Source organism: Pelophylax lessonae (genome assembly GCF_965119305.1).
Source record: "Pelophylax lessonae genome assembly, chromosome: 5".
NCBI classification, from domain to species: domain Eukaryota; kingdom Metazoa; phylum Chordata; class Amphibia; order Anura; family Ranidae; genus Pelophylax; species Pelophylax lessonae.
In genome coordinates this window covers 198,417,380-198,561,558 of record NC_138772.1, presented here as the reverse complement: position 1 = coordinate 198,561,558, position 144,179 = coordinate 198,417,380, and the positions used below count along the sequence as shown (strand labels likewise).

The following is a 144,179-nucleotide window of genomic DNA, read 5'->3' as shown; positions in this document are numbered from 1 at the left end:
ATACTTAAAAGTTGACCTGATCATTAAAATCCGGGTCAAAACAAATCCAAATAACTTTCAGAATTTATCCACACATAAATAACTTAAACATCAACCATCATAAACATTGTCCCCCTTTGCATTACACAAAGGGGACCAAAACAGGCATAAACTGACCGCGACAGAAGGAAAAAGGGGTGGGGGGGGGGGGGGGAGACGAAAAGCTGAATCTTGACACGTCGATCTCTCCTGAGGCGAGTGACTGCTTGTGCGGATGAGCCCCCTTTTTATAAACATAGGCAGGCTCTGAGGGCGGGAAGAAAACAAGCTTAAACTGGAATAAAATCTAAACTCCCTAGCTACAGGTCTAGAATGATATGATTGGGGGCTTATTTGACCTAACATAAAGCTATATTCCTAATCTGCCCTAGTAACAGGATGACCTATACTAAAACATAACTAGCAGCTCTTTTTGAAATAGCTTTTGCCTGTCACCATCCCATCTGAAGAAAGGGGCTCATTCAAGCCCCTTCCTTCTTACATGGGATGGCAGACAGGACTTATTACTAACTTGACTTATATTAAAATAAATGAGACTACACATAGCTTTGGAATTCAAAAGGCCGCGGCCGTTTAATGCTTGTTAAATTCATTAACAAAGTAATACTTAAAAGTTGACCTGATCATTAAAATCCAGGTCAAAACAAATCCAAATAACTTTCAGAATTTATCCAAAAGACAGGAGGCTCATAGCCTCCTGTCACCACCCCACAACGCGGCCTTTTCTATGCATGTGCCCAGGTTAGCATTAAACACGTCAATGCCCAGATCTGACAGATGCACATTATCTATTCTATAAAAATCTGGAATCCCACCTTCCAGTTCCAAATGCCTGAAAGAAAAGACACCAATTCCACACAGCAACTTAGTTACGGCCCTATTAATCCGCTTCCTAACTCGTTCAAGGGGCTTGAGCTGACCATCCTTAAACCATAACAGCCTAGGAATAATTTCTGAGAATATAAAACGAGTTCCCGGACACCTAGACCTCAAATAACCGAAATCGTCCCTTATTTTAAAAACGAGGTCCAGTGTCCTGAATTTTCCGATGTCGTTCCCCCCCAGATGGATTAACATAACATCTGGAGGCGGAAGGACCCCCAGTAACCTACAAATTTCGGGTAAAAACTCATTCCAATGCATTCCCCGCTTACTGAACCATTGAACGTGAAACTTTTGAGGGTCCAAACCAATGTTTTCGGTATAGCAGCGTCTCCTGGCCCTTGCTCGAGCCCAGTGCACGAACGAGTGGCCCACGATCCAAATTGACAAACATTGGGACCCTGAAAGATTAATGAAAAATATTAGGACGAACATAGGTACGGAACGCGTCCGACCTCCATCTACCTATATTCTTAATCATTTGAACATTAACTCCTAGCCTAGCGGCCTCCGTAGCCGCGCCGATCCTGAAAGAATGAGAAGAGATATGATGTTGCTCCAGCCTCAGAGATTTCAAGCATTTCTTTAATACTGCATCAAACTGATACTTGGTCAAACTGTTACCATTTCGATGAATAAACAGAGAACCGTCATTGTTTGATCTCAATAATAAAAAACTTTTCAATAACAAAACCGGACAGATAACAGAATCCATGTACTGGTTTAGATGTATCCACTTACCAATACCAAGTTGGTCCGTCTTGGAGGACCGCAGAAAGAGACCGATGGATGAATCATATAACCTAATATCCGAAAATTTAAGACCGGCATTACTGCGGCGAACATCGTGTATGACCTCGGAAATCCTTAAAGCCGCAAAAAACATAATTGAGAAAACTGCTCTGAACATAGCTGCCTCGTAAGTAGAAAAACAAATGTGGCCAGCGGCATCACACAACTGTTCCAAAATGTGAGGAGTAATAGCCTCCCTGCGATCAGGGTGCCAAGTCGACCTCCTATAACCTTTCAGAGCTTGACGCACCGAAAAAAACGAAGAACATGGAGGATGATTATCCAATCTAACGAAAAAAGAAATTCCTGACAACAATTTATTAATATGCGACCAAGAGTATTTTTTACCGAATAAAAAATTTAAAAAAGATAAAACCAAAGACTCGGAAAAAGAATCGTGCGGAACGCCAATCGACGACAGATGCGTTTTCCAAACTTCCCAGGCCGATTGGTATCCAGCCAGTGTAGACGGGGCGAGCGAAAATGCAATATTATGTGATACCAGGTCTAGACTATGTCCCAAAGCCGATCTGGATAAAGGCAACCGGTCCTGTCCGCGTCTGGACACAACAGAAAAAACCGCTCCATCTGCAGACGAGATAAAGAGTCTGCCATACAGTTGTCTTTACCAGGTACATAAGCAGCCTTAATCCATATGTTCAAGCGTAGACATGTGGAAACAAGGTATCGCAGAAGCCTGATTACTGGCGGGGATCTGGAGGAAAGACAGTTAATGGCAAACATAACACCCCTATTGTCAGTCCTGACCATTAAACGTTTATTCTGGAAATGTCGTCCCCAAATTTCAAGAGCGACCACAATTGGAAAAAGTTCCAACAGCACGCTGTTCCGCGTATAACCCAATTGTATCCATTTGTTTGGCCAAGAATCAGCGCACCAGTGAGTGCGCCAAATAGCGGCAAAACCCACCGAGCCCGCCGAGTCCGTGAACAGACAAAAGTCCTTGTCAACAATAAAATCCTCTTGCCATATTGTCTTACCATTGAAATGTAACAAAAACTGTAACCAAACTATCATATCCTCCTTAATTTCAGCTGACAACCTAACATGAGAAGAGGGGGTTTTTAAACCGGAGATCACAGTATACAATTTACGAGAGAACAACTTACCTAAAGGTATAATCCTGGAAGCAAATGCTAGCAAACCTAACAGAGATTGCATTTCCTTCAACGTCGTCTTTTTCTTACGAATCATCTGCCGCAGGCTGTCCTGTAATTTTTTAACCTTTTCGAGCGGTAGGCTAAATTCCATCAAGTCAGTATCAATAATGATGCCTAAAAATTGCACTTTAGTAGAGGGCCATTCCGTTTTTTCTTGAGCCAGAGGAACGCCAAACTGACCACAAATCTCAAAAAATGTTTCGAGCAAATGCAGACAGTCTGTGGAATTAGCCCTACCCATGAACAAAAAATCGTCCAGATAGTGAACGATATTATTGAAACCAGCTTTAACGGACACCACCCACTCCAGAAAGGAAGAAAAACACTCGAAATAAAAACACGATAAAGAACAACCCATTGGAAGACATTTGTCAAAAAAATAATGATTCAAAAAGAAAAACCAGAGAGAATTAAAAGAATCAGGATGAACCGGTAAAAGGCGAAACGCGGATTTAATGTCGGTCTTAGCCAACAACGCCCCTTTTCCCAACTTTCTTAAAAAGACCAACGCATCCTCAAAAGAAGAGTACTGAACCGAAGCCTCATCCTCACCAATCTCATCATTCAAAGACCCACCCAAGGGAAACGATAAATGATGGATAAGGCGATATGTATTAGGCTCCTTCTTCTGAACAATGCCCAGCGGAGATATCCTAAAGTTGGGAAAAGGGGGGGAAACGAACGGACCCGCAAATCTACCCGCAGCTATTTCTTTGTCTATTTTCTCTATTACTATGTCCACAAGATGATCTACCGACCTGAGGTTCTGAACAATCGTACAACCTAAACCTGAAAACGAAGGCAAATAAAACCCGTCAGAGAAACCCTCAGTTACCAGGGTGGCTTTCTCCCGGTCTGGGTACTGTTGAAGCCACGGTAACATTTCTTGTATTCTCACCGGGGTTATGGCCTTTTGAAAAAGAAACCGATTGCTGTGCACTGTGCATCTTTTTGAAGCACTTGGCAATGGGATGGGAACCTGCACAGAAAGCACATTCGTGCTTGTATTTGCAAGTTCCCGGCCACTTACATTGGGAGTCATTGTACGAAAAACAGACTCCTTTGCGAAAGGAAGGGGTGGCAGGCTGCTGTTGCGCCCCAGTGGAAACCTGTCTACCAAAATTGGACTTTGGCAGAAAAAGATCCAGCCAAAGGCTGACATCTTTTACTCCCCATTTCAGATTCTGCTGAACGGATAACTTCTGGCGGAAAGCTACATCATAAGAAAACCAAGCATTACCGCCAAAGCTTTTATATGCCTCCAAAATTATATCTAAGTGTTGGAATAAACCAATGCTCTTCGCAGGATGTTTCTCGCACATTACAGCGGCATAAATGAAAAATGCCTGCAACCAATTATTGAAAGTTTTTGTGACAGGTCGCCTCCTATCTTCCTCCTCCTTTCTGTCACCCTTGGACACAAACTCCTTTACTGATGGCAGAAGAGAGAGGAGATCGACAAATTTACAGCTCCATATTTTCTCCTTAATACCATCAGAAAGATGATATCCCAACGGGGATAGTTCGCAAGTCAGAGCCTCCCTAAGACATGTTTCCGGGAGATTCTGGGATTTAGCCAAAGCGACAGAAGCAGGAGGCACAGGAGGAGAACTAATGCTATGTGTATGGTGACTCTCAGGGGATTGCACATTAACAGCCAGATGGCGCCCAAACATCCAAGGGAGAAGGCTCATGAGAAGATTGTACACGAATGTTAGTATTAGAAACCATAGCTGTATTAGTCACAGGAGTGAAGGACACAGGTGGGTTAATTACAGGAGACAAAAGTGGATTAGACACAGCAGAAGGCACAACAGGCACTGTAGACACCAAGGGGTTAACAGACACACCAGGCAAGTTATTAGGACTGTGCATTATGGCCTGAAAGGTAGTGAGGAATCCCTGAAAGAGGTCAGATAAAGCCCCAGCCTGATTGGGCATACTACTGGAACCCCCCGAAACCCCCCCAGGCCTGCATGATGCATGAGGAGTGGTGGGACATTGCGCTCCCCCTGCAGGGGGCAGAGCACAAGACGCAGTTGCGGGTGCATGGCATGGGGCCAAAGTAATAGATGCAGCCGCAGGTGTATTGCAAGGAGCTATTGAAGATGCAGTGCATGGTGGCTCCGATAATGAAGCCCGAGAACTGGAGGCAGAGGCATAATTCTGTGACCCTGATAGTGTAGCCCGAGAGGTGGAGGCAGATGGAATCTCACCTGGCCCTCGGACGGGCGGATGCTCCGGAACCCTCAGCCGACGATCCTCTTCTGCCACCGGAACCGAAGAACCCCCGGCGGGGTGAGAAGCAGGCCTGCCCCTCTCCGATCCTCGCGCTGGCGGGCGTGCCGACTGCACCCGGTCCGTTCCTGTGTCATGGGATGGCGAAAACCGGCGGCGCTGGGCCCGTCTCCTCTTCGCCGGGACGGCCGACTCCGTAGGACGTCCGCGCGATCCTCTTCTGCGCAGGTCTTCTCCCCGAGCGTCCGCATCCTGCGCCGGTGACGACGATGACCTCCGTCCTTCACCGATGACGACTTCCGCTTGTCTACTTGACCCGGCGACCGGCTCCGTCACTGCCACGGGACGAACGACCTCTTCCGGTGATGTACCTTCGCTCGCGACGGACGGCATCTCCAAACACCGACGGATCCACTCCTCGGCTCCCGCTTCTCCGGCCCGCTCGATGAGGCGTCGCAGAAGACTCATGTTGCCAGGCGACACAAACCGGTAAGTCTATCCGAAGCACCAATGCAATCTTTGTAGACGAAAACTTGACTCGAAGCTCTGTTCTCTTCAGCGGTACCGGAGCCTTGACCCGAAGTCTTCCTACCGACAGCAAAAACCGATGGCTTGACCCGAAGCTCCGCCAACACCAGCACAGCAGAAGACAAGAAAAGGAGACGAAAAGCTGAATCTTGACACGTCGATCTCTCCTGAGGCGAGTGACTGCTTGTGCGGATGAGCCCCCTTTTTATAAACATAGGCAGGCTCTGAGGGCGGGAAGAAAACAAGCTTAAACTGGAATAAAATCTAAACTCCCTAGCTACAGGTCTAGAATGATATGATTGGGGGCTTATTTGACCTAACATAAAGCTATATTCCTAATCTGCCCTAGTAACAGGATGACCTATACTAAAACATAACTAGCAGCTCTTTTTGAAATAGCTTTTGCCTGTCACCATCCCATCTGAAGAAAGGGGCTCATTCAAGCCCCTTCCTTCTTACATTCTTACCAGAAGCCTCACACATGCATAGTTGCCAAGAGTCACGGATTCGTTAGGACAGTCACAGAAATTTGACAGCTGTCCCGGTGTTCCATGAAAATTACCTACCCCGTGAGAAAAACCTACCCTCTTCCGGCCAGGAACAGCTGAGCAGCGTAGTAGTGCGCATGCTCACAGCCCCTGATACCTAATGGAACAACTGAGGAGCTGACTAGTGCGCATGCGCACTAGTATGAAAATATCACGGTGTACCGTGAACAAAACCTACCCACGCGTCGGTTACATAAAACAGCTGTGCTGCAATACGAGTCATCTCCGCTCCTGTCCCTCTCACTTCCCTGATCTGGGCTAGTAAATATAAAAGCGGCTCTCGGCTCCGTGATTTATGTTTTCATACACCCGCCGCCGCTTTAATATTTACTTGCCGAGAGCAGGGAAGTGACAGGGACAGGAGCGGAGATGACTCGTATTGCAGCACAGTTGTTTTGATGTAACCGCTGCATTACATACAGTGCCATGCACCGGAAGTGACGAGGGGTAGGTTTTTCTCACGGGTAGGTAATTCTCACGGAACACCGGCCTGACCTTGTCCCAAGCTGCGTCCCAAAAATGAATGCAGTTCATGGACAGTCACAGTCAGTGCCGTGGGTGTCTGACGCAGACTGTGTCAGTGTCACTCACATGGGGACACTCAGGAAGAAGATCAGCTGTGCTGTCAGGCAGTAGGAGAGACAGAAAACCCCAGTTATTGCTTCCCAGGGACAGATATTCCTCCCCAAACAGCTTTCGATTTCAAGGAGGACGTGTGTTCAATTACATCTGCATAACTCCGATCCGGTCTGCTGAAAAAAAAAAAAAAACAGAAGGGGATCCATCCTCTTCTGTTTAGGCAGATTGGATCAGATGGTAGTTTGGTGTAACCGGACAATGGAGTCCATTTATGCCCAAAGAGAAGAGAGGGCTTTGTCTGTGTCCACTCTGCAGGTATTGAATGGACATGATAATGGGTCATCCGCCAGCCCTGCTCTGATCAGCAGGGGATCTGTGAGCTGCTCTCATATTACTCTGTGGCAGCATTTACATGTCACAGGAACATACACTCAGGGGCGTAACTACAGGGGTTGCAGTTGCAACCGGGCCCCATGCTCCAGGGGGCCTCTGCCGCTCCCCTGTACACCTGGATAGGAGGGCCAGCGGGGGCAGCATGTAGAGAAATCCCTGTCCTCCTTTTTCCTCCTGTAGCTGCAGGAGGAAAATTGAGGAGATTGGTTCCTCTGTATGCTGCCCCCACCACTCCTCCTATCCAGTTCACTTGTGTTCTGCTGTCTCTGGGCCCCTCTGTGCTCCCCCCTCCCAGGGCCAGTGCTACCGCTAGACGAACTAGGCAGTAGCCTAGGGCGCACTGCCGCATAGGGCGCAGCCAAGGCTCTTCAGCTTTGATCACTCACTGAGGAGGAGGGGGGAGATTAACAGTCACTCAATCGGCCTCCTCTCCTCCTCCATCCCCGGGATCTGAGTGGTGTGTCGATGTCCAACAGCACTGTCAGCTCTCTGCCTGCCTGCCTCCCTTCCTGGGCAATTTGCTTGCAACCATTGGAGGAGCAGGGCGGGCGGCATTGTGGGCGGGGACTGCCGGGATGGATCCACCCAGGGTACACGCCACTTTTCCTGATGGAGCCCAAAGCTAAGCTGCTCCTGCAGCCCTCCCTGCTCACACAGCTTCTCTGTGGCCGGCCGCCTATTTAGTTCATGGCCGGCGGGACGGAACCCAGACATCAGCTGACCTGTCTTAGGGAAGAAGGAGGTCTACCCTGCGTGAGCTGTGACTCACAGCCAGTAGGAGACCCCATCTTGGGACAGATGAGGCAGGCTGCTGCCTGACACGTGGAAGGAGCCGGGAAAAAGTGCCAGTAATGTTATCCCCCAAGGTAAGAACCTCCCTCTCCTGTCCACCTGGCTGCACCCCCCTCCTCTCCACCTGGATGCATCCCCCTCCTGTCCCCCTCCACCTGGCTGCATCCCCCCTCCTCTCCACCTGGCTGCACCTCAACCTCCTCTCCTGTCCACATGGCTGCGCACCCCCCTCCTCTCCACCTGGCTGCACCCCCTCTCCTGTCCACCGGTCTCCTCCCACCTGGCTTCACCCCCTCTCCTGTCCACCTGGCTTTGTCCTTCCCCCACCTAGCTGCACCCCCTCTCCTGTCCACAACTCCACCTGGCTGCACCCCCTCTCCTGTCCATCTGGCTCTGTCCTCCCACCACCTGGCTTCACCCCCCTCTCCTGTCCACCGGTCTCCTCCCACCTGGCTGCACCCCCCTCTCCTGTCCACCTGGCTCTGTCCTTCCCCCACCTGGCTGCACCCCCTCTCCTGTCCACCAGTCTCCTTACACCTGGCTACACCCCCCTCCACTCCTGTCCAACTGGCTGAATCCCCTCCCCCCTCCTGTCCACCTGGATGCCCCCCTCCCATCCACCTGGCTCTGCCCTCCCACTACCTGGCTGCACCTCTCCTCTCCTGTCCACCTGGTTCCTTCCCCCCCCCCCCCACCTGGCTGCACCCCCTTCTCCTGTCCACTGGTTTCCTGCCACCTTGCTGCACCCCCTCTCCTGTCCACTGGTCTCCTCCCACTAGGCTGCACCCCCTCTCCTGTCCACCTGGCTCTGTCCCCCCCACACCTGGCTACACCCCTCTCTCCTGTCCACCAGTCTCCTCCCACCTGGCTGCCCCCCCTCCTCTCCTGTCCAACTGGCTGAATGCCCCTCTCCTCCTGTCCACCTGGCTCTGCCCTCCCACTACTTGGCTGCACCCCCCTCTCATGTCCCTCTGGCTGCATCCTTCCCCCCCCCACCTGGCTGTACCCCACCCCTCCTGTCCATCTTGCTCCATCCATCCCCCACCTGGCTGCACTCCCTTCTCCTGTCCACCTGGCTGCATCCCCCCCTCCACCTGGCTGCACCTCCCCTCTCCTGTCCACCTCCCACCCCCCAGCTGCACCCCCTATCCTGTCCATTGGTCTCCTTCCATCTGGCTGAACCCCTCCTCTCCTGTCCACCTGGCTGCATCCCCCCCTCCACCTGGCTGCACCTCCCCTCTCCTGTCCACCTCCCACCCCCCAGCTGCACCCCCTCTCCTGTCCATTGGTCTCCTCTCACCTGACTGCACCTCCTCCTCTCCTGTCAACCTGGCTGAATCCCTCCCCCCTCAACCTGGCTGCACCCCCCCCTCTCCTGTCCACCTAGCTCTGCCCTCCAACTACCTGGCTGCATCCCCCCCTCTCCTGTCCACCTGGCTCTGCCCTCCCTATACTTGGCTGCCCCCTCCCTCTCCTGTCCACCTGGCTGCATTCCCCCTCCACCAGTTTCTGTCCTCCCCCTAACTGGCTGTACCCTCCTCTATCCTGTCCACCTGGCACCCTCCTGTCCCCGGGAAAGGATGGCAGAAGCTTCATGGACATCCATCCGCTAAGCCTCCCTCATCAGCAAAGACTAGGAAGTGATGTGTATGATGTCACTTACTGGACCGGCACTGCCATTCTACAGGAGCTATGCTCAGGGAAGCAGCTGATGAAACACCATCTGTGTTCCATCAGCTGTAGCCGGGTACAGAGAAGACATCCAGGGTCTAATAGACCCTGAATGTCTGATAAAGAGTACCTGTCACCTATATGCTATCACATAGGGGGCTATTGGTCCCCTTTGTAATGGCAATAAAAGTTGTGTAAAAAAAAAAACAAAGAATATCAAATTTATAAAAAGTTTTAAACATTTAAAGAGACAGATAAAAAACAAAACAATGTGATTGCCCTACACATGTTATGTATCCCTGCGCATGCCAGAGCGTGAGCAATAATTCTAGCATCAGAACAATTGCATAACACTAATCTTTTGAAATGTTGCCTATAAAAAAATTGTAGGGACCTGAAGTTTTTCACTGTTTCATGGGTGCACACATGCAAAGCTTTCAGTTTAGTGTATTGCAGGAGTTCTGGTGCTAGAACTATTGAATTCATTTTGATTTCTTTTTTTTTTTTTGGGGGGGGGCACAAGTAGCTGGTCTTGCCTAAGGCACAAAATAGTCTAGCACCGGCCCTGCCCCCTCCCCCACTGTGCTCCCTCCCCTCTCCGGCCAGCTGCTGCAGAGGATGTGTCACAATAGAGAAGCAGGAAGGGGTCGATAAATATGTAATTTACCAGCTCCTTCCTTTTCTAAATGGACAGAGTCATAGTTAGTGACATTGTAAAGAAATAAAATTAAATAAAAAAAAAAAAAATGGCCGCGGTCAGCTCAACAGGTACACTGCGCATGTGCCGTCGCCGTTCAGGAAAGCCCGTACATGCTCGGCTATTCTGGGACAGATGGCGCATGCTCGGTTATGTGTTGGCGCCGGGCGGTGCCATTGTTAAATGCAAGGTGCCTTACCAAACGATAAGTGAGACCCCTCCACAGCCCCTGCATCTCCCAAGAATCTCATGTACCATGCCCGCAGCCATGCAACTCCTGTACTATGCCCGCAGCACTGCCTTTCTTGTACCATGCCCACAGCTCTGCATGTACCATGCCCACAACCCTACATCATGCCCGCAGCCCTGCATCTCCTACACCATGCCCGCAGCCCCTGAATCTTTTGCATCATGCCCGCATCCCCTACATCATGCCCGCAGCCTCTGCATCCCCTGAACCATACCCAGAGCCCCTGCATCTCCTGTATCATGCCCGCAGCCTCTGCATCTCCTTTACCATGCCCGCAGCCTCTGCATCTCCTGTACCATGCCCGCAGCCCCTGCATCTCCTGCACCATGTCCGCAGCCCCTACACCATGCCTGCAGCCACTGCACCATGCCCCCAGCCCCTCCACCATGCCCGCAGCCCCTGCATCTCCTGCACCATGCCCACATCTCCTGCATCTCCTGCACCATGCCCGCAGCTCCTACATCATGCCTGCAGCCTCTGCATCTCATGCACCATGCTCGCAGCCCTTGCATCTCCTATACCATGCCCGCAGCCCCTGCATCTCATGCACCATTCCCACAGCCCCTGCACGATGACCGCAGCCCCTGCACCATGCCTGCAGCAGCTGCATCTCCTGCACCATGCCTACGGCCCCTGCATCTCCTGCACCATGCCAGCAGCTCCCGCATTTCCAGCACCATGCCCGCAGCCCCTGCATCATGCCCGCAGACTATGCATGTCCCGCACCATGCCTGCAGCCCCTGCCTCTCCTGTACCATGCCCCCAGCCCCTGCATCAATTTGTAACAATTAAAATACATCCTGCATATTAGATATTTACATTGCGATTCATAACAGTAGCAAAATTACAGTTATGAAGTAGCAACAAAAATAATTTTATGGTTGGGGGTCACCACAACATGAGGAACTGTATTAAGGGGTCGCGGCATTAGGAAGGTTGAGAACCACTGCAGGTGCCTATTTTATACTCTTATTGTATTGTGTTTGACGCTGTCCTGTGATTTTGGTACTGTGCCACTTTAAATAGCCTGTATGATGGCTGCAGGGGTTAAGTCATGTGTATGACTTCTTCCACTGCAGGGATGCAATATCCTGTGTCTTGGGGTATATATAGATATATACCGTATCTATATATACAGTATCTTTGTTATACAAGCTGTACACTCACTACTTTACATTGTAGCAAAGTGTAATTTCTTCAGTGCTGTCACATGAAAAGATATAATAAAATATTTACAAAAATGTGAGGGGTGTACTCACTTTTGTGAGATACTGTATATACAGTATATATATATATATATATATATATATATATACAGTGAACCGACCCCAGGGGAAGTACAGTGGGGATAGATCTGTGAGGATTTGTGATTGTTCTTTATTATTTCTCCCTCCAATGGGCTCTTTCTTCAGGGATCCACATTCTATGGATGTTTGTTGCTGTGGACTTTATCTAACTCTGGTACGGGCCAGACTAATGCCCCGTACACACACGCGTCGAAAATTGGCAGGGAATTTTCGGCCAACGTCCGATCTGCCGATTTTCGGCTTGTTAGTATGATGCTTCCGACAACAGACTCTGACTTTTCGGCCGAAAAAAATCTGGTGTGCAGGCTATAAAATTTTTGTTGGCCGTCAACACAACGGCCGATTTTCGTGCAGTCAGTACAGATTTCGACAGGGAAAAATCTGATGAGCATGCTCAGCGAAGAAAAAACACAAAGAAAACAAACCAACACATGACATCACTTGACATGACATCACTTCTGAAGTAGATTTTTGTTGGCCGAGAAAATTCGTGTGCAGTCTAGGCACATTCCAACCAACAAAACACAACTTGGACAAAAGTCGGACGATCGGTCGGTCGATAATCGTTGCGTGTGTACGAGGCTAAAGTTCCCTATGCACCTTTTCCTATATAAACCACTACAGCCAGTGGCTCAGTACAGCAGCACAGACAAATTGTATACAACTGATTTCACATCATTCTTACTGGAGAATGATGTGAAATGTACTGTATATAGTATGTGGCTCTTGTCCATGTCTTACAGGAGAATGATGTGAAATGTACTGTACATGTGACTCTTGTCCATGTCGCTTACTGAGAAAAATGTACAAGTCAAGAACTAGTATAACCTTGGTATATCAAATGAACATTATTTTAAGAGTTAAAGCCGTTCAACCTTTTGGGTTTTTTGGCCTTGCACTGTAGTTAATACCTGTGGTTAAGTAAACATTAGCCTTCAAGGTTGGGACACTCTTCAAGAAATAGCAGCAAGCCTGGGTAGGAAGTGACTATGGCAGGTGACAGCGGCCTTAAATGGTGAGAGGACAGGTGCACTTCATGTCTTTCCCCTTGTGGCTTGCCTCCATGTTGAAGCATGATGTGGTCCAGGGTTGGCCCATGGACCTGGCCTGGGGAGTCATGGGAGAAAGTCCTTGTGATAATAGAAGTGTAAAACAAAATAATACTACAAAATTAGGAAAATACTTGGAAAATGATCATTCAATTGTTTAAATGTGTAGAAAAAAAAACTCATCACAGACATGCCTCAAACTCTTTTTTAATTTAACATTACAACCTTCTGGCTTTAATAAACACTTTAAAATAAAAAAAAGAAAGAAAACTGTAGTCAATTGCAATTGTTTTTGCAGATCAAAAACAGGAAAAAAATATGGAGTCACTCAATTCTGATGAAAATATTATGGAATCATAAAAAAAAAAACATTACAGTACTGGAATCACTGTTTTGCAGTTCTAAAAAAAAAACATCTGCTTTAGATAACATCTGCTAATTAGTCTGCTGTAAAAAAAAGAGTGCTTGCACACCTTGGTGAGCTGTTGCACCAACCTTATTGACATGAATCATAAATAACATATAAGTGCAGCGCTGAATGTATACAGTGGGTACGGAAAGTATTCAGACCCCCTTAGATTTTTCACTCTTTGTTATATTGCAGCCATTTGCTGAAATCATTTAAGTTCATTCTTCTTCCTCATGAATGTACACATAGCACCCCATACTGACAGAAAAACACAGAATTGTTGACATTGTTGCAGATTTATTAAAAAAGAAAAACTGAAATATCACATGGTCCTAAGTATTCAGACCCTTTGCTCAGTATTTAGTAGAAGCCCCCTTTTGATCTAATACAGCCAGGAGTCTTTTTGGGAAAGATGCAACAAGTCTTTCACACCTGGATTTGGGGATCCTCTGCCATTCCTCCTTGCAGATCCTCTCCAGTTCTGTCAAGTTGGATGGCAAACATTGGTGGACAGCCATTTTTAGGTCTCTCCAGAGATGCTCAATTGGGTTTAAGTCAGGGCTCTGGCTGGGCCATTCAAGAACAGTCACGGAGTTGTTGTGAAGCCACTCCTTCGTTATTTTAGCTGTGTGCTTAGGGTCATTGTCTTGTTGGAAGGTAAACCTTCGGCCCAGTCTGAGGTCCAGAGCACTCTGGAAAAGGTTTTTGTCCAGGATATCCCTGTACTTGGCCGCATTCATCTTTCCCTCGATTGCAACCAGTCGTCCTGTCCCTGCAGCTGAAAAACACCCCCACAGCATTATGCTGCCACCACCATGCTTCACTGTTGGGACTGTATTGGACAGGTGATGAGCAGTGCCTGGTTTTCTCCACACATACCGCTTAGAATTAAGGCCAAAAAGTTCTATTTTGGTCTCATCAGACCAGAGAATCTTATTTCTCATCATCTTGGAGTCCTTCAGGTGTTTTTTAGCAAACTCCATGCGGGCTTTCATGTGTCTTACACTGAGGAGAGGCTTCCGTCGGGCCACTCTGCCATAAAGCCCCGACTGGTGGAGGGTTGCAGTGATGGTTGACTTTCTACAACTTTCTCCCATCTCCTGACTGCATCTCTGGAGCTCAGTCACAGTGATCTTTGGGTTCTTCTTTACCTCTCTCACCAAGGCTCTTCTCCCCCGATAGCTCAGTTTGGCCGGACGGCCAGCTCTAGGAAGGGTTCTGGTCGTCCCAAACGTCTTACATTTGAGGATTATGGAGGCCACTGTGCTCTTAGGAACCTTAAGTGCAGCAGAAATCTTTTTGTAACCTTGGCCAGATCTGTGCCTTGAAACAATTCTGTCTCTGAGCTCTTCAGGCAGTTCCTTTGACCTCATGATTCTCATTTGCTCTGACATGCATTGTGATCTGGAAGGTCTTATATAGACAGGTGTGTGGCTTTCCTAATCAAGTCCAATCAGTATAATCAAACACAGCTGGACTCAAATGAAGGTGTAGAACCATCTCAAGGATGATCAGAAGAAATGGAAAGCACCTGAGTTAAATATATGAGTGTCACAGCAAAGGGTCTGAATACTTAGGACCATGTGATATTTCAGTTTTTCTTTTTTAATAAATCTGCAACAATGTCAACAATTCTGTGTTTTTCCGTCAGTATGGGGTGCTATGTGTGCATTCATGAGGAAGAAGAATGAACTTAAATGATTTTAGCAAATGGCTGCAATATAACAAAGAGTGAAAAATTTAAGGGGGTCTGAATACTTTCGGTACCCACTGTATGTGAACTGTGACAATTCACTATACACAACTAATGAATGAGCCAAAATATTCAAATGTGACAACACATTATATTCACAAGTGATTTAAAAGTCCCATAAGACAAAAGATGGTGTGTCCAAAAACACAATAAAAAGTCCCATTTGTGAAGGTGAAGTAATGTATCCAACAATGGTAGAGGTGATCACAGTGATAGCCAGATCCCATCACCAAAGGAGACAGATACAATTATGCACTCACCAGATGTCATGGACCCACAATGCTGTATAGCATATGGGTCATATAAGGCTTCACACAAGGGATCCTGGATTCCTCTCCAACAGACTGTACCCACAGATGTTCCAAAGGTTAATAGCAGGTGGAAAGGAGGAATGCTGAAATCCTCATTCACCATGTAACATGTAAGTATAAACCAAAGGAAAAAGACATAGTGTAAAACTGCTAAAACAGGTTTATTGATAAAGCAGAAGTGCACTTGCAAGCATCCACTGGTACAGACAGCAAAAATGCAATCAAGACAGGCTTTCTATGAGGAGATCCACGATCGATTTGGTGACTGGGTCTGGCTATCACTATGATCACCTCTGCCATTGCTGGATACATTACTTCACCTTCAGTCCCGGTTCAACCTTGTGCGATGCGGGAAGGCTGCAAATTTGCAGCCTGTTCCCGCATCGCAAACGCACATCTGGCAGTTCACACTGCCATATGTGATACGCAGGGGGTGTCAATTAAATGTTAACGGCACTCCCAGTTTGATCGCATATCGCAGTGCGATCTGACAGTTCGCACAGGATCGGATCGCACAAGTGTGAACCACTGTGCAATACGATCCTGATGCGGCTGGAAAAAAGGGTCCTGTACGTCTTTTGTGCGATCGCATGTAATGAAGGAGCAGTGCGCTCCGAATTACATGCGATCGCCGCACTCGCAAGAGCGTGAACCGGCCCTCACACATGGTACTTTTTATGGTGTTTTTGGACACACCATCTTTTGTCTTATGGGACTTTTAAATCACTTGTGAACATTATGTGTTTTCACATTTGAATATTTTGGTTCATTCATTAGTTGTGTATAGTGAATTGTCACAGTTCACATATTCATTCAGTGCTTCACTTGTATATTATTTAGGTCTATTAACAACACAGATTGTCAGTTGTTTTGTGCTAGCAGCTCCCTTGATAGTTTAGTTAGCGCAGTATATTATCTCTCTTTTTTTTTTACATGAATCATGGCTACAACACGAGAGATGTCAGTTGAAAGAGGAGAGGATTATAAAACTTCTTCAAGAAAGTAAATCACCACGGAATGTTGCAAAACATGTTGGTTGTTCCCTGTCTAAAATCGAAACCAAGTACAAATCAAATGGGAACGTCATTAAAGGGAAGCGTACTGGTAGACCAAGAAAGACATAAAAGTGTCAAGATAGAAAACTTAAAGCAACATGCCTTGAACAGAAAATGCACAACAAAACAAATGAGGAACAAATGGTCAGAAACTGGAGTCAATGTCTGTGACCGAACTGTAAAACATTGCTTAAAGGAAATGGAATTTACATACAGAAAAGCCAAATGAAAACCATCATTTAGGCTACGGTCACATCTAGGCATCCTGGATTGCGGGCGAAATCGCTGCGATTCTGCCCACGATCCTGAATCGATGCAAATTGTGGGATGCGCTTGCAATCTACATCACTTCCAATGCCACCCCAATTGCGGCGCGATATTACCGCAATTGTCACCCCACTAATCACAGTAAAATCACGCAATGGTGAAATCGCAGGATGCCTGTTGCTCAAAAGAAGTTCCTTTGAGCGGCTTCTTTTAAGCAACAGGCGTCCCAGAATTCTGTTTGCACGATTTTACTGCGATTCATTTGGCGTCAATTGCCGAAAAATCGTGCCACGATTGGGGTGACATTGGAAGTGACGGGGATTGCAAGCACGTCCCGCGATTTGCAGTAATTTAGGCTCCCGGGCATAATCATTGCCATTCCGCCCAAGTTCCGGGGCGCAGAGATGTAGACAGAGCCTAACACCTAAACAGAAAAAACAAGGTTACAGTGGGCTAAAGAAAAGCAATCATGGACTGTGGATGACTGGATGAAAGTGATATTTAGTGATAAATCACGAATCTGCATTGGGCGGGGTGATGATGCTGAAACTTTTTGTTTGGTGCCGTTCCAATGAAACGTATGAAGATGACTGCCTGAAGAAAGCATGCAAATTTCCACAATCATTAATGATATGGGGTTGCATGTAAGGTAAAGGTATGGGGGTGATGACAGTCATTAAATCTTCAAAAAATGCACAAGTTTATATTGAGATTTTGGACCCTTTTCTTATCCCATCAATTAAAAGGATGTTTGGTGATGATGACATCATTTTTTTAGGGCCAAAGGCTTAAAAACTTTCCTTCAGGAAAGACATGGCATGGCCTACAAATAGTCCGGACCTCAATTGAAAATCTATGGTGGAAATTAAAGAAGATGGTCCACTTCCGGTTCCGGCGCCGCATGGAGTAGCTGGGTCCTTAGCAGCTCCCGCGGTGTGCCCCAGCAAACCGGCTTATAAAATCTGCCCACCACCTCCAGCTCGCCTCAGGCTACCCCTACTTGCTTCGGGACCCCATCCGGAACCGGCCGATATCCACAACTTGTCCCGCCATGGAGCGGTTTCTTGAAAAACCGACCTAGCGGCCTCCGCCGGGTACGGCCCAAATCGAGGCCGCGGTCGCGGCCTACTCCGGATCGGTGGCGGAACCCGCAGCGATGGATACCTCTAAACGGCCAGAGGATGATCCCCGGCCACCCACTACTGCAACCTCCTCTGCTCCGGACCCCTCCACTGAGAGGATAGCTAAGGCGTGGTGGCTTTACTCACCCCCACAATTACAGTATCAGTGGAACAGGCCGTTGCCGCAGGCATGGCTGCAATCAGGAAGGAGCTAGAGTCTCACTTCCACCGCCTCAATGAGGCAGAAAGCCGGATATGCAGTGTAGAGGACGAACTATACCAAATGCAAGGCACAGAACAAACCCAGGACAAATTGAACCGCCTTATCATGGACAAACTGGAGGACCTGGAAAATAGGTCTCGGCGGAGTAACCTGAGATTCATAGGGATTCCAGAATCCGTCCAACCCTCAGCCATTCCTGAAATCTGTGCGCGGAAAATCCCTGCAGCCCTGGGCATACAAGGGACTTGCATTGTGGAATGGGCTCACAGAATGGGTCTCTACTCTGAAGAACGTAAGACCCCTCGCCCTGTTATCGCAAAATATTTGAACTACGCAGACAAATCTGCCATCCTTCAGAAGTTCAGCCAAACTCCTCATTTCCAGATCGAAGGTATGAAAATCCTTATATTTGCAGACTACTCAGTCGACGTCGCAAAAAAACGCAAAACTTTCCAAACCGTATGCTCACAGCTGCATCAGGAACGCATAAAGTTTACCCTGGCCTACCCGGCGACATTGCGCCTTCGGGCCCCGAACGGCAATCAACTATCCTTTAAAGATCCTGCGGAGGCAGAAAAATTTGTCCGCTTTCTTCACCACGGCGAATCAGGTCACACCAACTCGGCTAAATCACTTTCTTTTTCCAGGCCGGATATCCCTCACAGCCCCAGGAAGGAATCCCCTAAACGGCAACGATACTCCGATGTGGTTAGCTCTGGCTGCTCTGGCCCCCCCCCCGCTGAACCTACCCAGGGACTCGACGTGCTGTCTACTTCTGAGTGGGCCATAGGGCCGTTTTCCTCCGGACCTCGCTCCCGGGTGGCCCCTGCTGTCCGACAGGCTGAAATCGTAAGCTCGTCCTCTATCATTGGAGATTTGTTATGTATTATATTGCACAGTTTTTGTTGTTCTAATTCTGCTGTTCACTCGTTCCTCTCTTTTGTACTGTTCGTTATGCCATGGCTGCACTATGCTCGGTCGTAGGTCGCGACCCAGGTTTCTGCAGACACGATCACTGTTAGAGCTCACTTTGCCCCATTTCGTATCTGGAGACACACTTGGGGAGCTGTGCTTCATCGCACACACTTGCGGAAAAAAGTGGAGTCCTTGAGACTATGTTATTGTGCTTATTTTGTATTTTGTGTCTTTCCCACCCAGTTTTCCGGTTTCCCTTTTCCCCGTTTCTCCCTCCCTAGGGGTCAGACTCCTCATGGTTGCTGCACTTGCTTGGCAAACTATCCCAATCTGGTGGCGGTTTCACCTGATTTGATAAAACTTTGCTATCCACCCGATAATGGTTAGATCCTCTCTCGGTTACTGCACACATCCAACCCCCTCGGTTAAGATATGACGCTGATATCCTGGAATGTTAAGGGTCTGAGATCCCCGGCTAAGAGAATGAAAGTCCTGCGGCATCTTAAACGCCTCCGGGCCGATATAGCTCTTATCCAGGAATCGCATCTTTCCTCTGAAGACATGGCTCGCATGGAAAAACTTTGGGTGGGTAAGGTGGTGGGCTCGGCAGCACTCGGGCGCAAGGCTGGTGTACTCATTCTATTTCATAAGCGTCTCCCGGTTAAAGTCTTTTCTGTGGATGTGGATACGGAGGGCCGCTATGTTTCAGCTCACATCCGCATCAACAGTAAGGAATTTGTCGTCTCTAACGTATACGCTCCTAACGTTTTTGACCAGTCCTTTTATTCTGCGTTATCTGCACGAACCCTGGCTCTTCCACACGTCCCCCATTTGATGGGGGGCGACTTTAATGCTGTCATGGACCCGGTTCTCGATAAATCGTTGTCCCCTTCGGAGGCGCGTCCTCGTACGGGCGGTTCCCCCACACCCCTAGCCACGCTCACGGACTCTTTATCACTAACAGACGTTTGGCGACATTTGACCGGGAATATACCTTTTACTCCCACCCCCACAAAACGTTCACGAGAATTGACTATCTGTTCTGCTCTGACTCTCTCTTCCCGCTAGCGCAGGACGCAGTAATCCACGACATGGCGATATCGGATCACTCCCCTCTCTCCTTATCCATTGACTTTACCGGTTCCCCTGCTGTCCCCCTGATATGGCGGTTCCCCTCCTTCCTAGCCAACAACGCTGACTTCAATTTGTATTTGGAACGGGCATGGCAGGAGTACTCTGACTCTAATGCGGATCACTTCTCCTCCCCCCATTTATTTTGGGAAGCGGGCAAGGCCTTCCTGAGAGGCCGTATTATCTCCTATGCGGCAGCATACAAACGGCATGCTAAGAGCGGCTATAAATCGGCGAGCGATCCTCTCCGCGAGGCACAACGCACTTTACTCCTGGCGGACACCCCATCGACCAAGGAAACTTGGGTCCTAGCTAAAAAGAATTTTGATGAATGGGCTGATAAAGTCGAACGTATCCACACGGCCCATCTTGCAGCGTCCTTGCACAAGTTCGGCAACAAGGCTGGCAAACTGTTGGCGAAAATGTGCAAGGGTCGGCCGCCACCCACACATATTGGATCCCTGCGGGACTCCTCGGGCATGGTCGATTCCACCCCCCAAGGCGTGCAGCGTATCATGAGAGACTTTTACTCTTCGCTATATGGTCCGGAAGACGTAGACGACGCGTCAGGCGATATGTTTTTGTCGGGCACGGGTCTCCCTCGCATCAGTCCTGCACAGCTGGACATGTTAAACGCCCCGATATCGGCGGAAGAAGTCGCGCAGTACGGCGAGTAAATCACCTGGTCCAGACGGCCTCACAGGGGAATTCTACAAATCGATTACAGCGAGTCTGGTTCCTACTCTGGTGGCGGTATACTCGTACATATGGGAAGGCGGGCCCTACCTACTGACGGGTAATCAGGCTATAATCAAACTACTTGCGAAAAAGGGTAAAGACCCACTAGAGCCGGGATCCTACCGCCCTATCTCGTTACTCAATCTCGACGTGAAAATCCTGTCAAAAATCGTAGCCTCGTGTCTGGCACTTATCATGGCCCATATGATCCATCCGGCGCAATCCGGCTTCACTAAAGGACAATCGGCCACAGCGAATATCCGAAAAGTGTTATTGGTACTGGAACAAGCTCGGTTGCACCCAACCCAAGACCTGGCTATAGTCACTTTAGATGCCGAAAAGGCATTTGACAATGTCAATTTTGTCTGGCTGCGTAAAGTGTTGGATACCATGGGTTTCCAAGGCCCGTTCGTCCGACTGATTACTTCTATGTACGCATCCCCGACTGCTAGACTCTGCGTAGGAGGTTCTATGACTGAGGACTTCAGACTGTTCAAAGGTACGCGCCAAGGCTGCCCACTGTCTCCACTACTGTTTAATTTGGCCATGGAACCCCTATTCAGATATCTCTCCGGCCCTGCCCCCCTACACGGGGTCCGACTGGGTCACCTAGACCTGAGGATCTCTCTGTTTGCAGATGATGTCCTCCTTTTCACATCATGCCCTTCTGCCGACATTCCCACGATTGTATCCACATTTGACACCTTCAAGAAATGCTCGGGCCTCAAAATTAATTACTCGAAAAGCGAGATTCTCCCCCTGGGTTCAGGCGCAACTCGTGAGTGGGAATCGGACTCTCCCTTTAAAATAGCGACGCACTCTATTACCTATGTTGGCATAAAGATTGGAAGGACCCCCGCATCTATCTATACTCTCAACTATCCACCGCTGTTTGCCAAAATTAAAGGGGAACTGGAAAACTGGAGGGAACTGCCGCTGTCTCTCTTGGGAAGATGCCACCTGATCAAAATGGTCAGTTTTGCCCGCATTTTGTATTTCCTTCAAACTCTTCCATTATTGATTAAACATAAAGATGCAGGACCTCTCCGGAGTGTTCTCCAGGTTTCTTTGGCGAAGAAAGAGGCCTCGCATCTCCTCAAAAAAACTGTGCCTCCCCAGGCGAGACGCGGGTATAAATTTTCCTGACTTACGCTTGTATAACCTGTCATGCTTATTGAGAGTGGCATTGGACTGGATATCTCGGACTTCGCAATTCTCGAATTTCGAGTTGGAATCCCAGATGTCTGGCCCTTTTACGTTAGCCTCACTCCTCCATGCCAAATGGGTCCAACTTCCACCCACACTACGTCATAACCTGCTCCTGAGGGATACGGTTATTGCGTGGAGGGAGGTGAGGAAACTTTTAAAATTGCCCCTATACTTCTCCAAACATCTCCCAATTTGGGGTAACCCTGCTTTTCCCCCCGGCTTGGAACATGCGGTCTAAAAAAGGATGGGAATCAAAGGGACTGGTCAACTTCATCCAACTCTGCAACCCACAAACTGGACTCCTGCTGTCCTCCGCTGAAATCTCGGAGACACACAAGTTGCCACCTTCAGACTCTTTCTACCTGCCACAATGCCGACATTTTATTCATGGCACGTTAACCAAGCCCGACAGCAGGTTCAAACTCTCTCTCATTGACACCCTACTGGACTCTGGCAAGTACACCATCTCGGATATCTACAAACCACTCATTCAACACTGCCCACCTGCCTCCTTTACTTCTTCAGCATCGAACTAGCTTAAAGACTTCCCGGGTGAGGACACGTTACCCGAGATGATTAGCGGTCTTCGGACCACTCTCAGGCTCACCCCTAACTCTACATGGAAGGAAACACAACTTAAAATATTCCATAGAGCGCATGTCCCTTTCCTATCGGACAAGTCAATTTCCGGATGCTCATAAATGTCCTCTTTGTCTTGCTGAGCGACCCTCCCTCTTCCACAAATTTTGGGACTGTGCACTGATATCAGCATTCTGGGACCGGGTACTAGCATTCATAGCAACGGTAACCAAACTATCCGCACCAAAAGACCCTCTTCTATTGCTCTTCGGATACTGGGACAAGCGTCTACAGAAATGGTCAAGCACCTCAGCCGAACCATCTCGTCTTTGGATCCTGACCACCTTGCTCATCGCCAGGCGTTTGATTTTGAAACAATGGATAGCAGCCTCCCCCCCTCGCATATCCATGCTACAGTCAGAGCTAACCACACTTCACTTCATTGACCGCCTCAACACTGACTTTTCGGCCCCCTCTGCGGCCGACACCTTCAACGTCAAATGGAACATCTTCTCCAACCATATCTCTAATGCTCTGGACTCCCCCCCTGATGTCTTCACCTTTCAGATTCATGACCTTCCCACAGTTGCAACCCCTTCTTAGCCCCCCTCTGCCCAAGTCTTGGATATGGATTTTGGGCCCCTCCCTGACTATGATTTCCCTCCTGCTCGCAAAGAGTGGGCAGGCAGCCCCCAGTTCCCCCCTATGTGATGTTGTTTTTCTCTTTTTCTCTGCTTTGTATCTGCAAATCCCTGTCATATGTTTTGTTAACCTTGAAAATTTTAAATAAAAAAAAAGAAGATGGTCCATGACAAGGCTCCAACCTGCAATGCTGATCTGGCAACTCCAATAAGAGAAAGTTGGAGCCAGATTGATGAAAAATACTGTTTGTCGATAGTTAAATCCATGCCTCAGAGAATTCAAGCTGTTATAATAGCCAGAGGTGGTGCAACAAAGTACTAGTACATGGATGGAGGTATCTGACCATTTGATATGTAGTTTTTCTACTACCCATGTACTTGCATGCATCCTTACCATGGATGACAGACCCCTTTTTGGGTCTGGAAAACTTAAAGAACATTAGATAAGGACATATTTGAATTACCGTATATACTCGAGTATAAGCCGACCCGAGTATAAGCCGAGGCCCCTTCTTTTACCACAAAAAGATGGGAAAAATCATTGACTAGAGTATAAGCCTAGAGTGAGAATGCAGGGCGGCGGGCATGGTACAGGAGAATGCAGGGTGACTGGCATGGTGCAGGAGAATGCAGGGTACTGGCATGGTGCAGGAGAATGCAGGGTACTGGCATGGTGCAGGAGAATGCAGGGTACTGGCATGGTGCAGGAGAATGCAGGGCGGCGGGCATGGTACAGGAGAATGCAGGGCGACTGGCATGGTACAGGAGAATGCAGGGTACTGGCATGGTGCAGGAGAATGCAGGGTACTGGCATGGTACAGGAGAATGCAGGGTACTGGCATGGTACAGGAGAATGCAGGGTACTGGCATGGTACAGGAGAATGCAGGGTACTGGCATGGTACAGGAGAATGCAGGGTACTGGCATGGTGCAGGAGAATGCAGGGTACTGGCATGGTGCAGGAGAATGCAGGGTACTGGCATGGTGCAGGAGAATGCAGGGTACTGGCATGGTACAGGAGAATGCAGGGTACTGGCATGGTACAAGAGGATCTGGGGTTGTGGGCATACTACAGGAGATGCAGTGCTGTGGGCATGGTACAGGTGGACCATGCCCGCAGCACTGCATCCCTTGTAGTGTGCCCGCAGCCCTGCATAATGGCAGATAGTGAAGCTGTTTCACTTACCTGTTCCAGAGGCGCTTCATTTTAAAAATGGCGCCATTTTTAAAGCTTAAGCCCGTCGGAGCGGACAGGGAATTTTTTTTTTTCCTTGACTCGAGTATAAGCCGAGGGGGACGTTTTCAGCACAAAAAAATGTGCTGAAAAACTCGGCTTATACTCGAGTATATACGGTATATATACTCTTAGCACTGCTGCATACGTATGGCCATATTGTCCATTTTGTTTTTCATGCGGTCTGGCTGTGTAGGGAGAGCTGCCTGTTGTGTTAACTTGGATCTGCGATGCGCATAAGGCGCCCGCCCTCTCCACTCCGTCCACGTAGCGTGGGGGATGAAGCGGGTGTTTCCTCTTTCTCATCAGCATCACACCTCGTGCTGTATGCATGACTCCAATCCCTCGAGCACCATGACGCCGGCAGTTGCTTGGCGCCAATCAGGTGGCCATGCTACTCTTCATTGGCTATGTCAGTGTGACATTAGGAGGATCCCGCAGATACACCTGGGGCATATACGTAACATCCTTGGTGTGCATCAGACAGTCCCTTAGTTCTTGCTTGGACACACCACACTCCATATGTGTTTTTTGTCCTTTAATAACTATTTAGGTAATCCTTTGATATATTTCTGTCTTCATTCCTCTTTTTGGTCAATTTTTTTTTCTACTGATCTACCTCACTGGTTTGATGTTGTTTTGACTAACACTACTGTTACACACTATTTATACTCACTTCATTTTATTGTGTATTGGGTCTACTCAATATTTTTCACTGACTATGGATCTGTCTCTCAATGCACCAAAGTCAATACATTACAGCACTTTACTCACTTTGTTCTTTCTCCATATTCACAAGGGTAATGGGCTTCATTTATCTATGTCAGTAGTTACAATTAATACTTAGTTATATATTTTATCATTGTCATAGAAATCTTGGTAGATAGCATTTTGTTTAAACTACTACATCATGACCCCTACTCCTCCAGGGCCATGCACGTGTGTTTCCATGCGTTACCACAAAAATCCACAGCTCCCGGGACAGACACTCCCAGCGGCACCCACTGTCTAGTACCGCATGTTTGAAATTGGAGCCCTTTTGTAAGTAATTATAGGAGGGAGTTTCCATTTTTTCCTCCTATATTTACTTTTTACTCCCTGTTATTTGGGACTATGAATATACCATATTGGTATCTCGTTATATATACATATATTATCTTTTTGCAGATATATATTACTCAACTTCTCCTGAGGAAGTGGAGTGAATCCACGAAACGTGTGTAGCTTTATAGATGCAGTTATATATTTTTACACCTAAGTTCCATTATAGGACAATATTTGTTATACTTTAATCATATGATATGGAGAACAAATTGGCTCCCATCACCATATGTTGCAGTGTTATGATAGCGTTGTTGTTGTATATACATGAAATACTAAATGTTATGATATTTATTGTGTGTGTATATATATGAATTTTCCAATTTCCATGTGTGTATCATTGCAATGTGCTATTTTACCTGTTTTGTACTTAAATAAATGACATCATGTTATTGCCAATTATCTAGTCACGTGTCCTATACCTCATATAAAGTCCCAACCCTCTCCTTTCATTATAAAATTAGGGATGGAGGTGCATGACAGAGCCATGCGCTTCATTCAAAGTCCCACTACCCTCTTTTATGTAGCTTAACAAAGTACTAGTGGTGTACTGTAGAGTTTATTCATGATTCCATAACATTTTTCTTTACAATTGATTGATTCCATATTTTTCCTGTGCTTGATCAGCAAAAACAGTTGCAATTGACTACAGTTTTCTTTTTTTTTTCTTTTTTTAAGTGTTTCTTAAAGCCAGAAGGTTGGAATGTTAAATGAAAATCGTTTTGAGGCATGTCTATGATACGTTTTTTTTTCTACACAATTAAACAATTCAATGAACATTTTCCAAGAGTGGTGATTCCAAACTTTTTGCCAGGGGTTGTACTGTCATGGAATGTGTGTCAATAAGGACATTAGTGGTTAGTAAGGAATGGGTCATGTTCTGCACAACCCTAAAACAGGAATGTATTCAAAGGAAGAGAAACGTGTTCCTCTTTGTCTGTTGGTTCCAGGAATAAAGTGGCTAAATGGATCTAAAGAAGCTGCCCCTCTGTATACTTACCTGAGCTCTATATCAATCCAGCAATATGCACTGGAGCATGGGGCTCTCCTGGCTTTTTCTCCCCTCATTGGACTGATAAGCAGCAGCGGAAGCCATTGGCTCCTGCTCCTGTCAATTACAGGCAGTGAGGAGGGAGAAAGGGGCGGGGCTGAGCCATGCTGTGTGTCAATGGACACACAGAGCCAGTTCTGGAGTGAGCCTGCACAAGTGCCCCCATAGCAAAGGGGCACTCAGCAGAAGGGAGAAGCCAGGAACACAGACGGGGGATCCGAGTGGAGGAGGATTGGGGCTGCTTTGTGCAAAAACAATGGACAGAGCAGGTAAGTATGGCATTTTTGTTACTTAAAAAAAATACCTTCTAGCGGGGAAACCTCCCTGTCCTCCCTTTCCCTCTACCCAGGGGCGTAACTACAGGGGTTGCAATTGCAACCGGGCCCCATGCTCTAGGGGGCCTGTGCAGCTCCCCGGTACACCAGGATAGGAGGGGCGGCGGGGGCAGCATGTAGAGAAACCACTGTCCTCCTTTTTCCTCCTGTAGCTGCAGGAGGAAAATGGAGGAGATTGGTTCCTCTGTATGCTGCCCCCGCCACTCCTCCTATCCAGTTCACTTGTGTTCTGCTGTCTCTGGGCCCCTGTGTGCTCCCCTGGTCCCCCCTGCCCCCCACTGTTCTCCCTCCCCTCTCCTGCCGGCTGCTGCAGGGGATGTGTCACAATAGAGAACCAGGAAGGGGTCGGTAAAAATATAATCTACCAGCTCCTTCCTTTTCTGAATGGACAGAGTCATAGTCAGTGACATTGTAAAAAAACTAAATAAAATGTTAAAAAAAATACAATTAAAATACCAGAAAATTAAAACTACTGACACCAGTGGGTGAACTTCCAGGATCGCAAAGGTCACACTTGCAACCGGGCCCTGGCATTCCACCACTGTGGGCAGGCCCCAAGATGGCAGGAAGGGGACCCACTGCAGAACTTGTGAAAAGGTCCCATTGCGGGACCGTAATAAAGGGCCCTGCAACAAGAGTAAATGACCCCAGGATCAGTGGGAAGAGCCCCAGGCTTGAAGGGAAGGGCCCCAGCCAGGGGTCCAGGGGGGCCCTTCATGGTTTCTTGCACTGGGGGGCCTGAAGGTTCTAGTTACGACTCTGCCTCTACCCACAACTTCTGCCCTTGGTTTCAGACTCTATGTTGTTTTGTGGCGGTAATTAAACCCGAAATTGTGACAATAATCATTTGCTCCCAAGAGGGATAGGTGTGACCAATAAATACCCCAGAGGGCTATTAGCCATTGTGCTAATAACTCTCCCAGGCAGATTCTTGTTATTCATCCATCCACAGATCAATTATGGCACTTTTCCACTGCAAGTACCGGCTAGTACCGGCTCGGCTCTACTCGGCCCTGCTTGGCCTGGTTTGCTTTTCCACTGCTGGTACCGCATGGTATAGGGTTGGAACGGTTCGGTACGGTACGGTATAGGTTTGCTTTTCCACTAAAGCAGTACTAAAGTTAAGTGGGTGGGATAACAACGGGGTGGGTGGGATTCTCTGACCAATCAGTGGCTAGTAGTGACTGCATGCAAAGGATTGTGGGATATGGTACCAGTTTGGTACCTGTTGGAACCACAATCGAGTAGGTACTGTTTTTTCAGGGCCGTACCGTTCGGTTCCATGCAGTGGAAAAGCAAACCTATACCGTACCGTACCGAACCGTTCCGACCCTATACCATGCGGTACCAGCAGTGGAAAAGCACAAAAGGGTGCCGAACCGGTACGGTTCCATGCAGTGGAAAAGCGCCATTAGTGACACTGATCAGCCGGCACCCCATAGCTGTTTTTAATTTTACCGCAATAAAGGTGCTTAGTTTAATTGCAATATTGGCCCCAATGACTTTCCATAGCTGTGCCTTGAATTGTTTTTTAAATGCTGCAGGATGCCTTCATCTTGTGAGACCGGAAGATTGTCTATTCTAATTACGTTATCAAAATTGATCATGCACCCCAGTAAAGTCCTGCAATTGCATGTATTCTCTGCACCCCAAGCCTTTACATTTTGCTCGCATTGTACTGCAAGCTACAGTTTGCTGGAGTAAAAATGGTTTAACAAGTGACAAAATGAAAAAAAAATTGTCCACATAGAGGTGGTATGTCTAATGAAATAAGGGTGACATGGGCATCCAGGGGGCTCTGGGTGGCAACCTGTCCCTTCATAAAAGGAGAATTCATCCTGTGGCCCTCTCACAAAGTTTATATACTATAACTTCATCCCATACCTGGCACTTTTACTGGGGAGACAACTGTTTGATGCTAAGTCTGCCCGTGAAATGCATGAGGGACTCATCAATGCAGATATTTTTATGGGGAGTAAACATTTTAGAAATTTTTTTAGGGAAAAAAAACATTTCAAATGTTCTTTTACTTTTACACAGGACAAATAGAGAGAGTGAGTTTTCCTAACCCTCCTCAGACAGCAATAAAAACCTGACCTCTCAACTAAAACGGGAAAAAAAAGGTTTGCCCTTAGTTATACTAAGTTTGAAAAGTTTGCAAAGTTTGAAACTTATTTTGCAAACGGATACCATTAAAGGATAATGTGTGAATAAGGAGACCAGAGAGATGGCTGCTGAAAGTCAGTGTTTTGAATGTGAATAAATATGTGATGGTTCTGCGAGGTGGGAAAATGGTGAGAGGAAATCCTGGTTTATCATCTAACTTGAACAAGTTAACTCACATTGAGAAAATGGGAGTTAAAACTTTACCTCTCCTCACCCTAGATGTCCTTGAGTGAAAAAAGTCTAGGCAGTTGATCTTCACAATAATCCAAAGCAGTATGGAGACTGTTTTACTGGTACAGTAAGGGCTTGTTTACTCAAGTGTTGGCCCTCTGAAGTGCAATTCATGGTGGATCGAGGACATTTGACAGGTGGTGAAGCGTTGTCATGCTGCCTCATCACCAACTGTTTTAACCCCTGAAAAAACACACCACCACCCTGCAACTTCTTGTACTGCACACAGTTATGGGGCCATAGCAGCATGTCCCCTGTCATGTATATAGGTTGCATTCAGTAGGGTAGTAATGCCCACTGAGTGCAACAGCAGGTAAAATTTTTGCCACACTGCAGTGCAAAGCATTGCGGCCGCAGTATGTCAACACTGCCATCTGCTACCTTTGCAGCTTAAGGTGGAACAGTTGAGGAAGGATAAACATGTGACTCAGCCACATAATTTTTTTTTTTTTTAATCGCTATCTATCCACAAGTGTAAATGAGGCATAAAGATGTTAATTAATCTAGATATGGGGTCTAGCAAGTTAAAGTGCAGTGCAAAAACTAACAGCTAGTGATCATGTCCATTGTGAGAGACATTTGGATATGGAATTCACTGAAAGAGTGATACTGACAGATGTGAGAGAAATTGGACTTATGGTGGCCATGCACGCTTTGATCAATGATCGATTTATTTTCTGTTCGATCTCTCCCAATAGAATGGTATCCAAAACAATCGATAATCTTCCTCACCAGCCAATTGATTGCAAAACAATCAATAATTTTCCTTGCCAGCCAATCGGTTTGGTTTGATCCAATCTCAATAAAGTCTAAATTGATTGGAAGGGAAGTTATAGCTATTTAATTGTTTGTTTACTAATTCGATTGAGAAATAACAATGAAGTGTGTATGGCCACCATTAGAGTGGAGTCTAGAGGTAAAAGATTTATTTTTCACAAATCATTTAGAACTAATTTTTTCAATATGACACTTGAGACTAGAAATTATCATGTGGTCTTGTCTGAAGTAAATCCACCTATAGTATATATAGCCTAAAAAAAAAGATTTCACAAAATAATTCACACTTGAAGCTCAACTTCAGCTAAAAACATTTGAAAAAACTGTGAATGAAGTGGGGAAGAGTTGGAGCATTAGTTTTTCTTGCTATTTGCATCACTATATGGAGACATTCTCTCCCCATAGGCACACTTCATGTCAGGACAGGAAATTATAGATCTCCCCAACAAACAAAAACACATTTTAGTAGAGAGAGGACATGTTTCTGTTTTTTTATTGCTATATAACATTTCTACTCTGATGACAACTACGCTACCTACGTCCTTTACAGGTGTCACAGAAGTGAGGGGAAATCCCCTTAATACGGTCACAGACAGAAATCAAATCTGACAGAATTGTAAAAAATCTGACTGCAATATTAAGCCTACTGAAGTATTGGTATACATTCATTATCTTCTATTTTGTTTTTTAATTTTAGGTAATATACGAAAATGAAGAACGGCAGCCACATGTGTGATGTGAATGAAAATACTGCATATATCACTCTGACTGTACTCTACACTACAGTTCTTGTTGGTGGAACAATCGGTATCATTATAATGACTTTTCTTTTAAATAGAACGAACACCCGCTCTTTGACCACCACTGTAGTCATTAATCTCTTAGTGGCCCATGGCATCTTTCTTCTCACAGTTCCGTTTCGGATCACCTATTACGTCAAAAGAAAGTGGGTCTTTGGATTTCCATTTTGTAAGATAATAAGTGTCTCGGTACACATCCACACATACCTTTCGTTTATATTTTATGTGGCTATGCTAATCATCAGGTATATCAGCTACTTCAAACAAAAGGATAAGATTGAGTTCTACAGGAAACTCCACTCGGTTGTGGCTAGTGCCGCAGTATGGATTGTCATAATACTAGTTATGTGTCCTTTATTCTTTTTACAATATGGTGATGAAAAAGACCAAATCTCCACAGAAGTGTGTTTTAAGTTCCTCACACCATTCAATAGATCTTCTGTGAGAATCTTGAACTACATCGTGGTTGTGGTCATGGTCGGTGTCATATGTCTTCTTCTGGCTGTACAAATTTTCATCCTTGTAAAGGTTGTTAACAAACTTAAAAAATCTGCTCCGGATCATCAAGAATTCTGGGCACAGTTAAAAAGTTTGTTTTTTATTTTAGTCATGGTTATCTGCTTTATTCCCTATCACATGTTTCGGATCTACTACATACAACATCCAATTGAATGCTACAATTACAATGAGATCTTCCTCGGTATCACCGCTGTCAGCTGCTTGGATCTTCTGTCATTTGCAGTACAGACTTATTTCCAGAAAGTGATTAAACACATGACATGCACCTTAAGATGTATACGTTGACCACTTCATCAAAAAAATTGCCCTGTTCAGATTTTTGATCATTTGTTGTATAAACTTGTTTTCAGGAGGTGTTCCAAAATATGACCACCTTATGTATTCAGAAAATCCAGAGTCTGTTTGGTGACCAATTTGTAGTAATTACCTACTTAAAGAAACTGTTCAGACTCTTGTAAATATGCATATTTTATCTTTATTTTTCAGGAAAACATATTTAAGAATGGTAAATTATGTAAATTAATTTATGTTTTGTAAACATTCTCAAGGGGATGAAAATTTCAAAATTCTGTATGCAGAATAGATTTTTATAGCAGAATATGCCTTTTTTTATACACCTGCAAATCTGTTACTGTTCATTATTCAAAATTTTTGCAGGGGTTGCAGGCTGTTGATTTTAAAGTTTTGTACAAGTGTATTGCTTCTATAAAAAAAAAAAATATTTCCTGTGTATATGTGTTATGGAATAAATGTTACATTTGATTCAGTACCCCATAAAAGCTTAATTTATGAATTAAGATCATTTGGCATTGATTATATTGTATATACCTGGACTGAAAATGGGTTGCAGGAGCTTGTCCAGAGGGTGGTAATTATTTACATGTTTTCTGAATGCTCATCTAGCATTTCTGCTGTATCACAGCTGCTGATCTCATTCCAGCATCCTGGTTTTGACTGTGATAGATTCTCTCTGTCTGTCCAGCTGCAAGGTGATTGATGTGGCCAGTCCCTGTGTGGAGACCAAAGCTGATTTAAGCCAGCCAAGCCTGCAGTTTCATTCTTGCGTTATTGCGTTTGTAACACATGCTCCAAGCGCTCTGTTTATCTTGACCAGTGTAGAACAGATGTCTCCAACATTAAACACTGGCCGAAAGGTTATACTCAACTCACCCTCAACCACTTAACATTACCTATCCCAATAAAGGAGACCACACAGCAAGTGGAGTGAAAATGGCCATAGGAGAGCGAATGTGGGGAAACTCCTGCGGGGTATAGACAGCTAGTATCCCAGGAACATCGATTCTTTGGCTGTTTATATGATGACCCCATAGAAGAAAAGAGATTATCCATTGGGCATTTCACATCTCTTGGAGATCCATTTTAGCGATTCCATAGTGATCCCACAAGCCATCCATCTAATTGGAGAATATCTGGAGGTCCCCCACGGTGATAAATTACACCAATAAGACTCAATTGAGTGTTAATGGAGGTGAGCGGCCATTACACATAATTTTGGATTCCAAGCTCACGAATCATCGCACTGGTTTGTCACTGGAAGTGTGTTTTGTCACCGAATCACTTATGAATGTTTATCCTCTTCATTGATTGCAATTCCGCACTTTTTTGCACAAATTTGGGACTTTGCGATTTTATGCAATTTTATTGTATTTTATTATTTTTGATTTTGTTTTCCATCATATATTTATATTTGATGTTTTTGGGCACTTTTTAGCTATTTTTTGATTGGATCATCATTTGGCATCTACTTACACTTTCACCTGCACTTTAATTTGTTTAATTCTTATGGGTTTTAATTTCTATATTTATTGAGTGTCACTTCAGCACCTTATATTGTTTATAGCACCTTTATATTGTCCACATCGCGATAGGAGGATCATCGAGATCATCACTAGTATACAGTATATTGTTATTCATTAGCACCTTCACCAATTTTTGCTTATGTACGATTGAGCACAGATCATCTTATTGATTATCACTACAGCACTTTATTTATTATCACCATTCAGCATTGTTTATATATCATCATTGTTTTTATCTTTTTTTTTTTTCCAAAAGTTTTTATCATCATATTTATATATTGGATACATTATATATATTATATCATCATTGTTTTATCATCATATTTATATATTGGACACATTTTTCTACCATTCATTAATGGTCCACCGATTTTAGATATCTAAAATTCTCCCCTCTCTTATAAAATGGCCATAACAGCCTTTTTTTTAAACAATTTAAACTTAGATTAACAGAAAACATTCTCTAAAACAGAAACAGATCAGTCGCTAAGCCTGTTGGTCTTCGAGGTACTCCAAAAATATGTTCCATTATACACTGTGGCACCTTTATCCTAATAGGCCCCTAGCTGCAACACACCAGCTTAGAGACAACACACTACCATTTTCATATTCCAGGTAACAGGTAATTGTCATTAATTGGAATGCACCAGAGGGATACATACCACTTATGGGTCCCAAACCTTTCACTTATCCAAAATTTTTTCCCATGCCAGCAAAGACCAACAAAAATGTCCAGCTGCCATGATATCCATTAATACAACAAATCATTGCAAAGAAAAAAATGGACAAGAACAGCGAGGGTGAGTGGAAAGCTGTTTCCCGCGTCCATTGATCTCCCACTGGACGCCAGGACTGAAACCACCCCTCCTAAAGCTGCCCGGACTCCACTCACCTACCACTACCTCCAATCAAGTAACCCCCTCTTTCCACTGCAAAACCTCTACTTACTAACCCTTTCCTAACTTGTCTCCCCTCTTCACCTGGTCATGTCTGCTCTGTGCTATTTTTTTATTTTCTTTCGCTCCAGGCCTTGGTTACCTGCTCTGCTGTTTTTGATTCCCTTGTTGACACCCTTGGATCAGATATCGACTACTCTCTAAACTCTGCCTGCCTTCTGATTAGGGATTTTACCCTGACTATTCTGAACCTTGCCTGCCTTGTACCTGGACTGTAATTGAGACACTCTGCCTGTCTGCCAACCTCAAGTACCTGTTTGCTTTGCTCAGTTCGCGCCTACCCCAGTGTGGTGGTCAGGCACTATAGCATTCTGTATACAGTAAGTTCTGGGGGCTACCAAGTACCAGTTTTGCTTGCCTTATGGGAAAGGGGGCTGCTATAGGTGAAGAACACAGAGGCTAGCCATAGTGCCTGACCACCTGCGTTAGGGGTAAGCATGACCAGTAGGTGTATTTAGGTTTCGTGCTGCCCTAGGCCTGACTAAACTTGGGCACCCCTAATTTAAATATTACCCACCTCTTCCTCTAAAGGCCACACCCTTTCCTGTTTATGACTCGCCCTGTCATCTGTAAACCACAGACCACAACCACAGTCTATCAGTGCTCATCAGTGCTGTCTCATCAGTTCCCACATGTTCAGCTTTATCAATGCCCATCAGTGCAGCCTCATTACTGCCCATCAGTGCAGCCTCATCAGTGCAGCATATCAGTGCGGCCTCATTTGTGGCCATCAGTACAGCCCCATCAGTGGCAACCAGTGCAGCCTCTCAGTGTCCATTAGTGCAGCCTATCAGTGTATCATATCAGTGCCCATCAGTGTAACCCTATCAGTGCAGCTTATCAGTCCTGACTCATCAGTGGCCATCAGTGCAGTCTATTAGTGCCCATCAGTGCAACATATCAGTGCCCATCAGGGAAGCCTATTAGTGCAGCCCCATCAGCTTTTTTTGCTGCCCCCCTGCAAAGTGCTGCCCTTGGCCTGGGCCTTGTTGGCCTAGGCCAAGATACAGCACTGAGCATGACACCTAGGGCTGTGACCAATTCTGTTTACATAGACAATATGGAGGTTGGAATAAATAGTGCAATCTTGGTGCTTGCTGATGATACAAAGCTAAGCAGGACAAGATATGCACAACATAAATATATAACAACTTTACAAAAAGACCTCGTTAGAATAGAGGGGTGGGCAGCTAAATGACAGATGAGGCTTATTATTAACAAAAAGGAAGGAGTAATGCACTTGCTAGAGTGAGAAACTATAGATTTGAGAATGGAAAAGAATATTTACTCAAGAGCTAAAACAATAATTCAACCACTTTACAAAACTCTGGTTTGGTCGCATCTTGAGTATATTGTCCAGTTCTCAGTTAGGATGTGCTTGAACTGGGGAGAGGAGGGCAACAAAGTTAATAGGGGCTTGAGGACCTCACTCACAATTAAACTTATTCTTCTTCGATAAGAGGCTCTTAAAAGGGAAATGATTTAGATATAAAAATCTTTAAATGTTGATTCTAGCATTGAACTTAAAACGAAACTAGTATTTAACTGAAAGTCTCTAAACAAGAAGGCTACACAATGAAGCTGGATGAGAAGAGGTTCACCCTAAACTGTGTAAGAGGTTCTGTACTGTTAGAGCAGTAAGGATGTGGAACTCCCATCCAGGGTTGGTGGTGTCAGTGGGGAGTGCCTATAAATTTAAAAAGCTTTTAGATGTGTTTCTTTGCGAACCAATGTACAGAGATATGGAAAAAGGTAGTGACATATGCACACACATGCACACTCGGGTTGAACTGGATGGACTGATGTCTTGACTAAGGCACCCCAGATGAAATTTGGACACTTACCATAACCCTTATCTCAAATCCCAAACCCTTTCAATGAACTTCCTGCAATAAATACACGGACACCTTTATTGGAGTAAAATTGGCCAACGTGGCCATTTATTAACCAATAACAAAATATATATATAACACGTTCCTTAAAACTGGAACCAAAATATTCAAATAAAAGATCACATAAGGTTGCCGATCTTTGGAGGCCCCAAATACCAAGTACCATTTTGTGTATCTGTGTAACTCTTAACTGTCCCCAGCCACAGCACCGGCTCGGGGACGACCTCAACACACAGCAGATACCTCCCAATTTAAAATACCAGTTAACCCATCTATTAACATGGCATTCCCCAGGTGACTCCATACCTTAGATGGGTCCCTCAGCTGCTAAGTACAGCAGGTTTTACCAGACACACCTCCAAAGACCCCCAACCGAAAATCAGCACATAAACACATGAAACAGACATCCCAATGTAGGGGCGGGCGGGCGGGAATGCTTCTTCACCCACGCTGGAACTGAAGCCCGGGAAAGACTACAGTGAGCTCACTTCCCCCCTTCTACAGCCCCTCCCTTAGCTGCCCTGACCAATCGCGGGAAAGACTACAGTGAGCTCACTTCCCCCCTTAAACAGCCCCTCCCTTAGCTGTCCTGACCAATAGAAGGACAAACCCCAGACTGCCTAACATGTTAACCCTTTCAGAGACAATTCCACTGATGGCCAAGTCATGCTATCCCTCCGCCTATTTCTTTTGTTCTTTTGCTCCGGGCTGTACTTGACTAAGGCACCCCAGATGAAATTTGGACACTTACCATAACCCTTATCTCAAATCCCAAACCCTTTCAATGAACTTCCTGCAATAAATACACGGACACCTTTATTGGAGTAAAATTGGCCGACGTGGCCATTTATTAACCAATAACAAAATATATATAACACGTTCCTTAAAACTGGAACCAAAATATTCAAATAAAAGATCACATAAGGTTGCCGATCTTTGGAGGCCCCAAATACCAAGTACCATTTTGTGTATCTGTGTAACTCTTAACTGTCCCCAGCCGCAGCACCGGCTCGGGGACGACCTCAACACACAGCAGATACCTCCCAATTTAAAATACCAGTTAACCCATCTATTAACATGGCATTCCCCAGGTGACTCCATACCTTAGATGGGTCCCTCAGCTGCTAAGTACAGCAGGTTTTACCAGACACACCTCCAAAGACCCCCAACCGCCACAGCACAAGGTGGGAAACCTCACACCATTGTGCCCCGCCAAAAACCTAACGCTCACTGTATCCCCTGCTGCAGACCCAGGGCCCAAAGATCTATGCCCACCGCATTGAGGTGCACCCCATCACTGCGCAAATACCGCCATGTATCAACCTCCAACTCCCTGTGTCTGACCACGAACCCCCCATTACGCACGAGGAACCTGGCAACCTCTTTATTGACCTTCACCCGGGCTTTGTTCAACTTTTCCACAGACCGGGCCTGACGCCAAGACGTGCGGCCCACAATGTCCGACCATACCACCACCGTGTCCGGGAACTCCATGCGTAGCCGGAGAATGTCAAACTTGACGTCCCGAATCAGGTGGCGGCAAGACCTAACACCCATATCGTTGCCGCCGGCGTGGATGACTAAAACGTCCGGGGCCCTGTCCAACCGGGATACCCTGTGTACCTCTGGAAGCACCCTGCCCCACAACATGCCTGGAACGCCGATCCACCGGACGGTAGCCTCAGACCGAGGGATACCAAGCTGTCGCCCTTGCGGCCGAACATCCGCCCGTCTGGCCCCCCAATAGACAAAAGAGTGTCCCAAAATCCACACGAGGGCCACCGCACCTGAAACGAAAACAGACCAACGATAACACTACGAAACAGCACCAGAGAAAGGAAAAAAGGGGGCAAAACAAGCATATTAAGCAAATAACAAGCAAAAAAGAAACCCCGCAAGAACCGTGGTTACACCAAATGGGGGCGGACATAAAGCTTGAATCTGTTTGACTCCCACCTACCAATACGCCGTAAAACAGACTCATCCAAACCCCACCGAGCAGCTTCTGTAGCAGCCCCGATGCGGAATGAGTGGGAAGAATATTGCAGTGCCTGCAAGCCCGCGGCCGTAAGACAACGGCGCATCACCGAAACAAATTGAAAAGTGGACAGGGCCGACCCGTCCGCGTGCACCAGGAAAGAACCGGACCCAGCCGGTCGAACCCTAAGATATTCGAGAAACGCCGAAACCGGACAAATGGGCGAGCCACGTATGTGGCCAAGACGCACTGATGCGCCTCTGCCGTCTTGGTCTGTCTTTGAACGGCGGATAATCAAAACCACAGAAGAACCATCGCTGTGAACATCCGCCATCTGTAATCCCCCTTGTGCCGCCCTAGAGGAGCTGACAAGCTCGCTCACCCTAAGAGCCCCGTAAAAAGGCCAGTGCAAAGGCGACCCGGAACAAAAGGACTTCAAAACTGGAGAAACACACCCCGCCCACCTGGGCGAACAACGTCTGCAAGAGCTCAAACGTGATCGGCCGGCGCCCGTCAAGCTTTGGGGCACCCCGCCGATAACCCCTCAGCGCCTGCCGAACCAAAAAATCTTTGGTAAAGTCCGCAACACCCCTCAACTTACACAGAAAAGCAATAGCCGATAGTTTACGATTGACCGCAGAAACCGACACCCCCGCCGTGAAATTCAAGCAGATAAAATAGATCAAAAGATTCCTGACCTCTGTCCCGAGCATATCCACCCCTGCCTCAAGTAACATGGCCCCCCACTCCCGCCAAACCTTGGTGTAAGCAGACCACGTGGACCCACTCAAGGAGCCGCGAATCAACCCGGAGGCGATGCCAATGCAATCTTCCAAAGCCGTCGTGGACAAGGGGTGCCATGTCGCTCCGCTCCCAGTGCCAACTCCCGGAACCTGTCCAACTGAAAACGAGACAATGCATCAGCCAAAGTGCTTTTCACCCCCGGGAGATGCACAGCATACAGAAAGACATTCAATTGCAGACAACGCAATACCAGATGACGCAGGAGCCGCACCACCGGCGGAGAAGACCCAGACAGAGTATTGATGACTTGGACAACCCCCAAATTATCGCAGTGGAGACGGACTTCCTTGTCACGAAACAACCCCCCCCACAATTCAATGGCCACTAGAACCGGAAACAATTCCAGGAGGACCAGATTGCGCAAAAAACCTGCCCCCCGCCAGTCTTCCGGCCATCGTTCCGCACTCCAACGCCCCCCGAAGTATGCACCATACCCGGCCGACCCGGCCGCGTCGGTGAAAAGATCAATATCACTGTTGCTGACCGGCCCGTCCATCCACAATGACCGCCCATTGAACGTGTCCAGGAAAACCTGCCACACCCTCAGGTCAGCTGCGTGCTCCCCCGTCAAACGAATAAAGTGCCCGGGGGACCGTATCCCAGCCGTGGCAGAAGAGAGCCGGCGACAAAAAACCCGGCCCATCGGCATAATGCGGCAAGTGAAATTCAGCTTGCCCAGGAGCGATTGCAATTCGCGAAGCTGTACCTTACGCCTACCGGCAACCACCCGCACCTCATCCTTGAGAGCCGACAGCTTGTCCTCCGGCAGGCGACATTCCATGGCCTGGGAATCTATAATGATCCCCAAGAATTTTATGACGGCGAGAGGGCCCTCCATCTTATCCGCCGCCAGTGGAATACCGAAACGCTCCGCTATGTGCTGAACCGTAGCCAGCAGTACACCACAGAGCTTAGAAGAAGGTGGGCCAACGCACAGGAAGTCGTCCAAGTAATGGATGACCGAATTCACCCCGCCACATCCCGGACCACCCATTCCACAAAGGAACTGAAGGTCTCGAACAAGGCGCAGGAAATGGAACACCCCATAGGTAGACAGCGATCCACATAGAAACCCCCAGACCATCTACAACCCAAAAGATGAAAACTGCACGGATGAACTGGCAATAGCCGAAAAGCTGACTCAATATCAGTCTTTGCCATCAGAGAACCCCTGCCGTAGTGCCGGACCCAGAAGACCGCAGCATCGAAAGAGGTATATGAAACCGCGCATGACTCTGGGGCAATGGCATCATTGACCGACCCACCCTTCGGAAAAGAAAGGTGGTGTATCAGCTGAAACTTATTAGGCTCCTTCTTAGGGACCACCCCCAATGGGGAGACCACCAAATCAGGCAAAGGAGGGACAGAAAAGGGGCCGCTCATACGCCCCAACTCCACTTCCTTGGCGAGTTTCTCCGAAACCACCGCGGAGTGCAACTGAGCCGACCCCAAATTGTCAGCCAGGGGAGGAATCCGAGCCAGGGAGCAAGGAATGACAAAACCCCCCGAGAAACCCGCCTCCAACAAGCGAGCAGCCTGTCGATCCGGGTACCTATTTAGGAAGGGGGCCATCCTGTCCACCCTCACCGGAGTCCACCCTTTTTCCCGAAGCGTCGCCGGAACGGGACTTGCCTGCCTTAAAGCACCGGGACAAGGGGTGGGATCCGCCACAGTGGGAGCATTCGTGCTTGTAACGGCAGCTGGCCGTCGTTTTGTGGCCGGCTGTCCTGGGGTGGTCGGACTCCCGGCCCCCCCTGGAAAAAACGAAGAGGAGGCCCGCGCCGAGGTCATAAGGTTCATCCATAGACCGATGTCCTTATGATCCCAACGCAACGACGGCCGCACTGCCTTCCGCTGATGGAACTGCTCATCATACCGCAACCAGGCTACACCCCCATACACCCTGTGGGCCTCGCCGATGGCATTAAGATAGCAGAATAAAGGTGAACAATTCTCGGGGTGCTTCTCCCCAATCACGCTAGCAAAAATGGGAAACGCTTGTAGCCAATTGCTAAACGTCCGCGGAATAAGGCGATACCGGCGCTTTTCCTCATCCTCCTTCTTGGACTCCTCAGGCTTAATCCGGTCCAGATTAAACTTCTCTAAGGGCAAAAGGGTAAAAATCTCCACATAGTCCCCTTTCAAAATCTTTTCCCGCACCTCCGGTTTGAGATGGGCGCCCAAAGGACCCTCAAAACAAACATAAACTTCGCATTTGGCGGAGTCCGCCAAACGCACAGAATCCGCGCCCTTGCCAGCGTCCTTAGACGCCTCGGCCGCGGGCCGCTCACCCACCGCGCCCCCCGCCAGAGCCGCACCCGACGGAACCACAGCAGGGGGGGCAGCCTGCCCCTGATTTACCGCCACGCCAACCCCAGGCGAAGCAGCCACCCAAGCCGACACCGGCGACGCTGCGGGAGGAGCAGCCGCGTCCAAACGTACCAAAACCTGCAAACCCGCCACCAGCTTCTGAAGCGCTGCGACGGAAGCAGGCACGGCAGACGCCATGCCAGCTGTCTGGGGCGAGGAGAACCCGCTCACAGCGGGAGAAGGCACCACTAGACCCGCCCCGGGGGCCCCCACCCCCCCACTCACCCCCCCAGAAGACTGCACACTCTGTGAAGAAAACAAGGAAGCAAAATTGTACTCACCGGGCTGACTAGGAACGGACCCCACAGCCGCGTCACCGGACTCCATCGCTGCCGCCGGACGTGGCGCCGCCTCTTCCTCTGCGCTGGACAGCTCGCCTTCGGACCTGGATGATTCATGCAGGGCATCTGCGGTAGAAAGGTCTGGCACGGCCGCACCGACCGCTCCCGGACTCGGACGACCATCCCGGCTCAGGCGACTGCAGTCCCCCAACCGCACGGCAGACCCCCACGATTTCCTCTTCCTGCTGGTGCTGGGGGGAGGGGATCTGCCCTGACCGAGATCCCGACAAGATGATGAAGAGGCCCTGGGGCGGGAGGGGCCTCTGGCCGCTCTACCGGACAGACCGGAGCCCGCCGCACTGACCATCCCACGCCGGGCTGCCCCCTCCGCCGGAGCATCCACAGGGGAGGCAGCCGCATGTTCCGGATGCCCACGACGCGCAGGTGAGGGGGGGGAGAAAGTGTGGCTGCGGCCCCCACCTGCAGAGCTCCGCCAATGACGGGGATTCCTCCCAGTGCCAGCGCCGGAGACAGCTGGAGAGCGCTGTTCCGACGTGCCTGGAGGGTCCTCCGAGGGGCTCCCAAAGTGGCGCTGAGCTCTAGAGGGAGGGGGGGGACTGAAGCGCTCCGGGGGACGAGTCCTCCGAGCACGTCTCCCCCCTGCATTCGCTGCGGCCGGGGCAAGCAGTCCGGAGACCTGCTGCTGCAGCCAGTCCTGTCCCATGGACTCAGCCATGGACTGCAGCTGCTCCATGAGGGACCGAGCGTCCGACATGGGGCTTAAAAGCAGGATGGAGGTGGAGGAGGCACGGGGAGATAGTCAGGCAGTGCGGGGCAATAGCGGGGGGGGGGTGGGCCACAATACCCGATGGCAGCAGACGATCCGAATGCTTCTAATGCTTCTTCACCCACGCTGGAACTGAAGCCCGGGAAAGACTACAGTGAGCTCACTTCCCCCCTTCTACAGCCCCTCCCTTAGCTGCCCTGACCAATCACGGGAAAGACTACAGTGAGCTCACTTCCCCCCTTAAACAGCCCCTCCCTTAGCTGTCCAGACCAATAGAAGGACAAACACCAGACTGCCTAACATGTTAACCCTTTCAGAGACAATTCCACTGATGGCCAAGTCATGCTATCCCTCCGCCTATTTCTTTTGTTCTTTTGCTCCGGGCTGTACTTTATTCAAACTTACCAACTATGAAACTATGTATGATAAGATGAACATTATGGCAAACGCCCGTGTCATGGATTATTACAGTAAACTCCACTGGCAGCAGCTGGGGAAGTGAAAATCTTTTTGGGAACTGCAGTTCATCCCCTACTACAGCTCACTGTGACATTTTAACCACTTAAGATTTTACCCCCTTCCTGACCAGGGCCTATTTTACGATTCGGCACTGTGTGAATTTAACGGACCATTGCGCGGTCGTGCAATGCTGTACCCAAATTAAATTTACATCCTTTTTTTCCCACAAACAGAGCTTTCTTTTGGTGGTATTTGATCACCTGTCCGATTTTTTGATCATGCGCTATAAACAAAAAAAGAGAGACAATTTTGCAAAAATAACAATATTTTTTCACATTTTTTTATATTCAATTCCCCCCCAAAAAATGTAAAAATCAAAATTTTTTAACATTTTAGGGCAATTTGTTTTCTGCTACATATGTTTGGTAAAAAAATCGCAAAAAGCATATTTTGATTGGTTTGCGCAAAAGTTATTGCGTTTACTAACTAAGGGAAAGATTTTTGTCATTTTTATTGTTTTTTTTTTTATCGAGTAATGGCGGCGATCTGCGATTTTTTTTTGCGATACTGCGACATTGCGGCGGACAGATTTTTGACACTTTTGGGGATACCAGTGACATTACTACAGTAATCACTGCTATACATATGCACTGTTACTGTAAAAATGACACTGGGATGGAAGGGGTTAACTTTATTGGAGAGGGAGGGGTTAAGTGTGTCCCTAGGGGCGTGTTTCTTACTGTGATTGGATGTGGCTTTGTGTGTAACAGCACAGATCAACGGTCCTACATAGCAGGACCGAGTGATCAGTGCTTTTACACAGGGGAGAGTGACAGGCGGCTTTGTTTACATTAGCCGCTTGACTTTCTCACTCTCCACCCAACGATCGCGACTGACCGGCGGACATCGGGTCACACGCGCCGGCTTCTTCGGGTACGAGCGGGGGCGGGAGCGCCCCTCCGGCGGGGCGCGCTCGACCCCTATTCGCTCCCAGGCTAGTGACGTACCGGTACGTCACTTTGCCTGGGAGGGGCTGACTGCCACCGTATATAGTCGGGCGGCGGTTGGCAAGTGGTTAAATAGCCTGTGTAAACTGACTTTGGGCTTGTGTCAATGAATATATGCAGCTTGCTTTTGGCATCAGTCTGAGACATGTTAGCAGGTGCAGTTAGCTAGTCTGCCACTAGTTAGCTCTGCCCTAAAACAGAGTGGTAATGGGAATTATGTAAGTAGGTGTTAGGCCCCTTTAAGGGGAAACCTTCCTGTAGTGATGTAGTGGGTTGAGTTAATGCTCATATAAATGCCAGAATGGAAGGAGCCTTAGATAGTTGGGGCATGGGAGACAAGCACCCCAAAGCTATTCAGAATCAATCCGCTACTGCCATGGGCCCTGGACAGAGCTGAATCTCCAAATGAGGTAGTTCAACACCCAGAGGGGCCAGCTTTAGTCATCCTGACTCTTTTACAGCCTGACAAGGACTGTGAGGGCAATGCAAAAGACCTTTAATGTTAGATGTCATCACCATCTTTGAGAAATCTCAGTAAAGTGTGGAAAATGCATTATTTGTGTGAACCTTCTTTAAAATCAAGGCCAAAGGCCTAGGATGTCATGAGAGGGAAGAAGACCAGCAGTTTGGTACAATATGGCGAAGGTTTTAATCAACTAGCAGGTGGGTTGTTGCCCTACCCAAGAGGAAGTGGGGCGGGGACTCAAGCAGTTTGGTGCCAACAACCAACCAATCACAATCACAGACATTTCTGACATTATTCATGTAACTGACCTGCATCAAACTACTTTTGCATTTACATAGACATGTACACTATATTGTTGAAAGTATTGAGACACCTGCTGTTACATGCACATGAACTCTAATAGCATCCCAATCTTAGTCCATAGGGTTCAATATTAAGCTGGCCCACCCTTTGCAGCTATAACAGCTTCAACTCTTCTGGGAAGGCTGTCCAAAAGGTTTAGGAGTGTATCTATGGGAATGTTTGACCATTCTTACAGAAGAGCATTTGTGAGTGCAGGTACTGATATTGGGCGAGAAGGCCTGGCTTGCAGTCTCCGCACTAATTCATCCCAAAGGTGTTCTATCAGGTTGAGGTCAGGACTCTGTGCAGGCCAGTCCAATTCCTGCACCCCAAACTCGCTCATCTATGTTTTCATGGACCTTGCTTTGTGAATGCTCATGTTGAAACAGGAAGGGGCAATCCCCAAACTGTTCCCACAAAATTGGGAGCATGAAATTGTCCAAAATGTCTTCATATGCTGATGCCTTAAGAGTTCCCTTCACTGGAACTAAGGGGCCAAGCCCAACCCCTGAAAAACAACCCCACACCATAATCCCCCCTCCACCAAATAATTTGGACCAGTGCACAAAGCCAGGTCTGTAAAGACATGGATGAGTGAATTTGTGGTGGAGGAACTTGACTGGCCTGCACAGAGTCCTGACCTCAACCTGATAGAATGAATTAGAGTGGAGACTGTGAGCCATGCCTTCTCGTCCACATCAGTGCCTGATCTCACAAATGCGCTTCTGGAACAATGGTCAAAAATTCCCATAGACACACCTCTAAACCTTGTGGACAGCCTTCCCAGAAGAGCTAAAGCTGTTATAACTGCAAAGGGTGGGCCAACTCAGTATTGAACCCTAAGGACTAAGACTGGGCTGCCATTAAATTTCATGTGCATGTAAAGGCAGGCGTCCCAATACTTTTGGTAATTTAGTGTAGTTGTAAGTGTAGGTAAATTGGCCTGGCTGAGAGCTAGGCCTGGGCTGAATTTGGGACAGGGATGACTGACTCAGGGAGACTGGATGATCCATCAAGCAGCACTGCTGGTAACTCCCCCTGTTCTCCGGAACCTTGGAGAAGCCTCCAGAAGTGGAGGGAAGAGGTTAGGAGGAGCTGCTTGGAGAATTGATGAGGGCCTCAGTCAATCCCCAGCAGGTGGGCTGGCAGGGTGTGGTCACCTCTAAAATACTCTTGGGTCAGGCCAGCAGGGGGCAGTCGGGTGGAAGATGGAGCGCTGAGGAGGCTGTCTGTGGCCCTTGAGGGTGCCCCCTTTTCTGGGGGGGTGACATGGGGCCTGAGGCTCGGGTGCTTGATGGACCCTCTACAACACACAGAGGAATCCCTGCCTGGATGCATTGGAACAGGTATAATTACAGCAGGAGAGAGAGTTAGCACGTCTGGGAGATCTCTTGAGAGTCAGTCTGGAAGGACTGGTGAGTGTCAGTCTGGAGGACTGGAGAATGTCCGTCTGGAGGACTGGGAGCGTTAGTCAGGAGGACAGTGGTGAAGTAGCAAGGAGGGCTAGTGAAAGAGACTGCTGCAGCCAGGACGACTGGCAGGGCCTTAAGAGGCAGTGTTGGGATCGGTGACCACAGGAGGAAGTGCAGTAAATGTGTTAGCGGTGTCACTCTACATCCTACAAGTATAGGGGCCCGCAGTCCCTGCCTGTAATTGGCCAGTGCTGCAAATTTATACATAGTGACACCACTGGTGATTCTGCAAGCATGTGAAGTGCTGGAGGGAGGAAAGGAGCTGTATATAGGACTGTATATACTAGGAGTTGTCAGTAACAAAAAGAATAGCAAAAGGAGCTATGCAAAAGTAGGGAAGAAACCCAGGCAGTAGGCTTCAGAAAATTAATTATTTTATTGAAAGAAGTATAAAAAATTGACACATGTATCGGCAATTAGTCACAACAAAGACATACAAACAATTAATCAAATACCTTTAGGTGGTGTACCAGGTTAATGAAAAATAGTGGGCTAGTTATCTGACACTAATAAACATGTGAACAACCATACTTAGCTGATAAGGCTGGACATAAGGTGAAAAAATGCAGTATGGATCTATACTAAATTTGGCCACTAGGTGGCGTCACCATCATCTGAAAGAAAACTCACAAGTGAATTCACATAACCAGCAGCCGATCCGATCAGCAAAGTCAAGTAAATGCAAGGGTCGGTATATGTCAAATTAGCGGTGTTAAGCTGGATACACACTATACAATTTTCTTTGGATTTTTTCCTTTAGATTTACCAAAACCATATAATATGAGGTCAAACTTAAACACTTTCAATTTGTATGCAGTCAGGCAGGCCCTTGCACTACATAGTTGAAGGTAAAGCTAAAGGAAATCTACCAACAAAAGTTGTATAATGTGTATCCAGCCTTAGAACATTGTGGGGGTGCTAAAATCCAATAAACATCTTGGGTAATGAAGTGGGATAGGAAAGGCAGTGCAGAAATTGGAAATGTAGAGATCAATGCAGATCATCCCAACCCTTTGTGTAGGGGGGAGTAGGTGAGGCTATTATTCCCCTGCGATTTCCCAGTTTTACTGTTTTTTTTGCTCGATACTAGGAGTTGTCCCTAAAGTTGTTTCAAAGTCAAATGGGTATTCCATAATACTCCTACTCCCTATCCAAGTTTTATCAAAGTCAAATGGGTATTCCATAATACTCCTACTCCCTATCCAAGTTTTATCAAAGTCAAATGGGTATTCCATAATACTCCTACTCCCTATCCAAGTTTTATCAAAGTCAAATGGGTATTCCATAATACTCCTACTCCCCATCCAAGTTTTATCCTCTCAATAAAATACAAAAACAAAGTATTGGACTGTTTTCTGCCTCTGGGAAACTGTGGAAATCCAGTGTGCCTGGCTGTGCAGGGTGGTGGATCCCATTTTACTTACGGCTCCTACTTGGGGTGCGCTACATATACATGTATTTTAATTTCCATGGAGTCTGTATATGTTTTAGTTTGCAGAAGTTTAAATGATTATGTGTGATCTTATTTAGATCTTATCTCTTTTACATATTTCTTAAAAATGACCAGCTTCTTCTTTTCTGCAGTTTGTATCTGATAAGTCTAAATTGGCAATAGCTACTACTTGTTTTTTGTAAACATATATTTTGTATTAACTAAAAATGCATTTGTTATTTGTTTCAGACTAGGGAATTACAAATCAACACTGTACGTACTTTCTTTCTATTACTTTTCTGGATCAATCCACCACGTGGCAACAGTGCAGTGCATTAATTCATGCAGTTACAGGCCAGAAGCTTCAGTTACTGTTTACAGAGGTGTGCACAGCCTATTGCATTAGGGTGTGCTTCCTAAGGCCCCTTTCACACGGGCGATCTGATCCGATCCGCCTGTCAGTTCTTCAGGCGGACCTGATCGGATGCTTCATGCATCCCTATGGGGCAGCGGATGTCAGTGGTGACATGTCCTCTAACACGCTGCTGTCCGTGAAATCCGGACGGATGGAAACCCTATTTTCCATCTGTCTGGAGGATCGGATGGGAACAGACAGGCGGTCCATTCTCATCCGATCTTCCCATAGAGGACAGCGGGGACCTGACAGCTCTGACTCCGCACACAGAGCGGAGACTGAGCTGTCATCTGCCTGCTCAGCAAGGATCGGTGGATCGATCCCCCGCTGAGCAGAACAGACTCCGTCCCGTGTGAAAGGACCCTAAGGCTCAAACACACATGCGTGTGTGTCTACATATAAATTGCCCCAGAACACTGAGCTCCCTGCTGGCACAGTGAAAGAGAAGTGTGTAAACACTTACGGCAGAGCTGGTAAGGGGGCTATTGCTAATGCCCATGGGGTGATCTGGGTGTGCCCAGGCACATCCGACACATCCTGCGTGCATGCCTGTGATTGTTCACATTAAACACCAGAAATAGAAAAAGAATGTAATTTTAGTGGTATGATTGCTGGTGCCAGAAAAGCTGTTTTAAGCATTTTTGTGATAGCTAATCCCCTGAGGTTTTAATGCACAACAGTCTTTAGAAGTTACTCAGAATGGTGCAAAAAAGTAAAAACATACAGTGAGCATTAGTTCTGGGGATGAAATTGCCTTGTTGATTAGAGAGGTCAGGTAATATAGGCAAGACCTATTTGAGCTGCAAGAAAACAACTGTGGTGGAGCAGAAAAGCATCTTGGAGTACAGAACATGATGGAACTTGAAGTGAATGGCAGAAGACCATGTTGAGTTCCTACTCAAGCACAACAACCGAGGCTGCAGAGGACATAGACTCACAAAAACTGGACAGTTAATAATAGAAAAACTCCCCCCAGGCAGATGAATCTCTTATTGCTGAGACACACAGATGTTAGGCCAGTCACTGGATCAGAAGCCATTAAAACACTTTTGAGATGTGGTAGAATGCTGTGGTAGAATTATACACTGTTACAAAATTCCATTCACTCTTAATAGTTCCATTTTACTTGTACTCAAGTTGCTTTAATTCCATATGAACTGTAAAGTTGTAAAATGAATGAAGATCCCTTTTTTGCACTACTATGCAAAAAACGAATATTACGTTGTTGGAGCGAGGGCCTACCTTTTTAGAAGAAGTCAGGTGGAATGGGTATGACTGGGACCAGTACATAAAGTTCTAAGTGTATGACAGAGGCCAGTATGTGCTGGAGTGGAGTTTGGTAAATATGACGGAGGGTGAACAATTTTTTAATTATTTTCTTTATTTGATTTTTTTTAAATATTGGAAGTAATGATGAGATTTCTATTTGATGACAACATTGTATTTTATTTAGCTTTTTGGATAAGTCTATTTCATTTTCAATGAATAGCAGTCAATTTATAATTTTTTTTTTTCAATCAATAAATTTTTATTTGCATTTTAAAAAGGGAAAACATACATGAGAACAAGAAAACATCAACGTGATGTAGGTAACATAAGAAACAACAGGGTAGCGGAACATCTTCCATGGTGAGCTTGTAGAGTGCATATGAAAATTAGCAAATACGGTACAAGAATTGTATTTATTATTTATAATTGATATTAGAGATTTGACTACAATGCAAGATCTCATTACATGTGATCGTATACATATTTAGCATGAAAAAGATTACTAATAAATGTCAACATTAATGAATTTATAAAACAGAAATAATAAATAAAAGTAAATAATAAAAAAGTAAATGTCGACAGAGCCCACCTTAAGAAGCCTAAAAAAGCCTATGTAAAATATAATATTTGTCAAAACAGCATAACACAGCAAATTTGTTTCTTGTCAATGTATTCAATGTATTGCCATGATCATTTTATTTAATTAATCAAAGTGAACAACTCATAAACCATAATTTGTAAATACAAATGTCACTATAGACAAGACGTTCCTTCACTATGCTCAAGTCTAATAAGGATAAGTGACAGGAAGTCTGTTTCTGGCAGGATTACCAATTTAAAAAAAAAGAAGAAAAAGTGTGAAACAATAAAACAAAGATTAGGTCACCATATCTAACAAAAGATACATTTTGGGTTTTATATAAGCTTAAGGGACATGTCTGGTAAATTCCTAGCTTAGATTCTTTAGAGGTAAACTATACAATTTAGAAAAAAAAAAAGGTTTGATTTCTTTAAAATAATACATACAAACCCTCAATCCACACTAAATAATGAGGAAAAAACACAAAAGAATATTACATATAGTGTGAAAGCTGCCATAATAACAGACCCAGAACAGATGACTTTTATAAGGCTATCTCTTATTCTTACAGCACTAAATTACTTAAATAGGAACAAAAAAAGTTATGTATAAAGTAATGTCTGTGCCCCGGACGACGTGTGACAAACCGTATAGGGTGGAGCGACGTGCTGATGCATGTTCCCAGAAGTGCAGGACGCTACTTGCTGTAAGCCAGCTGGCGAGATTTTAATATAGTGATATATCGTACTAGTTGATGTAAGTGCGATCTTTACTTTTTAATAAAGCAATTAGAAGGTTTTTACACTAGTTTTTCCTTTCATGTCCTAAAACGCCATTGAGATGACCAATACAGTCCATATTCCTGTCCTTCAGTGGATCCTATAGGAGTGCCTTGGGAATACCCTGGCCAGGGTATTTGGCCACATGTCCATCTGACCTCTCATATATAGAGGGTTCATTGGATTTGGTAAGCCTGCATGCCCTATTGAGGTGGCGGTGTCACGTTTTGAGAAATCTTAATGGTGATGAATGAGAGAAGGGGGGATGCCGCAGCTGCAGGAGAGGTTTGAGGGCCACATGAAATGATCTGGAGGGCCCGATTCAGCCCGTGGGCCTTGTGTTTGACATGTGTGCTATAATGTATTAATATCCTAATTATAGGATAAAAAAAAATATTACATCTTTTAGATATGTGTGAAATAACAAATGAACAAATAATGCAAAGAATATCTTTCAAGCTGGCTATACCAGGGAATGAAAGCGCATGTGTCCCAGCATCAGCAGGTTTCTTCTTTGCATTCTTCTTGGGAGCACAGCCTGCCTGTACTCCAGTGCTCAGACTTGTGCTGCCCCCCCCCCCCCCCAGCTAATCACTCAGAAGATCAGTGTGCTGTGCTGCTGCTGCTTCTATGCCTCCTGATGACATGCCCCCTGCAGTGTTTTAACCCCACCTCTCCAGGTCCCTTACGCAACTGAAAACAGTTGCCACTTAAAAAGAAAAGAGTTAAAAAAGGGTGTTTAGATATAGATATATATATATTTATACTGTATATATATATATATATATATATATATATATATATATATATATATATATATATTTATAGTATATGAACATAAACATTTTGCTTTGCATTTCTATTTTAAACTGAATGGGTTGTTTTACAAGGTAAGGGTTCACATATACTTTGAGAACAGACATTTCTGAGGATTAGAGTAATGCTATCCTTAAACTAAAACATTGCTGTTACTATGAAAGGTATAACAAGGATTAGTCAATCAAGATACTGCACATGATGTACAAGAACGCCATCTTGTGGTTACATAAAGCTACAGTAACTTTGTTGCTGTTATTGCTATAGCCATTTGCTAATATGTGGACATTCTTGGAAAGTGAAGCTAAACATATTTACTGAGTAAATAAAATTATCATTCTCTACATGTTAAAGGAATGTCACAACCTGAAAACAGTGATGTTGTTTGAAAAGCCATTTTAAATATTTTGGTAATTTTATTTTCTTTTTTTTTTGGTTCTGTGTTTGTTTGAAGAGGGCACCAACACTCTTCTTCAGAATGTTATCCCGAAGATTTACCCCCCCCCTTCATGACTAGGCCAGTTTTTGCAATACCGCACTGCGTTACTTTAACTAACAATTGTGTGGTTGAGTGACGCCCCCACAAATAGAGCTTTCTTTTGGTGGTATTTGATCACCTCTGCAGTTTTTATTTTTTGCACTATAATCAAAAAAAAAATAAACAATATATTTTACTTTCTGCTATAAAACTTATCTGATAAAAAAATGTACAAAATCGAATTTTTTCACCAGTTTAGGCCAATATGTATGGGATTGTACACCCCATTAACACCCATCATACCATAAGAACATACCTAAAATATAAAATAAACACACAACAAGGATTGTGGAAGAGTTTAGGCCGCGGCCCCTTTATTGGGTTTAAAACAATTTTAATTATGAAATGAACTTTAACTTTTAATACCAAACAGAACCGCTGTTAACCATTAACAGACCAACATGCTTAGTCACTAAGACTCAAGCAGCAATATCTTATACCAACCAAATAACAGTTTACCAACCACTGTCCACCCACAAAGTGGGCGACATTACCCAAAAAGATTGACTTTCAATATCAAACAGAACTGTCGTTAATAACAGACTAGCATGCTTAGTCACTACGACTCAAGCAGCAATATCTTATACCAATAACAGCGTACCAACCACTGTCCACCCACAAAGTGGGCGACGTTACCCACATAAAGGTGGACCGCGACGAGGGGAAATAACAAAGGGGGAGGGAGGGTGGGAGAGCAGGTTAAAATATCCAGAAGGAAGGCTGAGGAGAATCCCAGCGGTGAGTCCAGCTGACAGACCTGAGGTAAATTCTGACTCCGCCCAGTGACAGGAGAGGATATAAGTAAAAGGTTACACTCATTGGCTAGATGTTTCCCGCCAAAAGATTTGTCACCAATACAGTGCTCAGCAGCTGAGGTAAATCTTCCTAGCAACAGCAGGCATCTTGTCACCTGAAACAGAAAACAAAAAGAACCAGCAAAGCAGCCATAGAGAGACATGTACTTAATCAACATAGACCTCTATTAAAAGTAAAATTTATTTATAAAACAAATGGGTGTTAGGGATGACAATCCCATGGGGCCACTTCTCTATTTTATTCTTTCGTGGCCCTAACATGGGATTGTACACCCCATTAACACCCATCATACCATAAGAACATACCTAAAATATAAAATAAACACACAACAAGGATTGTGGAAGAGTTTAGGCCGCGGCCCCTTTATTGGGTTTAAAACAATTTTAATTATGAAATGAACTTTAACTTTTAATACCAAACAGAACCGCTGTTAACCATTAACAGACCAACATGCTTAGTCACTAAGACTCAAGCAGCAATATCTTATACCAACCAAATAACAGTTTACCAACCACTGTCCACCCACAAAGTGGGCGACATTACCCAAAAGCCAGGTTATCAACCTGGCCCCACCCCACCACCGCGGCCTAAACAATCACTCTTTACAATCCAGCACTGAAAATGCAATTACCAATATTGGAGAAAATTTACTAAAACCATACCACCCAAATTTCTGAAATTCTAAAGAGGGACACCCTTTTACACAGTAAGTAGAAAAGAACACATCCCTGGTTACAGGGACCTCAAAGATCTAATATGCAGAAAATAATTGACTAAACAAAACAAGTGCTTTTTTCTTACCTGTACTTTTCAACAATAATGGCCCTCCAAAATAACAAATGCAGTAATCTAGAGGCTGGATAAAAATTTTAGTGCAGCATAACACCTTTGGCAGTAAAACTGTACATTTTGTATAGAGATGTATACATCAGACCAAAACGAGAGACAACTGAAACTGCATGAGAGACAGAGGGATTTGGTCGCAAAGGAATGAAGGTTGGGCTCTATGCCAAACACTGCTAGATCTCTGATGAAACTCTTCAGTTCACAACAGAGAAAAATAAAGTCACTAATAATGAGTATACAGGAAATCAGCATATTAATTAATGCACATTTTGTGGTAACTTTACCATGAACTGAAGCCCAGGCCAAGAAAACCATTAATTGTAGACAAATCGGTTCCCTTTTACTTAGAAGGTCTAATATTTTGAATCCACCTAAATCATTCCCTTCCAGGTGAACAACAAGGATATCCAACACAGTTCACTTGCAAATAGGGAACATGAGCATCCCCATATACCCTGTAGGAGAGCTGTAATTTTAACAGGAGGAAAAATAAAATCCTCTGCACTAGAAAACATATGAATATCAACTATTCATACTATTAATGTATTTTATATATTAATATTATAAAAGATGGGGACGCGCGTAATAAATGCAAAGAGCAGGACGGACATAAAGAGCAGGGCACCCATCTATGTCCTGATGCACTCCCTATGTAGCAGCTGTATATCCTGCACCATCAACATCTTTTATGAACAGATTTAAATTATGATTCTGATAGAGGAGAGCCATTTACATGGAACAGAAAAAGAAAGGAAAGCCTTGCGAATAGTCAAAATTGCTGAATCAGCTCTATTGGGCAATGCGAATGGCCTAATGCAAGAAGTGATAACTACCTATCTTTGTCTTGCTAATCCGATTCTGCAAACACTGACCAGCAAGTTTACAAATTACCTCAACTGACCAGACTGAACGGAATGGGAAAGCAGTTCTGTTTTATATGCAGAAGAAGAGATTGATTCCATAGCAGTGGTGAAAATACATGTCATGTATTCAATTTGTGACCCAATAGCAGCATATAAACATAGCTTCTAAAGTCTGTTTCAGGACTTCTTACCAAAAGCGAGAATTATATTCAAAGTCATTGTGTCTCAAACTAACAGTTTTGATGAAGAAGAGTGGAAACAACCACTTTGATACATGTCATATAAAGGCCAAAAGAGTTCTGAAAAGTCCTAAAAGGAGATGCAACCAGTGGCATAGATAATGTAGGTTGTTATTAGCAAGGGAATTGAATTTCAAATTGCATATAACTGCATGCAAAAAACAAACTGGTGGTAACTGGTGTCCTGAAACACTTGGAGCAAGGCAAACAAAGCATCTGCTATTAAATGTTTTGCTACCCTGAAAATCTCTTATTTTAACCTAAATATAAAATGAAGGCCAAGAAGGACCGGATATCCTAGACAGTTAATTGCATAACAATGCTATTCTAACAATCACCACTAAGAGGTTCTGGAAGCTGAACTGCTGGTACCAAAGTGCCACATCCACAACAACAAGGAAGAGCCCAAGTGAACAAAATTCTTAGGGATACTGTGAAAATACAATATTCTGGTCAAAATGCTGAACACTATTTACCAGAGCAGAAATGACCACATTCAATAGATTCTGTTGCATTTGTAGACAACAGAAAATGCTAATCTAAAACAAATTCTGACCTGCCACATAGAGCTAACATTTTAAGTTGAAATAAATTTGCGCCAAAACCAGTAGATACTCTTTAACCTTCTAACATAACCAACATGGTGTCAATAAGGGAATTAAAGGCCTGAGATGACAAGCACCCATCCCACTAGTAAAATTCTGCTCATAGGCATAATGTGTGATATAAACACCAAAAAAAACAAAAACTGAATCACATAAACAGTATACTAATTTCCGATAAGGTGGTTCTGAATAGATACATTGTCTTTTGTAGGAGTCTAAAACTCTCTCCTGGCATATCCTATACCAACATCCAGGTAATAAACGTGAAACAAGGCAGAACTGTGATTCAGCATACAAAGGGACATGATATGTTGCATTAACCATCAAACTGGAAGACCAGGGGATCACTTTCCCCATGCCTACTGGACTCTGGCTTTGAGAACAAACTTCCTTGCAGCACTATAGTAGAAATGCACTGTGATTTACTAAAAGAAAAGCAGAGCCCTGTACTGAATTGAGAAGGAGCATTGGAGAATGCACATCTCTGTGGCTGAGCCCCAAAGGGGTAATTTAGCTTCACAATTGAATCTTCATCCTGCTTATCAGGAAAATACATTTGAGATGAAGCGGGAAGAGAATGACCAGGGAGTTATAAGCTCCAGACCAAAAGCAAAGAATAAAGAAAAAAAAATGTAATGTCAGATTTGACTAACAGGGCATCTGGCCCAAATGGTCTAATCACAAAAAGAGCAAAATATACTGTAGATTTAGATATATCAATAAGAATAGGCTATCAGCATTAGATCAATAAAGAAAAAGAACACTTAGAAACTGACAAATGATTAAACTCATTGGACTCTTCAGGAATCACAGACAAGAGGTGATAACCTAAATAAACCAAATGGAGGAATTATATGAGGCAGGATCCTCTCTTCATAAATTTCTTTTGAAAATGATAAAACACAATCATGCCTACATGTCATGTTCTGTGACACATTGTGTACTGTATGTGCACTGCTCTTTTACTTTTCCTAATAAAACAAAGTGGGAAAACTCTATAGCTATAAAAACACAACATCAGGCAACTCCTTCACAGATGTAAAACTGACAACCCTTAAACGCCCTAATTTCTGAAAAGGAAGTAAATTCAACCCTCAGACAAGCCAATGAGGATAAACTGACTGATTAGCCTGCTAGGCACATATGTAACCACGCAATCTCCCCTAACAATCACTGATATAATAACAATGACAGCCTTGAACCCTGACATGCTGTATACTGGAAAGAAGCACTAACTAGTCTAGCGCAGTACCTGCAATAATTGCTGCAAATGAACACACAACAAAACATTTCACAGGTCAGAAAAGTGATAAGTGAAATGTAACTTAAAGCACTAGAGACGGGAGAGTGAACAGGAAGGGGTGACTAAAGAGCACACTAAGCAGGGAAGACACTGACACTGAGGAGACTGAAACAGACAGAACAGTGATGTCTGTGTACATTCCCAGCCCTCAGAGCCTTCACTCACCCCTAGCCTGTGATGATGATGATGATGAAGGTCCTGTTGGAAAGGTGTTGATCACGCTGTCAGGCCATGGTAGCAGCTTCAGACCTGCTGCCTACCTGGCTCATGGTGGAAGGAACAGTGTCTCTGTGGGTGTCTGAAGAAGACTAGGGCCTCCTTGTCCTGCATATTCTTTCATGGTAGCTCCTGCCCTGTTGGCCTGTGAGCTGACACTTCCAGTCAGCGGTCCTCCTCTTCTGGTCCCTGCCAAGTCCCAATGGCCGCCCGGTCCCAGTGGTGATGCGATGCTCCTATGGTCTTGACGTAGGTTCTGGTCTGCCTACAGATAGATGAAAAGTTCCCTAGCTGGCCTCAGGTAACCTATTACCATCAGTATACAGGGTAGCCCTGGTACTTCAGGAATGAGAGGCACAATACTGACCGCCCACAGATGTAAGTGATGATAGAGCTGTCACCACTAAAAACTGAGGGGGGAAACAGTTAAAGAAAAAATTAAATAAATAAAAATAAAAAAACCAGAGGCAAGCCTTCCTCCAGGGGAATTTGTCCTTTGAGGTAGTTCATGAAGTAAAATATCCATTCTGGGGTGAGAGCAGGTTAAAATATCCAGAAGGAAGGCTGAGGAGAATCCCAGCGGTGAGTCCAGCTGACAGACCTGAGGTAAATGCTGACTCCGCCCAGTGACAGGAGAGGATATAAGTAAAAGGTTACACTCATTGGCTAGATGTTTCCCGCCAAAAGATTTGTCACCAATACAGTGCTCAGCAGCTGAGGTAAATCTTCCTAGCAACAGCAGGCATCTTGTCACCTGAAACAGAAAACAAAAAGAACCAGCAAAGCAGCCATAGAGAGACATGTACTTAATCAACATAGACCTCTATTAAAAGTAAAATTTATTTATAAAACAAATGGGTGTTAGGGATGACAATCCCATGGGGCCACTTCTCTATTTTATTCTTTCGTGGCCCTAACATTCTGCTACATATTTTTGTTGAAAGAAAATCCCAATAAGCGTATATTGATTGGTTTGCTCAAAAATTATAGTGTCTACAAACCATGGGATATTTTTATTTCTTCCTTTTTTTACATTTTTTTCTACTGGTAATGGGGGTGATCAGCGACTTATAGCGGGAATGCAATATTGCTGCGGACAAATCGGACACTAACTAACACCTTTGACAATTTTTGGGGACCAATGACACTAATACAGTGATCAATGCTAAAAAATATGCAATCAAATGGTTAATTGTGTTCCTAGCCAGGGCTTGGTTACTGTGTGGGATGTGCTTGTACTAAAGGAAGGCATTGATCCATATTCCTGCTTTACAGGAACACAGGATCCATGCCTTCCCCACTGACAAAACAGCGATCTGTCTTGTTTACATAGGCAGATCCCCATTCTGTCTCTGTGCTGAACAATCGGCGGGTGCCGGCGGACATTGAATCAGCGGCACCCGCTTCTGGGCTCCTGCTTTGTGCGATTGCAGTGGGAATGGGTCGCTAGGATAAACACAGAAGTGTCAGATCACATGCTAGGTATGTGATCTGGTGTACAACAACATATCAAACTGTTTCACTTGGTTAGTTAACCACCTGCCGACCATTTACAGTAAATATACTGCAAGCGGGCTGCAGGTGCAGGCACAATCAGGTACATGTACATGAAGGCTTTCTTCCAGGTTTGGGGCGTGCGCCCCCGGCTGATCCGTGCGGTCATTGCCTACAGCACAAGTTTGACAGCAGGTTTCGGCCAATGATTTTGACGTGAACCTATTGATCGGCTGTAGCCAATCACAGAATGGTCTTGTTTGTAAACAGAGACACAGGACCTTGTTTGTTCTTCTTTTCCTAAATCCTTTTCGATTCAGGAAGAGAAGAAAGTAAGACCTTAGTGAGTTAAAGCAGCACATTTACACTTGCACATTTGTTAGGCACATTTAACTCTTTAATTGCCCTCCATTAACCCTTTGATCACCCTGTCACTCAGCCAGTGTCATTAGTACAGTGTCAGTGTACAGTATTATTACTGATCACTGTATTAGTGTCACTAGCGACATTAGATAGTGTCATGGACAGTTAGTGTCTCTCCCAGCCAGGGTCAGTTACCGCTTGATTGACCGCCACACTATTGCAGTCACACTATAGGTCGCTGATCACCGCCTTTGTTAGTATGGTGTCTGTACTGATCACGAACAGAAATATACTAATGTCCCCATTAGTATAGCTTCCCCAAAAATGCAGCATTAGCAGGACCAGTACCTGACACCTGCCAGCACTTGTGTTTAGTCACACACACACACACACACACACACACACACGTACAATGTCAGTATAATTTTTCTGATCACTGTCACCTCTGATACATTGTCCACAAAACTGCATTTATAGCAAGATCAGGCCTGATCTCTGCTTGCACTAGCAGGTCATTTTATGGCTAGCGCACAAGCAGTCCCTAATTGCTAGCCAGTAGTGATAGGTCAAACACCCCCCTGTTTGGTTCGCACCAGAACATCTTAAACAGGGAAAAAGTTCTAGCGAACATGCAGACTCTATCAAAGTCTAAGGGACACGAACATTAAAAATCTAAAATCATAATTTTAAAGGCTTATTTGCAAGTTATTGCCATAAAAAGTGTATGGGGACCCGGGTATTGCCCTGGGGGACATGTATCAATGCAAACATTTTTTTTTTAAAATTATTGTTTTTAGAGGAGCAGTGATTTTATTAATGCTTAAAGTGAAACAATAAAAATTAAAAATTCCTGTAAATATCGTGCCTGGGGGTCCCCTTGATTTGGTTAAGTGGCGCATTTGTGCGATGTATGGACCTTGCTACTGACATTTCTAAAGGAAAAATGTAATGTATTGTCAGCTCCCGACAGATACAGATAAAATAAATGGAAAAAAAACAGCATAGGATCCCCCCCCCCCCCTCCATACCAGAAGAACACAAAGAAAAGCGCTGTAAGTGCAGACAATTTTTATTAAGAAGTATAAAATATCAACTGCAGCAACTCACAAGAAGCCACGATATAAGGGCTGTAAACATCAAAAGATGCACCTGATCAAAGAGCGCGCATGTCAGTTCGGAAACGCGTTGTGCGCCTCAAGCTTCCTGGTGACGTTGCCACATCTCCTCCTTCACCTCCACATCGCAGGCATTGTTCTGGACGCCGATCGCCGCTGGGCACAGCCGGCACCCTTCCTCCTGTGGCGGACGGCTAAATTGTGCACTGTCCCATGTGTGGATGGATGGCACCACCTAGAGGAGCGTCATTTATCTTTAGTGTTTACAGCCCTTCTATCATGGCTTCCTGTGAGTTGCTGCAGTTGATATTTTATACTTCTTAATAAAAATTGTCTGCACTTAGAGCACTTTTCTTTGTGATCTTCTAATTTGGTCTAGAGTCTCCTCACTTTTTGGGAAGAGCTGCTCAGTGCCAGTGGACATCTACATTTTTGGACTTTAATTCATGGACACCTGGTATTTAGTTTATATTTCCTAATTCGTTTCTTCCCTTATGGTATTTCCCACCCCCCATTTCCCTCTCTCCTTTCCAATTGTGTTTTTTCACCCTTCATATGCTGGCAGTTTTAGCGCTCCTATATAGTTGTTTTTATGTTCATCCCCAGTCCATACCCTTATCCGAGCCTGGATAGGGGAGTGACGAGCGTATGCCCCCGCTGAACCATAGCAGGCTGCTTGCCCTCAACATGGGAAGGGTGCTTTGGGGTTCCCCCCAAAGCACCTTGTTCCCATGTTGATGGGGACAAGGGCCTCTTCCCCACAACCCTGGGCTGTGGTTTTGGGGGTCTGCAGGTGGGGGGCTTATCGGAATCTGGAAGCCCCCTTTAACAAGGGACCCCCAGATCCTAATCCCCCCCCATGTGAATGGGTATCGGGTATATCGTACCCCTACTCATTCACCAAAAAAGTGTAAAAAAAAGAAAAACCACATAAGACATAACCACATTGACAAGTCCTTTATTAAAAAGAAAAAAAAATAGTGTCCCTCGATGTAAATCCATGGTCAATCATGACTCCCGACGACCCGAAAAATAGAAAAAATTTCAAAAACGCTTTGTCTCTTCATAGGCTACACGCTAGGGCTGCGCATCTTCACTTACCTCAGGATTCGATTGGAATATGATTATTAGGGTCACGATTCGATACGATTCGATTCCACGATGCATCACGATTAACGGAAGTAAGCAGAGCTGTTGCGCAGGAGAGCTAGGCGGGAAGCGGACGCCTAGATTCGTCTTATCCAGCAATGACAGAAGAGGGAGGGAGGCGGAGGAGACAGAAGAGGGAGGGAGGGGGAGGAGCCAGAACGATTATTCGGGGGGTCCGCATCGATGCAGAATCGCGGGTGGCCGCATCACGATGCATCGATGCAACGATTATTTTCAACAGCCCTACTACACGCCGTATGCCACGCTTCAGCTTTCACAGCTGTTTTATAGGCAAGGGGCGGGGCAACTTGGTTACGTCACCTGGTGGCACCGCCCCCTTGTTACGTCACATAAAGATGTACCCTATACCTATTCAAGGGGGGGCTGGATCTGGGGGCCACCTTGTTAAAGGTGGCTTCCATATTCCAATAAGCCCCCCCACCAACAGACCCCCACAACCACAGCTCAGGGTTGTCAGGTAGAGGCCCTTGTCCCCATCAACATGGGGACAGGGTGCTTTGGGGGGCATCCTAAAGCAACCTCCCCATGTTGAGGTCAATCGACCTGGTATGGTTCAGGAGGGGGGGCACTCGCTCACCCCCCCATCCTGGCCTGACAGGCTGCATGCTCAAGTAAGAGCCTGGTATAGATTTTGGGGGACCCCATGCTAGTTTTTTTTTTTAATTCTGTCATAGGGTTCCCGGTAACCACCTAAATACAGTGCACTTTCAACCCCTTCCTGCGTAGACCAATTTTTAGCTTTCAGTGCTCATTGGCATCTATGGGAAATATTGGTCAGCTTGGCATGGCACTGCTCCCCGTTTTCAACATTGGCATCTATGGGAAACATTGAACAATATTGTACAATATGTTGTTGTTGTTGTTGTATGGGAAATATTGGTCAGCTTGGCATGGCACTGCTCCCTGTTTTTAACATTGGCATCTATGGGAAATCTTGGTCAGCATGGCATGGCACTGATCACGAAAGTATAAGTGACAGGGACACAAAACTTGGGGAGAACCAAGAGGGGACCCAGGACTACAACGTTACTATATATTTTAAAAGTGGGTTATAACCTGTATACTACATTGACTGCACTAATTTACCTCAACACACTATCCACTAACTACCTGCCTAACCTCTATTATCACATGCTATACACGGCTGTCGTGTAAGCAGCAGCCTTATATAGTGTGGGGCGTGGACTTAGCCCCTGAGCCATGATTGGCTTAAGGCACCCGGCCTTTTGCCAATCATGGCTCTGACAGGACATTGTGCTGTGATTGGCTAAATCATACAGGTCAGGTGCATGCTTTGGCCAATCACAAGCACTTAATGCACTGAAATCGCGAACTTGGCGAACATCGGTGAACACACGAACACTCGAGATTCAAGTCAAACTTACGTTCGACTCAAACATCCAGCCCATCCCTGCTAGCCAGGAGCTCTTTTTCCCATAATTGTCAGTAAGTGCCTGTAAATTTAGGGCCTAGAATGTCTTAAAAAAAGGTACACTAGTTAGGAGGCCTACAGGATTCTGAGCATGAAAGTATAGAGTGAAGACCCACTGTCAGAATCCGGCTCAGAATATGACATTGCAGACAGGAGTGGCACCCTCACAGATAGCTCAGAGTAAACATATGGCACTTTTTCCACTGCAAGTACCGGCTCGGCTCTACTCGGCCCTGCTTGGCCCGGTTTGCTTTTCCACTGCTGGTACCGCATGGTACGGTGTTGGAACGGTTCGGTACGGTACGGTGTGGTTTGCTTTTCCACTAAAGTAGTACTAAAGTTAAGTGGGTGGGATAACAACGATTCTCTGACCAATCAGTGGCTATAGTGACTGCATGCAAAGGATTGTGGGATATGGTACGGGGTATGGTACCTCTTGGAACCACAATCGATGTGTTACTGTTTTTGAGAGCCGTACTGTTCAGTTCCATGCAGTGGAAAAGCGCCGCCGTACCGTACCGAACCGTTCCTACACCGTACCATGCGGTACTAGCAGTGGAAAAGCACAAAAGCGAGCCAAACCGTTCGGTTCCATGCAGTGGAAAAGCGCCTATAGTGTCTAAAAAAAACTTTAGAAACAGTGAAATCGTTAATGTGTTAATGCTTTAAAACATATTTGGATCATAATAAAGTGCTAATGATATAAGAAAACAAATTTTGTATCATATATCATAAAAAAACAAAATTGCGATCCAACAGATAAACTATGTAACAGTATCTTTCAAAAAAAGTGCTTCAGTGCTCCAAAATCTTCCCACATACACTTTAGTGCAAAAAATAGTTGGTGTTCACAGTCCAATATATCATATATCAAAAATCCAACTCCAATATGTGATCCAAAAAAACTGCAGGCAAAAATGAACGTGCAAAAATGTATATTCCTCTTATCTTCATGTACTATCACCACACCAAGTGAGCTGTCCACCACCACTTATGATCCAAATGACTCACCACAAAAAATGGCTGGTAATATTACAGACCAGCAAATAGGTGTTTTCCTTTACAGGGAGTAATCATCTGCAAGCTTCCTTGTAGACCATCTGTGCAATCTTTTGTTAATCCCAAACAATATTTTTATATCATAAGAGAGAGAACGCTGCATAGCATAAAACCTTTTTAACCACTTGCTGACCAACCAATGCACTTTTACTGCGGCAGGCCGGCTCTATAACGCAAAACAATGTACCTGTACGTCATTTCGTGTAATAGCCAGTGGGCGCTCGCGGCCAAACAAGTTGAGTGCACGTGCTCAGCGTCATATCCAGAAGTTGTCTTTTGGAAATAGATGAATGAGTGCTGCCAGCATTGCTGCAGAGGTTGAAGGGGTGGGGGGTCAGCCTGTCAGTGCTCAGACCATTCGCCGCACACTGCATCAAATTGATCTGCATGGCTGTCGTCCCATAAGGAAGCCTCTTCTAAAGATGATGCACAAGAAAGTCCCAAAACAGTTTGCTGAAGACAACCAGACTAAGGGCATGGATTACTGGAACCATGTCCTGTGGTCTGCTGAGACCAAGATAAACTTATTTGGTTCAGATGGTGTCAAGCATGTGTGGCGGCAACCAGGTGAGGAGTACAAAGAAAGTGTGTCTTGCTACAGTCAAGCATGGTGTGGGAGCATCATGGTCTGGGGCTGCATGAGTGCTGTTGGCACTGGGGAGCTACAGTTCATTGAGGGAACCATGAATGCCAACATGTACTGAGACATACTGAAGCAGAGCACGATCCCCTCTCTTCAGAGACTGGGCCGCAGGGCAGTATTCCAACATGATAACGACCCCCAAACACACCTCCAAGTTGACAACTGCCTTGCTGAAGAAGCTGAGGGTAAAGGTGATAGACTGGCCAAGCATGTCTCCAGACCTAAACCCTATTGAGCATCTGTGGGGCATGTGGAAAATGGAACGTGGAGGAACACAAGGTCTCTAACATCCACCAACTCCGTGATGTCATCATGGAGAAGTGAAGGAGGACTCCAGTGGCAACCTGTGAAGCTCTGGAACTCCATGAACAAGAGGGTTAAGGCAGTGCTGGAAAATAATGGTGGCCAAACAAAATGTTGACACTTTGGGCCCAATTTGCACATTTTAACATAGGGGTGTACTCACTTTTGTTGCCAGCGGTTTAGATATTAATGGCTGTGTGTTAAGGTATTTTGAGGGGACAGCAAATTTACACTGTTATACAAGCTGTACACTCACTACTTTACATCGTAGCAAAGTGTAATTTCTTCAGTGCTGTCACATGAAAAAATATAATAAAATATTTACAAAAATGTTAGGGGTGTACTCACTTTTGTGAGATACTGTATATACAATGATTTTCTTATTTATAAAGTTACTGGAAGAACTGGATCCTTCCTAAAATTTCAGGAAGCGATAACTACAGCCCTTTTTTTTCCAGAAGGCACTGTGGCTCAAAGCCCTAGTCCATATGTAGTTAGCTGGCTGTATGAGAAGCATTTTCCAAAAGTCCTCCCAGGTACCCCAACATAAAGGACACCCCAAAAAAGATGTCATGTCTGTAGTAAACAAAGAATGCGGTGTGACACCCATTTTATGTCCCACCTATCCTGGCCAACCTGCCCTCTGCATCAATGACTGCTTACGCACTAGTGGACTATTAGTCTAGGGTATAGCACGGCACAGCCTAGGGTACCTCGTGCACACAATTGTGCACAAAGATGGGTCTCTAAAGATGTTAGATAGTCAGGAAACTGTCTATTGCATTTTGAGAGACCCTAAATTCAAAGGCTAGAAAATGTATTGTTCTAAAAATTTAAGTTACAAAAAAATTGAAAAAAGTAAAAATAAAAATTGAAAAAAAGTTGTTTTATTGAGTTAATGTTCTCTTGTTACTATGTGTTATTGTTAAATGTTGTTGTTTGCTTTGCAGAAACACCAGTCAGCTGCAACACTAATCTGTGTATTCTAAAAGCAGCAGGATACAGCTCTCAGAATACATACATCAGTACCTGCAGCGGGGCAGGGGGAAATGTTCCCATCTACAGTAAAAAAGAAGAACATACATGCCCAGCATTAGTAGCATGGGGTGGACAGCAGCAGTATCTCCTATGCTTTGGCGTATTCTTTTTTTATTGTATTTAACCAATAATATTAGAACTAAGTAAGTTTGCCCTTTAAGTCATATCATATTGTAACAACCTCTAGGGTGCAGTATAGTGGGGTAAATGTATGCTGATTCATAGTAGCTTTTGTGAGTCTGTTGGTTCAGCTTAAGGTCAGGCTGGAAGGCTCTGCAGACCAGTACTCTATCACCTCCCCCTAGTTCTGGAGGTCCATGGAAACTTCTAGAAAGTAGTGGACAGAGGTAAAAAGGCTTGGCCTGAATGTTGATAGACGTTTGGACAAATCCCCAGGCAGGAGGCCTGGCAGGGCAGTCAGACTGGCCCATAAATATTGAAGAGCCTGGCCAGTCAGGGTGGTTGTCAGGTGGAAGAGCAGGAGTGCTGAGGTTGATTTTGTGAGGCCTGGGAGGGGACACCAAGACTGGGGGGGGGGGGGGGGGGGCTCTGCCTCTAGGGGGCTGGAGCTGAGGAAAAGGAGGAGAGGAAGAGAGGGATCTCCATGACCCTTCAGTCTTATTTAAAAGACACCCTGGCTAGTATGGGAAGACCTAGACAGCAGGAGGCCTGAACAACAGTCTTATCTAAAGTGGCAGGATTCAAGAGACAGTGTGGGTACCTCAACACCCCCAGGGCCTACAAGGGAGAAGGCTGTGAAATGCAATCTCCATCAGGCTTTTACAGCGACAGTGTCACAGCGAAACCTGAATCCCTTGCTCTGGGACACATTTAAAGGCAGCCAGGCTGGATGGTATTTTCTGCAAGTGTTGGGACTTTTTGGAGTTCTACTAAAGGGACACAGTAGTCCTACATACAGTGAGGTTCTACTAAGGGGACACAGTGCTCCTGCATACAGTGAGGTTCTACTAAGGGGACACAGTGCTCCTGCATACAGTGAGGTTCTACTAAGGGGACACAGTGCTCCTGCATACAGTTGATACTCTGCTAGCTTCACAGAGGAAACATAGAGATCCTGTAAGTGTGGGGACTTTTCTATATTCACCCCAGGGGACATAAAGTTCCTAGAAGAGGAAACTTTGCTACTGATCCATGAGAGACCGCTATTATTCCAGATGGAGTACAGTCCAGGATCTGTCTTTTTGTGTACATAGTGAAGGAAGTTTGTCCTCAAGTTGTTCTGCCAAGTCAAGTTGGGCATCCCATAATCCCTTATTCCCATCCACGATGGCTTCCCTCAATAAAACAACAAAAACAAGCCCATGGACTGGTTTACTGTCTCAGTGTAGAAGTGGGAAAATGTGTGTTGCCTGACTGTGCAGGATTAGGGGGACCCAAAATCCAGTGGCCCTCTAGGGGCTAGCGCTACAATATGTACAGATCAATCATGTGCGTAATCAAATTCTAAAGCAACACATTCATATATCACATGAGCTTAAAACATATATTACAAAACACATCAATCAATACATAACTACATAAAAATGGCCCAACAAAACAAGTTTAACAATGTGCTCACATGAATAGGTATATAACTCCATGGCAGGAAAATATGTGCAGAAAATTAAAAGTACCAGGTCCAACAGATTCAATCAAGTGTTGAAACAGTGTTCACAGTGCCAAAAAGTTGCCAATTAAGTGTTCCAGTGCTTGAGTGAACCTGATCATGCAAAGCAGCTTACCAAATAGAATGGATCTCAGCACAGGAGATCTTAATGCGCTCATGAAATAATGTAACACTCCGTCAACTGGCTCAGACGGCCACACATCCGACAGAGATCATCAGCACATACACTCTTTTAAATGACATTCACAGCCAAACTACCCATAAAGGAACAGAAAATGGGAGAAGTCTTATGGATGCATCTGTCCCTGCTAGCTCTAAAGGCTGAGAACCGAGCAATCAAACACTGCTGAGCACTCAGTTCTCACAGCTCCCTGAGCAGAGAGCTGGTGACTGTCAGTCACTGTCTTTCTGCTCTGCTATGTTCTGCCCCTCTCACACTCACTGGTGCACTGGGCTGTGGAGGGGGCAGAAACATCTGGCTCAGGCTCTCAGGGGCTTGCCGAGAAGCTGAGCCTGGTGCCGGTCCAGGCACATGGGCGGATCCTGACCATATAGTCGCAATCCTTCCTGAGCCTGGATCGACTCTGTGATGTCAGCCGACAGTGGGCTTTAACCTGCTGTCTGCTGAAAACAGACGACAGTGGTGCAAAACGAACTGCACTCCAGTGATCCACAGGAGAGGTACAACCAAATGAGTTTTGGTTGTACTTCTCCTTTAACCACTTCAGCCCCAGAAGATTTTACCCCTTCCTGACCAGGCCCTATTTTGTGACTTGGCACTGCGTCACTTTAACGGACATGCGACGCGGTACCCAAACAATATTTACGTCCTTTTTTTTTCCACAAATAGAGCTTTCTTTTGGTGGTATTTGATCACCTGTGCAATTTTTATTTTTTGCGCTATAAACAAAAAAAAGCGACAATTTTGAAAAAAAAAAACAATATTTTTCACTTTCTGCAATATGACATTCCCCAAAAAATTAAAAAATCACAATTTTTTAACATTTTAGGCTAATTTGTTTTTTGCTACATTTTTTGGTAACAAAAATCGCAATAAGCGTATTTTGATTGGTTTGCGCAAAAGTTATCGCATCTACTAACTACGGGAAAGATTTATGTCATTTTTATTGTTTTTTTTTTTTTTATACTAGTAATGGCGGCGATCTGCAATATTTTTATAATACATCTATACATTTATATTAGATCGGACCCCTCAACTGACATTTTTGACACTTTTGGGGGTACCAGTGACATTACTACAGTAATCAGTGCTAAAAATATGCACTGTTACTGTAATAATGACACTGGCAGGGAAGGGGTTTACAGTATAGGTGATCAAGGGGTTAAATATGACCCTAGGGGAGAGATTCTAACTGTATGGGGGGTGGGTTTCTGAAATGATCACAGAGACATGTGATCCTACATAGCAGGATCACATGAGCTCTGTGATCATCCCAGGGAGAAGGACGGTCGGCTGTGTTTAACACAGCCAACCGTCCTTCTCTCTCAGCGGGGAACAATCGAGGGTGTCAGGGGGCAATCGGAGCCGCCTGACACATGCATCGGCTTCCCCATTGACGAGTGAGGGCGGTAGCTTAGCGGGAGTGCCCCCTAGCCTCCCCAGAGTGAGCACCGTACATGTACGGCGATTTGCCTGGGAGCGGCTGCCGCAGAGTATCTGCGGCGGGCGGTCGGCAAGCGGTTAAGGTAAAATTCCAGGCTATCTATTCTTATATCTGCTCTCACCTACGTTCTGACTCCTATTTTAACTACCCAGTAGAAGGAAGATGCTTATACTTACCTATTCTCAGGCACTCCATTCCAGTCACATGATCTCCCCAGTGGCAGGCTTAAGGGATGAGGAGAGAGCTGACAATGGATGGAATGCCTGGGCGGTGACATCACTTATAGACCTATTATGGGGCATCTGTTGTCAGCTGTCCCTCCTCTCCCCTGAAGCCGGTGCTGAAAGCCGATCATGTTTCTGGACTGGAGCACCCTCAGAATAGGCAAGTATAGGCATCTTCCTTCTACAAGGTGGTTAGAATAGGAGTTAGAAGGGGGGTGGGAGCAGATTGAAGTGTAGAACCCTCCTAGGTAGGTGCTATAATTTTGGGTCCTGTCTGCTGACCAGAAGGACTGCAGGTAGATCTATATTGCTCTCTGCTTACCAGAGAGCAGAATCTGTTAGTGAGGTCTGCTCATTGTGCTCAGGTGCAACTCGTTCTGTCTCCAGAGTCTCATTCTGTATGTAGAGTGTTTCACACTGGTCCAATAGGGAGGCAAATTGGACAGTGGGAGGAAACCTGGCAAATGAGTGCACAGGCTTTTGATACAGCCCTGGTGATTTGGTAGGGGGAAAGTGCATTGTTGCATGCTGGGATACTGTATAAAAGCCAGGGGCACATGTGCCCTTGGTCGTTCAACTGGATAGCAGAGTCCCGGAGGGAGGGGGCGGCTGCCTCCTCTTCTGTAGATGTGCCATGCAGCCTCAGGTAGTCGACCTGAGGGCCTGGAGAGTGCTAGTGAGGAACTGAACCCAGAGGTCCGGTGAAGCTGATTGAAAGGAGAGACACGGAAGGATCTGATTCTGCAGTACAGTGAGTACAGATCTGTGTCAAGGGATCTGACCTGAGAAGGGCTACCTCTGCTGCTAGAACAGTCAGTGGAGGGGTGTCAGTAAAGAGGTGCTAGTGAGTGTCCCAAAGATAATGTAGATTCACCAAGTCTATTGCTGGAGAAAAAAGAGAAAGGAGACTTAACCATTTCCATACATGTGGCAGTATGAATAAAGCAGTGCAGCTGCTTCCACAAGCAACCTGGTGAGGCCAAGTGAGATTTGTCCTTATCCATGGTGAATAGTTACAGTTGGAGTATCCCACTTTTTCCTTCTCCCATCCAAGCTCCAAAATAAACACTAAAAACCAATACCCCTGGACTGTATATTGTGCCACGAGGCATCAGGAGTAAGGAGGGATGTGTGAACTGTACCCCAAGTGACTGTATGCTGGTAATCAGAGGAGGCCTGAGAAGTCATCATACTGCAGGCCCTACAGGGACAGTGCTACAGAAGATTAGATAGTTATAGCCTGGGCTTCAACTCTAATACCTACCTGTCCTGCCTGTAGTGGCACAAGAGCTGGCAGATGGAACCACAACATGCAGAAGGGGATTAAGGTATCTATCTAATACACCCAAAAATGTTGGATGGGAAGAATCTGTCAGAGGCAATAACTCTGTAAGACAGAAATGATTAGAGAAACAAGTGGTCATGCTGTCAATAGTTTTCTAATCTAAGGTGACACTAAGGCTGCTGTGAAGGGAGTCAATTTGGTTGAGGGGCCCCGTGGAACACAGCTTACCTTAGAGAGGTTGGGAAATCCCTCTCTCAGCCCACAAGGCCCCTCTTATGTGTAAGTCACCCTGTGTCTATTTGGGACACAGGGTGACCATGGAAATGGAACGGTACTTAAGACACTGAGACACTGAGAATATGGTTTGGACTACTTCAAATGGGACAGAAATATTTATCAACCTTATATCTCAAGAAATATATGAAGACTATTCCTGGCCTGTTTGATTCTGAACATGAAAGAGCTAATCAACTTGGCCTCTTTTCCATGTTCTTCAATGTCAGAGATGGACAGTCTGTTACTGGTGGTCTCTTCCTATTGTCTGTGTATCAAGGTGTTTTTTGTTACGCCTGTTTGTCCCATTGTTAATTGTTAATGAACTCACATGTTGTTTCTGTCCAGATTGCTAGGTAATTAGTTCAGGTTAATTCTTTTTCTGTACACAATTTAATCTGCATATGATAATGTAATCAGGCACCTGACCTGGTGGGGTAATCTGATCAGGAGGGGGATGTCCATCCTGTATATATTCGATGTGAGTTGTTCAATAATGGTTCCAGTTCTCTACAAGCTAAATTATGGACAGTTTTGTATGGGGGGGGGGGGGGGGACAGCTAGAATATCTGATACCTATGTTCAAGACTGGAGGAAGCCGTATACTGATGGGGGCCCACAAACACAGTGTGGGTCGTGGTTCCGTTACAGCTGCCATACCTATTTTATTTTTGTAGGTGCTATTCATACTTTTTGTGATTCATAAACATATCGTATGCTGCAATAAAGGTAAGCTGGACTAAGGGCAAACATATAGTATGTTGCTCCAAATGTGTAATTACAGGTGACCTAAAATTGTTTTAGGGTGAGAAGAAAGCACATTTATCCATGTCTGATATCATTTTGTAGAATAAAAAGATATGTTTCTACAAATACAAAAAGAGGCTATTTCATTTTAATTTCTAACCAAGTTAACCAACTGGCTATCTGAAAATTATCTTATTCAAAAATAAGATGATTCTTCCTGGGGTGTGCCATGTAATGAATTTTGGAAAACTTTTCCTCATAATTCCGTTATATTTTTGAGAAAGTATTTATCATTATAACAACTTTTTCTGAAACCCTGATGTGCCTCATTTGCAGGTGTCATTCTGGCCTAATTGGAACACAAACTGATTGCCCTCGGAATTGTTCAGTATATATACATCTTTTTACCTATATAATGTAAACCACACCTACAGAAGATGTGGAAACTTTATCTTGTTTTCATTATACTGTAGGCGGATAATAGTAGAGGAGCCAGAAAAAGCTGTCAAATCAGTGATTCTAGAACTCTAAGATGGGAAAGTGCTAGCTATTCAAACTCCTGGGCAGAGGCTTTTTTTTTTTTTTTATTAGGAAGGTGCAAAAAAAGTTAAGTTTAAAGAAAGTAGATTTTAGGTAGATTTTAGATTGTAGGCTTCTGTTAAAGAGGTTCTCCAGGATACACCAAAAGGGAAGGGCATCAATTTGAGTATATGTATTAAGGATATATATTTACAAGGGTCAAGGACCTTGACTCTGTAGAAGCTTCCTCTTGCATTTGAATAATTTACACCAATAATTTGGGTAATTAGTGTGTGACTCTATTGTTTTCTTTTTGTTTCTTTTTCTTTGTTTGGTAACAATGTGGGATATTGCCATGAAATCCATTAATGGATGCTATTCAGTGTTCTTGGCACAACTTAGAAAAGAAAATTAAACAGATGTTTTTGTAGTTATAATGAATATTGGGACTGAATCATTATAATACATTAAAACCTATCATGTATGAAATTCAGTGCTGCCATTGCTTACCTCCTTCTGAAAATGTTAATTTCCTGGTTGCTATGCTAACTTCTTGGATTTAGTTGCTTTCAAACCACTGGGCCATGGCAAGTATGCAACTCAAGAAAGCCAAAGAAAAGTTTTATGTGCTTATCACTTTTCTGCATGCTTGTGATAAATGTGTTACTAAACGTTCTTTTCAAGATACCAGTCCTGTAGTACTTGAATTCATTTGCTAAGTTTGTACAGTTATCAGCATCCCATGTTGCAATTATAGTTTTCTGTACCAACCCAGCTAGGTGTAAATTGTGCTAGCTGTGACGAAGGCAGTCTCAAATCTCATTGCTGTTGATTGCACTCTCATGGGCCATACACACAATAAGATTTTCTGAAGACTTTTTCCTTTAGACTTACCAAAACCATATAATATGAGGTCAAACCTAAACACTTTCAATTTGTATGCAATCTGGCATGCCCTTGCACTACATAGAAAAGGTAAATCTGAAGGAAATCTAACCACAAAAGTTGGATAGTGTGTATCCAGCTTCAGACTATCCCTGTGTTCTTAAAAGAGTTAACAAACTCCTAAAATAGTCTTCAAGTCTTTAAGAACTCCTGCAAATGACGATATTATCTACAGTTTACAGTACATTAGCCACACCACATTTGGAGGTCAATAAGATAAGGAGCCCCTTACACTGGTAGTCCATAGAAAGAATGCTCATTGTATTGTTGGTCAATGTAGTGCTCCTATACACTCACAGGCCACTTTATTAGGTACATGTGTTCAATTGCTTGGTAGCACAATTTACTAATCAGCCAATGACGTGGCAGCAACTCAATGCATTTAGGCATCTAGACGTGGTGAAGATGACTTACTGAAGTTCAAACCGAGCATCAGAAAGTGACATTGAACGTGACATGGAAAGCCTCAGGAAACTGAGGCTCCAATTCGCACAGGCTCACCAAAAATGGACAGTAGAGGATTGGAAAAATGTTGCCTGGACTGATGAGCCTTTATTTCAGCTGCAACATTCAGATGGTAGGTTTAGAATTTGTCCTAAACAAAATGCAAGCATTAATCCAACCTGCCTTGTATTAATTGTTCAGGCTGGTGGTGTAATGGTATGGGGGATATTTTCTTGGCACACTTTGGGCCCCTTAGTACAAATTAAGCATACTTTAAATGCCACAGCCTACTTGAGTATTGTTGCTGACCACAGGGTCAGATTAACATCGGGGCTATTAGAGCTGCAGCTCCAGGCCCCTACCTTAATATAGGCCCCGGGATGGCCATATTCACTGTTACCGCTCTTCTGTCACTTGTAAACACAGAAGTCTGGCTTCTATGCTCGCTTCCCCAGGCAGCTCCCTCAGAACCTCCCCACACAGCACGAAGGCCGGACAAGGAGGGATAGTTGCCGATGCATGGATGTGTTTATGGGCTTCAGAGACAGCATCCCATGTTGAATTAGGCATGCATGGCTGCACCCTTCCTCCTCTGGGTTCATGCCAAGGCACGGCCCTTAAGGCCCTTCAAAATCCTCAGCACCAAGCCCATGATGCTCTTAATCCGGCCCTGGCTGACCATGTCCATCCCTTTATGACTACAGTGTACCTATCTTCTGTTGGCTACTTTCAGAAGAATAATGCACCATGTCACAAAGCTCAAATCATCTCAAACTGGCTTCTTGAACATGAAAATTAGGTCACTGTACTCCAATGGCCACAGTCACCAGATCTAAATCCAATAGAGCACCTTTGAGATGTGGTAGAACAGCAAATTTGCATCATAGATGTGCAGCCGACAAATCTGCAGCAACTGTGTGATGCTATCATGTCAATATGGACCAAGAAAACAAGCTTCCATTTCCACTGTGCTGTGGCCATTAAAGAGCTACCATTTCCACTATCCAATGGTAGTTCCCATTTTGGCGCAGTGGTAAATCAGGACTTTGGGTCGATTCTCTGGTGTTTCATACTGTGCATGCTTAATTTTTGATTTGCTATGAATATACATAGTTAGCAACCATTAAACACTCTTTTTTAATATGGCAAACCCTTTCAGCTCTAAAACGATGACTATGAAATCTAAAAAAATAAACAACTGTGAGTGCTGTAGACAAGATCTGAGATGCAAGCTTTCATTCCCTTGGTAGTTTATAGCCAATTCAAACTTTTTTTGCCTTGATATATTTTATCTCGCCAACAAAGTTGCAGCTGCACTTTTTGAGCGCACAAACCATTAAGTGAAATAATGCCGTAATTTTGAAAGTTGCATAGCCTATTGTTTGTTTGTGTTTTCATCTGTTAGTCCAGCTATTTCAGTCTTTAGGCAGGTAATAACCAAATCATATTGGATCATAGTTACCATAGAAACTTCCTTAGACTTCAAAAAATTGAGTCTGCACGTTCCTGAAATATCACATTGTAAAGTTTATTAGCGTTGTGGTCTCTCTGACCTTAACATTGGCAAATGGTTGTTTTTTTCTACATAACTCTTGTCTGAGCTGGAATCAACCTGCATTTCTGCCTTCATACTGTCTTCAGCTAAAAAGGGAAAATTTTGAACTTGGCCAGAAAATATAAACTGCAAGTTGGCTTAGACGAAACAACTATAATTAGCATTAAGACAGGTATACAGTATCCTTCATAAGCCCACTAGTACTTTGATATTTTATGCAATAAGATATTTATGACATAGCGTGTTTTTTGACTGTGATACTCTCCACCAGGGCTACTGTTAAAAATCACAGGGCCCCATACAGCCTACCTGACAGGGCACCAGGGCACCAGGACGTCCCCCCCGCCCCCCTGGGCTGAAATTGACTGAGGACATAGATTTATCAGTCCCTTTCTCTGTAGCCTTAGCTGCACAGATGAATGAAAAGGAAGTACGCTGAGGCTTCCTGCTCATTTGCAAACATTGACTATGCTTCACTTATGAATGGACACAGAAGTGATTGGTACTGATCAATCACTGTGTTCATTAAGGAAAGAAGGGGCCAAATAACATATTTACTAGCCCCTTCCCCTGCTCTCCATCCTGCAACATCCCCCTGTGTGCCTGCAGCAGCTGCCGGTGGTAGAGGAGAAGTCGGAAGCTGGCAGCACTGAGGGGTAAAAAAGCACACGAGGGCTGGAGAGCAGATGGAAGGTGTGCATGTGCTAGAAACAAACCCCCCTGCAGTGCAGCCGGAGAGAGAATTATGAGGAAAAGCTGGCAGTACTGCAGGGAGAGGCAGAAGTGGTGTCTGCAATAAGGCAGTACAGCTGGCCCTCCTGCTCAGCAGATGTCCGGGTCCCCCTTTTCAACTGATGGGGCCCAGCTCCAGTACAGGAGGGCATTTTTGAAATATTATGGGTATTATAAGTTACGTTTATGCAAATGATAAGATAATTGCACAGCATTTTTAAAAAAATATATAAATAGACCCTTTTCCTCAAAACCTACCGATATCACAGGTACAAGACTGTGGACTTTGATCTATGGCAGGGGTCTCCAAACTATAGCCCTCCAGTTGTTCAAGAACTATAATTCCCATCATGCCTTGTTATGTCTGTTTTACAATGCCTCATGGGACGTGTAGTTTCGCATCAGCTGGATGGCCATAGTTTGGAGATCCCTGATCTATAGTATATGTTTCAGTGGCATAACCCTAAAGTTGACTACAACTGCTGACATTCCTGGGAATGCTAGATGACTGCATGTGCACCTTGACGGTACTATGAGAGTCCAACTCTTCGGTGTTGTTAGCAACTCTTGAGACTTTCTCCTAGTGGCAGTGGAATCAATGATGTTTTATGTGGACCAGGTAAAGGCATCAACCTGCACATTTTAATCTACATGGCTGTTTTGTCATTTGTTCCTTATATTATATAATATATCACAGGCACCTCGGAAGAAGGCAACCATTCAAAATGCATTGCCTCACTCCTATATGAATTATACTATTTGAAAGCGAGACATTTTAGTGATCATTCTAAATGTAGACTAAATAAGTGGTATAATGATGTACAAATTATTCTTTACTATAGACTATAAACATCGTACTCTGATCAGCCATGATCATTTTTTTTATGTTTTTTAAATAAAGATTGTATGTAAATATACAGCTCTGTTAGTAATCGTCTACATCTTTAAGGTGCCTATTAAGTCCCAGCCACAAGTTTGTTTTTGTAGTCAGCATTATTTGGGATGATAGCACACTTTAGCATTAAAGTGTCATTAAACCAAGACTATGAAAAACTCACATCACATATTATATAACAAGGTGTTCATACTCACAAAACCTTTGTTTTGTGTAAAGTGAAATATACCGCGTTCCGCTGTCCCTTCCATCTTCTCTGTGTCCCCAGCTGGTGTCCTCTACGGAGCATGCTCAATTTCAGCTCCCTTCTAAGCTATTCATTTCCTCCTTTTTCTTATCTGTGCAGCACACATGACTATAGAGTTACACATTTTAGCGTATACAGAGTAGTAAATTATACTCCCCTTCCTTTCTCCTCCTCCTCCATGTCCTCATATTGCTAAACACTGAGGGGGAGGTGGGGAGGAATATAGTATGCTGATTGATAAAATCACTAAGAAATTCACAAAAAGCTAAGTTTTAGTTTTATAAATTAATATTGTATATATCTAAAGCAAAAAATAGAGCCTTGGACGCAGATGTCGTCTGAACAAAAAGAAGGCCAGTGTCAGTCGTATCTGACTTTTTTTACTCATGTGACTGGCAAAGCACCAATCAGGGCTGGCCAGACACACGCTCACACTGCAGACAGCATACATCAGCAGAGTAATGGAAGCCCCTCTCAAAGATGTTTCCCTGCAAATGCCAAAGAACAGGGAAAAATCATGTGGCCACACAACAGTGCTGAAGGAATAAGGTACTTAAAAGATTAAAAAAACAAAATGAAATACAGTGGCATGATATAAGTGAAGTAAAAAACTTTATGGAACAACTAGCTTAATCTCATAGATGATTTATTTTGAAAAATCATTTAACCATGTAATGTTTATGATTATACATAAAGTTTTTAATTTGTTTCAGCAAAAACAAATCCCAAGTCAACCCGGTACTAAGATCTATATTTCGCAGTTATAGAGCATTGTCATGGTAATCTTACTACTTTCCAGGATGAGTGCACTGGACAAAGTGCATTAAACATCATAACATAAATTTCCCATAATGTATAAAAAACATTCTAATATGAATTGCAATTTAACTGGACCTTATGAGTCAACATAGTACTTGACTTTACCTGTAAGGGTCCTTTCACACGGACATTCTGTCCGGCGGACTCTGTTTGGCTCAGTGGGTATCGATCCGCCTATCCCCGCTGAGCAGGCGGATGACAGGTCCGTCTCAGCTTACTTTGCAAGAGACGGAGCTGTCAGATCCCTGCTCTCCTCTATGGGAGATCGGATGAAAATGGACTGCCTGTCTGCTTTCATCCGATCCCATCCGATCCTCCAGACGGATGGAAAATAGGCTTTCGATCCGTCTGGATTTCATGGACAGGATCGGATCGAGATGTCCCCGCTGACCCATATGGATGCATGGAGCATCCGATCAGGTCCGCCTGAAAAAACTGACAGGCGGACCTGATCGGAAAGCCCTTGTGAAAGGGGCCTTAATCTTGCACTATAGTGTGTAGCAAGTAATCAGACCTTGGCTGTCACTCTGCTGGTGGAAGTTAGAAAATAGAAGGCAATATTTATTAAATTTACAATTTCTATGGATAAGACTTACACCTTCCTTATGCATATTTTTTAGAAGCCTGCCCTCCTGGAATCAGAATTCTACCTTCCTTCAGACATTTGTATCAACCTCCATAGGAAAGGACCATTTTTAACGACCTCAAATGTAGGAAGACCTGAGAACAAGGTTAGAGAGATATTGCTGCTGAAGAGCCAGAGAGGAGTTTTAAGCCCCGTACACACGATAAGATTATCGAACGATCTGTCGTCCATTTTTTGTGGCATGCTAGTCTGATGTGGAAAGTGAAGAGGTTATTTTCATACGAATTTTCCTGTATGACAGAATTCTACTTCAGAAGTGATGTCATGTGTTGGGTTGCTTTGTATGTGTTCTTTCGTCACTGAGCATTCCTAGTCTTGCTCTTAAGATTTTTTTCCGTCTAAATCTGTACTAATGAGATGAAAATCGGACGTTGTATTACGGACGACAAAAATTTTATAGCCTGCACATCAAGATTTTTTTGGCCGAAAAGTCGGAGTCAGTTGTCGAAAGCACCATACTAACAATCCGAAAATCGGCAGATCGGTTGTCGGACAAAGTTCCCCTTCAGATTTTGTTATCGTGTGTACGGGCCTTTAGAAATCCAGTGGCGGGATCCACAAAAAATAAAGTTTCTTTCAGGTTTGCGTGATCCCCCCTAGTTATGTAACTGTAAATTTAGGTCAGTTTGTGCAAACATAAAGCTGAACTCAGGGATAAGCAAAAATGATTAAAATACAAGAGGTGTGCATATTTCTACTTGAATACTTGTGTGCTTTGTGTATTTCTTACAGATCTGTGCGGTAATCCAGTGTGAAACTTTTTTTTATACAGGAGCTACCTGTAAAAAGGCCAATCCCTGCTGCTCTTTTTTCTTGCATGGGGTGACTGGTCTTTTGCAGTATTCCCCCCTTGAAATTTTCTGCAGACAGACTGTAATGGGTGGACCTCCTGAGTTTTTCCCCATAGCTCTGCACTCTGCACATTTGCAGCCCAGCGATGATGTCACCTCTACTCTTATCTGGACTTGCAAAGGCATTTGGGGCATGCAGTGTGGACTTATATCCTTTATGGCTATTAGGGTATATATTTAAATGAAGTTTTTGTACCCAGTTGAGCTTTTACATGTGAATGGACACATAACAAAGTTGACATGACCATAAGACAACCTCCAAGGCCTCTTTCACACTGGTTCACTTAAAAACTGCCAGTAAAATGCTAAGCGCTTTTGCGGTGCATTTGAGGCACTTTTGAGGCATTTGCGGTGTGGTTTTTGAAAAAAAAAAAACGTGGCTCAAAAACTTCACCAAAATCGCTGTGGAGCATTTTTGGGGCACTTTTGAGGCATTTTTGATTTGCTTCCCATTCATTTCAATGGGGAGGAGCATTTTTTAACTCCCTAAATATGCTCCAAAGATGCTACAATCAGGATTTTTTTCACCGCGCTGCAAGGCCCTATGTTAGCATAGATGTCTCCCCAAATTCCCCCCATTTACTTGTACAAAACTTGCTCCTTAGGGGTTCTAATACATCCCCACACGATCCATACAATAAAACTAAATGGTGGAAATTTACTAAAACTTGAAATTGCTAAATCTGGTGCATTTCTGCTTAGAAACCAATCAGTGTCCAGGTTTTATTGTCAACGCTTCATTGAACAAGCTAAAGTTAGAAGCTGATTGGCTACTATGCACAGCTGCCCCAGATTTTGCACTCTTCAGTTTTAGTAAATTTTCCTCAATGTGTCTAGTTACACATTTTAACAACAAATGCAAAATTGGTAGATGACAGCCAAGGAGCTTGCTTGATAAGTAAAATGACTTAAGCAGCAATGTTGTCTTTATAGGTGATGTGTAACATTAGAAAAGGGTAAAATTACAGCTGATTTCCCAAAGGATAAGAGAGTGCATGTGTATGTGATAATCAAACAAAATAAAAATCTTTCAACTGTTGGGTTCTTACAAAAAAAACAATCTGCCACCTAATAGAGTTTTTTTTGTATATAATTATAAATCTGATCTGCCATATCATAGGAGATTGTAATATATTGTAATTATCTAAACAACAGAGGCCAGTCTGAAGTAAAACTATAATAAAATGGAAATAAAGTTTTCAATATGTGTGCAAATGCATGTTTATCTGTAAAGAACAAGGCATAAGTGCAAACAATTAATTGACTCAACTTGCAGAGTGTAATATGAAAACAAAATATGGATGATAGCGTGTACCTTGGCCACCAAATTTGTAACCAACATCTGTTTGTTTTTTTTTTTCAGTACAAACCTTATATTTTTGGTTTGTAGTGGTCAACATGTAAAAAAAAGCTAGGTAAAGTGCAGCAAATAAAAGTCACGTTTCCAAGAGGATGAGTTTGAGAATAATATGCTTTGCCACTGAAGCCAGCTAGTGGCTCTCATCATGCACTGGAAATGTCTTTCAAGGAGAACACAGCTTGGTTTATGCCCTCTTGTCTTTCTGGTCCTTCTTGTTCTTAACATTCTTCTTGGAGAGTGCAGGGGGAGGATTGGGCGTTTTGTGATTTGTCTTTGGTGGACCACTGCGACCTGTGCGACTTGCATTCTTGTTCTTCTCTTGCGCTGTCTTCACTTGTTGCTCTTGTAAAGTCTGTTCCCATCTCTTAAAAAAAATCAAACTGTCAATATAACTTGGTGGAAGGAAACATTTTTCTAGAGTAAGTAATTTATTAAAGCCAGATAATGGTAATATTAAAAGATTTTGTTTTATTTGTTATTAGACTTGATCTTTTTTGGTAAAACCTGCTATTCAAATTATCCTATCCTTGTGCTTTCTGGTTCAAATGAAAAGGTAAATACACTGTGCATTACACCAGAGCAGCCAATAAGCAATCTGTCAGCTTTCTGTCTTCACTAATGCCTCGTACACACGCAACGATTGTTGACCGTGAATTTTCGGCCAACGTCCGATCGGCCGATTTTCGGCTTGTTAGTATGATGCTTCCGACTACCGACTCCGACTTTTCAGCCGAACAAAATCTGGTGTGCATGCTATAAAATTTTTGTTGGCCTTCAACATAACGGCCGATTTTCCGTCAGTCAGTACAGATTTCGGCCGAAAATCGTTGCGTGTGTACGAGGCATTAACCTATAAAGTAAAACAATTATATCAGTTTTATTTCCTGGAGTTCAGATTTAACAAAAAGCCCTCACAGGATTTGACCAACTTTCTGTACTCGACATAAGTGGTAGTCACAATATAGAATATACCCTTCACCACTTTATTTCAGTACAAATCTTGTGGGTGCTCCTATAGTGCTATCTACATAAACACTATATGGCAAAATGTTTGCAGACAGGTGACTATCACTCCTATAGGAACTTTTTGGACATCCCATTTACAAACTATTGACACAAAACAGAATTCGTGAGGTTAAGTACAAACCCGATTCCAAAAAAGTTGGGACACTGTACAAATTGTGAATAAAAACAGAATGCAATGATGTGGAAGTTTCAAATTTCAATATTTTATTCAGAATACAACTTATTTTAAGCTGAGAAAATGTATAATTTTAAGGGAAAAAATAGTTGATTTTAAATTTCATGGCATCAACACATCTCAAAAAAGTTGGAAAAAGGCCACGTTTACCACTGTGTGGCCTCCCCTCTTCTTTTTACCCGTCTGAAAACATCTGGGGACTGAGGAGACAAGTTGCTCAAATTTAGGAATAGGAATGTTGTCCCATTCTTGTCTAATACAGGCTTCTAGTTGCTCAACTAAAAAGAAGAGGGAAGCGCCTCTTGAGTGTGGTAAAAAGCACAATTTATTACAAAGCAATATAGTAACTTACATATAAGTAAGCTGGTAAGTGCATGGCTCTCCGAGGGCGGCTGCTGGAGATTGCATCCAAGTATCCAGGTGTCCAGGCGTAGGCTTAATGTCCAGGAACTGGTGGAGACTTAGCTCAATTGTTCCGGAAGTGCCGTGCAGCGATGGAGACTTGTGTCACACTTGAAAAAGGAGAGCGCAGGTCCAGGACAGGACTCTCGCGCATGCTCTGAAACTAGTTGTGAAGCCCAGACTGCCCACACCTACCTGTGACGTCAGACGCCTCCGCTGACTCCCGGCCGCCGCACAAGTCTCCATCGCTGCACGGCACTTCCGGAACAATTGAGTTAAGTCTCCACCAGTTCCTGGACATTAAGCCTACGCCTGGACACCTGAATACTTGGATGCAATCTCCAGCAGCTGCCCTCGGAGAGAGATACGCACTTACCAGCTTACTTATATGTAAGTTACTATATTGCTTTGTAATAAATTGTGCTTTTTACCACACTCAAGAGGCGCTTCCCTCTTCTTTTTATCTACTGCTCAGAGTCGACTTCACTCTACCGGACAGCAGCCCTGAGTGCCTTGTGACCCATCCATCCATCCATCCTTGGATCCACCCCGTATCTGCTTATCCTTTATTGGATTCCAGGCCATTTATTTCCCTTTTATCCTCAGAGACTTGCACAATGGACTTATAATCCCCACCTTGTGCTAATTGTCAGTACAGCCCCTAACAACACGCTGAATATTGTCCTGGCCATTCATTCAAGACATACCACTCCTTACTGTATTGTTATTATATATTCCTCTGCATTATCTATGAGCGCCATACCACCTATATATCTCTAGTTGCTCAACTGTCTTAGGTTTTCTTTGTCACATCTTCCTCTTTATGATGCGCCACATGTTTTCTATGGGTGAAAGATCTGGACTGCAGGTTGGTCATTTCAGTACCCGGATCCTTCTTCTACGCAGCCATGATGTTGTAATTGATGCAGGATGTGGTCTGGCATTGTCATGTTGGAAAATAGATATAGATAAAAAAGAGATAAAAAAGATAAAAAAGAGATGACGTCTGGATGGGAGCATATGTTGTTCTAGAACTTGGATATGCCTTTCAGCATTGATGGTGCCTTTCCAGATGTGTAAGCTGCCCCACACGCACTCATACAACCCCATACCATCAGAGATGCAGGCTTCTGAACTAAGCGCTGATAGCAACTTGGGTTGTCCTTGTCCTCTTTAGTCCAGAAAACATGGAGTCCCAGTTTTCCAAAAAGAACTTCAAATTTTGATTCGTCTGACCACAAAACAGTTTTAAATGAGCCTTGGCCCAGAGAAAATGCCTTCGCTTCTGGATCATGTTTAGATATGGCTTCTTTTTTGGCCTATAGAGTTTTAGCCAGCAACAGCGAATGGCACGGTGGATTGTGTTCACCGACAATGTTTTCTGGAAGTATTACTGAGCCCATGTTGTGATTTCCATTACAGTAGCATTCCTGTATGTGATGCAGTGCCGTCTAAGGGCCCGAAGATCATGAGCATCCAGTATGGTTTTCTGGCCTTGACCCTTGCGCACAGAGATTGTTTCAGATTCTCTGAATCTTTGGATGATATTATGCACTGTAGATGATGAGAACTTCAAACTTTTTGAAATTTTTCTCTGAGAAACTCCTTTCTGATATTGGTGATCCTTTGCCCATCTTGACTTCTGAGAGACACTGCCACTCTGAGAGGCTCTTTTTATACCCAATCATGTTGCCAATTGACCTAATAAGTTGCAAATTGGTCCTCTAGCTGTTCCTTATATGTACACTTAACTTTTCCGGCCTCTTATTGCTACCTGTCCCAACTTTTTTGGAATGTTTAGCTCTCATGAAATTCAAAATCAGCCAATATTTGGCATGACATTTCAAAATGTCTTACTTTCAACATTTGATATGTTATCTATATTATATTGTAAATAAAATATACGTTTATGAGATTTGTAAATTAGTCCATTCCTTTTTTTACTCACAATTTGTACAGTGTCCCAACTTTTTTTGGAATCGGGTTTGTAATAATGTTTGATAAAAAGACCTTCATCTAAAATCAGCATTAGGATTCAGCCCAAAGGCATTCCATAGTGTTGATGTCGGGAATCTGTGTAGGCCACTTCAGTTTCTCTACAATAGAGATGAGCTTGAATGTCCTCCGAAATCATCTCTATACGAACTATCAAATCGTGCTGTTTTTTAATCCATTTATCTGCAAGCCAGGACATTCTGCAGCTCTCTGCACATGTAAACCAAGGGGGAGGATGCTGATGACGTCAGTGTGTGTGCGTATGTCAAAAAGGTACTAGCACATAGCGAAGAGTCCAGCTCAGCAATAGGTATGGTAACAAGAAACAGCCCCAGGGTCTAGTCCCAGATGAATTTTATATTGCACACGGGCTGTGTTGTTTGTAAAAACGACACCTGAGGCTCAGGTACCTGACCACAAGTGTGCTCCCTCACTAAGTAAAAAGAGAACCAGCTGAAGGGAGCCCATGCAAAAACTGTTTGCTGTAGGGAACACTGTAGGAATCTGTGAGCCCAATAACACTACTGTTAGCAAGGAGTCTGTTTAAGGTACCCCGAAAGGGTACAATATAACAAGAAGTCACTCACAGAACTTGTCCAGAAGTGATTTGAACTTTTTGTGACAGGTGCTTACAGAGGGTGAAGTTTACAGATTACCTTCATTAGTGATTACACACATTTACATGAGTAAAAAATAGTTTACATCAATCCAATTATTTAATGTTATGATTGAAGTTCATTGTTTCAATGTTTATACTTTGAATATGCAAACATGTTTTACACATTTATCTAGGAATATTTAGTGATTTATATAATCTATTTAAAGATTTAGCACTTGCAGTTTCAACATTGTGCATTAAAATTATTTTTTTTTTCGCATTCCATCATTTTCCTATTTTCTACCAAACACATAAATGCAAAGAAGATAATTAACTTTCTTGGTACCCTTGGCAACTATTCCCCCATAGTCAGGTAGAAAACTGACCCTTCCTGTAGTGTCGATCTTTGTGGTTTCTTGCAGCTCATTAGTTCCTCCTTCTAACATTTTGACACTACATAACTTACAGTAGGTGCTGCAAGGGACCACTGAGATTGACACTCCAGAAAATGTTGGTTTCCGAGCAGACTTTAGAGGACCAGTTCATTGCAATGGGGCAGCAATGAGAAAAACGAGCCATAGGAAAGACAAACCAGTTCCCTTTACAGGTACAGTATGTGCTTGACTTAAAAATGTTATAAGATAACAGGGTCTCTTTAAAACACTATGCACTGTTGAAAAAAAAAAAAAAAAAACAAGTATAACTATAAATGAACATGCATGAATTACCTTGAACCTTTTGTTTAGTTGGTCTTTCCATTTTTCTACTAAACACCCATCAAGAAGCATCATCCTAGGAACAAAAACATTTTGTATGATAACAAACTAAAATGTCCACATAGCTCAGTAGGCTCTAATGACAAAGCTTTAACACAAGGATAACTTAGCCAGGTCACTGTAGTTTTCAAAGGTCATTGGAGTCAAAATTTAAAAAGACCATCACTTTTTTTGATAATAAGTGTACTTAAAGTGGAGCTCCAGTCTGCACAGAAAGAAAAACAAAAAAAGAAAAGTCAGCAGCTACAAATACTGTAGCTGCTGACTTTTAATATATGAACACTTACCTGGCCAGGGATCCAGCAATGTTGGCACCTGAGCCAATTCTTGTGATTTTTACATCCGGTTTCCTAGTGCGCATGAGCGAGTAGCGCTGCGCTTTGTGAATGGTCTTGCAGTCTTCTGGGACCTCAGCAGAAGGCTGCGGAGGGAAGGAGGAGGGGCCAAAGATCGCCAAAGATCGCCATGGTGATCTGAGCTGGAAGTGGGAGCGGGTTCCTGTCAAAAACGGGTACCCGCTCCTCCCTCCCCCCCAAAAAGTGCCAAATGTGGCAGTGGAGGGGGGGAGGGTGCAAGAAAGGGCAGCTTCCCCTTTTCGGTGGGGCTCCGCTTTAACTTAGGGTTTTAGCTTTGTGAATTGAGCCTAATGGCTGCCAAAGATGTGTAGTAAATAAAATATTTTATTTTATATATAATACAGTTTTCAAACATGCAAAACAAGAAAATGCGGCTTGTAACATTTGCTGTTTTTTAAGTATGATTTGCTGTTTTTTAAGTATGATAAATGTTACCAAGAAATGTTTCCATTGAAGCATAGGAAATCCAGATTTGTGAGATTGTGTCTTTTTTTTTTCCAAAAATGATGTCTTGATCCATCGATCATACATGCAGGAAATGTACTAACTGACTACAGGAAGAGACCTGATGGGTGAATGATTGCATATATACTGTTACATGCATAATGATATACCCCTGAACCATCATTTTATATTCTATGATTTTTTTTGTTAAAGAATCGTTTACTAAAATCCGCGGATCCAGGGGTAACCACAACCCTTGGGTATGAAAACCAAATTGGGATATGGGACTGGATCTCTGAATCATTTTGAGATAGTTGAAATAGGTTTCTCTGCATTAGTAAGCCTGAAACCAACATGGAGAAATCAATTTGATGTGTCTGATGCAACACTGTCAGTAACTGTACCTCAATATTAGGTTTTGATTGCAGTAAAACAACAGCAAAAATTGGCTGCAATTTGCTGATTTTATTTAAATTTATAGGATAAATAGTTTTAGCTGTTCTGATCCCTAATATCTACATGTAATGTAAGCTATTGATATCTTTGACATCACACTGGTACCTAATAGGACTGTTGATGATTTTGAGAGTCTAACGAAGGTGGTATGGGGACATCAGATAGGGGGTCTGTAATTATAAAAGATTAAGGAACCTTGATCTATGGCTTCTTTGGTCCACAGGTAAGGAACTTCTGCACTCTGAGTAGTCCATCTCCACATGGAGAATGCACTGTATAGAGGGGCTATTTATAAATATTTGAGTTATTTTGTGCATTATGGACCTATCTGTTAGGGTCTGTTCACACCACAGGAATGCAGATGCGTACGGCATGCGCATTTTTGATGCATTTTTAATGTGGTTTTTTTTTTTCTTTTTTACTCTGAACAGTTTTGTTTTTCTGAGGATTTTGAGATTATTGGATTCTGGATTCTGATATATGGTTAAAAACATAAACTGTATATGCTACATGTTGGGATCAATGACATGGATACAAATATATTTTTTTATTTAATGTGTGATGCAAGCTACAAAACAACATTTCTGACTTGTAGAGTTTTTTTTTATCAAGACATTGTGAAAAACATGACATGTGGCATGTTACATTGATTAAAGCTGTGTTTACACTGCTGTGGTACATTTTTGCGTGCCTTATACTGCATGTTATTGTGTGCTGCATTGATATTCTAACACACCAAACTACAGTAGTCACATGCATTATTTTCTGTAGCTTAGCAGACCACAATGCGGGTGTGTTGGTAAGGTGCATCAGGATGGTACTGAGAAAGAATGGCACTGCAACAGAGCACCACACAAAATTCACATTATTCTTCTCTGCAGTATTGCATGTTAGCACAGCTCAACAGTGTGAACCCGCCCTAATGAAGGTACCTTGTGACTGCCCCTCGACCAGGCACATGGTCACAGTCATTCTTCGAGTTAAAAACCTGTACAGGGGTGTTACATTTGGGTTTTTATATTTGGGGTAACTTGGATAGGGTTGGGGGATTGAGTGGGAACAAGATGTACAAGATGAAGACAGTAAACTTCTTTCTGTAGAACTGAAGCAAAAGTCCTTGCAAAAGTCTATTTACTTGGTTCAGTAGTGGTAGTAGTTAAAGCGGAGTTCCACCCTGGAATTTTTTTTTTTTTTTAAAAATACCCCCGGGACAGTCAGGGCTAGTGCATTCCACAAAGGCTAGCCCCTGATCTGTCCCGGGTTGCACTTACCTGTTAGGACAAATACTTACCTTGAAAACGTCTTGTCCAGCGCTGCAATCTCAGATGTGGGCAGCTTGAAGCCAGCGAGATCCTCTTCGGGGTCCTCTTCCGCCTTCTTTGGTCCCACGATGTCCTGCGCCGGCCCCGACGTCACTTCCGGGTCGCGCGCGTCATCCCTCCACAGCTTCTGGGCATGCCCAGAAGCTGTTTAGAAGGGGATGACGCGCGCGCCCCGGAACTGACGTCGGGGCCGGTGCAGGCGCAATGATTCCTGGGAGCTATGACATTCAGCTCCCAGGAATCATTGCAGAGCCAGGAAGTGACGACGGGCCGCGGCCGAGGAAGGAGGAAGAAGGAAGTAAGGTAAGTATATTTTCTTCGCTACGAGGTAAGTAAGAAAAAAAAATGCGATTATCCATTTCTTTTTCAGGTGACCCGGAGCGAGAAGATGGAGGTAAGTATAAAATGAGGGTGGAACTCCACTTTAAAAGCACAAAGCTTATTTCTTTGAGCAATCAGAGCAGAGCCCCTTCACAGAGAATTAGATAGATAGAGCTCTCCGGGACATCAACTGATGTCCTCTGTACACAAACACATAGCTGAAAATCTCTAAGATTTCTCACAGCAGTCTGTACTCACAAATTTCCCTGGAAAGTTGGTTGCATCCATCCAACAGCCATGCAACACCATTTCTCCTGTGATACCAGACTAAATCTTCAGACAACAGCCTCTTAGTCAACTCTCAGTAACTTCAGCACAGCAGACCATCAGGCAGGTCAGCTGAGGCCTTGCGAACAGCAAGCACATGGCAGGGTTGCCTAATGGGACAACCAGCCCCCCTTATACTATGTTCCTCTCCTACTGGATGCTCTATGTCTCAGAGTATTTATACAGGCTCCCAACAGCTATCTGGGCCATCTTCCCAGGGATTGGCCAGGGCTGTAAAAATATTCATGCTGCCCATTTGCCTTGCTCCACACCTATTTTCTAGAGCAGGGGTAAGCATCTCTAGCTGTTGTAGAACTGCAAGTCCCATAAGGCAGTGGTCCTCAACCCTGGTCCTCAGGGCCCACTAACAGGCCAGGTTTGCAAGAAAACTGAAATACATCCCAGGTGATATAATTTGCTGCTCAGTGATTGCAGTACTCTAGTCTGCATCTCCCCAAGGTAATACTTAAAATCTGGCCTGTTAGTGGGCCCTGAGGACTGGAGTTGAGGACCACTGCCATAAGGCACTGAAAGACTCTGACAGCCACAGGCATGCCTCCCCAAGGCAGAGGCATGATGGGATTTGTAGTTTCAGCACAGCTGGAGAGCCAAGGACTCCTACCCCTGTTCTAGAGAGATCCACAGTTCTACAGAAAGCAGAGAGAGCAAGCAAACCTACAGCAAGTGAAACACTGAACAGACCGGAATAATCAACGCAGCTTCACTGATTACGGTGAGCAACATTAATTTATCTAACGACAAAACAGCAGCTCCACTGGATATAGTGAGCCAGAATAAGATTTACCTAATCCAAGCACCTATCTTGGAGGGTGCTATACTTTCATGCGTCACTAAAAACACAATATTCATGAAGAGCAAGTTAGGCTTGTGACATATTATAGTTTTTTTTCTTCAGCAGATCAAATATGATCTCGGTATTTGTAGAGCCGTTTAATCACTTTTACAAGGTTCAGAGGATGACTTTGTCCTTTGCAGAAAAACAATGAATCGAGCAAGTATTTGCTTGATTGGCTGAGGCAGCATGTAGGAGAGACATTAGGGGTTTTACCTCCCTTGATATAGCAATAACGTTTTGGTGCATGCAGGAGTTTTGTTATACTTTCATAAAGCACACCAAAAAAAATAGAACTCTTTGGGAAGCACTGATAACCCCCACTAAGCTTGCAGATACACTGTGCTACACCTGCGGTGGGGTCAAAGTGCACGGAATAAGTGTGAATGGGCCCTGAGTCTTGACTTTTTCGGTAATTATTTACTCACAACAGCCTCACCTTATTTTTCGTATTTAAAAAAATGGGAATAATGGGGATTTTATTAAAACAAATGTATTAATTTACATTTTTTTTTAAATATTTTAATATTTATTAACATTTGTTCCAGTAGCAAAAAGTAAAAAAGTAATAACATAAACGACCTACTTACCTTGAACGCCACTGATAACACATGATGAGCACATCCTGATTAGGGAATAGCTGTGGACACTGACAGGAAGAGTTGGTAATAAGAGGAACCTGGGACCTTGGAATTGTTGTAGATGACTTTAGTGTTTCCTTAACTTCCACCACTGTAGTTACCTCATTGCAGTTGCTTCTTGTGACACTTTTCACTTTTGCATGGATTACTCAAAAAAGAGTGAAAAAAATAAATATGATTCCAATGTGTTTAATATTCCTTTTTCTTATTTGAAAGAAATTGCAAAACAATATATTTATTTCCTAGGCAGAATATTTTCATATTATACATCATAGAGTAAACCATATTGTATGAAAAAGTAATGGATTGTAGAAAAAACATATTCAAGGAGCCTGAAGAATAAAGGTGTCAGCCATAGGCCTGTGTGACACAAGAGCTTTCCTTGCCTGCAATTGGATGCTTGGGATCTTGACAAACTAGAGGACATTGTCTCAAAATATTCTGTATGTGTGACAATATCAGTATATTTCCCATGGATTGCCACTTTAGGATGATACAGATTGTCAGCTTGGCATTGCTTTTTAAAAGGTTTTAGTTTACAAAATTACTATTGGGCAACCGTTCCTAAACTTTATTTTTGTTCTTTTTTAAGCCTTTATTATCATCATATCACATTCAGTTGTCTGGCATGCATTACCTATTGTTAGATTTTGATGGCTGATGTAAATTTATTTTTTGAGGCTCTTTTCTTTTCTTATATATTTCATGCATTTACTGTAATAGGATGTGTATGCTTTATTGTATTCTTTTAATTCATTGTTTTCTTTTGTATTTTCCTTGTAGATTGTTGATTACAGTGGTCGAAAAGGCAGACGTTTTTTTTTTTATTCAAATGCATTCTATTCATTAAGGTAAAACACCTTCTGTTTGCAGCTCCCCAGCCCCCACTTATAATTAATTGAGGCCATTCTCAATCCAGCACTGTGCTCGAGAGCAGCAGCTCTCTCCACTTTCTCTCTCTCCTCACAAGGCAGATTGATAGCAGCAGAAGCCACTGGCTCTTCATGCTGTCAATCAAATCCGTGATTAGGGAGCAGGGGGCGGTGCAAAGCCACACTGTCTGTGCCAATAGATGCAGACAGTGCAGCTTGGGATCGAGCCCGCAGATGTGCCACAATAGGAAGAGGCTTTCTAAAGTTGCCCACCAAGAAGAAGAGGAGGAGCCAGGAGAGCCAGCATGGGACCCGAGAAGAGGAGGATCAGGGCTGTTCTGTGCAAACCATTGAGCAGCAGATAAGTATGACATGTTTGGTATTGCTATAAAAAAAGAACTTAGGGTGCACAATCACTTTAAAGCAAAACTAAAGTAAAAAACGAAAAACAAAAAATGTGTTAGCCAATACTTGGCAGATTTCTTCTGTGAAAATATTGTTTTTTTTTTGTCTACCAAATTATTTTTTGGTGCACACTATTTGTGGCACAAATGCAGTGGATTGCATGATCTACAGACATTCCCAAAATCTGTGTTGGGACGATGAAACATATAATGGCATACCCATAGGACACAAAACGTGAAAGAAAACTGGAGGAGGATATCAGCATCTGTGGGTGGAGAGAGGAGGGAGAACATGAACCTGTCAGTGCTGGAGTAAGGCATACTAGATGGTAGGTGCTCCCAGGAAGATGAAACGAGGACCTTAAATTCCATTGATTCCTCAAACAGCCCTAATATGCATGAAACCAATTACAAAAATTATCTCTTGATGGTGCCAAACACCTGCAAGGCTAAAATAAATGTTACCTCAGATTTCCATGTAATGCTTTTGAGGCTGCAATTTTTGTTTTAGGTACCCACTCCAATATGTGGTAACTTTGCTCATTAATCAAGACATAATCAAATAAAATTCTAAATGTCTGCTCAAAAATCCTCCATGTGTACCAAAGGATCATTGTCTGGTTCTGTTTCCTAACACCAAAAACAAAGAAAACTAGTCCCAATGACGAACTCAGGTATTCCACTGGATAAACTGCACTAAATGCAAATGTCTTCCTTGTAGCACTTGCAGGTCTGCAGCCAACCCCTAGGTTATGACAAAGGTGTGTTGATAACTAAATTAAAAACAAAGAGGGAAGTGCAAACCATAGCACTTTATTAAGTGATTATTAGTCTCCATTCACACTGGTACGACTTGTCAGGTGACTTGGTCAGCCTGACAAGTCACGCACCGTCGCGGTCCATTGACTGCTACAGGAACCGTTCTAATAGGAGCGACACAAGTAGCTCCGACTTAGAAAAAGGGTCCTGTACTACTTTGGGGCGACCTGGAGCAACTTGCATAGACATTTATTTTATGAAGTCCGTGCAAGTCGTGCCGAAGTCGCGGTGCACGCGACTTCACAGGTCACCCCCGAAGTCGCGCCGCTGCAGTGTGAACCAGCACTTAAGCACATTGGCGCTAGCAGCAATCACATAGGTGGGTGTGAGGCTTTCCAGTTGCAGGATGAGATAGAGCCCTGGCCAGGCCATCTTGCTGTTGATTTTGAAAGACACGCTGGTTCATTGAGCATGTGAGTGCATTCAATTATTTTTACACATATTTTAATTAAATTGTTAATTACACTATACTTTGCACTTCCCTCTTTGTTTTTTCCTGTTTCCTAACACCCCTATGGCAACCGGCAAATACAATAAATCTTTTTTGCAAAACATTTAGAAGATACTCAATCTTCTATGGTTCCAGCTGTGTCGGGATGGTGCTTGGATGACCATCAAATTATGGATCATGAAGAAATTATGCACATCTTCAAGGGTTCATATACAAATGCTATTTTCATTTGGGCACTTTGGGTTGTTTTTTAAAAAATCAGATGCTGTCTCTCGCAACATCTTATTTCGTTCTATTAGTGGATGATGATAGTATTTTCAGCATCTCCCTCTGAATGTAATATTTAAAAAGAGACTAAGGCTCGGTTTCCACTAGTGCGACTTGCGGTGCGACTTGACACATGTCAAGTCGCACAGCAAGTCAAAACCCATTGTTTTCAATGGGGCACGTTTCCACTGCCGCGGCTTCAGTTGCCGCGACCTCAAAAGTAAATCGTGTACTACTTTTGAGCGCGACTTCCCTCTATATATGAGGGACAAGTCTAACTGAAGCCGTGGTTTACTTTTGCTACGAAGTCGTGCTAGAAGTAGCACGACTTCTGGCTAGAAGTAGCACGACTTCGTAGCCGCACTAGTGGAAACCGAGGCTAAAAAAGCAAGGTTATATATGGCTCCTGAGCTTAAAGCATGTTTAAACCTAAGAACAAAAATGTATTACATTGCACCTTACATGTCCTTAGATGTAGTGGCTGTGTTCGTTTTTTTTTTTCCAGGAACACTCATCATATCCTAAAATGACAACACTCACTTTCCATACTGTACCTGTGGCAAAGCTGTGTTGTCATCCCAGAAATCGAATACCATAATCTCCTTCTCTCCATAACATAGAAGAGACAAGTTCTGTAGTCCTCATAATTAGGTGAGAACATGTGAATGTAAGTGATTTAACTGCAGCACAGGCAGTGACCACATTTTCTGGAAGGATCAACAGATACTTTTTTGCACTTATCAAACAGATATAGGAGTTAATAAAGTATACCGGTGGGAGGCACCACATCCCTTGTAAACGCATAGAGGAGTCCTGTTTCAATTATATACACAGATTTGTCTAAATGAATTGTTTATCATGGGCATAGTAATGATCATCACCCAGCCTTCCTTTTTATGATGATGGATTTTAATATATGGTAGATGCTGTTATAAAATATATTTTTAAAATAGTTATGTGTGGACATTGTTGGCGCCTAAAAAGTCCTGTTAATTCCAACAGTACTACTTACTATTAAACAGATATAACAAAACATTTTCAATGGTATATTTAGGGATGAGATTTAGGTTCAAGTCTGACATGGGTTTGAGGGGAATCTTGCTCATTAGCAGTTCGCGGATGCACCAAAATAATTCAGGATTTTGCCACCATAGTAAACAACTTAGCATAATATACTTTCTGAAATGCAAATTTAGGTCGACTGACTTAAAAGTGTTCATAAGGTTTTACATTTCTGATGTATCTATTGTACGTGCATAACATTAATAAAATACTTTGAATGAGAAAAAGTGTTAGGAAGGGGGCTTTTGGATAATCCAGCCCCCCTTATCATGAAAGACTTAGTTTCCAGCAGCCCTATTGATAATGAACTTTAGTTGTGATAGGGAAAGCATAATTGCATTTGCATACAGTGGTTCATGACTGCGCAATTGCCAGTTAAAGTAGCACAGCGCTGAATAGCAAAAAAATAAAAAAAATGCCCTGGTCATGAAAAGGTCAAGGGGTTAAAAAAAAAATTGTGAACGGGGGGGGGGGGCGGATGGATGGACCTAGACCAGCTTTTGGCTCTCAGCACTATCAAAGTTGAGGTTTCTGCACTTTCCGTCTTGTTTCAGGGACTATTGGCCTTTAGCTTCTTGATTTAGGTCTAATAAAGTTTTCGATGCACTTCTGGCAAGTAAATATATAAATAATGTTTAGAAAACATAAAAATGAGTGATGGGGGTGGGAAAGGACTGGGTCTGGACCAGAGTTTGGCTTTCAACACTACAAAAGGTAAGACTTTGCCCATTATATCTTGTTTCAAAGGTTTTGTTGAGGCCTAGGAGTTTTTTCTCATCTAAGGTAGTATCCAATTTGTAATGCCATCCCTGCCTAGGTTTGCTTGAACAGAGCAGTGCAAACCTTAACCACTTGCCGACCAGCCACCGTACTTATAGCGCGGCAGGTTGGCTCTGTCCCTGGAAACGACGTGCCTGTACATCAGTTTGTGAGACAGCTAGTGAGGGCACGCACGCGCCGCCGGGCACCCATGATTGCGCCCCATGGAGACAGAAAAGCGGTCTGCCGATGTAAACAGACCACTGTTCTGTCAGTGATAAACACAGGGATCCTGTGTTCCTCCAGCAAGTCCATCCCCCACACAGTTAGAAAGCACCCTCTAGGGACACATTTAACCCTTTGATCACCCCTGGTGTTATCCCCTTCCCTGCCAGTGTCATTAGTACAGTAACAGTGCATATTTTTAGCACTGATTACTGTAGTAATGTCACTGGTCCCCCCAAAAGTGTAAAAAATGTAAGTTAGGTGTCCAATCTGTCTGCCACAATGCCGCAGTCCCGCTAAAAATCTCTGAACGCCACCATTACTAGTAAATGAATAAATAAATAAATAAATAAATGAAAATTTCATAAATCTTTCCCCTAGTTTGTAGACGCGCTAACTTTTGCGCAAACCAATCAATATATCCCAAACACTTTTTGGGATTTTTTTTTTTTACCAGCAGAATGCAGCAGAATAAAATTGGCCTAAAATGATGAAAAAATTGGATTTTTACTTTTTTTTTTTTTTTATTGGGAATGTTTTATAGTAGAAAGTATAAAATACTGCTTTTTTTTTTTTCAGAACCGTCGATCTTTTTTTGTTTCTAGCGCAACAAACAAAAATTGCACAGGTGATTAAATACCACCAAAAGAAAGCTCTATTTGTGGGGAAAAAAAGGAGATACATTTTATTTGGGTACAGCGTCGCAATGGTATTAAAAATGGTATTAAACCCAAAACTGAAAATGTTTAATATTGCAGCTTACCAATCATTGGATGTGGTGGCTGCATTATTTTTTTTTTTTTCTTTGGCTTTTTTTCCCTCTGTCTTTACTTGGTGATCTGGACAGGAATACACCTCCTCTATACGTTAGACTCCACTCTGGATAAATTAGCACAGTATATGGCTGACAGCAGCGTTGTCCGTCGGGGGGGGGGGGGGGGGGGGGAACGGAGTGTTGAATGTATTAGCAGATTTGAATGCAGTATCCAACGAAACCAAACTCCAGCTAACACTGTATAATCAGTTACTGCAAATGTTTTTTCTTTTTCCTTTTCAGATAAAAGTTTTACATTAATAAATAAAAGCTGATTTTAATCACTCTGTCCGTGGTAAATTGATTGTCTAATTCCTGTAACTTACATATTCCGCTGGAGAGCGTGAGGTTCTGAAAAACAGCAGACTATCTTTTTGAATTACCAGAAGAAAAAAGAAGAAAGAAAGCCTAAAAGGAAACTAATACAGCCATCACATCTAAGAATTGGTAAGCTGCAATATAATAAATGTTTGCTTTAGTGTTTATTACTGCTTTAAAAGAAAAGCCTTAGTAGAGAACATTAGGGTCTTTGCAAGTTTGAAGAAGTTTCCTGCTTGGTCACCACCAGGACAGAACTTGAGGGAAAAGCTCAATGGACAGTGCCAGTATTAGATAAATGGGCAGGCGGAGCCTGCAGTTGTGGGAGGGGAGGGGCCGGCCTATTTAACGTCAGGCCGCCCTCCTCACTGGGCTGACGTTTTTGGGTACCGGACCACGCCCATCCGACGCAGCCATTGATCGTCATACCGCCGTCAGCTACCCACAGGAGCCCTCAGGAAGCCGTGAGTATGCGGGGAATGTCCTGTGCCAGCCGCACGCTAATGGTCGGCACCACGCGGACACCCCCGCCTTCACCCCGCTCTCCCCCGGCTCCACTGGCACCCTACTCCGCCTCCTTCGGGGGGGGGGGTGCGGCGCCGCGCCCCCCCGCCCCCCCCCCCCCCCCCACTGTCACTAGGCTCCATCCGCTCGCAGCCTCACTAACGCACTGAACCTCGTCCCTCCTCCATGGTCCCTCCTCCTCCGGCCGGAGGAGGGGAAAAAAAAAAAAAAAAAACAGTGTATGTTCTTGCAGCAGCGCCGATCTCTGGGGGTGGGGGGGGGGGCGTGTTCCGCACCTGGGACATGCAGGCAGCAGGCCCCCCCCCTCCTACCATCGCTGCTCACCTGCCTGGGGGGGGGGGGTCCAAGAGAGGGGTTTACTTGTTCATTCAAATCCTCAGTCATGAGCTTCGGGGGGGGGGGGGCAGTTGTCACACTGCACAGTTGTCACACTGCCACAGTTGTCACACTGCCACCCAGGCCAGACTGGTACTGCGCCCTGCTGGCCTCTAAAACCAGCCTTCAGGCAGGGGAGCTGACACTCAATTAGATACCCATGCCTGTTCCATGGGGGGGGGGGATCGGTTTCACACGCATCAAACCGCAGGTGGATAGGGAGGGGAGGGTTGGGGGTCGTCCAACCACAGGTAAGAAGGGGGGGGGGGTTGCACAGGACTCACGCTCCCGCAAGCCTTGCCGTCCCCTGTCCTTTTCCGGTCACCACGCCACGGGTCTTCGACCTCTGAGACCCACCTTCTTACGCATCCACGGTCACTCGTCCATCACTGCACGGACGCACAACTGGCTCACACCGCTGCCAGGTCACGACATCTCCTGGTTCATACCTCAGTCTGGTCACCCCCCTTAGTGGTAGGTCCGGGGGGGGGCACCTACGCAGGCCGCCCCCCCCCCCCTCGCACACTAGGGTTGGCGCTCGTAGGGCATTACTTCGGTTAAGTCAGTTCTCATGTCATCTCACATCCATGGCGTCAACCACGGTTTTGCTTACCCACAGGTAGTCTGCTTGAACATTACCAGACGTTCAACCAAGTAAGACCCCTCAAGAGTCATCTAAGGTATGCTGTTCCGTTACCAAGAGTTTCCCCTCTTCGTTAACTGGCGCAAGGGGGGGGGCAGGGGTGGGGGGTCAGGAGCTTAGGCAGGTCACTTTGTAGTTATCGCGAGACCAACACCCATCCTCACATGGAGGTACTTTCGCCCATCGGCCCAAATCATAGCTAGCGTCTCGCTATTTTGGTCAGGGTAGTCAGGGCTTCACCTTCCCAGAGGCCTACACCCCACCATCATTCATGGCACAGCTTAGGTCCAAATCATAGTTAGTGCCTCCACCAGCCCCTGGGGTTAGCAGGGCCTCACGTCCCCCGTTTCCAAAAAAAAAAAAAAAAGCGCCAGTTAACGCCCTGTCGTATGAGTTTTTCATCTCTTCTTTTCCCTTTCATGTCATCCCAGCATGTCTCGCGCGTCAGACCTAGGAGACGACCTCTCCCTGCCTAGCACGCCAGCCAGGCCACCCACTCCGGTTTCCGTTCCCGTCGCAGGAGGTAGCCTGGTTCCGTCAAGTCCTGGTTCCATGAGGACATGGACCATTCCTAAGATTGCCGCCGAGTTAAGACGGAGGGGGATACCATTTCCGGCCACAGCCAGGAAGGCGGAGTTGTACAGGATCTTGGTATCCAATACCGGCAACCCGCTACCAGGGACTGACGCACGGGACAGTGTCAAGGACGCTTTAGCCGAAATCCAGGCCACCATGGCGTCTGTTCTGGCTTCCGTTAGTAGCCTAAGCCAGAGGTTGGAAAAATTAGAAACCCCTGTACCAGCCTCCGCAGCTTCCCCAGGTTCCCTGCCCTCTCAGGTCTTTGGCTTGCCAGCCCCTCAGGGCACCTTTGCAGGTATGCCAACTCCTTCAGGCCCCATTCCTCACATCATTACACCAGCACACATGGTCCCGCCCAACATTAGGAAAGACATTCTGGAGGGGAAGGATGTGAATCTCATGTCGCTATTAATTGCCTCTCAAGACATTGTCGAGAGCAAGACTTACAATTACGGGGACCTGTCTGTGGTTCTGAAGGCCAAGGACCCCAGACTAAACAGGAAGTTGTCCATTCCCGAGTTTGTCTTGGCCTTCGGTCTGTTCCGGGACGTGGTCTGCTTTAACTTCCCTCATCGCAGAGAAGAGCTGGATTTGTATCTACACAAGTTAGTCGACCTGGGGCACAAGTACGGCGGCACCACCTTCTACGATTATCACCGCTCATTCTCAGCCAAGGCGGCAGCCACCTTTGCCCAGTTTAACATCAGGATAGATTGGGGCCAGCTGGACACCGAGTTGTTCTGTCGCCACTTTGCCGGGCTTGTGCCACCTGCATGCGCCACTTGTGCTTCAAACTCCCACTCCACCAACTTGTGTACCGTCGAGCCCAGTTCTTCTGCCACCAGCGAGGTCACCCCGGGCCCCAGCAGGTCTGATCAGAAGTCCGCCAAAGACAAACTGGGGAGACCGATAGTGTTCTTGGGCAAGGCACAGGTATGCAACAACTTCAACGCGGGGGGCTGCAGCTTCAGTGCCTGTAGGTTGTTGCATATCTGCTCCACCTGCTTCCGGGCCCACGCCAAGTCCATGTGCCCCAGTCGCCTTTTTCCCAAGAGCTGACTGACCGAGGTACAGGTCGATTCCCTGGCCTTCTTTTTGAAATCCCATCCCTCTCCAGACCTAGTCGACTTTTTAGTTTCAGGGCTCACGACAGGGTTCCACACTGGTCTGGTGGCACTCCCGTCAGGCACAATCGAGTGCAAAAACCTACAGTCTGCCTTGGCTGACCCGGCTGTAGTCGACACTCTTTTGAAAACAGAGGTAGACAAGGGTTTCATGTTAGGTCCTTTCTGTACCCCTCCTTTTTCCTGCTGGCGAACCAACCCATTGGGGGTAGCCACGGGGAAATACAATAATAAAAAACGATTGATCATAGACCTCTCGGCTCCTCATTCCATCGCCACGCCAAGCCTCAATTCTCTTATTCCCTCCGAAGAGTTTTCACTACAGTACACTACAGTGGATCACGCCATTCAGGCTATCCTGAAAGCCGGGAAAGCAGCTTGGCTTGGGAAGACGGACATTTCCAATGCTTTCAAGCTGCTGCCCATACACCCATCACTGTGGCATCTGCATGGTGCGAAATGGAGGGGGTTTTACTATTTTGCCATCCGCCTGACCTTCGGGGCCAAAAGCAGCCCCAAGATTTTTGATTTATTTGCTGAGGCTCTGTGCTGGCTCCTATTAAATGTCGGTTGCTGTCCAGTCATCATCCATTACTTAGATGATTTCCTGACAGTGGAGAGTCCCACAGCCACTCCGCTCAGCCTGGTAAAAACGGTGGCACTCTTTTCGGCCCTAGGGGTTCCGGTAGCCGAAAAGAAAACAATAGGTCCCTCCACCAAACTGACCTTCCTAGGCATTTGCCTAGATTCGGTCGCCATGCAGGCAAGCCTGCCCCCGGACAAAGTTCAGAGGATCAGGGCAGAGATCGAGGGGTTCCTCGCCAAAGGTTCTGCATCCCGGAAAGACCTACTGTCCCTTCTAGGTTCCCTGAACTACGCCATGAGGATTATTCCCCAAGGCCGAGCTTTTGTCTCCAGGCTTCTCTGTCTGCTCCCTGGCCTCCCGCACGACGGGAGTACTGTCTCGTTGGACGGGCAGGCCAAGGCGGACTTGACCATGTGGAGGCAGTTTCTGGCACATTGGAACGGGGTGAATATGTTCATCCCGCCTTTTACCGACCACTCCCCAGTCTTATGGACCGACGCGGCAGCACATTCAGGATTTGCAGCCATTTGCGGGGACAATTGGTTCAGAGACTTTTGGCCACCCGAGACTGCCAGTCTACCGTCTTTTAACCGCACTTCCGCCCTTTTTGAAATTTATCCCGTAGTGGCAGCAGCCCGGGTGTGGGGACACCGGTGGGGAGGTCAGACAGTAAAATGTTTCACGGACAACATGGCAGCCGGCGACATAATCAACAAGGGCCGTTCCTCATCCCTCACCATCATGAGCCTAGTTAGGAGACTAACTTGGCTCGCTGACACCCTACAGTTCCACTTAATTTGCGAGCATGTGCCAGGTTCTCACAACTCAGCAGCTGACGCCCTTTCTCGTTGCAAATTGCAGGTCTTTTTCCAGTTGCACCCCACACCCGCGAGTATCCCAGACACGCCACCTCGGTTTCAAGATCTCATCCTGGACTAGCCAAACTCATGGCCCATGGGAGCACGCTGGCTCAATCAGCACTCTCCGTCAACACTAGGCGCTCGTACGATCGGGCTCTGACCATTTTCTCCAGATTCATCACGGAGTACAGCATCTCGGATCCTTTTTCCTTAGACACCATGGTGGCGTTCACCTCCTTTTGCCACTTAAATCTGAAACTCGCCCACAGCACGGTCAAGCTTTATCTCGCAGGGGTGCAGTTTCATGTGATCAACACACACCCCAGTCACAGTACTTTCATGTCTTCCAGGCCAATTAAAAACATCTTAAAAGGCATCCTTCGCTTGGAGGGCTGCAAGCCCGCGAGACGTCAACCGATCAACAGCTGCAGGTTTAGGGCCTTGTCTGACGTGTTGGACACACGGCCGTTTGAGGCAGGAACAAATCGTGTTATCAAGTTTGCCATATACCTGGCCTTCTATGGATTCTTGCGCCCCAGCGAGTTCACCGCGGGTAGGTTAGACGGGGCCTCCAACCCGCTGAAGGTGGCAGATTTGACCAAAGTAGGGGATCATTTCCTCCTGACACTACGTCACTCCAAAACCAACCAGGTGGGGCCGCCGGTTGACGTTCCCCTGTACCCTACAGGAAATCAATGGTGCCCGGTCCGGTTATTGGATCGTCTTCTCCCATCCGTGACGGGTCGTGGCCCAGATGCCCCCCTTCTGAGTCTCCACGGCTTGCCACTCACCACCTCGAAGTTCATGCAATACGTGAGAACCCTGCTCTCAAAAATAGGTTGTGACCCTGCAGCTTTCTCGGGTCATTCCTTCCGTATAGGGGCAGCTTCGGCAGCATCTAGCCACAACATACCAGTGCATATTATCAAAAGGATGGGCCGATGGAAGTCCTCTGCTTACAGCCGGTACATTCCCCAGCCGGAGAATGAACTCAGACTGGCTTTTAGAGATCTGGCCACATAGCACTACAGGTCTTGCTTTCTGTTTTGGGATATGTGTGTATTAAAGGTCGTTTTGGTTAAGTTATTCCTTTTTTGCCCTCTTTATTTACAGGCCTGCCCGAACCACGGTTTCGGCACGCCTCAACCGTACTTCTTTAAATGGTATTTCACTCAGTTATTCCCTGACCACAAATGGGCAGGCGGAGCCTGCAGTTGTGGGAGGGGAGGGGCCGGCCTATTTAACGTCAGGCCGCCCTCCTCACTGGGCTGACGTTTTTGGGTACCCCTCCCTCCACTCCCCTTTTTTCAACAATTCCATCTTGGTGGGCCCTCTTTATTTACAGGCCTGCCCGAACCACGGTTTCGGCACGCCTCAACCGTACTTCTTTAAATGGTATTTCACTCAGTTATTCCCTGACCACAACTTTGGTTCCTGAGCAAAAGTCAAACTTAGACCCCTTTGACTAAATATTGCAACCCCCTCAACATGACTTAGTTGATAAGGCAATGAATGCTCTACTCCCATCTTTCTACCTTAATTTTCTAAAACGTTCAATGAAGGAAGTTCAGGGCCAGAGTATTTTTTACACTGTCGAGTGGATCATGCTAAGGATATGATACAATGGCTGCAGAGATGTATAGTAACTAAGTATAACTACTTCACTACTGTACTTAAGTACCGAAAGGCGGTATCTGTACTTTCCCAGAGTATAATTTTTTTCTCCTACTTCCACTTTTACTTCACTACATTTTTTCAATGATTTCAATACTTCTACTCCGATATTTTTTTTTTGTGCTGCATAGTTACTCGTAACAGTAGATGGCAGGTTTCATGAAGCTCAAAACTTGTGTATTATCAGCGCATACGAAAATAAATGCTACTGTATGTATTAATAAAAGCTGCATTTGAAATAATAAAAAAAAATATGATGTTCAAACTTTTGACTTCTTTCTTTAATAACTACATAACACAGTACTTGTATTTTTACTTTCAGTACTTGAGTAGCAATTTTTTTTCAAAACTACTGGTACTTTTACTTTCAGTACTTGAGTAGCAAAATTTTTAAAAAAACTACTTGCAATACTTAAGTACAAAAAATGTTGAATACTTTAGTACTTCTACTCAAGTCACTTTTTGATCGAGGACTTCCACTTCTACTCAAGTAACTTTTTGATTGAGCACTTGTACTTTTACTCAAGTATGGGTTTCGAGTACTTTATACAACTTTGAATGGCTGTAATGGTGCAGCTCTGCATGCGATGGGGAAATTGAAGGCATGGGGAAGCTTCTGGGAGCCCTCAAGAATGTGGAGGTCCTCTGGGTTGTGCTTTTTGCCCATCCCAACAGAACTGTCATTCACTGGTCTAGCAACTGGACATGTTTCGGCTTCTAGCTTCAGCTTGTTTCTAATGAACTTAAATTTGCAATCTCATTATAATGTTGGAGCTGATGAAAAATGTACTGAATCTATCACATATGTCTGGAAGAAGTTTCTTTCTTCTGATAAGATGGCAACCATGAGATCACAGGCAAGAAAAGCTGTTGTGTGACACAACTCAGAATAATTCATAACTTCATGAGGGCCCACTGGCACTGGTCTTGTAAAGGTTTGTTTGCAGAAATAATTTGCTCTTTTTGCAATCATATTTTACAGCCTCCTCTTTTTCACATAAACTCTAGTACACGAAACAGGGTTTAACACCTTAAATTTAATAAAATGAAAAACATCAACAAGAGCATCTACAATCCAATACACACAAACCAACCAATTTGCCAATCCTGTAATTTACAAATTACTGATTAAAGTATATCTGATGGCAACATTTTTTTTCCATTTTGGATAGAGTGGAGAGGGGTTAAAAATGCTGTCAGTTTTTGTTTGCTATCTGCGTCTTATAGCCCGTACACATGATCAGAAAATCGTATGAAAAATACCACTTTCAAAGTGATCGTATGATATTGTGATGGTTAGTATACAGCTTTCGAGGGCCGATCACGACAGTTTAACCAATATTGGGAAAAGCACAAAAAAAATTTGTACGATACCAGATCGTACGATTTTAGTTTAATCAGTACAGTTGTCATTCGAAATAGGGATCGACCGATTATCGACCGGGATCGTCCATTATATGCACTTTCCCCAATATATCGGTATCGGCCCCGGAGGTTACCGATATTGCCGATATTACTGTATGTAATATTAGTGTATGTAAAATCCTAGCATCTTCTTTATTAGTGTTTTATATAATGTCCAGTGTGTGTTTTTGTAATCTAAAAGTGTGAAATACCTTCATTACATTGCTGCTTGGCCCTTAAAACACACACTGGACATTATACAAAACACTAATAAAGTGGATTCTAGGATTTTAATGACACTAAACTAGGCTCACACGGGATTCCTGGCAGGCAGGGAGGGAAGGGAAGACTGCACATTACAGCTAAAAGACCTACCCCACATGTTCAGTACCAGATTTGTGTCAAAAATTGTCTTTATTTTTCAAAACTTTAAATGTACAAAATATCGGCCCATATCGGCCGATACCGATATACAATGGCCAAAATATCGGTATCGGCAATGAAAAAAACGATATCAATCGATCCCTTGTTCGAAAGTACAATATATGTACACTACAAAACATTACATTACCTACGAGTTTTTATTCTGTCCTATGTGAATTTTCGTCACTTTATTAAATTCTTCATTTTCGATATGAGACTAGCATGCAAAAAAAATAGGACAATCATTCGTCCTATAATCTCATTGTGTGTACCAGACATAAGATTTTGCTTCCTGCCTTGTGAGAAGATATCTTAAGACATGTGAAGGAAATCCCCTCCCCTCCAGTTTGATTGGAACAGGTGTACCCATTGAAAGATTTGCCTTGTATTCCAGTTCTGACGGCAACCCAACATTTTTGATTTTACTCTCACATTTATTCCCAAAGACATTTGGGATCAGGGCAATAAGAGAATAAATAAAATACCTAACCTTAAAGAGGTTCTAACCTCTCACCAGTTTTTCCAAATAAAAAAAAAAAAATGCCTTTAGTTATAAAAAAAGAACAAAGGGGATAATAAAATGAAGGAAAGAATGAAGCACGCTAAGGAAAAAAGAACCAGAAATCTTCAAATTTTTTAGCATAAATTCTTACACAAAAGTGATCTGTTTCTAATATACACTGTGTTTGTCTTGTTTATGTGTTTTAAAATAGTATTCCTTAAGGAGATGATTTGTCTTCATTTCACGCAATTTATGTACTCAATCCAACAGCTCTAAATATTTTACAGTACATCTAAATGGTCTTTTAGAAATAAAGTTAGCTCCTATAATGGTATGATTGAGATATTTTCCCATATCTTTCCCATACACCGCAGTTTCACAAAAAATATTTCACTTACCATAGCTGTAGTTCTTTGCCAAGTACATATTTAGAGTCGGTTTAATTGTTTTGCATTTACAACGATCTGTAAAAGAAGAAAAATTTTACAATATACCATAATAAACATACAAGCTGAACACTACTCAATGCAGATCTACCCCTTATTGTTCTGAACCAGCTTTCTGATATGACAGCAGAGAAATACGCCTGTTCAATGTTTGTCCATCAGTAGCACATATGGGAGTTCTTGCCCCATATCAGGAAGTACTTGAGCCAGGGCCATTATGGTAAGATCACCAAACATACTTTTACCGAAAGCTGCAGTTTCAGATAAAAAAAAAAAAAGTTTGAAATTAGATGTTACATTTTGCAGACATTTTAGTGATGTGATTTAGATTTACTTTAGGACTGCATTGTCCTTGGGCTGAAAAAAAGGTAGATTCTGATCCTGGATGGGATGACAAAAGACGGTCATCGTATTTTTGGGAGAAGGGAAATTAGAAAGCATGGTGATGATGAAGTGTGCTGTAATTTCTAAAGCAGAACTACATTTAAATTCAAAATAAACTGCTAGCAGGTATATTTTTGCATCAGATAGACTCTATGGGGGTGATTTACTAAAACTGGAGCGTGCAAAATTTGGCACAGATCTGCATAAAAACCATTAGGCCCCTTTCACACAGGAAGTCCGTCAGCGGACTCAGTTTTTCTCAGCGGGGGATTGATCTGCCGATCCCCCCGCTGAGTAGGCAGATGACTGCTGTGTTTCCGTGCTGTGTGCGGAGACAGAGCTGTCAGGTCCCGCTGTTCTCTATGGGGGAATCAGATGAGAACGGACAGTCTGTCCGTTCTCATCCGATCCGCTGGACGGATGGAAAATAGGGTTTCCATCCATCCAGATCTGACGGATCCGATGTCAGACACTAAATCCAAAAAAACTCATGCCTGCCTCCAAAAATGCCCGATAAATGCAAGAAAAAGCGCCGTAGAGAAGCCGTATTCCTGTTCTAAAAAAAATTATAAGAAAATGCTAATTTTTGGGGGGTTCTGGACATGCTACAGAGCTGAAACTTCACATGTACACTTTTTAGACCTCCCAGATACTAAATCCAAAGTAAAAAACAAAAAATCTCTTTTTTTTTTATTTTTTTTTTTAATTTTTCAATAATTGGCTTTTTTTATCAAAAATGACAATTTTTAAGAACTTTTTTTGTGTGATTTTGTGTCTGGGGGGTCTAAAAGGTGTACCTGTGAAGTTTCAGCTCTGTAGCATGTCCAGAACCAGAAAAAAAAAGGATTGTTTGTATTAGAAAACTTTGAGCACAGGAATATGGCTTCGCTGCTGTAACACCTTGCCGGTTTCAAAGCAGGCATTTTTTTGGGTTCTTTGCAGTCAGAAAAAACATCTGAACTTGTGTATAGTGGTACTGTGCACAAGTTCAGATGTTTTGCCTGCCTCCAAAAGCCCCCAAAAAATGCCAGCAAAAACACACCTGGGCATTTTTTTTTTTTGACGCTAGCGTTTTTTTGGCATTTTTTGGGGTTCTTTTGAGGCAGGCAAAACATCTGAACATATGTATAGGGGGTATATATAGGCATATATGTCTGAATATATACCCCTAGACATATATAGGTGTGATAGTAGCAGAAATATATTACTGTAAATGATTTCATTAGCGCAAGCATTTATTTCTGCTACTATCACACCTATATATGTCTAGGGGTATATATTCAGACATATATGTCTATATATACCCCCTATACACATGTTCAGATGTCATGTCTGACATCAAACATGTCCTCAAAAAAGCACTGGCAGTGGCAGCCCCTGCAGCATAAAAAATGCTTGCTGGTGAGAAGCCATAATCCTGTCCCGTAGCAACTCAGAGAAATGATCATTTCTCTATAGCGGTCACCCTGCTATGGAAGGGTTTTGTCACCCTGCCATAGCAGTCACTGCCAGTTAACCCTACACTACACTACAAACCCCTGACACTTAACACTTTCCCTACAGAAACTAAATTTTTGAAGCTAACTTAAGTGTAAAGGAGCACTCTAACTACACTAGATATCCCTTTCCTCACACTAAAAATAGCTAAATGACGCTTTTAAAGTAAAATTAACAGAACTGCTTCCACTCTCTTCCATGTCCAGTATAACAATGCTGGGAATATGGCGGGGGCAATCTTATATACTGGGGGGCGTATTCACTAATGATTGGTCTAGGGACCCCCTAGTCACTCCAATCACATTCCTAGCATTCTCCTGCCCCCTCAATTGGCTTTTGCTAATGGTTCTGGTCCAATCACGGGCTTTTAAAGCCCATTTCCTGAAGCATTGCATTTTGGGCGGTTCTGGTTGCCGAATTCCGAACTTTTTGGGCAAAAAGTTCTAAATTCGGCCGAACCTCGAACACCCAATGTTCGGGCCGAACCGATGGTGGACCCGAACCGTTCGATCATCCCTATCAGATACCAGTGTAACTGTTTACTGGAATGAAATAAGTGTAAAAGGTACAGAATAATAAATCAGAATCTGTAAGCAACAAGAAGTATGGTGATAATCTCCCAAATCCCAGTAATATATGTGAAACCTGGGAGAAAGACACCAACATACGTCAAACACTTAGCAATATAGATATAATTATATTAAGTGAGAGTGACTGTAATGTAACTCAGAAATAGTACCCTCAGTTATAATATGTTTCTTCCTATTCTGCTAGACAATCAGCCTAAACAACTGGCAGAAACATTCTAGGACCGGGGGCCCCCTTTAGGGTTTAAAGAAAGTGTAGTCACTATGCTAGCAAGGCCTTGCGCTTCTTCGCCGGCAGTTGGAGCTCTTAATCACTCTTCTAGTGATATTTGTAATCCAAAAAGTGTGCAAATATTATTGGAATCCTAACTGCTGATGTATTCTGTGTGTATTTATATATACTTGCGGTTCCCCAAAGATCACCAGACACTTTACTGCAGTGTCAGTGTCCACGATTGATCCTCTCGTCCTCCTGCCAGACCACTCCTTTTGGTGCTGCGTCACAGGCGAGAATCTCAGCACATGAAACAAACAAAAATACAATTCCCAGTTCAATTTGCCAACCAGTCTGCTTACCAACCAAATTAATCTGTCTAACAGTTTGCGTCAAAACAGGGGTTTAGTTAGCACACATTTGCAAACGCATGTGAAAGCTGCAGGGCCACTCCACGGCTCCCTGTGTTACCTGCAGTCCTAGCTCTAATGAATTTATAAGAGTCTTCAGAGTGGAAGCACATGCAAGCTAATGGATAGATAGGGGGCAGGTGAGCCTGGAGGTGGCCCATCCCTCCTGAAAGGTAATTGGGGGCATAATGGAAGCCCAGCTGATAGTATTACAGCAAAGGCATCCAGTATGTCCACTCACCAGTACACACATGCGTTTGCAAATGTGTGCTAACTAAGCCCCTGTTTGACGCAAACTGTTAGACAGGTTAATTTGGTTGGTAAGCAGACTGGTTGGCAAATTGAACTGGGAATTTTATTTTTGTTTGTTTCATGTGCGTTGCCCTTCCATGTGTTCTTTGCTATGAAGGCCAGTTATAGGTGGGGGCAGAGGCCATTTTCTTTGTTGTTAATGTGTACTGGTGAGTGGACATACTGGATACCTTTGCTGTAATACTATCAGCTGGGCTTCCATTATGCCCCCAATTACCTTTCAGGAGGGATGGGCCACCTCCAGGCTCACCTGCCCCCTATCTATCCATTAGCTTGCATGTGCTTCCAATGTGAAGACTCGTATAAATTCATTAGAGCTAGGACTGCAGGTAACACAGGGAGCCGTGGAGTGGCCCTGCAGCTTTCACATGCGTTTGCAAATGTGGGCTAACTCAACCCCTGTTTTGACGCAAACTCTTAGACAGGTTAATTTGGTTGGTAAGCAGACTGGTTGGCAAATTGAACTGGGAATTTTATTTTTGTTTGTTTCATGTGCGTTGCCCTTCCATGTGTTCTTTGCTATTAAAGGCCAGTTATAGGTGGGGGCAGAGGCCATTTTCTTTGTTGAGAATCTCAGCACACTCTGTATTAGGCCACTCTCTCAGTGCCACTCGCTGTCTCTCCCGCGCTCACACTGGTCACCCTCTTCTCAGGACCGGTCCACTCCAGTCAGGATGCACTCTCCGCACTCTAGGCCGCACTCTCAGGCCTCTCCCTGGTCAGTTTCTCTCTGCAGCTCTTCTCTGCACAACTGCACTCCATGAGTCCCCGAAGCAAGAGAGCACACATCCGACTCCGCCCCCGATTTATACCTCCTCCCATGATCCTCCGCGGATCCCTCAAAGCTCCCTGGGAGTGTGATCTAGTCAATCCTTCAATGCATAGTTTCCACCCTCTTCCAAACTACATCCCCCATAAAACTGTTCAGTACTCCTAGGAAGAAACCAATCCTCCTTATAAAGTTCTTAAAGGAGCACCCAGACATGGCCCGATTCACAATTCAATATAATAACACAGTAATTCTAGCATGGCTACATATGGTTTTCTGAATATATTTACTGGGATAAAGGAAAGTACAAATAGAAGGTAATGGAGAAGATGGAAAAAGGCAGAGAGAAAAAAAACACTATATACACACACCAAAAACTGTTATACACAGAAAGGATCTGTTTAATTGCTGATATCTAGAATATTTGCTTATTGTTTTTTGGATAGACCTTTGAAAAGGCAAGATCAGTAAGAAAGGCGTGGAGGTCTTTAGTTATTGAAGTTCTCCTTTCTAATGCCTGCTCGAGAAAAAAAACCTACAACTGAGCAATGAGTATATAAAACCTGTTATTTGTTTGTAGCACTGCCCCCTAGAGGACTACTGAGTATTGCAAGTACTGGATTCCCCTGGGGTACCCGTAGCAACAGTCTGTGGAAACGTATCACTCTAAATGCTTGGCTCAGACAATGAACAGTCCAGGGATTTGGTTTTTGGTGTTTTATTTGGAACTGGGATGGGAGAAGGGATGAGTGGGATACTCCAACTATGAACTATGCACAATTCTGAGGACAACTAGCTGTAGTGTGTGCAGCAAGGCCGCTGCTTCACCTTGCCACTGATGTGAAGATAAAGAATATTATCCTGATTTAGTTCCTCTTCAGGGTCCTACCTTGGCACCCCCTTTCTCACTTGCTGTGCATGCTGGCCCCTGTCCACTGACTCTCCACTGGAGTTGTCCCCTTCCTGGGCAGACCTCTGGCAAGCTTCCTGGTACTCACGGACACTGTTTTTCCCAAGGCTGCTCCGCCTTCAACTCCATCCGTCAGTATCCAATGGACCTTGATGAACATGATGATCCTTTTATGCAACATAACTTGGTTGAAGATGAGCAGCAATATATTTGGGGGGGGGGGGGGGGGGAATGAAATACATGTTCAGGAGGATTTGGAAAATAGGAAGTGCAGACAAAACATTAGAAAAGTGTTCCCTCTGAAATGTTTAGCTCAGATATAAAGGTTTATCTTCTCCAACTGTTTAAAAGAACAGCATAGTCCCTGCACAGAAGGGCTTAGGACCTTGCAACTGCTATTACTCTAAGAAACTTATATTATGCTTCCATTATTTCCCATTAAAAAAATATTATTTATTACTGTAAGCAGCCTCACTACATACACTTTTGAAGAGGCCACCACATCATCACCTTTTTTGTGACCCTATCTCAAGTTAGAGTAGAAAAAAGACAAAACCTTCCCTCATCACACAACTACTATTAAGAATGTACACATTTATCTTATAGGATCTGTACAAAGTACTTTCCTGCAACAGCTAGGTTTAAAGTCTCTCTCTACATTCCTACTTCTCAACTTCTACCTCATCTTCCTCATGCCTCCCACCCAACTGACTGATAAACCAGTTAATCAGAAACCCTACCTGAAAATTGAATTTAGATCTTCAGCCTCTACCCTATTAGAAAAGGATTAATTTTCGCTATGCCTTATTTCACGCTGGAATAGTCGCTGGAAATCTACCCAACTCTTACCTCCAAACACAAGGTAGGAAGAATAACACCATACATGCTCTGCTTTTACCTCCTAAGGGATTATCCTTACCACCTTCAGTGATTTTAAAAAACTAGATCCCAATGGGCGATGGCCATTTTAAGTATTTTTTTTTTAATTTAGCAGATTGGCACACTGTTAAATTAGCTTTGGTAAGTTGTCATGAATTTGTTATTCACATGAAAACCTATAACATCAATGAGCAGTTTTTGTGGCAAGTGACCTTCCTTAATCTTTCCCCATCCATTATATATTAAAATCCGAAAAAATTGCCCCTCCCTCTTTCCCCTGCAGCCTTCTGGAACACTTCACAAGTCCCAGAAGACTGTGGCCCATTCACAAAGCGCAGAGCGCTTTGCACATGTGCATTAGGAAACCAGGTCTGAAGCTGCAAGGCTTCACTACATGTTGCCCTTAGTCAAGATAGCAACACCAGCACCCGATAGCCGAATAATGAACTGGCTCGAGTGAGGGCACCAGGTAAATGCCCTAACAAAACCAAAGATAATTTCCAGCTCAACTCACCAGCCAGTCTGCAACCGAACAAATTATCCTGTCTAACAGTTTGCATTAAAAAAAGGGTTTTAATTAGCACACATTTGCAAATATATGTGTAAGCTGCAGAGCCGCTCCAAGGAACCCCAGTATTATCTGCAGTCCTAACTCTTGTAAATTTATGAGAGCCTCCATAGTAGAAGCACATGCATTCTAAAGGATAGATAGAGGGTAGGTGAGATTGGAGATAGCCCACCCCTCCTTAAGGGCAAAGGGGCACACTGGACACTGAGCACATAGCACAATGGCAGCAACGGTGTCCAATGCATCCCCTCACCAATATTACATCAGTAACAAACAACTGTCCACTGCCCCCACCCATAACTGGCCTTCACAGCAAGGAGCAAGGGCAATGCATACAAAACAAAACCAAAGAAAATTCCCAGCTCAACTCACTAGCCAGTCTGCAACCAACCAAATTGTCCTGTTTAACAGTAAGTGCTCGTGCTCTAATATTAAGTCAGCAGCTACAGTATTTGTAGCTGCTGATTTTTAATTTTTTTTTTTTTGGGGGGGGGGGGGGGGAGCCTGGAACTCCTCTTTAAGTTGCTATCTGTTAATGCAAAATTGATTTTACACTATATACAAAAATACTTGATAATAAAAGTGATAAAAAAAATACGGGCAGACAATGTTTCTGTACAGGAGGCTCTTTCTAAAGATGATAATTTCCCTTGCTTTAAACAAACAATTTTGTCCAGGACTATCTTGTCTCTGGCCCAAAGAAAAGAGCTGAGCATGAGTGGAAGTCTTGATTAGACAGGATAACCACCTTCAGGGTTACAGTAATTATCTCTGACCCTATAAGTAATTTTCACATTATAATTCTCTCGTTGAGATGCAATCCAATTACAGTAAACAATGTATATGTTCCAAATAACAAGCAAAGTATCTCTTAAAGAGGAAGTAAACCCTCCTCTGAAACTTTTACCTATAGGTAAGCCTATAATAAGGCTTACCTATAGGTACCGTAAATATCTCCTAAACATGTACCGTTTAGGAGGTATTTACCTTACACGCAGCCAGTGATGTCACTGGTGCATGCGCTCTGAAGGAACGGCCGCTGGTGCCGTTTCTTCAGAGCCCCGTGCCGTGACCGTCGGCTCCTGCGCGCATGCGCGGGAGTGACGTCACCGCGGCTCCGGCCAATCAGATGGCCGGATGCTGCGATCCCGGAAGACGGGTGACTGAACATGTCGTCCGTCATACAGGTAAGCGGGCGGCACGGCGGGGGCTCGTTCTAAGGTAAGTATTTCATATTGAGCTAGTATAAAATGCATACTAGCTCATTATGTGTTTCTCTTTCAGGTTGCAAAAAAAAAAAATTGTATGGGTTTACAACCTCTTTAAGACATTTAAACAGAAACTGAATAGACTCTATAGCTTCTATTTTAACTCTCAAAAATAATTATTCCAAGATAGACAGCTACCTTTGGTATCAAATATATTGATTTGCACTGCCATCTGTTTATGCCCCTATCAGTTTGTTTCTCCGTAAAGATCTGTGCTGTTGAAAACCATCGAGCTGGAGAAAATGTAGCTGCTTTTTAGCTTTCCATAGGTTTGTACTCAAATTTCAGTTTCTCTTCAGGAATATTATTAATCCACTGTGGGCTAAGTGCAAAACCCTGGTACACTTTCAAATCCCCGTAACTGCAAACAAATCTTCAACCAGCAAAAATGTAAAACATCCTCAGGATGATTTACTAAATAAGCTGAAATTTTTCCCACAAAAATAATTAATTTTTCCTTCAACTGTCCAATTATGTTGGGGTGGCACTGGCTGGATTTCTTTGGTAAAGTGTGTTTCTTATTTTAGGTAGGCACTTCCTCTCTGTCTTATCTGAACATCTCTTCTCTGTCCCTTCACAGGTAAACTATGAATCTATGCTGCTGCTTTTTACATCCACCTCAAACCGAAACTGAATGATTACTATCACTGTGCCCTATGGCAAACTCTGCATCTATGCTGTTGCTTTTCACATCCACCGCAAACTGAAACCAACTGATTACTATCTCTGCGCCACATGGTAAGCAATGAATCTAGGGGGGGGGGGGGGGGAGAGAAACATTCATACAGACTTGGACTGATAGCCTTATGGCAATAATATACATGAGAGGAGGAATAGAGGAGATGAGGTGATGACGATTATTAGTAATAATTATAAGTTAGAGGCTGAAATTGAATTGGCACCCTTTAAAGTGGACACGTGATATAGAGAAAGGGGCCAAGACTTCCTTTAGTCTAATGCCCCGTACACACGTGCAGATTGTCGGCCGAAAATGTTCGGCCGCCGAACGATCGGCCGATTTTCAGCTTGTTAGTATGATGCTTCCGACAGCCGACAGCGCACTTTCGGCCGAAAAGAATCTGTCGTGCAAGCATTAAAATTTTTGTATGCCGACACCAGAGCGGCCGATTGTTCGCCAGTCAATACAGAATTCGGCCGACAGACAGCAGATTTGCAAGACTGGGCATGCTCAGAAAAGAAAAAACACAGGGAAAGTTAACCATCACATGACATCACTTCTGCAGTCGGCTGTAGTCGGCGGACAAAATTCTTGTGCAGTCTTTTGCACTTTTCAACAGACACGACAGCCCGGGGACAAAAGACGGCCGATCGTTCGGCCGACGATCTGCACGTGTGTACGGGACATTAATTGATTTCTGGGTTGGATAGATCTGTGAGCAGGATAGGGTTGGCCCTGGTAGAATATATGGTACATGATAAAATACTGTGTGATACCAGTTGTGGAAAATTCTTCCCCCATTTCCCCCCCCCCTTTTTTGGGGGGGTTTTCTTCTCCTTTTTCTTTTTATTTTTTATCTTAGCTTTCTTAAGATGTAACTTATATCTTTTTTAACTATATGAAAATTTTTTTTTTAGAGACATAGGAGAGTTCCGCTGTTCCCTACGGAATGGCTTAATATAAGTTCTATAAATTTGAATTTATTTGTGAATATATGGGGGGGGGGGGGGGGGCATATGTGAGCACTTCCACTATGCACTTCAGCGAATGCATAAAGTGAATATCTACGGTAAACTGCTTTGCAAAACACTATTCAGACTAAAAGTGACCTTGTTTCCCGATTCAGCTTTTTCTTCTCTTACCTAGTATTCTTTTTAATCCTTCCATTCTGTAAAATGCACTATCTACCTCTCTTTCTCACAGTTGTGTCCTCTCTTCTTAAACTTTCTTTCCTTCACCCCTCTTCTTGACCTCATATAAATCACCTTTTATAACTCACCAATAACTGAACATATCAACTCCTCTTAAATCTAAACCCACAAACTAATAAAATCCCAAGGGCGTTGGGGCATGTTCCTTCATAGAAATCAGTCTCCCATATTACATCCCTCACTCTCCTGCTTCTTCCAAATTCTAGATATATATCTCCAAACCCAGGGCCTCCATTATTTAACTGTGGCCAACACATCAATCACCCCAAACCCTCTGGCAGCAGTCGCAATCCATATAATTTCGATTCTATTCCACTTTTTCCCAAAATCAGCCTTCCTTTCTTATGTGTTCTTTGGTAGGCCTGCTCATTTTGTAATAAACTTACCTCTACCCATGACCTTTTTATCATTACCTCCTTTAATTCACTTGCTGTTACTGAAACCTTGCTTTTAGAAACCGACTCTGCTTTTCCAATTACCTCTCCCATGGTGGTTTTCTCTGGACTCTCCCAAACCCAGTGGAGAGATGGGAGGGAAATGAAAATTCTGGGCCGAAACTGAGAATGCAGGATGCCCTTGGCCGAAAACCGAAACCGAAAATGACTTTTTTCCCCCAAATGATTTTAAAATATATAGAACAGGGGCATATACCAAAAACAGGCAGCGACGTACACCTGTAGCTGCCACCCTGTCGCAGTATGTGTACTGTGACGGGTTGGCAAGTGGTTCATTTAATTACCAATGGTATTTGTATTATGCAGCATGAGAGGGTTAATGTATTGCCACTGCTGGTCACTGATGCATTAGTGACCGACCAGTGGCAGTTAATTAACTCCTTTGTGCTGCATTAGTGCAACCAGTATCAGTGTTAATTAACACTCGTTGCACTGATACTGGTTGCACTAATGCAGCACAAAGGGGTTAATTAACTGCCACTGGTCGGTCACTAATGCATCAGTGACCAGCAGTGGCAATACCTTAACCCCCTCATGCTGCATAATACTAATACCATTGGTAACCTCGCCTCAGCTCCCCTCCCCCATTGCCTCAGCGTCCCCCCCACTGCTTCAGTGTTCCTCCCCCCCTGCCTCAGCGTCCCTCCCCATCCCAATGATGCAATCTCCTTACTCTCCGCTTCTCCTGTGTCCTTCCTTTCAAAAGACCCGCCTCTAGCCGGCGGCCCGCCTTCCGTTGATGTCACTACTACTACGATATGCATGAATGAACTAACACACGGGGCGGGCGGGCGGGCGAGCGGCTGCTAATAGCTGTAATTAAGTGAGCCCTTCACTTCCCTGTCAGCGGAGATACCCGCCTGATAGGGAAGTGAAAGGTTCTGTTCTCCCCTATCTCGATCTACACTTTTTCCCTGGGTCAGTTGATAGCTTCCCATGGCTTTCAATACCTATTCTACACTGATGACACCCAAATCTCTCTACACTTTAGCTCACTTCATCAGTCTCCTCACGCATCACTAATTTGCTGATAGGCATTTCAGTCTAGATGTCACACCACTTCCTCAATCAATCTATCCAAACCCGAGCTCATAATTTCAGTTCCTACACGTGACCCTTCGTCTGACTTCTCTGTCAAGATTGATGGCACAACTATCAACACATGCCAGGGTACGGGGTGTAATCCTGGAATCTAAACTTTCCTTTCAGCCCATCATCCAATCACTGTCCAAATCTTGCTGCCTCAACCTCTACTACATATCCAAAATACACCTCTTCTTAACCAATGACACTGCAAACTTCTAATTCATTCCCTGGTTATCTCTCGCCTTAATTACTTCAACTCTCTTCTCATTGGATTACCTTTACATAAGCTATTCGTTCTTCAGTCCAGTGTTTGCTGCCCCTCTCTGACAATCCCTCCACTGGCTTCCACTCACCCAACGAATGAAATTCAAAATACTAACAACAACTTACAAAGCCATCCACAACTCTGCCCCCAGCTACATCAATAACCAATTCTCATATTACCAACCAAATTGCTCTCTTTGTTCCTCTCAAAGACCTTCTTCTCTCTAGCTCCCTTGTTACCTCTTCCATGCTCAGCTCCAGAACTTCTCCTGAACTTCTTCATCTTCTGGAACTCCCTAAACCAATCTGTTTGACTATCTCCTACTTTGTCCATTTTAAGGCGATCCCTGAAAATTCTGCTTTTCAGAGAAGCCTATCCTGCCTCCACCTAACAACTGTACTTTTATTTTTTCTATTAGCTCACCCCCCACAGTTACCTTTTGTGTCACTTGACCCTCCCTTTTAGATTGTAAGCTCTAATAGGCAGGACCCTCTGATTCCTTCTGTATTGAATTGTATTGTAACTGTGTGTTCTGCTCTCATGTTGTAAAGTGCTGTGGAAACTGTTGGCTCTAAAAAATACCAAATAATAATAATAATGATAATCAGGTAAAATAAATAAACAGGAATTAGATTTTTACATGAATGGATAATTGAATAAAATATTTAAAGCCTAAGTTTAAAAAAAAAAAAAAAGCACAAGGGAAATATTTTCAGTGTGATATGTACTTTGTTTTTTTCTTTGGGTGGGCTAGGCATTAGGATCGACTTGATTGGAAATTGCTAGATGACATAAATGGTAGTGGATGTGTATAGTGGGCCTTTTTTAAAATAAAGGATTTGTCAAAAACTGTTTTTTTACTGTTTAAATTTTTTTTGAAAATGAGAAGGGGTTCTATATACCTCCTACATATTCATATATTGGGTGGATGATATTTAGTAGCACTTTTATTGATAACGGAAGCTTCTAGCTTCCATTAGGCCTTCCCTTTGCTGCATGCAGACCCCCACAACCAACAGGCCAGGGTTGTGGGAAAGGTTATTTTCCTCATCAACATTAAAAGGTATCCCCCTATGTTGAGGGCATATGGCTTGTCCACTCCTCCTTTTCCTGGCCTGCCAGCCTGCATGCTCGGATAAGAGTCTGGTATGAATTTTTTGGAAAAAACCTAAACATTTTTTTTTGTGCGGTTCCTCCTTAAAATATAGAAATTGGGGGACCTCATGCTGTTTATTTATTTATTTTTTTGCAAGTGGTCCCTTTTTTAAATTCATATGAGACCTTGTAGGGACTGGTGTGAATCGGGGGAGGAAACCTGTGGTGTTTTTTTTTTTTTGTGGTGTGTACCCCATTAGCATCTAGGATAAGCATCTAGTATAGATAAATGTAATCTCTGGCTGCTTTGTTTACAAACAGACCAGGTACTGTCATTTTACCGGCAATTTTAACACACTTCTCACATTTCTCTGTATGTGCCGGTTCACATATCTGCGATGCGGGAACGCTGCGAATATACAGCGTGTTCCCGCATCGTACCCGCACCCCTGACAGTTCACACTGCCATATGCGATACGCTGGGGGTGTCAATTAAAAGTTAACGACACCCCCAGATCAGAGCACACATCGCAGTGCAATCTGAAAGTTCGCACAGAATCGGATCGCACTAGTGTGAGCCACCATGCGATCCGATTCTGCTGCGGACCAAAAAAGGGTCCTGTGTGAGTTAGGTGTGATTGCGGTGCAAATTCAGCCATACAAACTTTATGGCTGAATTTGCACCACACAGAGATCGCATGTAAGTTTAGGAGCAGTGCGCTCCGAATTACATGCTATCTCTGTGATCGCAGAAATGTGAACTGGCACTCAGTGTCACTGTCCCTGTAGTAAGTTGTATACATTGCAGTCCAGGGCTTTTTTTCCCAGAGCATAGGTGCTAGAACTCCTCTCTTCTGAATCAACCTTTGTTTCTGCCCCCTACCCACCTCTGAGAATCGCCCCTTGGTTACACCCCTACCCACCTCCCTGTACTGCCCCTTTTAGAGAATACAGAACCATTTTGCGCTACTAAGTAATTTGTATGAAATTTGATAGACCCCACCCCAGCAACAACAGATCCCCCCACACAACACTAGATCTCCCCAGCAACAATGGACAACCTACACAACAATGATCCCCAGCAACTATGGACCCCCCCACACACATCAATAGATCCCCCAGCAACAATGGACCCAAAACACAAAAATAGATCCCCCCCAGCAACAATGGACCCAGTGTACCAAAGTACGACCCTAGCAACAATAGGCCCCCAGCAGCCAGCATCAATAGACCCTCCACCAGCCAGCAGCAACAGACCTCTCCCTCAGCAGTAGATTCCTCCCAGCAACAACAGACCCCCACACAAAAATATAAACCCATCAGCAACAATATATTCCCCCATCAGGCAGCATTAATGGGCCCTCCAGCACACCCCAGCACACCTTGCCATAAAATACATTCAGTGCTGGAGGTGCCGGAACCATTTTCCCCCACGTTGCCACTGACAAAAAGCTCTGCATTGCACAGATGCAGTACTTCATGGGCAGGGTAATGGCACATGTTATTGAATTACTAAATTCGCTGCTCCCTGCCAAATACATTTTTTTTGCAATTTTTGGCTTTGATACATATTACCTATGGCAGTGCCCAGCCCCTATGCCATCTATTTGACAATCTCTTGCCCATTAGACTAGAAAAAGGCCAAAAATGTTTTTTAACATGCAGTTCTGATTGACTTTATTAGAGTTTTGGATGTAGCACCCAAACGTTAGTCGTATTCTCTAAACCCCATTTGTGCCAAAGCCAGATGTGTTTGGCTCATCAATAGTGCTGACATTAAGCATGCTGATAGGAAGAGAAAGCAGAGTGATATACATGCTTCCCAATGCCCAGTCATGGGCTTAGGCAAGTGCATAATAGTCTGGGCTCAGTGGAAGTGGGTTAAATGAAGCTGGACATCAGACTGAGAAGATCTATTGGTGAAAAAGAAGAAGTACTGACAGGGACAGCTCTGGATTGAAGATGTCTATGTTATCTTTTAATAGGCTATTCATTTAGCTATACAGGTGCATCTCATAAAAATAGAATATTATCAAATAGTTAATTTATTTAATTAATTCTGTTCAAAAAGTGAAACTCATATATTTTATATAGATGCGTTACACACAGAGTGATATATTTCAAGTATTTCTTTCTTTTAAATTTGATAATTATGGCTTACATCTAGTGAAAACTCAAAATTCAGTATCAGAGAAAATTAGAATATTACATAAGGCCAATAAAAAAAGGATGTTTATTACAGAAATGTTGGCTTAGTGAAAAGTATGTCCATATACAATATAGTATGCACTAAATACTTGGTCGGGGCTCCTTTTGCATATCAGTGCAGCGTGGCATAGGGGCGATTAGCCCTGTGCCACTGCTGAGATGTTATGGAAGGCTAGATTGCTTTGAGAGCGGCCTTCGGCTCGTCTGCATTGTTAGGTCTGGTGTCTCTCATCTTCTTCTTGACAATACCCCACTGATTCTCTATGGTGTTTAGGTCAGACAAGTTTGCTGGCCAATCAAGCACAGTAATACAATGATCATTAAACCAGGTATTGGTACTTTTAGCAGTGTGGGCAGGTGCCAAGTCCTGCTGGGAAATTTAATCAGCATCTCCATCAAGCTGTTCAGCAAAGGGAAGCATGACGTGCTCTAGAATTTCCAGAGAGAGGGCTGCACTGACTTTGGACTTAATAAAACACAGTGGACCAACACCAGCAGATGACATGGCTCCCCAAATCATCACAGACTGTGGAAAATGTTGCATTACATTTGAAAATCAAGGTCCCAGAGTCTAGAGGAAGAGTGGAGAGGCACAGAATTCAAGTTGCATGAGGTCCAGTGTGAAGTTTCCACAGTCAGTGATGATTTGGGGAGCCATGTCATGGGTTTTCACTGGCTGTAAGCCATAATTATCAAAATTAAAAGAAAGAAATACTTAATATATATCTCTGTGTGTAACACATGTATATAAAAAATATGAGTTTCACTTTTTGAATTTAATTACTGAAATAAATTAACTTTTACTGATATTCTAATTGTATGAGATGCCCTTGAATATGTTTGGCTGGAGTTCTGTATTGATATATTTTACTACAGGTTCCATCCAATCCATTTTATTAATGCAAAATAGCACAACAAAATTAAAACAGGAAACCTTTAAGACTTTCCTGAACAAAGTCTCCAGGCATGAAAAAGTTTTCTCTTTTCAGTTATCCTGAAAGAGAACAGCTCCCATATATTGTTTAAGTCTTTTATTATAGTCATTCTTAGGGGAAGGACCCTATTATTTAAAACAAAAATCGCAACCACTAATGCATAGTGCAGTATGTGGCAGTGTGGCTTCACATATATTTGCAAATTTATCTGAGAAAAACCTCTATTTTTTAACCCTATAATGTTAAAAAAGGTTATTTAGGTCATTTTCTGCTTGCTAGATGGAGAGTGTGCTAGGATACTCAGGAGCGAGGCTGCACAAGTGCTCCCAAAGCAAGTGGATCCCTATGGTGGGCACTCAGGTGGGGGGGGGGAAGGGGGGAGCCAAGAGCACCAGCGGGGGACCGAGGATGAGGAGGATCAGGTCTACTCTGTGTAAAACCATTGTACGGGTAAGTATCACATTTATTAAAAAACAAATATGCATTTTCAATAAAAAAAAAAAAAATTATACTTACCTAGGTGGATGCAGCATTAGTCCGATATTGCAGCAGTCCCCTGCTGCCTCTAAGACCAAGAACCAAGTGATCAAAGACCACTGATTACTCAGCTCTCAGTCTTCAGTGAGCGAAGAGCCTGTGATTGTCAGTCACTGGCTCTCTGCTCTGCCCCTCCTGCACTCACTGAACTGGAGTGGGAGGGAGCATTCAGCTCAGGCTGTCACCAGCGCACTAATAGGGTGAGCCAGCTGCCAGTCAGGCATCTGGATGGATGGATCCCGAAATCAAAGTCAGAGTCTGGACTGGTTGAATAACTTCAGCTGACAGGACATGTTATCCCGCTGTTGGCTAAATACATACAGTACTAAATGCACTCCTGTGACCCTCAGGAGAAGTAGGGCCTAAAGAGATTTGGCCCTACTTCTCCATTAACTTAGATGTCAAGATCCTATTTATATTTTGTATATCTTATTTATAGTGATTAGATTGCTTTCATCCTAAATTATTGAGATGGTTATAACACATTGAAGGTTATAAGATTGACTAACATTATGGGGCAAACTCAGATGGCTTTTTTATTTTAAGCCTGAAAGCAGAGAAGGCCTTTGATTGGTTCCTATGGCTCTACATTTTTCTAGGTATACAGTGTAGAGATCTGCTGTCCTCCATTGTCTGTAAGCGGCTCTACTGCTTAACGTTCACAGAGATTATTTATGTACATCCCTTCCTATCACTGTGTATCTGGATCAAATACCCCAGAAACTGAAAGTGGAAAGAGAGATGAGCCACATGATCTTATACGCACAAGTGCTGCTACTGCTGCTATATTTTCACTCAGACCAGAAACAGAGACTATTAGGCAAGTATTCTAATGTTCTAATAGTTAAACTGCAGCTGCCCATAGTTTTTTGAGTATGGGTCTAAAAGGTTGTGACAAACTTAACTCTGCTTTATTATTATCTCACATGCTCAGTGCCAGATAGCTAGGTCTGTGGTACTGTATGTGTGTAGTGGTCACCTTCCAGTATATTAGTACATGAACCTGTATACCGCAATAGAGTTTATATGCGGCTTCTGTTATTTTAGTTAACCCTGTCCCTTCTGATCTGTGGTTCTCTAGCTAGGTTTAGCTCAGGTCTCAGTTATCAGCATTAGCTAGAGCCAGGTTGATTGTCAGTTTGGAAACTACCAGGGACTAAAGCACAGAGTAGATAGGTTGACTCGGAATTCCAATGTCACACTAAGAAGCTCCATTCCATGCTTGTTGGACAATGGCTGGAGGGTCTCCCCATCACCGCAGATCTTGTCTTTACGCCACCTACAGCAGGACGAATACTGCATTGCAATCATCCTCAGGGGCCTCTGCAACTGAAAACTGAACTTTGCTGTAACATAATTCATCTGAAGGTATCTTTATTAAGAACTATATACACCTAGGTACATGTGTATAAATCCACCAATACTCCTGTTATGCATTTTGCTGATAATACTTGTTTGTACATTGGAGGTATGTAGTAATATTAACCTTTTCTTATATAAAGCATGTATTATTTTTATACTGGCATGCATCTATATATAACATACTTATGGGTAATGTTAAATGCTGCTTGCAGTAGTTCCTCTGCTCGCAATTACTTTTATTAGATGATTGGCTAATTTACCAGGAAAGGAATCCCCTCTTTTCACAGAGGCCCTGTCTTGCGTGGAAGCACTGCTAACTTTATTCATACTTAGCGAAGGTTCTGGTTCTCTTATTTATCTACAGGTTTAGCACAATATCCTGTTTGGTTTGGTCATTTTTCATAACCCCCCGAAAAAGAGGGCTTCAACAATAAATGAGATTTGCTAGGCAATATAGCTATTTTTAGACTTTATACATTCTTGTTTCCACCTTGTTCAGGTCTCGTGAATAAAGTGTTTCTATAATCAAAACGTTGTTTTTAATTCGGATTGAGTGGGGAAGGGTTAGTAATGCTGTCAAGTTTTTATTTTTAGGGTTGAGTTCATGCTTGAGAGAGTCACCCTCTCTTTTTCTCCTGGTGACCATTGTCACTGCAACTGAAAGCAGGGAAAAATCCAAAATTTTGAGGTGTCATTGGAACAGGACTGACGGGGAAGTCTTCCAATGGGGACCCTTTGGATTTCCCTCACTGTAGACATTTTTCCTCTTGCTTTCTGTTACATCTAAGAAATAAAAAATAGATGGGAAATCTCACAGTAAAAAAAACAATCCAGACCATGGTTTTAACCCTTCCTTACCCTATCCAAAACTTGAGTTTTGCGTGTGACATTCGTCCAATACATTCTTGCAAACTGGACACATTTTTCAAAATTTTTTCTGTAATGAATTAATTCCTATGATTGTCGGCTTCATCTAGTTGCCAAGATGCAGTATAGTTTTCTGAAAAACCTCAATGAGAAGCTATACTGCATTTTGTCCATTAGATGGAGCTGATGATCATAGCAATTAATCTATTTCAGGAAATACAGGGAAAATGTGTCCAGCCTGCACAAATGTGTGATATTCATTCAACAAATGTTTTAAAAATAAACCACTAGGTTTTGGCTTTAGATATACTTTAAATGTTATCCAGTAATTGTTTGGGTCTACTTTTGTTTGTTAACCCCTTCCCTCCAGCACTATAGCCAAAAGATGGCTACAGCGCAGGCTTAATTTGCCGAGAGGGAATACATGGATGTCCCTACGCAGGTGGCACACTCTGTGATCACTGAGTCCTTCACAGAACAGGGTAAAGGGCCAATCACAATGCCCTTTTACCACGTGATCAGCTGTGTCCAATGACAGCTGATCACGGAAGTTAGCACAAGCCGGTTATCGGCTTTTCTTTCCTCACACTGACAGAGAAAAGAAATAAAGAGAGCCGATAACTGGGTTGTGTTAAAGAGACATTGGCACTGATAATCAGGGCACTGTTTATCAGTGTCCTGATTATCAGTGCAGTCCCAACAGTGCCTGCCAGTGCTGCCAATCAGTGGCCACCAGTGCTGCCAATCAATGCCCATCAGTGCTGCCAATCAGTACCCATCAGTGCCTCCTAATCAATGTCACCAATCAGTGCCACCTATCAGTGTCCATCAGTGCCGCCTATCAGTGCCTATTAGTGCCACCTATCAGTGCCTTTCAGTGCTGCCTATCAGAGCTCATCAGTGCCACCTATCAGTGACCATCAGTGCCTCCTAATCAATGTCACCAATCAGTGCTGCTTATCACTGCCTATCAGTACCGCCTATCAGTGCCACCAATCAGTGGCCTTCAGTGCTGCCTATCAGAGCTCATCAATGCCACATATCAGTGGCCATCAGTGCCGCCTCTCAGTGCTCATTATTGCCGCCTATCAGTGCATCGTCACTCGTGCCACCCCATCAGTGCCCATCAATGCCACCTATCAGTGCCCATCAGTGTCGCCTCATCAGCGCACATCAGCGAAGGAGAAAAAAATCCTGTTTGCAAAAGTTTATAACAAACTATTAAAAATGTTTCTCATAAGCAATTGCCATATTGTTTTTTGCTTTTAGAAAAACTGTTGTCGCATTTTTTAAGTCTATTATGGCATCTCAGTGCTGCTAATTTCCTCCAGCCCACTGCAGTCTTTCCCTGTCTACATGCGTGTGCCCCAGCAGAAGTTGCATGGTATTACTCAGGGTGAGCTTCCTGATTGTGACAATAGTGAAACATGAAATGGTGCCTGCAAAATGAATGTTGACACAGCTGAGTATAGTAGCTTCTAATCTCCACTGGAAGTGAAAGTGACAATGCAGGATATCAACTGGGAAACAGAGACAGAGCGTAGTCACCCTATAACAGACAGGTATTCATTTACAAAAAGCTGTATATTTAAAAGCATTTAAAACATTGAAAATAACTTTTGAATTTATATTAAAATGTTAAAGATGATGTCATATTTTAGTTATTGGATTTAAATATACTTTAAATAAGAGCTTCCGCTGTCTCCCAGCATATCACAGTAAAAACTGTGTTAAAAATAAGCATAAACTATTTTGTCCGGTTTTGAAAAACTGGACTACTTTTAAGCTGCTCCCTCATTGTAAGAAATGTACATAAAAGAGTTAACTTTTCACTGAAAATCTTTTATTAGCTACCAGAATGTATTTTTAGTAATACTTATGATCTGAAATATGCATGTTTCTTTGAAGAGTTATTCCCTTATAACTTCCACTCAGAACTGAGTTCGATTGAGTTTAAATCTGATTGGTGGCTGAAATGAAATATTCTCAGTTCTTAGTAAAGCCATGCTCATTTATCAGACCATTAGCTCTCCTTGTAAGTCCCAAGGGATAATGGGCTTGCCTTATAAAAGGCAAATAGACTGTTCACTTTGCATGGGCAGTTCACCAGGGCTTAAATGAGGGGAAGCTCTGCTGTTTTCTTTTCCTTGCACGTGATTGGATATTCTTTGCATAGTGAACTTTAGGTTGTTCACTAAGCTCTGGGGGCATTCCCTTGCAAAGTGAACAGCTTATTTTCCCTATTAAATCAATCCTAATGTATCAACTGTCAGTGCAGAAAAACACATTTAAAAATGACACAAGGATTGGGTTTGATGTTCTAGGCTTTACATTTTTTCCCCACAGAGCATTTTTCTTACAGTTTGGAATATTCCTAAATAATATATAGTTATCAAATATTAAGCTATCAGCCATATTTACCCAATCTGTTCAGCTATCTCCTCCTCTTTCAACCTTTAGGCAATCCCTAATAACTCATCTCTTCAAGTGATTGTAAAATCTAATTTTATTTTTTTTTTTAAATAGCAAACATGTTATACTTACCTGCAAATAAAATGGGATAATATGGGATATTTTTATGGAATTTTTTTACTAGTAATGTCGGTGATCAATGATTTTTAGTGGATCTGTGATATTTCGGCGGACAAATCTGACATTGAGTGGCACTTTTTGGGAACCAGTGACACCAATACAGTGATCAGTGTTAAACAAAATGCACTGTCACTGTACTGAAGACACTGGCAGGGAAGGGGTTAACATCAGGGGCAATCAAAGGGTTAAATGTTCGCCTAGGGAGTGCTTTCTAACTGGGGAGGTGCTTTGGCTGAGAAAGGACAGAGATCTGTGTTCCTGCTTAGTAGAAACACAGTATCTCCGTCTCCCCTGCTAGCAGAACGACGACCGGCCTTTGTTTACATAGGCAGACCGCCGCTCTGCCTCTCTCGGGAACTATCGGCGGGTCCCGGCGGATATTGGGTCCACCAGACCCGCTGATTGGCTCCAGCTATGACCTGGAAGCAGGAAATGACCTACAGGTTCGTGATTTGGTGCAGAAGAGCTGCCGCCCCGTAGTATATGAACATGGGGTGGTCGGCAAGTAGTTAAAGCAACAAAATAATGATTTACTATCAAATGCGTCTCTGCAAGGTAAGGTGACTGGTACATGATGAAAGATATAAACTGGTTTGTGTTAGGCATGTTTGACAGGTCTGCATGTGGTACAAATTATAATAGCTAGTATTGTTTAAGTTATCACAAGAAAATACAGACTTTACCCAGATTTAAACTTTTGCAGTGATTCATTCTTGGTCTTTCTGGGACTATGACATCTTGTGTAAACTCCATCCACTTTATATCTAAAAAGAACAAGACATCAGTTGCCAATGAAAATAACTGCACTATGCCAAACACACCAGGAGTAATTTGAGTCTTTAAATACACCTCTTGAACTGGACAAGACGATTTCTCCACATCTGCAATATAAATACTTTTAGAAGTCTAAAATAAATCTTTCATAGGAACTTGTGTTTTTGATGGCTGCATTACATTATTGTTTTAATAACACTTTTATTTTAATAAAGTTGCATAACTATATAAATGAACCCATTACATGGTGTGTTCTTAGTTGGTCTATGGGCTGTCCAAACCAAACATAAAAAGTCATGGCCCAAACCATTTCCTTTTTAACTCGTCCAGTTATTTAAACAGGTGCTAAAGTCATTTCCTCTCATTATCACACACTTGCAACCTTACAAAAGTCGCCGTTCTAGAATTCGCAGCAGTGAACTTATAAGGATAAAAATTTCTGATGAATTTGACTCAGCTTTTTATTTTAAGAAAGAGCTACCTATATTTAAGGGCTAATTACTAAATGGTGTAACATTTATGTTTCCTTTAGTGATGCAATTTTTCTTTTTTTTATTGCTGTGAAGAAAAAGTGGAACAGTTGTCCTTAGCAACTAATCAGGATTCTTCTCAAACATGAAACAATCTGTTTGCTATGGGCAACAGTTCTGCTTTTGCTCTTGTTTAAAAAAAAAATCAGCTCTAGTGTGATTTATGTTTTACTCCACTTTTCTGGTAAACCTACTCTATACTGTGAAGCAGGACAGCAAGACAGTCATCTAAAATAATATATTTCATTGTATACAATAGCTGCCAAGCAAGAAGGAAAATGTGGACTAACATTCATAAACTTTACTTCAGAAGCTTGTGTAGGGAATTGCAGATGATTGTTATTACCTTGAAGCAATAACACGTGGAACATTAGTATTTCTCATGATCACAAGCCCTGTACTAGGATAACCAAAGAAAATAACTAATTAAAGGGTCTATGAGTTCACTGTCAGAAAAGTAGACTTTAACACGTCCATGGCTGGAGATTGTGAAGCTGAGATGCTCAGACCAAATTTTGCAGCTTCAGTATGTGTCAGTAACCTGAGAAAAAAACCCAATGACTAATCTATCAATAAGTCTAAGAACTAGAAACACACACAGATTCACATTCCTAATTCTTTGCTGTACGGGTAATTAAAGTTCTCAAAGCAAAGGACATTGTGCATAAAATCTTAAACAGGTGTAATGAGGTCAGAGCGTGGTGATGTTTTATGGTGGCTGCCATTGTTGATCGCCATCCGAACCTGTCATGGTGACCAACTGGCTTTACTATTTTCACTAATTTGGAACAGCTATACAGGTTAGGATCTGCATATTTGTTCTGGGTTTGTGATTTAGAGTATTGCTACCTTGTATCAGAACGACTGCTAGGTAACTTGCATTTTCATAAGGACATCAGCAATGGTAACATTGGTATATTTTTATTTCTTATGGTGGGATTCCTTTAAACATAACTATCAGTCTGATTAAAAACAAAAAAAAAGACAGAATAGTGCTCACCTGCATTACCATAATTAGTTGCAACTCCCATTGCAATCTATTTGTGGGATCTGTGGCTAGTTTCAGCTTGTCTTCAATACTGGGTATAAACCACTAACTTGCATTTTCATAAGGAGATCAGCAATGGTAACCTACAGTATGTAAATTTTCATAATGTTTTCCATTTTGGTGGGATTCCATTAAACATAATTATCAGTGTGGTTAACAAAATAGAGTGATGTTATGAATAAACTTTGGCGACTGCCATTGCTGATCTCAATCCGAACCTGTCACAGTGACCTATTGGCTTTATTATTTTGACTATCTTGGAACAGCTATACTTATTAGGATCTGCATGTTTGTTCTGGGTTTCAGATTTACAGTAATGCTACTGTGCATCAGAATGACTGCCAAGTAACTTACATTTTCATAAGGACATCAGCAATAGTGACATAGGTTTATTTTTATTTCTTATGGTGGGATTTATTTTTATTTCTTATGGTGGGATTCCTTTAAAACATAACTATCAGTCTGATTAGTCTGAAAAACAACAAAAAAAGACCTAATAGTGCTCACTTGCATTACCATAATCCTTAGTTGCAACTCCCATTGCAATCTATTTGTGGGATCATTGGCTAGTTTCAGCTTGTCTTCAATACTGGGTATGAACCCCATAAAAATCTAGGGGGAAGATCCAAAGGAGCTAATTGCTTGCACCACCAACCCCTCCAATCTAATTTATGTTTAACCAAATATTTTAAAAAGAAAAACAAAATAACTTATTTTTTTATTAACGTTTTTTGCTGAACTAGCTAAAACATCACCCCGACTAGATTACAGTCTACATAGAGACATCTTTAAAAGGTGGTACTCCAATCCAATCAGAATTCAGCTGCAAATTTAACCTAATTCCTACCTGGAAATGCTAAACCAGAACCTTTTCCCCCAACATTTAATATAAATCAGCTTCATAGTATTTAATATCTTAAAGAGTACAGTTCAAAAGCATTTTTTATGGAAATGTTACCTTCAGGGATGTCTGTAACAATGGCTTCAGGTGAAATGCACACCCCTCGGTCATACACTGGCAGATCGTCACACGCCAGGTTCTCTGGCCAGCTGTGGTTGTACCTCTTCATGATAGGCTCACAACCATCCTTGGCTCTTTGGCACACAGACTTGCAGGGTTTAATTGGATCATGAAGGAATTCCAGGGTGCAGATAGGTGCATACATAGCGCATAGGAAGAAATTAAGTACTGGGCTGCAGTTGATCTCCACTAGCTCCTGATATTGTTCAATAGCCAATATAGCATTCTCCTGAGTGCTGTGGTGCAGGTGGTTGGGCATTCTAGTAATATTCCAAGGCATGTCTTTACACATGGGGATCCTGACAGTTTCACAGGGGGCTGGGTGCACTCCCCTCTCCATCACCAGGACACAAAGCACAGCTGTAACCAGCAGCATGGTTGCAAAACAGCCTTGACTGCTCTGAAAGCTCTAGCTGTAGGCACTTTTTCTTTTTTCCTCTCTTAGACGTAGGACTGGCCAGGTTAATTGTGGAAGTGAGTAACTCACAGGCAACTTGATGAGAACATATAAGAGCAATGCCAGAAATTTGCTTGTGCTAAACTCTCAGTAATAGATTACAGGCTGAGAACTTTCTTCCCTCCAGCTTCCCAGACTCCACTGCAGAGAAGAGTGGACATTGTTCAACTACCTTTATAGCAGTACCACAAGTGACGTGCATCACTTCTATTTTTTAGATGGCTGCATAATTCATCTTTTTTTTCTCCTTGGCAGACACAGTTACATCATCTCTATTCCTTTAATCCCAGGGCGACATCACAAAATTTCAGTTCAATTTCCAATTAAAGTCTCCTCCTCCCAAAGTTATTTTCTCCAGAACTGCAGTGGAAAAAAAAAAAAGAAGCCACTTCCACTTCTCCCAATTTTCAGGTCTTATTAGAGCAAAGCAAAGCTTAGAAAAATAAAAAGATCCTATAATAGCAGAGGGTTTAACTTTCAAGAGTATCTGCTCTCCCCTCCCTTCTCTTTTTACAGGAGGGTGAAAGAAGCACATGTGAACCAGCTGCATTTTTCTAATTAACCACTAGAGGGCCATAATGTTGTAGCATAGAACTCTTAATATTTAAAATGTACAGTACTGTAGAGGTGCGCTTATTGAATGGCAGATAATTAATCATTTGAAGTTGCAGATTTCTTTCTAATAGTACATTTTTGAAGAGTATTTAATCGTATTTGTTGCCTGAAAGAAAAAGTTCATGTATTTTTGTTTTTACAGACACCTTAGGTTTTTAAAAACACGTAACTTTCATAAGTTACTCCTTTTGTGCAGGAGTACTGTATATTTAGCAAAGTATAACATTTTGCAAAGTTTTCTGAAATATTTCTGAATATAGATAAAAAATAACAGTTTGACATTATATTTAGAAAATAACCATATCATGCATTGGTTAGTGCAGTCTTAATCTTAGTGAGTAATTTATTTTCAAAACCTTCAATGCCCCAACAGTAAGGGCCCCCATATACTTATTTGCGTATATATTTATGCGCATTGCGTTCAAAATGAATGGGCTGCCACCTCACCTTAAAATGCCTAAAACTGTACTTTATACATAACTAATTTTTATAATATAGCAAACTACCATGTGGAGTGCTACAATGCAGGTAGGTGCCTTAGACTACCTTAATGAATTGGGTGGCATTAAAAATAAATGATTAAAAATAAATGGCACTGCACGCATGTTATGTGCATCACCCTGAGCTGTGGAAGTGTGAATCTGGCCTATAAAAAAAAAACATCCATATTCATACAATAAAAGTATGAGAATACAATAGTGCCTGCAAAGTTATGTAATCATTACAAGGTAGATCCATAGACATACATAGCAGGCTGTTCTGTTTCAAATGCTTTTTGTTTTATACATTAACATACCTCCTCAAACCCAGTCAGTCCAGACAGTATGGTCACCTGCTGACTTTGCACCATCCACAGGCAGCTTAAAGCGGAGTTCCGGGCACAGAATCGTTTTTTTTTCTTTCAATCTCCCCCTAACAATCACCCTTACACATCGATACATCCGCTAATCCTGGTTAGAATGGTGAAATAATGAGTTTGCAAGAATAAAATCTTACTTTATATAATTTCTGATGTGCGGCGCCATCTTTGTTGTGGATTGCCGAGTCCGTTGTGGGGAAATGTCTTCCCTTCTTCCTGATTCCAGTGGGCGTAGGCCTGTGAGTCAAGAAATGAGAACAGTGGTCGGCCGCCCATGTGACTGCAAAGTGCATCATGGGAGGGCCGAGGAAGAGCTCCCAGGACTCATTGCGGCAGGAAGTGACGAGGAGAGCCAAGGCACAGGAGGGAGGAAGTCCTTTGAAAGGTGAGTATACAAACCTCTGTAAACAGGTAAGTGAAAAAAAAAAAAACTATGGGAATATCCAATTCTGACTCAGCGGAGAGTAAGGAATACAATGCAGTAATTATAAGAAATTGAATTTTGTGCCCGGAACTCCGCTTTAAGTCCTCAATAAGAAACAGAGATTGGTTTAATTGCAATTTTACTTCAGCAGCTTGTAGAATTTAGGATGTGTTTTCAGTCTTTTAAAGTGTAATGGGCCATACACACTATAAGATTTTCTGAAGACTTTTTCCTTTAGACTTACCAAAACCATATAATATGAGGTCAAACCTAAACACTTTCAGTTTGTATGCAATCTGGCAGGCCCTTGCACTACATAGAAAAGGTAAATCTGAAGGAAATCTACCAACAAAAGTTGGATAGTGTGTATCCAGCTTAACCTTCCTAGCGGTAGTGTGACTCGGGGTAAGATTTTAGAGCAAAAAGCGGAAACCCCGAGTCACACTCGGGGTAGCGCTAGGAAGATCGCTGGATGCTGGAAGAGGTTTTACTTACCTTTTCTCCGGGATCCAGCGAAGACTGCGAGTGGTATGCGGCTGCGGAGCTCTCTCCCGATCGTCTGCGAGCCCCGGCTTCCGTCTCCGGCGCCCTGACGTCCGCCGGGGGGTGGAACCGGCGGCAAATTCGAATGTAAACCACACCAAACACACTGATACCGTTCAAAATAAAAAAAAAATCACATTACATTGCCCCCCAGTGCCCTTTCCTGCAGTTTTACTGTACTTTTTATGTAAATATATGTATATATATGTATATATATATATATATATATATATATATATATATATACATATATATATACATATATATATATATATATATATATATATATATATATATATACAGTATATATATGTATATATGTATATATATATATATATATATATATATATATATATATATACATAATTCTTGTGAATGAGCAGCCCAAACCAACTGTATACATAATATATATATATATATATATATATATATATATATATAATATATGTATGCATACATACATACATATATATATATATATATATATATATATATATATATATAATAAATGTATACAGTTGGTTTTGGGCTGCTCATTCACAAGAATTACATGCAAAATAATGGTACCGCTTTCAGCACCTAAAATCCAAAAGAATCATACCGCCAGGGAGGTTAAGAAGCTAATGTCTTTCCCAAGACCTGTGTATGTGAAGTACACTGACTGAGGTACCTGACTGGTACCCCTGGGAGAATGTGTCTGGAAAATAGTGGAAAGAGGCAACCAATTTTCCAAGGATATTAGTATAATGGTGTGAGAAATCCTAGAGACTGTGTGCTGCTGCCATACGATTATGCTAGAGTCAGGATGTTTACTACTTTCCCACCCGGCTTATAGCAGTTTGACAGCTGGGCAGGTGCTTTACTATCCTGACTGGACGTCATATGACTTCCTTCCCATCATGCCGCTCATGCACACCCCCGGGGGGCACGCAGCATGGCGATCAGTGGTGAGCTGTGTCTCTCAAACATAGTGCATCACCAATCAGGATAAAAAGAGCCAATGAGGTAGGCTCTTTACCATTGAATCAGTTGTGTCCAATCATAGCTGATCACATGTAAACAAATGCTGGGTATTAGCATTGGGCCCATCAGCGTGGCATATTAGTGTCTATCAGTGTCAGCTATTAGTGTCCATCAGGGCAGCCTCATTAGTGCCCATCAGTGCAGCTTATCAGTGCCCATCAGTACCGCCTATCAGTGCCGTCTCATTAATGTCTATCAGTGTGGCAGGCGCAGCACTATGAAGTGCCTTAGGGCTCTTTCACACGGTCCGCTCCGTAGGCGGATCCATGTTGCTCAGCAGGGATCGATCCCAGTGGCGGCTGGTGAAGTTTTAAGATGGGGGGGGGCGCAAGACCCCGCCCTTCCATTTTGATCCCTCCCATTTCCCAGAAGCCCCACCCCTTATAGACTCCACCCATTTTGTCCCCTGTATTTTGCTTGCGTGAACCAATTCTCCCAATATATCACATATTAAGGGGTCCATCAGTGCTAGTATATCCCATAATAGGGAACAGGGGCCCTATTATGGGATATACTGTGAGAGACATCCTATTATGGGATACATGGACTGAGAGTGGCACAAACCCCACAGTACAAACCCCTCAAGCACAAACAACTCAAGCAAAAACCCCACAGTACAGGCCCTCTAGCATAAACCCCACAGTACAGGCCCTCTAGCATAAACCCCACAGTACAGGCCCTCTAGCACAAACCCCACAGTACAGGCCCTCTAGCACAAACCCCAAAGTACAGGCCCTCTAGCACAAACCCCACAGTACAGGCCCTCTAGCACAAACCCCACAGTACAGGCCCTCTAGCACAAACCCCACAGTACAGGCCCCTAGCACAAACCCCACAGTACATGCCCCCTTCAATATAGTGACCAGTATAAATGCCCCCTTTCAATGTAGTGACCAGCATACATGTCCCCAATGCAGTGACCAGTATACATGTCCCCAATGCAGAGCTATGCATGCGTGCCTCCAGTGACCACCAGTATACATGTCCCCCAATGCAGAGCTATGCGTGCGTGCCTCCAGTGACCACCAGTATACATGTACCCCAATGCAGAGCTATGCGTGCGTGCCTCCAGTGACCACCAGTATACATGTACCCCAATGCAGAGCTATGCGTGCGTGCGTGCCTCCAGTGACCACCAGTATACATGTACCCCAATGCAGAGCTATGCGTGCGTGCGTGCCTCCAGTGACCACCAGTATACATGTACCCCAATGCAGAGCTATGCGTGCGTGCCTCCAGTGACCACCAGTATACATGTACCCCAATGCAGAGCTATGCGTGCATGCCTCTAGTGACCACCAGTATACATGTACCCTAATGCAGAGCTATGCGTGCGTGCCTCCAGTGACCACCAGTATACATGTACCCCAATGCAGAGCTATGCGTGCATGCCTCCAGTGACCACCAGTATACATGTACCCCAATGCAGAGCTATGCGTGCGTGCCTCCAGTGACCACCAGTATACATGTACCCCAATGCAGAGCTATGCGTGCATGCCTCCAGTGACCACCAGTATACATGTACCCCAATGCAGAGCTATGCGTGCGTGCCTCCAGTGACCACCAGTATACATGTACCCCAATGCAGAGCTATGCGTGCGTGCCTCCAGTGACCACCAGTATACATGTACCCCAATGCAGAGCTATGCGTGTGTGCCTCCAGTGACCACCAGTATACATGTACCCCAATGCAGAGCTATGCGTGCGTGCCTCCAGTGACCACCAGTAATGTACCCCAATGCAGAGCTATGCGTGCGTGCCTCCAGTGACCACCAGTAATGTACCCCAATGCAGAGCTATGCGTGCGTGCCTCTAGTGACCACCAGTATACATGTACCCCAATGCAGAGCTATGCGTGCATGCCTCCAGTGACCACCAGTATACATGTACCCCAATGCAGAGCTATGCGTGCGTGCCTCCAGTGACCACCAGTATACATGTACCCCAATGCAGAGCTATGCGTGCATGCCTCCAGTGACCACCAGTATACATGTACCCCAATGCAGAAATATGCGTGCGTGCCTCCAGTGACCACCAGTATACATGTACCCCAATGCAGAGCTATGCGTGCGTGCCTCCAGTGACCACCAGTATACATGTACCCCAATGCAGAGCTATGCGTGCGTGCCTCCAGTGACCACCAGTATACATGTACCCCAATGCAGAGCTATGCGTGCGTGCCTCCAGTGACCACCAGTAATGTACCCCAATGCAGAGCTATGCGTGCGTGCCTCCAGTGACCACCAGTAATGTACCCCAATGCAGAGCTATGCGTGCGTGCGTGCCTCCAGTGACCACCAGTAATGTACCCCAATGCAGAGCTATGCGTGCATGCGTGCCTCCAGTGACCACCAGTAATGTACCCCAATGCAGAGCTATGCGTGCGTGCCTCCAGTGACCACCAGTATTCATGTACCCCAATGCAGAGCTATGCGTGCGTGCGTGCCTCCAGTGACCACCAGTAATGTACCCCAATGCAGAGCTATGCGTGCGTGCCTCCAGTGACCACCAGTATACATGTACCCCAATGCAGAGCTATGCGTGCGTGCGTGCCTCCAGTGACCACCAGTAATGTACCCCAATGCAGAGCTATGCGTGCGTGCGTGCCTCCAGTGACCACCAGTAATGTACCCCAATGCAGAGCTATGCGTGCGTGCCTCCAGTGACCACCAGTATACATGTACCCCAATGCAGAGCTATGCGTGCGTGCGTGCCTCCAGTGACCACCAGTAATGTACCCCAATGCAGAGCTATGCGTGCGTGCCTCCAGTGACCACCAGTATACATGTACCCCAATGCAGAGCTATGCGTGCGTGCCTCCAGTGACCACCAGTAATGTACCCCAATGCAGAGCTATGCGTGCGTGCCTCCAGTGACCACCAGTAATGTACCCCAATGCAGAGCTATGCGTGCGTGCGTGCCTCCAGTGACCACCAGTAATGTACCCCAATGCAGAGCTATGCGTGCGTGCCTCCAGTGACCACCAGTAATGTACCCCAATGCAGAGCTATGCGTGCGTGCCTCCAGTGACCACCAGTATTCATGTACCCCAATGCAGAGCTATGCGTGCGTGCGTGCCTCCAGTGACCACCAGTAATGTACCCCAATGCAGAGCTATGCGTGCGTGCCTCCAGTGACCACCAGTATACATGTACCCCAATGCAGAGCTATGCGTGCGTGCGTGCCTCCAGTGACCACCAGTAATGTACCCCAATGCAGAGCTATGCGTGCGTGCGTGCCTCCAGTGACCACCAGTAATGTACCCCAATGCAGAGCTATGCGTGCGTGCCTCCAGTGACCACCAGTATACATGTACCCCAATGCAGAGCTATGCGTGCGTGCGTGCCTCCAGTGACCACCAGTAATGTACCCCAATGCAGAGCTATGCGTGCGTGCCTCCAGTGACCACCAGTATACATGTACCCCAATGCAGAGCTACGCGTGCGTGCGTGCCTCCAGTGACCACCAGTAATGTACCCCAATGCAGAGCTATGCATGCGTGCGTGCCTCCAGTGACCACCAGTAATGTACCCCAATGCAGAGCTATGCGTGCGTGCCTCCAGTGACCACCAGTAATGTACCCCAATGCAGAGCTATGCGTGCGTGCCTCCAGTGACCACCAGTATACATGTACCCCAATGCAGAGCTATGCGTGCGTGCCTCCAGTGACCACCAGTATACATGTACCCCAATGCAGAGCTATGCGTGCGTGCCTCCAGTGACCACCAGTAATGTACCCCAATGCAGAGCTATGCGTGCGTGCCTCCAGTGACCACCAGTAATGTACCCCAATGCAGAGCTATGCGTGCGTGCGTGCCTCCAGTGACCACCAGTAATGTACCCCAATGCAGAGCTATGCGTGCATGCGTGCCTCCAGTGACCACCAGTAATGTACCCCAATGCAGAGCTATGCGTGCGTGCCTCCAGTGACCACCAGTATTCATGTACCCCAATGCAGAGCTATGCGTGCGTGCGTGCCTCCAGTGACCACCAGTAATGTACCCCAATGCAGAGCTATGCGTGCGTGCCTCCAGTGACCACCAGTATACATGTACCCCAATGCAGAGCTATGCGTGCGTGCGTGCCTCCAGTGACCACCAGTAATGTACCCCAATGCAGAGCTATGCGTGCGTGCGTGCCTCCAGTGACCACCAGTAATGTACCCCAATGCAGAGCTATGCGTGCGTGCCTCCAGTGACCACCAGTATACATGTACCCCAATGCAGAGCTATGCGTGCGTGCGTGCCTCCAGTGACCACCAGTAATGTACCCCAATGCAGAGCTATGCGTGCGTGCCTCCAGTGACCACCAGTATACATGTACCCCAATGCAGAGCTATGCGTGCGTGCCTCCAGTGACCACCAGTAATGTACCCCAATGCAGAGCTATGCGTGCGTGCCTCCAGTGACCACCAGTAATGTACCCCAATGCAGAGCTATGCGTGCGTGCGTGCCTCCAGTGACCACCAGTAATGTACCCCAATGCAGAGCTATGCGTGCGTGCCTCCAGTGACCACCAGTAATGTACCCCAATGCAGAGCTATGCGTGCGTGCCTCCAGTGACCACCAGTATTCATGTACCCCAATGCAGAGCTATGCGTGCGTGCGTGCCTCCAGTGACCACCAGTAATGTACCCCAATGCAGAGCTATGCGTGCGTGCCTCCAGTGACCACCAGTATACATGTACCCCAATGCAGAGCTATGCGTGCGTGCGTGCCTCCAGTGACCACCAGTAATGTACCCCAATGCAGAGCTATGCGTGCGTGCGTGCCTCCAGTGACCACCAGTAATGTACCCCAATGCAGAGCTATGCGTGCGTGCCTCCAGTGACCACCAGTATACATGTACCCCAATGCAGAGCTATGCGTGCGTGCGTGCCTCCAGTGACCACCAGTAATGTACCCCAATGCAGAGCTATGCGTGCGTGCCTCCAGTGACCACCAGTATACATGTACCCCAATGCAGAGCTACGCGTGCGTGCGTGCCTCCAGTGACCACCAGTAATGTACCCCAATGCAGAGCTATGCATGCGTGCGTGCCTCCAGTGACCACCAGTAATGTACCCCAATGCAGAGCTATGCGTGCGTGCCTCCAGTGACCACCAGTAATGTACCCCAATGCAGAGCTATGCGTGCGTGCCTCCAGTGACCACCAGTAATGTACCCCAATGCTGAGCTATGCGTGCGTGCGTGCCTCCAGTGACCACCAGTAATGTACCCCAATGCAGAGCTATGCGTGCGTGCCTCCAGTGACCACCAGTATACATGTACCCCAATGCAGAGCTATGCGTGCGTGCGTGCCTCCAGTGACCACCAGTAATGTACCCCAATGCAGAGCTATGCGTGCGTGCCTCCAGTGACCACCAGTATTGTACCCCAATGCAGAGCTATGCGTGCGTGCCTCCAGTGACCACCAGTAATGTACCCCAATGCAGAGCTATGCGTGCGTGCCTCCAGTAACCACCAGTAATGTACCCCAATGCAGAGCTATGCGTGCGTGCCTCCAGTGACCACCAGTAATGTACCCCAATGCAGAGCTATGCGTGCGTGCCCGACTGAGAGTGCACTTACCTGTGAGTCACGGTGGCTTCTCCCTCTCCTCTTCTTCGTTCGGCGGCGGGAAGGTGAGCGGCTCTTCTCCCTCTCGGCCTCTTCTGCGGTGGGTGACCGGCGCCGGCTTCTTCTCAGGACTGGACTCCTCTTCGGCGGCGGGAAGCTGACCGGGCGGTGACGGTGAGTGACTGATGCACGCACCGGCACCGCCCCCAACGAGGTCAGCATGGATGTCCTTAATCATGATTGGTCCAGGCTGGAGTCTGGACCAATCATGATCCAAGACATCACAAAAGGGGGGTGGTGTAGCGCCGTGCTCTGCGCTACAGTTACGCCCCAGAAGGCTGCCATTTGGCGCCTCTGCGGGCGGAAAACCCCACCCCCCATAGGCACCAATGGAGCGGGCTCCAAAAGGGGCGTGGGTGTAGCGCAGTGCTCTGCGCTACAGTTACGCCCCAGAAGGCCGCCTCTCGGCGCCTCTGCGGGTGGAAAACCCCACCCCCCATAGGCACCAATGAGGCGGGCGCCCCTTGTGGGCAAAAATTTTTTTTTAATCTTTTTTTTTTTCTTTTTTTGGGCGGGGCGGCCGCCATTGATCGATCCCCGCTGAGCCGGCGGATGACAGCCCTGTCTCCGCTTGCAGAGCGGAGAGGGAGGTGTCTCAGCCCCCGCTGCCCTCTATGGGGGATCGGATGAGAGCGGACCGCTCTCATCAGATCCGATCCACTCGGATTACTGAACGGATGGAAAAATAGGGTTTCCATCCGTCCAGATTTCAAGCACAGGATCGGATGCGGATGGCAGCGGGTGTCAGCGGAGGTGTCTCCGCTGACACCCGCTGCCCCATAGAGCTGCATGGAGGATCCGATCAGACCAGCCTAAAAAACTGACAGGCGGATCTGATCGGATCGCCCGTGTGAAAGAGCCCTAATGCACTGTGGCATTAGAAGAATTTGATTTCTCTGACTTCAGTCAAACCAGACTGTCTGTTACTTTATAAATTCCTCTAATACTGTACTATGGAAAGCAGTAGGTTTAAAGAGCACACCAAACGCTTACGATATCTTCTTTATTAACTTCAACTTTTCTTCATAGATAACACTTACACTTTTGCAGCAGACAGTCCATGTACAACATGTGCTGAATACAGTATAACAAAATGGCGGTTCAACTGTTCAATCTTGTCATTCTACATAAAATGATGGATATATTTCTCTCTTCAGTATCTGTACTTTCACTTTAAATACTTTAGACCAGGAGTTTCCAAACTGTGGGTCGGGACCCACTGGTGGGTCGCGAGCTGCGTTTGAGTGGGTCAAGCTGAGCCAGAAATCACTGCGAGCAGGCCCGCCTAAATTGTGCTGTGCGAGCCCAGGCAAATTACAGGAGAAAAGTTGCAATAGATTCAGGACCCCGCCCACGCAGTTTACCAATACACTGACCTACCTAATCACTACCCTAACCACTACACTGACCTACCTAACCACAACACTGACCACTATAATAACCACTACACTTACCTACCTAACCACTACACTGACCACTACACTGACCTACCTAACCACTGCCACGACCTAGCTAACCACTACACTGACCACTACAATAACCAATACACTGACCACTACACTGACCTACACTGACCACTACACTGACCATTTCACTAACCAGTACACTGACCACTACACTGACCTACCTAACCACTACACTGACTACTATACTAACTTCTAGACTGACCTACCTAAGCACTACACTGACTAATACACTGACCTACCTAACCACTACACTGACCACTACACTTACCTACCTAACCACCACACTAACCACTACACTAACTACTACACTGACCTACCTAACCACTACACTGACCACTACACTGCCCTACCTAACCACTAAACTGACCTACCTAACCACTACACTGACAACTACACTAACCACTACACTAACCACTACACTGACCATTACACTGACTTACCTAACCACTACACTGACCACTACACTAACCACTGCACTGACCTACCTAGCCCCTACACGGGCCACTACACTGACCTACCTAACCAGTACATTGACTTACCTAACCAATACACTGACCACTACACATCTACACTGACCTACATAATCACTACCCTAACAACTACACTGACCTACCTAACCACTACACTGACCACTACACTGACCACCATACTTACCTACCTAACCACTACACTTACCACTTCACTGACCACTACACTAACCACTACACTGCCAACTACACTGACCACCACACTGACCTACCTAACCACTACACTTACCACTACACTGACCACTACACTAACCACTACACTGACCACTACACTGACCCACCTAACCACTACACTGACTACTACACTGACCAACCTAACCACTACACTGACCTACCTAACCAATACAATGACCACTACACTAAGCACTACACTGACCACTACACTGACCACCACACTGACCTACCTCACCACTACACTGACCTACCTAACCACTACACTGACCTACCTAACAACAACACTAACTACTACACTGAGCTACCTAACCACTACACTGACCACTACACGGACCTACCTAACTACTTTATTGACCACTACACTAACCAGTACACTGACCAGTACACTGACCACTACGCTAACCACTAGACTGACCACTACACTGACCACTGCACTAACCACTACACTAACCACTACACTGACTTCACACAACATCCCCCCTCCCTTCCCCAGTACAATGTACATCGGTGGATCCTCCTTTCCTCTCCATGGCTTCCAGTCTCCATTTTCAGGCTCCACTAGTCACCGAGCAGCTCCTCGGTATCCCCCACTTGTCCAGGAACAGCTGCTGTATGTGCTCTCCACCATGGTATCGGCACCATGCATCGCTCCTTCCCTTCCACCTTTCTCTGCACCAGAGGGTTCCCGGGGCAGGGGTGGACCAATAGGCTGCTGAAGGGAAGTGCACCTCATTGGAGGGGGAGGCAATAGGCCACAACAGCACAGCACATTTGGGCCGGTGTTCTGCCGAAAACTCAAGCTTGCCGAGAACTCCAATCACGTCACTTCCGGTGACTGTACATAATAAATAGTTGGAGATTTCGACAACTTGGTGCTTTCACAGAACAGATGGCAGCGTATTCACTCCGGTACACGCTATAATGAGAAGACATTGTTAGTCCGCCCGCTAGTAACCAAAAACATTCCTGCCTCCAAGCAGCCACAACTAGCAGGTGGACTAACAATGTCCACTCATGATAGCATGTACCGCAGTGTAAAGGCTGCCGGTGTTCTGTGAAAACACCAAGTGGTCGAAATCTCCAATTATTGCTGTTGTACAATCTGAAAGTAATGTCGTAAGAGTTTTCAGCTGGACACCAGCGTGGAGAGGCCGGGTGAGTGGCGCCGCCGCGCATGCCCAAAAAGCAGCCTTGGGCCCCAAAAATACTTGCAGCCCCAGGCCAGCCAGCCCCTGCCAGAGCTGCCCCCGACTATAGTGGCGGCCCTGACTGCATATGGTGTTAACCAGCTCTAAGTCTGACTACCACTCCACCTGTATTAATCAATTTATGTTTCATAGACGTTTCTTTGTGAACTGTACCGTCTGTTTGTGAAACTAGCACTGACTGTCTGTTAATGTGTTTCAGGTTTAAAATTATACCAGCTAATGCATCTACTCTTTACACAGCCCAGTTTGACTTCCTAGTTCCACTGACAGAATCAATGAGCCTGGCGATTTAAAGTTTCAATTCAGGAAAAGAAGCCTATAGATCGGGACTGACTTCTATATGTTTGGAACAAGCAGTGCATGTTAACTGCGGTTATTTGCACTGCTCTATACACACTACAAATTAGTACAAATCCATAGTCCCTAGTCCATCTCGGGAAAGAACAAGAGAGATTGGCTACATTCCTACATACAGTGGGATCATGGAGAATTAATGTAGCCACCCTCTAACAGGAGGTTAAACTACAGCAGAAAAAAAAAAAAAAAAAGGAAATTGGAGGAGGCTGAGAGCAGTAGAAGATTATTTTTTTGAGTTAAGATTTGATAATTGAATAGAATTTTTTTCAACAAGAGATAGCTTTCACTTTAACCAGTTTTGGTCCACCTTATAGCAGTTTAAGGCTCACACTGCCATTAAAAGCAGGCATTTGAGGGACATTAAAAACATTTGCAAATGATACAATGGACAGCACACAGTGCTGTTCACATTAAGAAACATAAAGCGTTAGCGTCACCTCGCTTAAAAATTGAAGTCTCCTGTCAAGTCAGGAGGCATTTAAAGCCTTTCAATGCCTCCCATTCAAGTCTATGGTTACGCGCTGCAACCGCACTGGCATACAGTTGTGATACATTTGCAGCACGATTGCGGCGCGTTAGTACAATTAAAATTTTAGCTGGAAGTTAAGGATCAGGCAGGGAAGCTGGCTGCTGTGTCCTTAACAACCGATGAGTCATCAGCTGGCAGCAGGCTTTCAACAAGCTTTGCCAGCTATAAAAAAATTGGTGATAATCTATATTAGGCCTTTAGGGTCTGGTATAGATTTCATGTGAAACCCCACGGCAATTTTCTTTTAAAAATGGTGTGGGGGGCCCCCCAAAATCCATACCAGACCTTTATCCAAGCCTGGCAGGTCAGGAAAGGGAGGGGATGAGCAAGCGCCCCGTCCTAAACCATACCAGGTTGCATTTCCTCAACATGGGAGGGTGCTTTGGGGCAGAGGGGGCTTTGCTCCCCCCACCCCAAAGCACCTTTTCTCTATGTTGATGGGGATAAGGGCCTCTTCCCTACAACCCTGGGCTGTGGTTGTGGGGATCTGCTGGTGGGAAACTGAAAGTTCCTGCCCCCCCCCCCCCCCCTCCTGGCCTGCTTCTTAGCAACCAGCTATTTTAGGAATTTGTGGGGCAGTTTTAACAAGCCAAAAGTGCTTGTCAACCATGGAGCAAATGTGCATAAGGCGTTTGGGGGAGCGTTTTTAATGCTCATTAAATGCTTATAAACCGCATCTATGTGCATCAATGCTATAGGAGTGTTTGATAGGCGTAAATATTTTGAGCTAGTGTGAACGAGCCCTTACAACTACAAGGTGGCACTTGTGTGCGGGTTAACATTTATATACGTGATCCAAAACATCCAGGGAGGGGGCGC

The 144,179-nt window shown here is 44.4% G+C and overlaps 4 protein-coding genes across 4 annotated transcripts; 2 read left to right on the top strand and 2 right to left on the bottom strand.

Moving 5' to 3' along the window:
* The first annotated feature begins 30,900 nt into the window (after positions 1-30,900).
* On the top strand, positions 30,901-32,006 carry LOC309556660 (putative G-protein coupled receptor 141). The gene has a single exon (XM_082259115.1). The coding sequence runs from the start codon at positions 30,903-30,905 to the stop codon at positions 31,794-31,796; it is 894 nt and encodes a 297-aa protein (XP_082115241.1). The 5' UTR covers positions 30,901-30,902; the 3' UTR covers positions 31,797-32,006.
* Positions 32,007-37,406: 5,400 nt separating this feature from the next.
* On the bottom strand, positions 37,407-39,799 carry LOC309555586 (uncharacterized protein; the record flags this gene model as incomplete). The annotated part of the gene is made up of 2 exons (XM_082257643.1): positions 37,407-37,966; positions 39,679-39,799. 2 exons carry the CDS (start codon positions 39,797-39,799, stop codon positions 37,407-37,409), a joined length of 681 nt encoding a protein of 226 aa, XP_082113769.1.
* A 40,202-nt stretch (positions 39,800-80,001) lies between these two features.
* On the bottom strand, positions 80,002-130,459 carry SFRP4 (secreted frizzled related protein 4). Its single transcript, XM_082257482.1, has 6 exons — positions 129,498-130,459; positions 126,871-126,951; positions 105,050-105,115; positions 89,915-90,113; positions 85,198-85,261; positions 80,002-80,637 (listed from the first exon to the last, which is right to left on the bottom strand). The coding sequence occupies exons 1-6, from the start codon at positions 129,934-129,936 to the stop codon at positions 80,458-80,460; spliced, it is 1,029 nt and encodes a 342-aa protein (XP_082113608.1). The 5' UTR covers positions 129,937-130,459; the 3' UTR covers positions 80,002-80,457.
* Positions 97,932-99,137, top strand: LOC309555585 (uncharacterized protein; the record flags this gene model as incomplete). The annotated part of the gene is made up of 1 exon (XM_082257642.1): positions 97,932-99,137. One exon carries the CDS (start codon positions 97,932-97,934, stop codon positions 99,135-99,137), a length of 1,206 nt encoding a protein of 401 aa, XP_082113768.1.
* Positions 130,460-144,179: the final 13,720 nt, after the last annotated feature.

Excerpts from the sequence above, each read along its gene's own strand:
- LOC309556660 (XM_082259115.1), top strand. The coding sequence starts at position 30,903 with ATGAAGAACGGCAGCCACATGTGTGATGTGAATGAAAATACTGCATAT.
- SFRP4 (XM_082257482.1), bottom strand. The coding sequence starts at position 129,936 with ATGCTGCTGGTTACAGCTGTGCTTTGTGTCCTGGTGATGGAGAGGGGA. Across the intron at positions 105,116-126,870 it reads CTGCAAAAGTTTAAATCTGG|ATCGTTGTAAATGCAAAACA; the intron begins GTAAAGTCTGTA and ends CTTCTTTTACAG. Across the intron at positions 85,262-89,914 it reads TGTTATCAGTGGCGTTCAAG|GATGATGCTTCTTGATGGGT; the intron begins GTAAGTAGGTCG and ends TTTTGTTCCTAG.